Consider the following 144,179-nt stretch of genomic DNA (forward strand, 5'->3'; position numbering starts at 1 on the left):
TTTCTTTACGGAGACTTTTAAACAGGAAAATTCTAACTTACAAAATATAACAACGTTTTAATCTTACTCAAAAATAGTTCTATCATTGTTAGCTTCTGGAATGTTAAATTTGATTCATAATATTAAATAGAATTTTTAGGAAGGCCTTGATTAAATGCTTTTCTGAAATCATAGGCAGCACAATAGCGCTGCCTAAGTAAAGAACGATGTTGACACAATGTATTATTTATTTTCTTCTTCTTCCATACCAGAGCACTTTGTATCGAAGGAATTGTCGTAGAAACGTGGAAAAGGGCTCATTCAATTTGAAATTGGAACGGCTAGGGCCCTTTTTTATATTTGAAAGTGATTGGAAGGCAACTAACACTCCTTCCACTCCCACCGTATCCCCAAACCCATCCAATCAAAATTTTGAGACGGTCATAGTTTCGACATAGTTTATTTCCAAATAGAAGTTGTGTTTTTGAGGTGGACACTCCCCCACAACCCTCAGGGCAAGGGTTTTAAGTTATGCCTGGGGGCATATAAAAGCGATGATGGCACAATGTATTATTTATTATTTTTTTTTCTTCAGACAACGGCACTTTGTATCGAAGAAGTTTTCGTAGAAACTTCGAAAAGGGCTCATTCAATTGCAAATTGGAGTGGCTTGTGTCCTTTTTAATAGTCGAAAGCGATCGGAAGGCAACTAACACCCCTTTCACGCCCACCATTTCCCGAAACACATCCAATCAAAATTTTGAGAAAGCCATTTTGTTCAGGGTGGTGGATTCCAGATAGAAAAAATGTTTTTGAGGAGGACACTCCCCCACAGCCCTCAGGGCAAGGGTTGTAAGTTATGCCCTAGGGGCATATAAGGTTTTTATAGAAAGTGTTGTCGTACAAACTTCAAAAAAGGCTCATCCGATTGGAAATTCAAAGGGCAAGTGCCCTTTTTAATCGTCGAAAGTGATTGGAGGGCAACTAACCCCACTTTCACGCCCACCTTTTCCCAAAACAAATCCAACCAAAATTTTGGGATAGCCATCTTGTTCAACGTAGTTGAAAGTTCTGTACATTGGGTCTTTGAGGTTGACCCCCCCCCCCCCCCACAGCCCTCAGGGCAAGGGTTGTAAGGTATGCCCTGGGGCATATTAGGTTTTTATAGAAAATGTTGTCGTAGAAGCTTCAAAAAGAGCTCATTTGATAGGAAATTGAAATGGCTATTGCCCTTTTTAATGGTCGAAAGTGATTTGAGGGCAACTAACCCCCCTCTCACAACCACCTTTTCCCCAAACACATCCAATCAAAATGTATAGATAGCCATTTTGTTCAACGTAGTTAAAAGTTTTAGAAATTAGGTCTTTGAGGATGATAACCCCCTCAGAGCCCTCGGGGCAAGGGTTGTAATTTATGCCCTGAGGGCATATAAGGTTTTTATAGATAGTGATGCTGTAGAAACTTCCAAAAGGGCTCATTCGATTTGAAATTAGAAGGGATTGTGCCCTTTTTAATAGTTGAAATCCATTGGAGGATAACTAACACTCCTCTCATACCCAGCATTTTCCCAAGTACATCCAATCAAAATTTTGAGATAGCCATTCTGTTCAACGTGGTTAAAAAGTTCAGAGATCATGTTTTTGAGAATGACACTTCCCCCACAGCCTTGAGGACAAGGGTTGTAAGTTATGCCCTGAGGGCACATAAGGTTTTTTATATAGAAAGCTTTGTCGTAGAAACTTTAAAAGGAATCATTCGATTGGAAATTGAAACGGCTAGTGCCCTTTTTAATAGTCGAAAGTGATTGGAGAGCAAATAACCCCCCTCTCACCCCCACCATTTCTCCAAACACATCCAATCAAAATTTGAGATTACCATTTTGTTCAACGTAGTTGAAAGGTCCGGAAATTATGTCTTTGAGGATGACAACCCCCTCACAGCCCTCAGGGCAAGGTTTGTACGTTATGCCCTGGGGCATATAAGGTTTTTATAGAAGGCTTTGTCGTAGAAACTTCAAAAGGGTCCATTCGATTGGAAATCGAAAGGGCGGTGCCCTTTTTAATAGTCGAAAGTGATTAGAGGGCAACTAACCCCCTCTCACGCCCACCATTTCCCCAAGCACATCTAATCATAATTTTGAGACAGCAATTTTCTTCAACGTAGTTGAAAGTTCTGGAAATTAGGTCTCTGAGGATGACAACCCCCTCTCCCCAGCCCTCAGGGAAAGGGTTTTAAGTTATGCCCTGGGGGCATATAAGGTTTTTTATAGAAAGCGTTGTCGTAGAAACTTCAAAAAGGCTCATTCGATTGGAAATTGAAAGGACTAGTGCCCTTTTTAATAGTTGAAAGTGATTGGAGAGCAACTAACGCCCCTCTCACGCCCACCATTTCCCCAAACACATCCAATCAAAATTTTGAGATAGCTGTTTTGTTTCTAATGTAGTTGAAAGTTCTGGAAATTAGGTCTTTGAGGATGACAAGCCCCTCGCTGCCCTCAGGGCAAGGGTTGTAATTTATGCCCTAGGGGCATATTAGGTATTTATAAAAAGCGGTGTCGTAGAAACTCAAAAAGGGTTCATTCGATTGGAAATTGAAAGATCGACATGGGTAAAATTTTTTTTTTTTTTTTCGACCAGGGTACTTCGTATCGAAGGAGTTATCGCAGGAACTTTGAAAAGGGCTCATTCGATAATAGAAAGGGTTAATGCCCTTTATTTATATTCGAAAGTGATTGGAGGGTAACTAGTCCCCCTCCCACGCCCACCCTTCTATTTGCCCATTATGATTAAAAACTAAATGTTGCCTTAAGATTAAATCAAAATGCACTGTGTTAATGATAATTCTCAATAAGGTATCTCAGCAGCATCCCAAGAACGACTGATGGTGTTATGTTCAAACTTTCGGGGCTACTTCTGCTCTTAAAACGAACAGAAATTAATTTTTAAAAAACTTTTTCCACAAAATAAGTTTTTCAAAGAAAAGTAAAGAACTCTATTAAACCAAAAATGAGCAAAAATAAAATCAAATAATTACCAAGCGTGAAACTACCACAAATCAGCATTGATAAATAAATGTAACCCAAAACGAACAGAAATTACAATAAATAATCGAGTCAAACTCAAAACGAGCAGAAAGTAACATGAGTATATTCATTCAAATTCAAATTCATTTAATTCAAAACAAGACATATCTCTCGTGGACAAAGCCCAAACATGATGTCTCTTTGTCATAATTAGCAAAATAAAGTTGTCTGATAAAACTTAGGCAGGATAAATAAACTAAAGAATAAAAACACTTGAGATTGAGAATAAAATTGTCTGATAAAACTTCGTCAGGATAAAATAAACTAAACAATAAAAAAGCTATAGATCTTAGTAAGATTTCACAAAGCTTGGCACAAAGCTTTTACTGTACCGCATGGTGTTACGGTGGACTTGGGTTAGTTTCGGAACCTTCTCAGCCACTTCCCTGGGGGGACGAGATCTTATAGGGATAAAAGGTGGGGGAAGGAATGATCGGCAGATGGGATGTTGAAGGAGGGAGGAGCAAAATCTTTGACATAATTTTTCTCGACGGGAAGAAAGGGATTCAAGTTTTATTTCTTTGAAGTAAAAGGAGTGAGGTAGAGGGGAACCGGCATAAATGATTTGTAGTGATCTCTTCTGAACTCGTTCTATTTTATCAGTTTCATCCTGGGTAAGGGCAAAGTGCCAAACCGGACAAGCATATTCAGCTAAGGGGCGGATGAAAGTAAAATATTAGTTTCAGCTTGTCCTTAGGAACTTGAAATTTTTTCAGTGTTTTTAGCATTTGGATTGCGCCGTTAGCTTTTTTTACAATTGTCTTTGTATTCTCACACCATGAGAGATCAGAAGAAATCACCACACCAAGTAAAGTTATTTTATGGTTTATTAGCTCGGAAGCGATAGGAGGTTCGAAAGACGGTTGAGTATTCTGAAGAAAAGAAAATGTCGTGACCGAACATTTGTCTTTATTCACGACCATGTTTAGTTCAGCCGCCTTTGAGGTAACTTGGTCGATGAAACCAGCAGCATTGCTCTTCGAGTCCTTACATACGACTTCCGTTAAGGACAAGTCGTCAACGTATTTCCATCTGTCCTCCAGCTCAGCAGCAATTTCATTTATCTTGAGGAGGAAGCCCAGCGGCCCGATCACAGTTCCTTGTGGAATTCCACAAAAAAAATACTGGCAGAGAAGTGGAACATTGGTCTTTATACTTCACACTTTGCTCTCTATTTGTTAAGAAGCTCTTGATGATTTTAATGATAAAGCTGGGTATCTTTTTTTCCGCCATTTTTTCTAAAAGGATTTTGTGATCAACAAGGTCAAATGCTTTTCTGAAATCAATTGCCATTAAATTTATCCATTCTCCAGGTTCATCCAGGTGTTTTAAAATAAAATCAGTTAAATTAACGAGGTAATGAACTGTCGAACACTTAGGGATGTTACCAAATTGCTTTCGATCAGTTACTTTCAAAAAATATTTTTTCAGCCATGCGGCAACACAGCTTTCGTATATTCCGCTAAAAACTGACGTAACTGTGATTGGCCGGACACCAGAGAAATGATTTGCTGCTGCTTTCTTTGGAATGGGGGTAATAAACCCTTTCTTCTATTTCTTTGGAAAATATCCTGTTTTTGTTATATTATTGGAAATTATGTGAAGGGGAAATGATAATTCTTTAGCAAATGCTTTAATGAGAGCAACTGGTATTTCAAAAGGGGCAACGGAAGTTCTTTTTAACAAAGAGAGTTTACAGATTATAATTGCCGATGAAATATCAGCAATTAAATTATCATCTGAAGGAGTAGTTAAATTTACTGGAGGATCCTCGGGTGGAAGAGGGGGGTAAGACTGCACAATTGAAGCAAAATGGGCATTTAAATCATTCGCAGTCTTCTCTAGAGGCTCCTCCTTCATGAAGTCAACTGGTTGAGAAATTTTGCCAGTCATACTTTTTTACTTTACTGAAAAACTGCGACGGCTTGGACTCCAAAAGATGGTCAACTTCATTTTCATAGTAATTTGCTTGTGCCTTTTTGATTTTCCATTTTATTTTGTTTGCCAACTATTTTGCTTGGTTCTCTTGACCTTTTTGTATTAGGTGCAATTGCAATGCTTTAGCTGAAGAGACCGCGACCCAGTTTTCTCCCGTTATCCAGTCACCGGATTGCAGCAGACCATGGTCAGTGATTAGCCTTGAAGTAACTTCGATTACTGAATATTTAATTTTACTTTTTCCAAGGGGTTCCACTGTAGCATATAATGATAATTTCCACCAAATGGTGCTAGTTTACTTGGATTCTGGTAATATTCCAAAAGATTTGTCAGGATTACATCCAGAGAAGTACTCCCCTTAGTTGTTGGGAAATCGACTAGAGTTTTAAGGTTAAGTGACCTGGTCTGCAATTTGCTATCGAGTTCGTTAGCATCTCCTAGCATTACTACTCCAAAATATAGGTGAGTTTTCTAGACGCAATCTGTCGATTCCTGCAGCTTCTCTCAAGAAGTTTTTCTTGCTGACCAGGTGAATAATAGAAAAAGCACACTGCTACGGCAGAGAGTGACCTAGGGAGTCGCTTATGTTGGGCTTTGACCCAAATAATTTACTCATTATCTTCAAGAAAAGGTATATTTAAAATCTGAGGTTTAAAATCTTCGTGCACGAGTGTCATAATTCCTCCTCCTTTATTCCCAAGAGAATGGTCATCAGGCCGAAATTCAATAAAAGAAGAAAAGTTAGGAACCCTCAATAAATTAAGATCTTGCCGGTGGACCTCGGAAACACAGATAACGGAAGAGCCAAGCATTTTAGCCGTGGTCTGAAGTTCAGTAAATTTCTCTATATTTAAACTGTCGGCGTTGTTGTAAAGGAAAGAAGGAAATAAGTAACGTTTGTCGTGAAACTCCCGGGAAAAAAGGTTTATTTTGGAATTTCTTGCCCCCTATCGCGACTGGCGCAGCAAAAGGATTATTTAAACTGAAGTCACCAACAATTTTTTTCTTCTGCAAGGAAAGGGGTAAGGAGGAGGGGGAATAGAATAGGGAAGGGCTGGCTGTTGATTAAAATGGATAGGTGGGGGAGGAGGAGGGAGGGGGTCTAAGAGGCTCAGCTGTTGGCCCTCTCCCCTCGTCTCGACAAGTTTTTTGACACCGGCTCGGGTCTAGGATTATTGCTTGAAGCATTGCTACCATAAACAATCTGGCTATGGCTTGGCATACTATAACCGAATACTGGATCACGGTTAAAACGATTAAAACGAGGCAAACGGTCAAAATACTTAAAAGGCACTGAACGATTAATGCGACATTTTAAATTACTAAAACTATGAGCAAAACTGCACAACTTGTTGGCACAAGCCATCATAGGGCAAAGATCGACATGATCGAAATTGCAATTTGTTGCTTTGCACTTTTTCAGTCTATATTTTTGGTATATATTTAGAAATTTACAATTCTTTTTTTTTTTTTTTGTTGCAGGAACCTTCTTCGAAATACTTGCACACTTTATTTACACGGGAATCCTCTCGTTGATTTGGTTGTTTCTTCTTATCATTAACGTTTTGCTTTCATGAATAAAGGGACACTGTTCACCAAGTTTGCATGTACCAGTTGATATAAAAATGAAACACCTTTTTTAGTTTCTCGTCTTTCGGTGATTCCTAGTCCTTCAGCAATTTTCACCACAACGTCACAACTTTTTTCAAATAGCTGTAAATTCAGAGCGTCTATTTTGGTCTGTTCCATTGATAGGGATCGGGCTTGAGATTCATTTTTTTCTTCCATGCTGTGAATCTTTTTTTCAAGTTGCAGGATTAAATTGTCTTTTGAAAGGCAACTCTCACAACTTTTGGGACAATTTTGAAGGGATGGGTTTTCCAAAGGTGGGGAAAACATATTCTTAGGGTTAACAACAGCCTATGCAGGAGTATCATCCTCAGGGTGCTCAATTACAACAGCTATAACAGATGAGCTGCATTTCCAGTTGGGGTTTTCTTGCCGTATTACTGGTGTGGTTTCAGCACAGGGGGGATGGAACCATAGAAGGCATTTCGAGCACTGAACCGTCACACATTTCCCACACGGCCTCTCACATCCAGGGCAAATATAAGTAGCTCTGGTTCGTGTCATATTCCCTGAAAAAGAAACAATTCCCTGAAAATTCCACCACCGGAAACATGGCCATCTTATTTTCAATCACAACAGAAAGATGCAGAAAAAACGAACAACACACTAGAGGAAAGGATAAATCAAGTAGATTGCGAACAAGGACCTTTCCCTCTTAGAGAAACAGATTACACCCTCTTTGAACCCATTACCCCAGAAGAAATAAATGATTCACTGCAAAAAATGAGAGGGGGCTCAGCACCTGGACCAGACGGAATCACAGTTAAGATATTTAAACCGATAAGGAATATCATCATCCCTGTGTTAACTTCATTGTTTAACCTAGTAAAATCTACGACACATTGGCCACTAGCTTGGAAGACCTCACTCGTATTACCCCAATGTAAAAAAGGTACCCCCGCCGTTCATGAAAACTATAGACCTATAAGTCGCTTAAACAGTGGGGGGAAAATTTCGGAGAAATTTTTGGACAAACGGCTTGGAGAATGGACGGAGGCAAATAGTATTCTAAATGAAGAACAAGGTGGATTCAGACCAGTATGTTGGACAGTGGATCGAATACTTGTTTTAAATGCTATGATACATATGTATTCTAAAGAAAATAGTAATTTGTATTCTGAGCTTATAGACCTGCAGAGAGCGTTTGATAACGTAGATAGAATTTTGCAGTTTGAAGCTTTGAGTGAAATTGGATTACCACATCACTTTATGAATATAATAGCTTCGATGTATTCATGGACTAAACGTTTAGTGAAAGTTCCGCAACAGGGTGTCTCTTCCTCTTTTCCTGTAAGTAAGGGAATTTTACAGGGAAGTACTTTATCTCCAGAATTATTTTGTATATTTATTAATGATATAGTGCAATTTTTCCAACGCCAATGGGCACCAACACTTCGTCTTGGAAATTTGAATCTTTCAATGTTGCTTTTCGAAGATGACATTATTTTACTGGCTGATTCTGAGAAAAATCTACAGTCTCTACTGAATATCCTAGCAGAATATCTGCAGAAATCGAAACTGAAGGCTAATGTATCGAAAAGCAAAATATTGATATTTAACAAAAAGCAACCAGAGCTACCCCCCAAGTTTTATTTGGAAGGTCAAATTTTAAAAATAGAAGAGAAAGCAACATATTTGGGCTTTACAGTAACACGAAATAGTAAATGGACACAACATATATCAGCAACTACGACAAAAGGGAAAAATGCACTTTTCGGTATTTACAGAAGCAACGTTACAACAGGAATAAGCGATCTCAGCCTTCATAAGCATATATTTGTCACAAAAGTTTTACCTATACTGCATTACGGGGCAGAAATTTGGGGCTACCAGACTGCCCAAGGATTATAAACTCTACAACTACAATACTACAGGCATGCATATGGGCTGCATAAAACAACTCACTCTCTAGTATTGAAAGGTGACCTAGGCATCTACAGTTTAAAAATACGAAGAAAGATACAGATGATCAAGTTTTGGCTCAAAATCCTGAATTTACCCAAGGAAAGACTTATTTTTGCTGCTTATAAAGATCTTCTCACCCAAAAACGTAAAACCACTTGGACAGCAAAGATCAGAAAAATACTACAGGAAACAGGCTTTTCAAACGCGTGGAATGGAGGACAGGGACCACTAGACCAAGAAAACTTCATAAAGGAATTCCAAGCAAGATTGCACGACCAGTAAATTCAACTTTGGTGGACAGCTTTAGATATGTCGACTAGTCTTACTTTGTATAGAGATATAAAGCAGATTTATGGACAGGAGACATATTTGAAGCTGAGATTACCTAGTAAGTATATGAAAACGTGGACTCAGCTTCGAGCCAATTGTCTACCAATACAAGGAAAAGAAGTTTGGAAAAATAGAGAAGGTCCGGAAACGCAGCGTACTTGTCTAAAATGTGGTGAGATTGGTTTTGGGCTGGGTCATTTCCTCCTGCGATGCCGGCGGCTTTCTCATATAAGGGGAGAAATTTTGAAAGAGGGTAATGATTGGCTACTTCGGAGGATTTTAAGTTCAGATTCACCACAAACAGTAGTAAGTGTGGTAAATTTTGCATTGAAAGGTATGAATGTTGATTAAAAGGATAGTGATTTTAGTATGTCTTCATATTATTTATCCTTTTTCTTTTCTTTTTGTTTTGTATATGGCTGTAAAAAAGCTTTAATAATACATTATTATTATTATTATTCGTATTGAATTTTACTGGCAATACAACTAGTTAATGAGTCCAAAGTCAATTTCCTTCCGAAATAATTGGCTGTCAAATAATTTAAGTTCCGATTCTGAAACTATTTTCAATAAAAAGTCTGTGGGGTAATCAAATAACTAAATAATAAATAATCCAAGTTCAAAAGTTCAGGTTCAAAAATGTTGATTATGATAAGTCCGTAAGGAATCACAATTGAGTCTTACTGTATAATGAGATTATATCCAGACTTGATTATGTTGATTATGACAAGTCCGTAGGGAATCACAATTGAGTCTTACTGTATAAAGAGATGATATCCAGACTTGATTATGTTGATTATGATAAGTCCGTAGGGAATCACAATTGAGTCTTACTGTATAATGAGATTATATCCAGACTATATCCAACAGAGGTGTTCACAATATGAACTCTCAATCAAGACTGAGTAGGGCTCAAAACCCCAATGCCTTCTCAAGGCCAGAATATAATTTGTACTTTACTGAAAAAAATACAAATGAATATGCATTGTCAGTTTAATATACATATACTGATATTTAGTAATCAAAATGTTAATGTTATTTGATTTAATAAAGTTATAAAAGTAAAAACATTTATATATTTTTTTCAGTAAAGTGCAAATTAGGTTCTGGCCTTGGGAAGGCATAGGGGTTGTTTGATTAGATTATTTGATTTTATATTTGCTCATTTTTGGTTTAATGGAGTTCTTTACTTTTCTTTGAAAAACTTGTTTTGTGGAGAAATTTTTTTTAATTAATTTCAAAAGAAAGCGGTCCAAACTTATTTTCTTCAGAATACGTAAAACCATAAGTTTCTTTTTCAAAGATATTCATGAAGAACTTTCATTGCTATGCTTAAAAAGCCAATAATTTTCCTGCCAAAACCAGACTTTTGACGACATAGCTGTTTGCTAAAAAGAAAAGATATTTGTTTGATTTGCGACCGTTATTAGTTTTGACGTCAAACTTGCAATGAAGAAGCTTAGGACTTTTATGGAAATGGCTTGAATAAAGAGCCTATATCAAAATAAACTCGCTCTACAATAACGTTGTGTCCTTCTATCTTTAGTTGAATCTAGCATAAATATATAGAGGAACCTTTGTTCGAAGGCTTCATTTTTTTTCTAAAATCTGGAAGTTAGGTCAATTTCACTCATGACAATAAAATTTTCAGGCTATATTCCATGCTTTGATAACACAGTTTACCACGTTACAATGTAACTTCATAGTATATTTGATAATGTGTATTATATTATATGGTATATCACTTTTTTTGGTGCGTTCTATGTGTATTTTTAAAGTGCATTGAGACTTTGAATATAAAGACATCTCAAAGCCTCTAAGTCACACAAATATATTTTAATGGCTTTCTCGCCGCAATAATAAGGCATTTTAACATATTTTCTATTCAAATAATTAATTTGTTCTGACGATACCATAGATGGAGTCTTTGAAGATGAGAAATAAATAGTAAGTTTTTTTTTATTAGAAAAATGAAATGTATCTCCGGGATAAGATTCTGAAACGTCTCTCTTCCCCAAGAAAAATGTTTGTGGGTACCCCTGCCGATCCTTCTTATTAATATATATAAATATCGTAAATAAATAACTGAAAATTAGTATTCATTTAACATTTCATGCAGCGACAGTGAGCAGGGAAATTATTCTCAGCCAGTAAAAAAACATTTGAAAAAAAACAAGCAATTATTTTGGAATAGACACCCACTTTACTGTCTTCTGTATGAGAAAAACTCCGGAAATGCAAAGATTAAATTAACCCTTAAAGTATGATCTAAAAAAAACTGAAAACTATAAGACTTCGAAATGAAACATTATTAAGTAAACAGGTGACTGGAAACAAATCACAACAAGAATCCTATTTAAATATTCAGCTAAAATTGAAATGATGTGTTTCATTTCTTTCAGATCCTCCGCAAGCTCCATAAAAAAATGTGGTCAGCTTTTATTGAGGGAAATGTAACTTATAAAAACAGAGTGTAATAAATTTGGCATTTCAAAGCCGCAAGGTGTATGCATTATGCTATTTATTTAATTAAAACTAGACTTCGAATGTGACATTAAAACTGGCCAATTTTGTTTATTTTTTGATTTTATAGGTTTGAATCTTGTTTTACATTGTAATACGGTATTTGAAATTACTTAGCGCAAAAAATAAAATAGTCCATGATTTCAGATCAAATCAGAGACCAGTTTACAATACGGACCTTTTGTAAACTAATGTAAAGGACTACTTATTTAATGTAATAATAATAATTTATTTTTGATCCACTAACGTCATGATAAAGTGGAGTAAGACAAAAAAAAATAAATAAAAAGAAAACACATACAAAACAATTCTAAATAAAAAAACATCAATGCAGATCAAAATAATCTCACAAGTGGATGAAATGGACCTAATTGCTGGAAAGTCTCTTCTTTTAACTTGGCATCCCACTTATTATAAGAAGTCAATATATCGATGGCACTAAAGAATCAAATAATATTTCGGTTCCTATACCTACAAGACAGATATAGGAGGAATTTACAGTAACGGAAATACAATGCTCTGGTGTCTTGCATATCACTTGTATTAAAAAATGGGCGTAAACCCGACAGAAAAAGAATGGAATGATTCTAATAAGTTGAATAAAGTCTAGCCAAGGTTTTATCAGACTGTCAGCCACGATTTGGGACAATTTTAGCATAAACTGCTTTAAGTTTAATCTTAATTTCTAAAAGTGCACTAGAACGGATAACAGATACAGACGAGCAAACACTAATCAAAAGCCAACTCAACTCAGAAACTAGCTTAAATGAAAAAGGACCACAGCTTAGATCACTACTTCTGTGTTTGGCCTTAAAAACTAAATCTTCACACTTTTCAGCAATAAGCATAAGTTCAGTTTTTTTTTTAACAGCTTATTAGCAAACTGGGTTGACTTGACTAGGCTAGACATTGAACGGCCAATAAGTAACAGATCATTTGCATACACAATATTAGACAAATTAGTTAGGCCTGTAAAGTACGAGGAAAAAATATTAGTTGCCACAAGAGGTAAACAAGCATCAAAAAGATAAGGTGATAACCCCCCTGCCCCTGTCGAAGTCCAGAACGAATGGGGACTATTACCAAAATAGACACTTTCTAACCGGAGTCGAATATATGAATTAGTTTGCTAAAAATGACGAACATATATAACAGATCAATTCACTCCAAGTTGGGAAAGAGAATACCAAAATTGGCTGTGGCAAACCGTGTCAAAAGTTTTTGAAACATCTAACGCGAATAAATGCACTTTGGATCTAACTTTTTGTGCTTTAAGTAATAAAGGAATAAAAACCCAATGTGCATGTTGGCATCCTATATGTAGTTTAAATCCAGGTTTGTTCGACACATAATCAGCTTTTGGAAGAATTTCAGAAAGCAAGATATATTCAAAAACTTTGTTCAACAAGCTAGTCGCCGTAATAGGCATGTGTGTTGCACAATTTTTCGGATCTTTCCCACGTTTAAAAATCGAAGTGGCACACCCTCACAAAAAAAAATAATCTGGTACCAAAGACATAAATAAACATCTTTGAAATAGTAACTGCAAATGACGAATCAAATCTTTAGAATCAGTATGAAGGGGAAAAATGCTTATACCATCAGTATCCAGTGGTTTAGACTTTAAATTCTTAACACAACGAACAACACAATCAATAGATATGGGAAGCACCTGGCTTTGTGAATTCCTTGAAGGTAATAAATAAGAACAAAGGCTAGCAAAATGAGAGTAAACCCCATAATAAAAATTGTTTTAATAGCTCTCGAGACGTTTTATCATAGAATTAAATCTCCGGTTTAAAAAATTTAATGCTTGTTTAGAGAAATAATCTAACTTACAAATACAATTCAGATTTAGCGCATTTATTGTATTTATTAGCCGCAAGAGATGCTGAAGTAAACTAATTACAACACAGTGGTTTTAACCTTTAGGTTAGTCCTTATGACTTTGCCATATTAAAGTTTTACTTTTATTCAAATTTCAATCATAATAGTAACGGTTAATAAATCAGAGTTAAGATTCAAGGCATAATTAAAAAAAAAGATTTTTTTTTAAATCTGTTTTCCTTTCTATAATGAACTTAGCAAAAGGTACAAAGAGACAAGTCGGAACATTAGGTGCTATATCAATTGTTGGGAACTAAACAATTTTGATGCAAGCTTGTTAAAATAATTTATGGGTGTTTGGATTTCTAGCTACTGTGGTGTAGGTATAATAATAAAATTTAAAGAAAAATACAGTTCATTTACAAATTTAGCTTTTTATCGACATGTGTGACTGCAGATTGGTTCAAGAATTGCACATGTTATATTATCACAGACTTAAGAAGCTTCTAAACTTTATCTACATGGCTTAATAAATTTAGCGGAACTACATATTGCTCTTACCCAAAAGGCCGTGAAATAATAACGCAAAATAAGGTTTGGCTCGGATAAAACTGCGCGGTTTTCGGAACTTATCGTTTATCCTTAAACTGGTAATGGCAAAATTTTTAAAGCCACATCGTGTTAGAAGTTTCACTAATAGGTACATTTACCAATCTGTTAGTGAAATGATTCAGCCGAGTTCAAAAAAGTCATATGAAGTAAGTACTTTTATGCTGAAAATGCCATGAAAGTGGATTACCCAGGTTTAGTGTTAGGTTGTTGGTGATGTAGGCCTATGTTGGAGGTAGGCTAGGTCATCCAAAATGTAGACTAGCCTAGGCTTTCTTGTAAGAATTTGTTGTTTGGAGGGTAAAATTCTACTTTAGCTGCGGTCAATATCTACCAAATCATATTATTGAGTTAGGACTAAAGTGAATACACCATTTGATGCCTTTTTTTATGCTGATTACGAATATAATAAGCATTTCTATTGGAAATGAATTTCAGCCCCCCCCCCATATATATGCCAATTCAGGGTTAGGTTAGGTATAGCCTATATAGGGGGGGGGGGTGAAATTCATTTCCAATACAAATGCTTATTATATTTGTAATCAGCATAAAAAAGTGAATACACCATTGAATGCCTTTTTTTATGCTGATTACAAATATAATAAGCATTTCTATCAGAAATGAATTTCAGCCCCCCCCCCCCTATATCGGCTATGCCAATTCAGGGTTAGGTTAGGTATAGCCTATATAGGGGGGGGCTGAAATTCATTTCCAATACAAATGCTTATTATATTTATAATCAGCGTAAAAAAGGCATTGAATGGTGTATTCACTTTATTCCTAACTCAATAATATGATTTGGTAGATATTGACCTTAGCTGCTTTTGACTATCTTGGAAAGGGGTTAAGTTAGGTTAGGAAAATGAAACCTTCAGGGCTGGGTCTACAGGCTAAAGTATGTCCTGGGAAGGTATTTTGAAGTACATACCTCCACTCCTTCTCCCTCTAGAGTGTCCTGACCATTGATGACCTCTAAATATCTGTGAGTTAAAGAAGTGAAACCTTGCAAAATAGATCTTTTGCTTAAATGAAGTACAAAAAAATTGTTTTCTGCTTCACAACTTTGCTCAATCCCAAAAAATAAGGTTTTAAAGATATGCATATACATTTCCTAAATTTTGTAAATAAAACATTGACATGGCTTAAAATTCTGCTCAAATAACTGAAATTGCATTTTCAAAGCTAAAGTCAGAGAAAAAGAAACTGATAGGCTACTTGAAAATTCAGGTAAAAAGTTGTTTCATCAAAATGTCAATGGGTATAGACCTGTCATATAGACAAATTTCAGGACCCTCTAGAGGGAGAAGGAGTAGAGGTAGGTACTTCAAGATACCTTCCTGGGACATACTTTAGCTTGTAGACCCATCCCTGAAAGTTTCATTTCCCTAACCCAACCCCATTCCAAGACAACCAAAAGTAGCTAAAGTAGAATTTTACCATTTGGAGCACTATTCACAAAAAACAATCAAAAGTGTAAAATTTTTCTTGTTTTTCTAGATAAAGGGTTCAAAACTTCTGACAATAGTGATTCTATATTTGAATGGTTGGTGATCAAATAATTGGTGAAGGAATATTTGACAATGGTGATTCCAATTATGGACTTTTCGATCTGCTGATATTATATGGGAATTTCAATCTCTTTTATAACTTTCAAAAATTTAATTTGAAATAAAATCTTTATCAATAAAATTAACTTATATAAGAGCTAGCATTACATCTACTACTACAACTATGATCTTTATTGACAAAACAAGCACTGACAGGTCTCAATTGATCCAAATGGAAGTTGTGTGGTTAAATTTATCAGCATTTGATTAATTTACTAGCTAAAAGCTGAACATACCACCTACTTGCCTACATTATTAGTACATAATTGCAGCTTTTGAAAAGGAATCATATTAAGAAAACAATGCTATGAATAGGTATGTTCATACAACTTGATGTCTTTTTTATGTTTTCTATATATTTTAGTCATTTTACTCAGAAGTTCAATTTAAGCCCCTTATGGATTCTCAAAGGTAATAACTTTTTCTCTTATTTTTGATATAGAAAAGGGTTAAAAATAATGGTTAAAACCTTACTATATGATTATAGATCCGTTTTTCTAAAATTATACAATCAAAAGGCAATCTTGATCCAGTTGAATAAACAATTTTTAAATCTTCAAAGAATTGCTGTGTTTACTGTAAGCTGTTAGCATTACTCTTGTTTAAAACAGTATACCCATTTGGAATGTCTATGGCAAAAATTAAGAACCAGAAAACACATGATAAGTATATAATTCAGGCATCTTAACTTAACAATCAAAATGTCTTAACTGTAATTGTTCAGCAGATAAAGAAGTAAGAATTGTTGTTTTTAAGAATTGTTGTTTTGTTGTTTTTATTTATATAGCTAAAAATAAGAGGAAAAGGTTTAATCTTTTAGGGCCCATAAAGGGCTTAAAATTGAATTTCCAAGTAAAACAGCTATTATATTTAGAAAGAGCATAAATAGACATCAAGTGGTATGTTCATCTTATTTGTAGGTCAGTAATGTAAACTGCCCCAAATTTACAAACAATTATGGTTAACACATTTTGACTACAGCTCCATTATACTTTACCCCCAACCTTCACCTAATGCTCAAATATTTAGCCAAAATCATATATTTCCTGTAAACTTCTGTTTCTTGATTTTGCCTCAGTTGGTTTGATTCCGCACATGGGTTGAAACAAGAGAATTTTTCTCCTTTGGATTGCAGGGCATGGGAAATTTGTAATTTGGGTTATATATTTGCACATTAGAGGAAGTTAGGGTAAAGTATAGTGGAATATTCTTTGAGATATATTAACTACCATTTATCTGCATTTTATGAAATGAGTATTTTTTTTCTTAACATGTATCCTTTTCAAGAGCCAAAATTGTGCATTAATACCCCCAATGCACCTTATGACACTTTTTATGTAGGCTAAGCTATACTAATTTAAGGTAACAAACTGTAAGTAAGGAGCAACCTGGCTCAATAGTAACTGAAACTCTAAAAAACAGATTTTTGATACCAGTAGATACATCAAAAGAATCAGATTTTTATGCTGATTTCAAATGTATAAGTTTCATCAAGTTCAATCTTACCCATCAAAAGTTACTAGCCTTAAACTAATTGCCTTATTTTTGAAAAAAAAGAGGAAACACCCCCTAAAAGTGATATAATCTTAATTAAAATCAAAACATCAGATCCGGCATAACAGAAAACCCTACTGTAGATGTTTCAAGCTCCTATCTGCAAAAATGTCGAATTTTTTATTTTTTGCCAGAAGAAAGATCACAGATGCATGTTTATTTGTTTTTTTTCCAGGGGTGATTGTATTGATCCAGTAGTCCTAGAATATTGAGAGAGGGTTCATTTGAATGGAAATTAAAAGTTCTAGTGCCCTTTTTAAGTGACCAAAAAAATTGGAGGGCAACTTGTCCCCCTCCCATGCTCATTTTTTTCCTGAAGTCACCCAATCAAAACTGAGATATCCGTTTTGTTCAGTATAGTCAAAAATCTAATAAATATGTCTTTGAGGATGACTCAATCCCCCACAGTTCCCAGGGGAAGGGCTGCAAGTTATGAACTTTGCCCATTGTTTACATATAGTATTGGTTATTGGGAAGTATACAGAAATTTCCACAAGGGATTTTTTCTGGCTGGGGGGATGGATTGGAGGATGTGTTACATGGGAGGATGTTTCATTGGGGGAAAGGACATTTCAATGAAGGGTGTACCAGATTTCCAAGCCTTATTTAAAAAAGATCAGAAATAAAATTTAAAAAAAACAAATTTTTTCAACTGAAAAAAGGAGCAACATTAAAACTTCAAACAAATAGAAAGTATTACATAGATGAGGGGGTTTGTCCCCTAGTCAATACCTTGGTCTTTATGCTAAAGTTTTTTTTTAGAATAAAACAAAAAACAACTAGAATCTTAAACTAAAATAATATAAATAAAAAATATATAAAAAACTAAAACAGGCTAACTAAAATATATATATATACAATTACTCGCACATACAATTGCCAGCTACCCTCATGTAGACATAAAAGTAACTGGATTCTAAATTTTAAATTACAGATGAACTTAAGTTATTCCCTTGAATATTTTGTAAGACTTTTTTTGAATATATGTTTATTTTTCAAAATAATATCATAAATAGGATCAGTGTTTATATTGCCAGTGTCTCTATTAATTGATAAATCTGCGAAAATGTGGGTTTTTTTTCTAATGCTTAACTGATTGAGTGAAGCCTATATCATTGAAATAGCCGTTTATTCTTCAAACTGTACAAAATGATCTGGATGATGAAAAATATGTTTAGCTAAAGCTGAAGTTAAACTTTCTGGAGGTTTTGTAAATTTTGGAGCATTATCTGTTGGATTTCTGTACTCAATTTAACGTTCCACAAATTGTTGATGCGTTGCAAATTCCTTGCTCTTGCATTCCGTGCAAAAGCAAGGAATGCTATACACTTTACTTGCCAAAATGCTATTTGTTATATCTTTCCCAAAATCTAGAAAGTTACTGAATGGCCTGATTGATTTAAAGCAAGTTACAATACCATGTTTCAATAACGTACGTTTAAGTTTCTCACCAAGGATTGGTATGTAAGGTAATGAGACACATCCATTAGAAATCGTAGGGTCTAGCAGTTGAGACTGGTTTTTATTATGTTTTTCATGCTTGATTTTTTTTTTCATTTACAAATTTAACAGGATACCTGTTGCAAAATAAAATGCCCCTCAAATACCATAATTCACTATCAACATACTCCGGGGAACAAATTTTAAACACCATATGCTTCAACTTAATCCACAGAGGACATAATACCAGTTTTCGCCTTAGAAATTAATTTAGAATAAGGAACCAATGAAGGGAAGCAACATTTTGGCCCTTCAGTCAAATGTGCTTCTTGCTGAATAGTCAAAGAATTTGAAAAATGTTCTTGATAGCAGGATCAGGACAGATTCGAAGACAAAAGGTATCAGAATATCGGAATCTCTCAAATAATAGTCCATTTAATTTAACAGTCAAACAAAAAAATTCGTCAAGTTTACGGGCAAAATTTTGGCATGTCTGTGAATTTTATTTTTCTATAGTAAAAAAACATTCAAATCTAATGAATCAGCAAGCATTTTTTTAAAATTGCTAGAAAGAAAGCAGTCATTCCTAAATTTTTTAGATTAAACACTCCTTTTTGTATGGAAAATGAAATGAAATTGAAGGATAAATTCAGTATCATGCCTTTAACTTACTTACTTAGACTTAGATCCTCCTATGCCTGGGGGCGCATAGGGCAGCGACGGTTGACCGATCTTGTGCCAAAGACCAAAGTCCGTTCAGAATGGTTCAGAATCTCGTCGCCTCTTTCTTCAGGGATCGACCAAGTGTGCTGCGTTGTCTCCCACTCCTTCGAATGCCGGGTGGGGTCCAACATCATAAATCGTTTGGGAGGTGTCCTTCGCTCATGCAGGTCATACGCCTCCAGTACTTCCATCTTCTCATTCTGATCTCGTCAGTCACCAGTGGTTGTTTGGTATCAGTCCTTATCTGGGCGTTTGTTACTCAATCGGTCCAATGTACCGCAAGGATTCTATGCAGGCAATTATTCTCGGAGCCAAGTAGTCTTTTCTCTGTGTTCTTTGAAAGGCTCCAGGACTCGCATCCATATAAAAGTACAGAGAGTACATTGCTCCTAAACAATCGCAATTAAAAACCATGTCATTAACGAAAAAAAACAGAGATGGTTCAATTCAATTTGAGGTATTAATCATCATTAAAATTTGTTATTGAATAATCTTCTGTTGAAACTTTTCCTGAAAATTAAAGGATGCAGATATCAAATCATTTATCGGGATTTTCACCTTTCAAAGGTTCGTTTGGCTGATAAATTAAATAGACTGTTATCTGAGAGATTCCGAGAACATGATACCTTTTGTCCTCGATTTTTTCCTGGTTCTGCTATTAAGAAAGTTTCATCGAAATTTTTGACTGTTCAGCAAGAAGCAATTTTGGCGAAAGCGCCGAAATTTTGCTTCCCTTCATCGGTTCGTTATTCTAAAATAATTTCGAAGTTGGAGACTGGTATTATGTCCTCTGTGGATAAAGTTGAAGCCCACAGGAACTTAGAGCCGAGATTGTGAAACATTTAAACAAATTTGATTCGAAGAAACTTGAGAATAATAGCACCAAAATAATACACTTACACAATTTAAACAAGATAAAGATCTTATCATCACCAATGCTGATAAAGGCACCACAATGGGGATTATGAACAAAAAATGAAAGCCATAGTCTCAGATGAGGCCAAATATAAAAAACTGGATTTTGTGAAAAATACGCGAAAGAAACACGACATGATTTGGAAACACTCAAAAGGAATTTAAAAATAACCCCTCGATTTTATAACAAGTTTTTCCCAAGAGGTTGTTCAGCACCAAAAATCTATGGTTTGCCTAAGCTCCATAAGAATAATGTTCTTCTTCCTATTGTAGCAAATATTCATTCGCCAGTATCCAAATAAGGAAATGGCTGGCAACAGCTTTTCGTCCACTTTTGGGGACTCAAACATCTTAATTAGGAAATGCAAAATGTGTTGTTAACAAATTAAAAAACCGTCACATAGACGACAATACAATTCTCTTCAGTTTAGATGTCATATCTGTGTACACAGATTATGATGTACAAAAATGTGAACTTATTTTAAAAAAGAAAATACAGAAACATTCTGAATTGTGACAAGATGTAACTATGGCAAGCATGGATATCGAAGTCAATATGAAATTGGTCTCGATATTTCGGTTTTAGAGGAAACTTTTATCAAAAGGTCTTTAGTTTACCAATGGGCACTCCTCTAAGCCTAATTCTGGCTAATTTCTTCTTGAATCCTATTGAAATGTCCGCTCTTCAGTGTTTTCGTCAGGCTCCTTGTATCTGGGGTAGGTTTATGGACCATATTTTATGTTTTTGGGAACATGGATTAGAGTCCCTAAATTTGTTTCTTGACCATTTAAACAGGTTGGAGAAAAATATTAAATTTACGCTAGAGCTGGAAAAACAAGAAAGGCTCCCTTTTTTAGAGATTTTGCTTATAAAAAGCTATAATGGTTAACCATTTTCAATATATAGAAAACGGACTCATAATGACAAATACTTGGGTTTTCGTTCTTGTCACCCAATTTCAGTAAAAAAGAGAACAGATATGTCACTGGTATATAGAGTGTTTAAAATTTGTTCCCCGGAGCATGATGAAAGTGAATTATTGTATTTGAGGGATATTTTATTTCCCAACGGGTATCCTGTTAAACTTGTAAATGAAATAATAAAGAAAAGAAAATTAAGCATGAAAAAATTAATAGGAACGAGGCGTCCCAACTTCTGGACCTTACGATTTCTAATAGATTGAATAAAAAAAAAAAAATCAACTGAAAGTAAGGAGCAACATTAAAAATTAAAACGAACAGAAATTATTAAGTATATAAGGGGGGTCGTTCCCTCGTCTATACCTCATCCTTTACGCTAAAGTTCGAATTTTGACCCAATTTTTTAAGAATGACTCCTGAATCACTAAGGCCGTTTAAATAGAATAAAAAGCTCTTTTACAGGTACTAAAAAAAACTTTAACTTAAAGAGCGAGGTATTGGAGAGGTATCTTTTTTTTAAATAACGTGGGGAAATCTGGCTCCCCCTCCATAGAAAATTCCCTTCCCCTATGAAAAATTCCTCAAAGGAAAGATTCTTCCACTTACCCCCCCTACCCCCGTCCACTAGAAAAATCCCCCTGAACTCGTCTGTATACCTCCCAACAACAATACTGTATGCAACAATGGGCAAAGTTCATAACTTGCAACCCTTCCCCCGGGGACTCTGGGGGGCTAAGTGAAAGACATAGTTACTAGATTTTTCAACTATGCAGAAAAAAAATAGTTATCTCAAAAATTTTCATCAGGTGACTTTGGGGAAGAATGAGCAGGGGGGGGGGGGGCTAGCTGCCTTTCAGTATTTTTGGTCACTCGAAAAGGGCACTAGAACTTTTGATTTCCGATCAAATGAAGCCTCTCGATCTACTACGATCACTGGTTTGATATGATCACTCTCGGAAAGAAAAAGAAAATGAAATAAATAAACACGCATCCGTGATCGTTCTTCTGGCAAAAAACGCAAACTTCCACATTTTTGTACATAGGAGCTTTAAACCTCTATAGTAGGGTTCTCTGGTATGCTGAATCTGATGGTGTGATTTTAATCAAGATCATTCGATGTTTCGGGGATATTTCCCTCCTTTATCAAAAAATTGAAAAAAAAATTCAGGCTCATAGCTTTTGATGGTTACCTTTAATTTTGATGAGTTTTACATATTTTGAATAAGCATCAAAATTCGATTCTTTTGATGTATCTATTGTTGTTAAGACTCTGTTTCTTAGAGTTTCTGTTACTATTGAGCCGTATCGCTCCTTACTTACAGTTCGTTACCACGAACTGTTTGATTTGTCTCATTACCTTACATACCAATTCTTGGTCAGAAACTTAAATGTGCGTTATTGAAACATGGCATTGCAACTTGCTGGTATTGCAATCATTGGTATTGCAATCAGACCATTGAGTAACTTTCTAAATTCTGTGAAACATGAAACAGGTAGCATTTGGGCAAGTGGAGTGGATTTTTCCTTGCTCCTATGGTAGATTTTACATCGGTCAAACGCACCAACAATTTGTGAAACGTTTTATTGAGCACCGAAATTCAATATACAATGCTATAAAATTTACAAAACCTCTAGAATGTTTTACTTCAGCTTTACCTGAACATATTTTTATCATGCGCGTCACTTGGTACATTTAGAGGAAGCAACAGCTATTTCCAGTGATAAAGGTTTCACTTAATTGGCTACGGAAGCATTAGAAATTACAAAAGCATATTTTCGCCAATTTGTCAGTTAATAGAGACACTGGTATTATAAATGTTGATCCTATTCATGATATTATTATAAATAACAAAGTATCACAAAATATCCAAGGGATTAGAAACCCAAGAGAATAAAGGGGATAGAAACCCAAGAGGATAAGAAACCCAAGAGAATAACAGCAACATCAAAAGCTTATCATAACATTATTTTGCTTGAATATAATTAAGTTCATCTGTAATTTTAAATTTATAATCCAGTTATTTTTCTGTTTTCATGAGTGTATTTGGCAATTGTATACACAAAATTTAGTTAGTCTGTTTTAGTTTTATATATATTTTATATAGTTTATATAGTTTTTATATATATTTTATTTTGGTTTTAAATTCTAGTTGTCTTATTTTTATTCCACGCTGAAGACGCCTTATTTTATATGGGCGAAATATTTGGTTGATTTTTGTTCTCTTCACTTCCCTTTACTGGCCATAGATCCGTTTTTCTCTTTCAGTTTCTTTTCTTTGTTTTGTCATGGCTGGCCAGGTCGATTTTAAATCTTTTATTTGTTATAAGGTGTATTTACGATATCTTTTAAATTATAAAGGTATTAAATTTAAGCTTTAAGGGTATTTTTGGGAAGGGGTGCTTTATTAAATTTTGATGCTATATGCCCTTTGAAAGGCTAAGGGCTTAAAGGTGAAACTTTCAGAGGATTTTTGGGCATATGTTAAACAAAATTAAAATTCACTATATATATGCAGGTTGTCAAAAGCCGTATTAGTGATATCTCAAGAACGGGTGGGGGTATCAGATTCAACCTTTCAGGGCTAATAAAACTACTATTGGTTTCTCTACTACTACTATTATTGAACTAAATCAAAAGAATTTAAATGCATACAGGTATAGAAATTGTCAAAGATACAATATCTCTCCAATGGAATAGAGAATTAAGATGAAACTTTCTGGGAATGTTGCGGGGGATGTAAAACTAAATCCAAATATACTATTTGTTTCCAGATTTTCAATTTCCCAGGGTATCTGTGCAATTTTCTAGGAAAAACTCAGAATATTCTGTTGGAACTTCAGGATGTGTTTTCGGGGGTGTTAAACTAAATCAAAAGACACAATGAACGTCCAATTTTATCTAAAGTTCATATCTGTGATAGGAAAGGAATGGATAAAGGTACTAAGTTAAAATTGTCAGTGCGTGTTGAGTGGAAAATTCAGTTAAATTAAAATGAACTATGTGCGTCAAAGGTTGTTAAAATTGTGTATCTGCAGTATCTCTGGAAAAGTTAAGCTATGTTGAAAATTTCAGGGCTTGTGGAGGAAATAGTTTATTAATATTTGTCTATACTCAAAATTTTGACATGATGGGGCTAGAACTTCTGGAAGCTTTATAACATCCCAAAGATTATGCAGGTTTTCAACTCGTATATTTGAATATTTTCCCCGTACCCAAATCAAAAGCATCGTGGTACGACTATTGTTAAAACTGTTGTAAAATTTTGTCCAGCATTCAAATACTTTAGTGATCCCAAATCAAGATTTTTAAAAGATAAAAACCGAAATGATTAAAAAAAAAAACTCTTAACCAATGAAAAAGACTTTGTCAATTAAAAACGAAAAGAAATTAATTAAAAAAAAAACTTTTTTTCCCAAATAAAGTTTTATGCGAAAAACTCAGTTCAATAGCTGCTGCAAAGAAGGACGTGTAAAGTTCAGTTTGTATTTTTCTTGCTTCCCGTCTGGGTTTTGTCTCGGCGGAAGAAGTCTAAAAGTTTAATTATGTACTCCTTCAAGCGAAAACTCGTAACGAAGAGTTAGATACTTATATTGAAGACTCAACTGGCTTCGAAGTTAAGTTGACGTTTTTAAATTTTTTTCTCTGATTCCTGACAAAAGTTTTGCGACAGCAACACTTGTCGGCACAGCCGACAGAGGGTTCTAGGGTCTAGTTTAATCTGTATTTGTCTGTTTTCAGAATTGTTCGCTGCGGCAGATTTGGTCGTAAAGGTGTTGTTCTCAGCTTCGTAACGGAACGCGACACAAGTATTATCGAAGATATTAAGAGACACTACATCGATGTGATTGAAGTTATGTCTGATGAAGGATTGAAGGATATGGTCGATCTTCTCTAAAGATAGAAGATAGTTTTGTCAGAGAAGTTCACTGTTAAGTTTTGTCTTTTCTTTCTTTTATCAGAAAAAAAAAAGTTTTTGCGTTAATTTAAATTCATTCCAATGTAACTTTATTTGTTTTTCAATGAGAGTGTCACATTGAAACATACGCTCAAGCTATAATCTAGCACTTTTAATTATCGCGAGGACCTACAATATTGACTAAGAATGTTCTTCCTAATATAAAGATTGGAGTAAAATAAAAAATAATGAGGATAAATGACTGCCTTGCGGAACATGCATTAAATTTGGAAAGGAAAATAAATCCTTAAAAAATTTTTATTCGCCAGCTACAAACAAGCTACATCTGTAAGCCTTGCATTTATTAGCATTGGTACCGATTTATAACCATTTACGAATGAGAGTTTTTGAAAAACGTATTCATAAATTTTTTTTTGACACTTCTTGAATGATATAAACACAAAAAATTGTCACAATTGAAGCAATTCTATTGTCACCTAGGATACTTCAATGTCGTGTTGATGATGTTGCCAAAATTACGACGAAACGGTAAAAAGAGACTTGTTATCCATTGATGTAATTAGTAATGCAGTAGTTGAAAGTATATTCACTAAAAGACTGTTTTAAAAAGGAAATATTACTAACCCAAAATTCCTTTTGTACCCTTACTTTGGCTGAATCTGATATACAGTCAAAAATGTTATCGACCCTTGCTCTCGTAACTCTTTAATCTGAAGCTTTTCGTATATTTTCCAGCCTCATCGACTGTCAGCTAATAACTCCAAGCAACTTATGCCAGAGCAGAAAGGTATACCCTCCCTTCCTTAAAAGCAAAAATCACTAGGTTGTGTATTCCTTAAAACACATAGACACGCTGAAGACACATAGTCTTCAGCGTAGACAAAAAAAAACTAAAAGTAAAAAATATATATAAAACTAAAATAGACTAACCTAAAATATATAATATACAGTTTTTTTAATAATGTTAAGTAATTGTATATTATATATTTTAGGTTAGTCTATTTTAGTTTTATATATATTTTTAGTTAGTTTATTTTATTTTTTACGCTAAAGACGCCTTGTTAGATACGGGCGAAACAAAGTTGTATCCTGGGAGGGGTTAGAGGGTTTGAACCCCCCCCCCCCTGAAATGTTTGTCTGACTCGTAAAAATGTAAAAAAAATGGACATAAACAAATTTTGTATCCGTTTTTTAGGATTTTTTATTATAAAAAAAAAAAAAAAACTTATTTTGAGTAAAACCCCCTCCGAAAAAAAATTCTGGGTACGGCCTTGGGGCGAAATATTCGTTTTTTTTTTTTGTTTTGTTTTTTTTTTCTTCGTTTTCATTTACCATAGACCTGTTTGTCGTCTTTATATTTATTTCTTTGTGTTTTCTGTCATGGCTGGCCAGTTCGGCTTTAGATTTTTTATGTGTATTTCTTCTATGATGTCCAATAGCTTTGCCTGCTTTAGCACTTGTCTGCCCTGTTTGACGTCGCCATTACCTCATACGTTGGTACATCTATTAACAAAAGCTTTCTTCGGTTTTGCAATGCAAAGACGGGGTCAAGACACCACAATTCCACCGAAAACAAACGTTTCCACAGCGATCCAGTCCCTCTCCATAACCAATTCAGACCAGTTTCTATTTTGTGGTGCAAGGGGTCATAAGGATAGACACTATCCAAGGTAGTTATTGGTTTTAATTCAACATATAAAACATTTTTATTAGTAAAATGGAAAATGAGTTTATACTCAAAATATTTGTGTAATAGGAGAGGAATTTCCTACCCTCCCAGCATGCATATTGCACAATTATTCACAACATCTTTTTGGGAATATGTGTAATGTTTGCTAATGATTATACCTTCTTCAATAGAGATATCAAGGACACTATTGCGATTTTGTATATAAAAGTTCAATTTTTTATTTGATTTTTAGTACCTTAAAAGACTTTGCCACGAGTCTTTCTTTTGTTCATTTTTGTGCTACTAAAGTGGTTAATTCAAATGTTGAAAAGATGAAAAACCATATTATGTAAATTTTGCAACCTTTTTCGTTTTAAACTCTTATAGGAAACATATACACATTTTTAACATATTTATGTATATTTATATAAATATCTACTTTTATTCTAAGCCTGGTGTTTAGTAGGCCAGATAATTATTTGTATTTTAATGGTTTAGCTGCGGTAAATCCAGTATTTGGGTATGGATAATACCTTTCATAGGTTTATATTTTATAAGTTTACATAAGGTCATAACGCCTAGGGCGTACAGGCCGTCATAACATAAGGTTATAACGCCTAGGGCGTAAAGGCCGTCATTACATAAGGTCATAACCCCTAGGGCGTAAAGGCCATTATTACATAAGGTCATAACACCTAGGGCGTAAAGTCCTTCATTACAAAATGTAATAACGACTAGGGCGTATAGTCCTTCTTAACATAAGGTCATAACGCCTAGGGTGTACAGGCCGTTATTACATAAGGTCATAATGCCTAGGGCGTATAGGCCGTCATTACATAAGGTCATAACGCCTAGGGCGTACAGACCGTCATAACATAAGGTCATAACGCCTAGGGCGTACAGGCCGTTATTACATAAGGTCATAACGCCTAGGGCGTACAGACCACCATTACACAAGGTTATAACGCCTATGGCGTTATAGGCCTTCTGGCAATAAGTTGGTCTGGAGATTGCAGCTCAGATTAGATCCAGCATCTAATTATAAAGATTTTATAGTTGGTTAAAATTAGGCACCGATCCCGGAACAGATGACATGGTCTCTTTGGCAGAGTCGCTGGACCATGTATAAGAAATACTGGGTGACACCAATTTCCCCACGCCAACCATTACCGTCCAACAGCCTCGCTCGGTGGCAGAGCTGGTTTTGGCAATTGAGCCATTCAAGAGAAAACAGCCTATCACGTTACCTTTCTCCCCAATGCTGAAAAACTTCATCAAGCAGCGCTCAGAAGAACTGCAGTCAACAACAAAGAATAAGCCACTCTCAGAACGTGATAATTCCTTTGATCCTCTCGACATACCGGGCCGAGCGAAAGCACGGACTTTCACTCTTTGAGTAAAGTGTTCCCCTTTTCCTCAGTTTTTACCCCTTTTTAAATATTGGCAGCTGGCAACCCTGATGGTACGCAGAAATCATGAAACAGAATATTACAGAAGTGTAATTATTTGTAATTATTTGTATTTTAATCATTTGGGTGTATTAAACCCAATATTTATGGTATGGTATATTACTCATTACATAAAGAGTATACAGGCCGTCATTATATAAGGTCATAACGCCTTGGGCGTACAGACCGGAATTACACAAGGTCATAACACCATTGGGTGTACAGACTACCATTACATAAGTTCATAACACCTTGGGTGTACAGACTACCATTACATTAGTTCATAACACCTTGGGTGTACAGACTGTCATTACATAGGGTCACAACACCTTGGGTGTACAGACCGTCATTAAATAAGGTCATAACCCCTTGGGCGTACAGACCGGCATTACATAAGATAATAACACCTTGGGTGTACAGGTCACCTTTACATAAGGTCATAACGCCTTGGGAGTACAGACCCTCATTACATAAGGTCATAATGCTTTGGAAGTACAGACCGCCATTATATAAGGTCACGACGCCTTGGACGTACGTACAGCCATTGCATAGTATTGTAACGACTACAGCGCTATCCTATAGGTCTGGTCTGGCATGTGGTAAGCCTTTCTGGAGATTTGAGTTGAATTTACTTCCGGCGTTCAATTATAAATATGCTATCATAGCTGGATAACAGTATATACTTAGAATATTGAAGAAAATATCGTTCAAAACGTAGTTACTTCTTTGACCCTTTTGGCGTCCCGGACCGAGCGAGAGCTTACAAATGTCGAGACACATTTTCTACTTCACAGGCACCACGCATAAACCCAAAGATCATTATGCTACCATCAACTGGATAAGTAGAGGACATAAAGTTCATATCAGTTGACAGAAAGTCATTCTTGGCCTTATATTCTTCCTCGCGAGTGACTCTGAGCTTGCTATCATACAGTGACATCACGTTAGGTACTGTCATAAAGATGTTAAAGGTAGAGAACGTCTCTCCTGACACTATCCCAAAAACTGATAAAGTTCTTGGATTATGTTAATAGATGTCAGCAGCATCTTTCAAATATTCTTTCAAGAGCATACTCAAAATTATTATCTCTGGAAAGTATTTCATGTTTTCGGCCAACTTTAAGGACCTAACTCACAGAATGACGTTAGGGTTCACTTTCAAAAACAAAATACATCAGTTCAAAGTGCCATCGTGAGCTATGGCCATCTTCAAACCATCCAATGGCTTGCTTACATGAACAATTAGATTCTGCACAATTAACAAACGTAATTAGTACAGAACAATGTAAAGACCATTATAATTCTCCAGCTCAGACTTAGGTTCATGCTGAGTGAGATATCAGATGATTCTCCTGCACAGACTCGGGTTCATGCGAGCGAGAAATCAGAATTGCAACTAATGCGATGGATCTATTTCTCGGGTTTTCTGGTTGAGCAGGAGGTAAAGAGGGTGTACCTAACCCCGGAAAAGATTCAGAACTTGATACATGCAATCAAGGCAGCTCTGGAAAAATCGCATGCCTCAATAAGGCAACTGATGAAGCTGATTAGACACATCAATGCGGACTCAAGAGCAATTCCTTTCAACAGACTACATCTCAGGAAAAGTCTTGGAGCAACATAGATTTAAACATCCTAATTACGACAGAGATGAAAGAAGCATTTTCACAGTGGCTGAACAAAGATTGGCTGAGTCAAGGCCTTCCTCTCAAGCTTCCAATTGTTTCCAAAATAATATTCACCGACAGCTCAACCTACGGGCGGGGTGGCTATCTAGAGGACCCACATCAAGACACATTTTGGGGATTGTTTCTGTTGAAGAGATATTCGTTCATGTAAATTGCCTTAAGATGAGATCTATAGCCAGCTCAAACAAGGTCTTGGTGAAGGAGCTAAGAAACAAGGTAGTCATAGTAGCGACAGAGAACTTGACAGTAGTCAATTACATAAACAAAGAGGGCGGAACCCGTTCTTTCTCCATAGAGGAGGAACCCATAAAGCTCTTCGAGATTACGATGACCCTGAACGTTCACTTGAAGGCAAGACACATCGCTGGGTCACTCAATCTAGTAGCCGGCACACTGTCACGAGAAGGAAAAGGTCTGCCCACGAAATGGAGTCTCAACGAGAGTGTCTTCAGAGCCCTGTCAAAAGAGTATGGACTACGAGAAGTCGGTCCATTCGCGACTCGATTGAACCGGAAGATCGACGTATATTTCTCACCAGTTCCAGATTCACTTGCGATCGGCACAGATGCCCTTGTCCACGATTGGTCGAACAAACACAGCTATGCCTTCCCTCCATTTGCCCTGATCCCAAAGGTTCTGGAGAAGGTTCGAAAGTCTGTGAACTGCCGAATAATGCTAATTGCTCCGCGAGGGCCTCGCCAAGCTTGGTACACGAATCTTTTCAACCTGCTATTAGGCTTGTCTATACCCCTCGGAGATCAGTCACATCTCCTCCAGCAGAGTCGACTTCGCCACCCAGCACTAAGGAATCTAAATTTACACGGCTGGAAGATATCGAGCGTGGACTCAAAAAGAGAGGTTTTTCTAAAGAATCAGCCCGTGCAATTGCCTGGTCCAGCGACGATCTACCATTGAATTGTTCAATGGAAAATGGCAAGTGCTCGTAGGTTGGTATAGTGAAAGGAAGATTAATCCTCTCGCAACCTGTACTCAGACAGTTGCAGAATTCATGATATATCTAAATACCGGTTGAATTCTCACACCATCAACGGTAGAAGGTTGTAAAGCAACAATATGCGGAACGCTACCTCTAGCTACAGGAACAGATATCAGCAAAGATACTTGTTTGACGAAAATGATACAGAATTTTGGCACGAGTCACTGCGGACACAACATGATATTCCTGCCTGGGGTCGTGGCCTTGTCCTAAGGTATTTTAGAAATTCACGATTTCTTGTACTGGGGAATATTGATATGAAGGATGTTACTCTTAAGACGGTATTCATTACTGCCATCGCATCTGGTCGTCGAAGGAGTGAAATACATGCCTTGTCTTTCAGTACAGCACAATTTTCGGATAATTCAGTAACTCTCAGGTTTCTCCCTTCGTTTAGACCCGAAACCGTGAAGCCTTATGAGATAGCTTCTCCTATCCTTCTTCCCGCGCTAAATGTAGATCCAGCTTTGTGTCCAGTGAGAATACTATCGGCCTACGCACAGCGAACAGCTAACGTGGCGGTCAGAAAAGGGAGAAAAAGGTTCTTCATTCCTTTTTCTAAAACAGCACCACGAGAGGTGGCAGCTGGAACCATTTCTTCTTGGATAAAGCAGGCCATAACTATGGCATATGAGGCAGCAAAAGAAGAGTGTAGAAAAAGGAAAGCACGTGACACAAGATCCATTGCGGCGTCATGGGCGCTATCAAAATCAGTACCACTTGCTGATATAATGAGTACTGCTTGCTGGTCTTCGGAGTCTACTCCCAGACAACACTATCTTCATGAAATAGAAGATCGAACCGATGCTCAACATTTTGTTGCGCTTCAGGTAGTTTTATAGTTTATACATTTGAATATTTGAGTTTGAAACTAATATTTTATATTAGTTGATTTATGAACCCACCACCAAATCGGTTGGAATCTAAGCTTTTGTTAATAGATGTACCAACGTATGAGGTAATGGCGACGCCAAAACCGAACTTTCGAAGGAAAGTTTAGTTTGGCTAGCCGATACTTACCTCATACGTTGGTACATAGAGACCCTCCCTCCTCCCCTCTCATTGAGAGTTAAGGAATTATAAGGGATTTAGTTCAAAATAGAAACTGGTCTGAATTGGCTATGGAGAGGGACTGGATCGCTGTCGAAACGTTTGTTTTCGGTGGAATTGTGGTGTCTTGACCCCGTCTTTGTATTGCAAAACCGAAGAAAGCTTTTATTAATAGATGTACCAACGTATGAGGTAAGTATCGGCTAGCCAAACTGAACTTTCCTTCGAAAGTTCGGTTTTTTTAGTTTGCTCTTATCCCAAAAATAGATCCTTGCACATGTGCCTCTACTAAACGTGCTACTTCTAGATTCAAGTTGTTTTCAGGTCACGATAGGTACTAATAATTTTGAAGGAAATGGAATAATACGGAATGACAACACAAATCTAAATAAGTGTACAAATAAGTATCTATAACAGGTTGCTCTTGTAAATGATTGGGCATTATTTGTTATCTTTCAATATCAATAGGTAAATGATCGTTACTAAAAGTGACCCAAGTCGATTATCACAATGTTTATTGTTATGATGATGAATGGAATGAATATTTCCTTTTGCTGAATGAAGAAGATTTTTTTTCAATTTCTATTTCATTTTTTTCAGGCTAGTATCTCCCTGTCCCGTTTTAAATGAAGCTAGTTGAGTTAACTGTCTTGGTGTTTTGAAGATGTGTTGATTTGAGATTTTGTAAAGAAGACGATACTTTTTGTACAAATTGAAAAAACTGTAATAAATATTGAAAATTGATATTTCCTTTATCTTTCTCAGTAGTTGTCTTTGTTTTTTGTTTTTTTCGTTTCTTCATTGAAATTTTTACTGAATCGAAAACTGTTCCTTCTTGTGTACTTTTTGCTGTAGACGCGAAACTTTTTTGCTGACGATAGATGTCGAATTATACATATTTAATTTTCATCTCCCGTTAATTCTAAATCAGTAAAATTCAACAATTTTGACAATAATGGCCGTTCAGCTTTCAACATAAATAATAAACTGCTACAGTTTGCCCAGACTTTCGTACAATGGCAACGACTCTTCCATCCTTCTCTTTATAAAGTCTCTATATTTGCCACCTAGAAGAAAGTCACCTGGGATTTTAGGGGGTGGGGGTTTCACCTTCTTAGATAATCCTGAAGATTTCTTTGCTGGTTCCACATATAACTACGCATGTATTAGGGGTGAAAGACCACATTTAGGATGGAAACAAGTCTATTGTAGAGAGCCAAAAAAGTGGCTTCGAACGTTTAAATTTAGGACATCTTCAAGACTGAGAAATTAGCGAAGTAATGAAAAATACATAGTTTTTTAGATTTTTTATGAGAACATTAGTCGAACCTTTGCTTGAAGTTATTCAGTCACTTGCAAACAACAGAACCTTGCCCCTCATTCAGGTCTAAGCTGTTTGATGTCAGGGAAAGCTGACGCTTTATCTAACGTAATTTGGCAGATCAGCATTCCAATTTGGGCTTTTGACCTTTCCCTTATTCCTTTGTTTACTATTCTAGGAATGTGGTTTCTGTCTAGCTTGAGGACATTTCTCAGCCGCTAATATGAGACATGGCAACTTATTATTACAATTTTTAAATGGCGAAGCATCACGAAAAAGTGTATTTTTCAACGATTACACTTTTTTGTCGATCGTAAATAACAGTTTTCCAAGCCACAAATATGCTCTCTATAAACTCTAACGTACTTGAACGCTTACACTATACTAACTTATACTATACGCTTATACTAACGCTTATATATACGCTTATACTAACGCGTATATGATCCATTAATGACCATATGAAAATACTGTTGAAGAAATTCTTAAGCCTTCTTGGAGCAATAACTGCGAGTATGTATCGAAAAATAACTTTTAATACTGATCAATGTCAATTGTAGTAAGACCCAAAATCCTTTCAGTGAGCCTTTAATTTATATACACGGCTAAGAATGTTTTTTTTTTATGGAAATTTTCAGTACTGACCTGGCTCTACTGACACATTAAATAAAAATAAGTTTTTCCTACTAAAACTAAGGAGCGACAATAAAATTTAAAACTGACATAAAAGATTTCTTATATGATGGGGGCTGCCCCCTCCTCAATGCCCATCTCTTCACGCTAAAGTTTTTTAAGTACATTTAAAAAAGGTTCTGATTCTAATTACACAGTCCTTGTTTTCCAGGAATCGTTCTTAAATAATTGGGACAAAAGGATGAATTTTAGCATAAAGACTGGGGCATTGAGGAGGGGGCATTTTATCAAGATTCGTCGACTTTTGGAGGACGTTTCCCCCTCCCTTTTCCAAAAGCAGGCTAATTTTATCAGGCTCTTAACTTTTGATTGGTAATATGAAATCTAGTGAATTTTATATATTTAGAATCAGCATAAAAAGCCAATTCTTTTGATGTGTCTGTTGTTATCAAAAATCTGTTTTTTTAGAGTTTCGGTCACTATTGGGCCGAGTCGCTCCTTACTTTCAGTTCGTTATCACAAACTTTTTGATTGCTTTCCAGCTATTAAATTTTAGTTATAAAATCCAAGCTCAGTTTCTTATCTTACATAAGACTAGACCTATTAAGAGATAAAAAAAAAAAAACTAAGCTAAAAGATTGACACATTTTTAAGATCTTTATGGCTCAATTGAAGTTTCTGAAGGAAATTAACCTAGAAACAGTGTCTGGAGATAAACAGAAAACTTACTGAGGTCTTTTTTTCCTCAAATATTGTTCATGTAGTTTGGAATTGATACAGTAAATATTAGTCAAAACTCATCTCCTGCAAGAAAACAAGGGTCCTCAATGCAGAACTGTCCTAAAATTCCATTTTTAAAGTCGACTTCCTTATTACTTTGTCTTCAATTTTTTTTTTTATTATTATTAATTGAATGAAAGGGGGGGTACAAATTCAAAGTACACAAATGTACGTCGTGTCCAGTATCTTTCAAAGTCATATTTTTAAATGATTTTCTATAGCTAAGTTGGTGAAGATATAAGATACTGCAAAAGGGGAACTTCTGATTATGTTAAATCTTTTGGAATGTGTGAGGACCTAGCGAATAGGCTGAAGGTCTTTTGTGTATTAAATTTAGGTATTATACAGTAGATTTACAGTAGGTATATCGTAGATTTCATTCTTTAATACTAAGGAGGATTAATTTGACCATGGGATCTGTTTGACGGTCTTATATTGATTATTAAGGGGGATTACACAAGAATGTAAAATAAAATAAAAATGTCAGGTGATTTTCCCAGAGATGGCGGAAATTGAGGCCTTAAAAGGGGTAGGGTGAAAATGTGTCTGTAATTTGTGAATATATTAAATTCTTGTTAGTGTGGTCAAAGCAGGGTAAAATAAATCTTAAACTGGGTACAAAACAAAAAAATTTAAGTTATATTCAAAATCTGATTCAACATCGTTCAATATGAATTCAACATCTAATTTTGTTGCAAATTGTAAATGGGTTTAATGTTTTAGTTTAAGTACCATAACAGTATTTCGAACATCAAAAGAGATTGCATAAAATTTTTACAGACGCAAATTAAGGATTTCAAGTTCAAATCAAATCAAACTTATATACAAACTAAATACAAATCAAACTTAAGAACTTGCCGAATAATAATGTCGTCCGTAGTAACCCTTAACTGTTAAAAACTAAAACTGCTAATAATAGAATATCCGAGTAAAAAGTACATATTTTTTACTGAGCTCATCTATACAAGTGTAAATACCTTCGAAAGAAGTAAAGCTTCCGAACAGTTTGTATTTTTTTTAATTGTGTTTCATTTAAATTATTTCTTTTTTAATTAAAACTAGTATTTTACCAGGTGCCTAAGAGAAGATACAAATGTAACTTCAGATGCAGTAAAGTTAGAAAGAAAGGATATACAACATGCATAGTTAAATGTTTCCTTGGTAGAAACCTTTGTTTGTCGTTTCTTTACGGAGACTTTTAAACAGGAAAATTCTAACTTACAAAATATAACAACGTTTTAATCTTACTCAAAAATAGTTCTATCATTGTTAGCTTCTGGAATGTTAAATTTAATTCATAATATTAAATAAAATTTTTAGGAAGGCCTTGATTAAATGCTTCTCTGAAATCATAGGCAGCACAATAGCGCTGCCTAAGTAAAGAACGATGTTTTTTTTTTTTTTTTTTTTTTTTTTTTTTTTTTTTTATTATTATTAATACCCAATTTTACGAGCTTTGCTCTCTGTTGGGGGTATATGTTTTTTTTGTTTTTTTTGAATGCTCTACCACAAGAGCGGTGTAACCAAAAGTTTCATTTTTCATAACCCATTAATAATGGAAGGGCTTTTGGATTCGCATTTGTCAGTAAAGTTTTAAGTTTGGATGTTCCGAAAGAAAGACACTAAATGTTGACACAATGTATTATTTATTTTCTTCTTCTTCCATACCAGGGCACTTTGTATCGAAGGAGTTGTCGTAGAAACTTGGAAAAGGGCTCATTCAATTCGAAATTGGAACGGCTAGGGCCCTTTTTAATAGTCAAAAGTGATTGGAAGGCAACTAACACCCCTTCCACTCCCACCATTTCCCCAAACACATCCAATCAAAATTTGGAGAGTCATTTTGTTCCGTGTAGTTGATTTCCAGATAGAAATTATGTTTTTGAGGGGGACACTCCCCCACAACCCTCAGGGCAAGGGTTTTAAGTTATGCCTGGGGGCATATAAAAGCGATGATGGCACAATGTATTATTTATTATTTTTTTTCCTTTAGACAACGGCACTTTGTATCGAAGAAGTTTTCGTAGAAACTTCGAAAAGGGCTCATTCAATTGCAAATTGGAGTGGCTTGTTTCTTTTTTAATAGTCGAAAGCGATCGGAAGGCAACTAACACCCCTTTCACGCCCACCATTTCCCGAAACACATCCAATCAAAATTTTGAGAAAGCCATTTTGTTCAGGGTGGTGGATTCCAGATAGAAAAAATGTTTTTGAGGAGGACACTCCCCCACAGCCCTCAGGGCAAGGGTTGTAAGTTATGCCCTAGGGGCATATAAGGTTTTTATAGAAAGTGTTGTCGAACAAACTTCAAACAAGGCTCATTCAATTGGAAATTGAAAGGCCTAGTGCCCTTTTTAATCGTCGAAAGTGATTGGAGGGCAACTAACCCCACTTTCACGCCCACCTTTTCCCAAAACAAATCCAACCAAAATTTTGGGATAGCCATCTTGTTCAACGTAGTTGAAAGTTCAGGAAATTGGGTCTTTGAGGATGAAACCCCCCCCCCCACACACAGCCCTCAGGGCAAGGGTTGTAAGTTATGCCCTGGGGCATATTAGGTTTTTATAGAAAATGTTGTCGTAGAAGCTTCAAAAAGAGCTCATTTGATAGGAAATTGAAATGGCTAGTGCCCTTTTTAATAGTCGAAAGTGATTTGAGGGCAACTAACCCCCCTCTCACAACCACCTTTTCCCCAAACACATCCAATCAAAATTTTATAATTTCTATTTTGGTCAAGATAGTTTAAAGTTTTAGAAACCAGGTGTTTGAGGATAATAGCCCCCTCAGAGCCCTCAGGGCAATGGTGTTAAGTTTTGCCGTGGGGGTATGTAAGCTTTTCACAGATAGTGATGTTGTAGAATGTTCAAAAAGGGCTCATTCGACTGGAAATTAGAAGGGATTGTGCCCTTTTTAATAGTTGAAAGTCATTGGAGGATAACTAACACTCCTCTCATACCCAGCATTTTCCCAAATACATCCAATCAAAATTTTGAGATAGCCATTTTGTTCAACGTAGCTAAAATGTGCGGAAATAATGTTTTTGAGAATGACACTTCCCCCACAGCCCTCAGGACAAGGGTTGTAAGTTATGCCCTGGGGGCATATAAGGTTTTTTTATATAGAAAGTGTTGTCGTAGAAAATTCAAAAAGGAATCATTCGATTGGAAATTGAAACGGCTAGTGCCCTTTTTAATAGTCGAAAGTGATTTGAGGGCAAATAACCCCCCTCTCACCCCCACCATTTCTCCCAACACATCCAATCAAAATTTGAGATTACCATTTTGTTCAACGTAGATGAAAGTTCCGGAAATTATGTCTTTGAGGGTGACAACCCCCTCACAGCCCTCAGGACAAGGGTTGTAAGTTATGCCCTTGGGGCATATAAGGTTTTTATAGAAAGCGTTGTCGTAAAAACTTCAAAAAGGGCTCATTTAATTGGAAATTGAAAGGGCTAGTGCCCTTTTTAATAGTCGAAAGTGATTAGAGGGCAACTAACCCCCTCTCACGCCCACCATTTCCCCAAGCACATCTAATCATAATTTTGAGACAGCAATTTTCTTCAACGTAGTTGAAAGTTCTGGAAATTAGGTCTCTGAGGATGACAACCCCCTCTCCCCAGCCCTCAGGGCAAGGGTTTTAAGGTATGCCGTGGGGGCATATAAGTTTTTTATTGAAAGCTTTGTCTTAGAAACTTCAAAAGGGCTCCTTGAATTGGAAATTGAAAGGGCTACAGCCTTTTTTGATAGTCAAAAGTGATTGGAGAGCAACAAACGCGGCTCTCACGTCCACCATTTCCCCAAACACATCCAATCAAAATTTTGAGATAGCCGTTTTGTTTCACGTAGTTGAAAGTTCTGGAAATTAGGTCTTTGAGGATGACAAGCCCCTCGCAGCCCTCAGGGCAAGGGTTGTAATTTATACCCTGGGGGCATATAAGGTATTTATAAAAAGCCTTGTCGTAGAAACTCAAAAATGGTTCATTCGATTGGAAATTGAAAGATCAATATGGGTACAATTTTTTTTTTTTTTTTTTTTTTTTGACCAGGGTACTTCGTATCGAAGGAGTTGTCGCAGGAACTTAGAAAAGGGCTCATTTGATTGAAAATAGAAAGGGTTAATGCCCTTTATTTATATTCGAAAGTGATTGGAGGGTAACTAGTCCCCCTCCCACGCCCACCCTTCTATTTGCCCATTATGATTAAAAACTAAATGTTGCCTTAAGATTAAATCAAAATGCACTGTGTTAATGATAATTCTCAATAAGGTATCTCAGCAGCATCCCAAGAACGACTGATGGTGTTATGTGCAAACTTTCGGGGCTACTTCTGCTCTTAAAACGAACAGAAATTAATTTAAAAAAACTTTTTCCACACAATAAGTTTTTCAAAGAAAAGTAAAGAACTCCATTAAACCAAAAATGAGCAAAAATAAAATCAAATAATTACCAAGGGTGAAACTACCACAAATCAGCATCGATAAATAAATGAAACCCAAAACGAACAGGAATTACAATAAATAATCGAGTCAAACTCAAAACGAGCAGAAAGTAACATGAGTATATTCATTCAAATTCATTTAATTCAAAACAAGACATATCTCTCGTGGACAAAGCCCAAACATGATGTCTCTTTGTCATAATTAGCAAAATAAAGTTGTCTGATAAAAGTTAGGCAGGATAAATAAACTAAAGGATAAAAACACTTGATATGGAGAATAAAATTGTCTGATAAAACTTCGTGAGGATAAAATAAACTAAACAATAAAAAAGCTAGAGATCTTAGTAAGATTTCACAAAGCTTGGCACAAAGCTTTTACTGTAGCGCATGGTGTTACAGTGGACTTGGGTTAGTTTCGGAACCTTCTCAGCCACTTCCCTGGGGGGACGAGATCTTATAGGGACAAAAGGTGGGGGAAGGAATGATCGGTAGATGGGATGTTGAAGGAGGGAGGAGCAAAATCTTTGACATAATTTTTCTCGACGGGAAGAAAGGGTTTCAATTTTTATTTCTTTGAAGTAAAAGGAGTGAGGTAGAGGGGAACCGGCATAAATAATTTGCAGTGATCTCTTCTGAACTCGTTCTATTTTATCAGTTTCATCCTGGGTAAGGGCAAAGTGCCAAACCGGACAAGCATATTCAGCTAAGGGGCGGATGAAAGTAAAATATTAGTTTCAGCTTGTCCTTAGGAACTTGAAATTTTTTCAGTGTTTTTAGCATTTGGATTGCGCCGTTAGTTTTTTTTACAATTGTGTTTGTATTCTCACACCATGAGAGGTCAGAAGAAATCACCACACCAAGTAATATTATTTTATGGTTTATTAGCTCGGAAGCGATAGGAGGTTCGAAAGACGGTTGAGTATTCTGAAGAAAAGAAAATGTCGTGACCGAACATTTGTCTTTATTCACGACCATGTTTAGTTCAGCCGCCTTTGAGGTAACTTGGTCGATTGAACCAGCAGCATTGCTCTTCGAGTCCTTAGATACGACTTCTATTAAGGACAAGTCGTAAGTGTATATCCATCTGTCCCCCAATTCAGCATAAATTACTTTTATCATGAGGAGGAGGCCCAGCAACCCGATTACCGGTCCTTGTAGAATTCCTCAAAAAACTGGTAGAGAAGAGTACAATTGGTCTTTAAACTTCACATTTTGCTCTCTATTTGTTAAGAAGCTCTTGATGATTTTAATGATAAAGCTGGGTATCTTTTTTTCCGCCATTTTTTCTAAAAGGATTTTGTGATCAACAAGGTCAAATGCTTTTCTGAAATCAATTGCAATTAAATTTATCCATTCTCCAGGTTCATCCAGGTGTTTTAAAATAAAATCAATTAAATTAACGAGGTAATGAACTGCCGAACACTTAGGGATGTTACCAAATTGCTTTCGATCAGTTACTTTCAAAAGATATTTTTTCAGCCATGCGGCAACACAGCTTTCGTATATTCCGCTAAAAACTGACGTAACTGTGATCGGCCGGACACCAGAGAAATCATTTGCTGCTGCTTTCTTTGGAATTGGGGTAATAAACCCTTTCTTCTATTTCTTTGGAAAATATCCTGTTTTTGTTACATTATTGAAAATTATCTGAAGGGGAAACAATAATTCTTTAGCAAATGCTTTAATGAGAGCAACTGGAATGTCAAAAGGGGCAACGGAAGTTCTTTTTAACGAAGAGAGTTAACGGATTATAATTGCCGATGAAATATCAGCAATTAAAATTATCATCTGAAAGAGTACTTAAATTTACTGGAGGATCCTCGGGTGGAAAGGGGGGTAAGACTGCAGAATTGAAGCAAAATGGGCATTTAAATCATTCGCAGTCTTCTCTAGAGGCTCCTCCTTCATGAAGTCAACTGGTTGAGAACTTTTGCCAGTCATACTTTTTTACTTTACTGAAAAACTGCGACGGCTTGGACTCCAAAAGATGGTCAACTTCATTTTCATAGTAATTTGCTTGTGCCTTTTTGATTTTCCATTTTATTTTGTTTGCCAACTATTTTGCTTGGTTCTCTTGACCTTTTTGTATTAGGTGCAATTGCAATGCTTTAGCTGAAGAGACCGCGACCCAGTTTTCTCCCGTTATCCAGTCACCGGATTGCAGCAGACCATGGTCAGTGATTAGGCTTGAAGTAACTTCGGTTACTGAATATTTAATTTTTACTTTTTCCAAGGAGTTCCACTGTAACATATAATGATAACTTCCACCAAGTGGTGCTAGTTTACTTGGATTCTGGTAATATTCCGAAAGATTTGTCAGGATTACATCCAGAGAAGTATTCCCCTTAGTTGTTGGGAAATCGACTAGAGTTTTAAGGTTAAGTGACCTGGTCTGTAATTTGCTATCGAGTTCGTTAGCATCTCCTAGCTTTACTACTCCAAAATATAGGTGAGTTTTCTAGACGCAATCTGTCGATTCCTGCAGCTTCTCTCAAAAAGTTTTTCTTGCTGCAGCTGGCTGACCAGGTGAATAATAGAAAAAGCACACTGCTACGGCAGAGAGTGTCCTAGGGAGTCGCTTAGGGTGGGCTTTGACCCAAATAATTTCATCATTATCTTCAAGAAAAGGTATATTTAAAAGCTGAGGTTTAAAATCTTCGTGCACAAGTGTCATAATTCCTCCTCCTTTTTCCCAAGAGGATGGTCATCAGGCCGAAATTTAATAAAAGAAGAAAAGTTAGGAACCCTCAATAAATTAAGATCTTGCCGGTGGACCTCGGAAACACAGATAACGGAAGAGCCAAGCATTTTAGCCGTGGTTCTCCAATGGTTCTCCAATGGACGTAAAACCATAAGTTTCTTTTTCAAAGATATTCATGAAGAACTTTCATTGCTATGCTTAAAAAGCCAATAATTTTCCTGCCAAAACCAGACTTTTGACGACATAGCTGTTTGCTAAAAAGAAAAGATATTTGTTTGATTTGCGACCGTTATTAGTTTTGACGTCAAACTTGCAATGAAGAAGCTTAGGACTTTTATGGAAATGGCTTGAATAAAGAGCCTATATCAAAATAAACTCGCTCTACAATAACGTTGTGTCCTTCTATCTTTAGTTGAATCTAGCATAAATATATAGAGGAACCTTTGTTCGAAGGCTTCATTTTTTTTCTAAAGTCTGGAAGTTAGGTCAATTTCACTCATGACAATAAAATTTTCAGGCTATATTCCATGCTTTGATAACACAGTTTACCACGTTACAATGTAACTTCATAGTATATTTGATAATGTGTATTATATTATATGGTATATCACTTTTTTTGGTGCGTTCTATGTGTATTTTTAAAGTGCATTGGGAATTTGAATATAAAGACATCTCAAAGCCTCTAAGTCACACAAATATATTTTAATGGCTTTCTCGCCGCAATAATAAGGCATTTCAACATATTTTCTATTCAAATAATTAATTTGTTCTGACGATACCATAGATGGAGTCTTTGAAGATGAGAAATAAATAGTAAGTTTTTTTATTAGAAAAATGAAATGTATCTCCGGGATAAGATTCTGAAACGTCTCTCTTCCCCAAGAAAAATGTTTGTGGGTACCCCTGCCGATCCTTCTTATTAATATATATAAATATCGTAAATAAATAACTGAAAATTAGTATTCATTTAACATTTCATGCAGCGACAGTGAGCAGGGAAATTATTCTCAGCCAGTAAAAAAACATTTGAAAAAAAACAAGCAATTATTTTGGAATAGACACCCACTTTGCTGTCTTCAGTATGAGAAAAACTCCGGAAATGCAAAGATTAAATTAACCCTCAAAGTATGATCTAAAAAAAAACTGAAAACTATAAGACTTCGAAATGAAACATTAGTAAGTAAACAGGTGACTGGAAACAAATCACAACAAGGATCCTATTTAAATATTCAGCTAAAATCGAAATGATGTGTTTCATTTCTTTCAGATCCTCCGCAAGCTCCATAAAAAAATGTGGTCAGCTTTTATTGAGGGAAATGTAACTTCTAAAAACAGAGTGTAATAAATTTGGCATTTCAAAGCCGCAAGGTGTATGCATTATGCTATTTATTTAATTAAAAATAGACTTCGAATGTGACATTAAAACTGGCCAATTTTGTTTATTTTTTGATTTTATAGGTTTTAATCTTGTTTTACATTGTAAGATATTACAATACACAAATACACGGTATTTGAAACTACTTAGCGCAAAAAATAAAATAGTCCTTGATTTCAGATCAAATCATCAAATCAGAGACCAGTTTACAATACGGACCTTTTGTAAACTAATGTGAAGGACTACTTATTTAATGTAATAATAATAATTTATTTTACTAACGTCATGATAAAGTGGAGTAAGACAAAAAAAATAAATAAAAAGAAAACACATACAAAACAATACTAAAAAAAAACATCAATGCAGATCAAAATAATCTCACAAGCGGATGAAATGGACCTAATTGCTGGCAAGTCTCTTCTTTTAACTTGGCATCCCACTTATTATAAGAAGTCAATATATCGATGGCACTAAAGAATCAAATAACCTTTCGGTTCCTATACCTACAAGACAGATATAGGAGGAATTTACAGTAACGGAAATACAATGCTCTGGTTTCTTGCATATCACTTGTATTAAAAAATGGGCGTAAACCCGACAGAAAAAGAATGGAATGATTCTAATAAGTTGAATAAAGTCTAGCCAAGGTTTCATCAGAATGTCAGCCACGATTTGGGACAATTTTAGCATAAACTGCTTTAAGTTTAATCTTAATTTCTAAAAGTGCACTAGAACGGATAACAGATGCAGACGAGCAAACACTAATCAAAAGCCAACTCAACTCAGGAACTAGCTTAAATGAAAAAGGACCACAGCTTAGATCACTACTTCTGTGTTTGGCCTTAAAAACTAAATCTTCACACTTTTCAGCAATAAGCATAAGTTCAGTTTTTTTTTTAACAGCTTATTAGCAAACTGGGTTGACTTGACTAGGCTAGACATTGAACGGCCAATAAGTAACAGATCATTTGCATACACAATATTAGACAAATTAGTTAGGCCTGTAAAGTACGACGAAAAAATATTAGTTAACACAAGAGGTAAACAAGCATCAAAAAGATAAGGTGATAACCCCCCTGCCCCTGTCGAAGTCCAGAACGAATGGGGACTATTACCAAAATAGACACTTTCTAACCGGAGTCGAATATATGAATTAGTATACTAAAAATGACGAACATATATAACAGATCAATTCACTCCAAGTTGGGAAAGAGAATACCAAAATTGGCTGTGGCAAACCGTGTCAAAAGTTTTTGAAACATCTAACGCGAATAAATGCACTTTGGATCTAACTTTTTGTGCTTTAAGTAATAAAGAAATAAAAACTCAGTGTGCATGTTGGCATCCTATATGTAGTTTAAATCCAGGTTTATTCGACACATAATCAGCTTTTGGAAGAATTTCAGAAAGCAAGATATATTCAAAAACTTTGTTCAACAGGCAAGTCCCCGTAATAGGCATGTGTGTTGCACAATTTTTTCGGATCTTTCCCACGTTTAAAAATCGAAGTGGCACACCCACACAAAAAAAAAAATAATCTGGTACCAAAGACATAAATAAACATCTTTGAAATAGTAACTGCAAATGACGAATCAAATCTTTAGAATCAGTATGAAGGGGAAAAATGCTTATACCATCAGTATCCAGTGGTTTAGACTTTAAATTCTTAACACAACGAACAACACAATCAATAGATATGGGAAGCACCTGGCTTTGTGAATTCCTTGAAGGTAATAAATAAGAACAAAGGCTAGCAAAATGAGAGTAAACCCCATAATGAAAATTGTTTTAATAGCTCTCGAGACGTTTTATCATAGAATTAAATCTCCGGTTTAAAAAATTTAATGCTTGTTTAGAGAAATAATCTAACTTACAAATACAATTCAGATTTAGCGCATTTATTGTATTTATTAGCCGCAAGAGATGCTGAAGTAAACTAATTACAACACAGTGGTTTTAACCTTTAGGTCAGTCCTTATGACTTGGCCATATTAAAGTTTTACTTTTATTCAAATTTCAATCATAATAGTAACGGTTAATAAATCAGAGTTAAGATTCAAAAAAAGATTCAAAAAAATTCATTAAAAAAAAGATTTTTTTTAAAATCAGTTTTCCTTTCTATAATGAACTTAGCAAAAGGTACAAAGAGACAAGTCGGAACATTAGGTGCTATATCAATTGCTGGGAACTAAACAATTTTGATGCAAATGTGTGTTTGTATTTCTAGCTACTGTGGTGTAGGTATAATAATAAAATTTAAAGAAAAATACAGTTCATTTACAAATTTAGCTTTTTATCGACATGTGTGACTGCAGATTGGTTCAAGAATTGCACATGTTAACCTGATATTATCACAGACTTAAGAAGCTTCTAAACTTTATCTACATGGCTTAATAAATTTAGCAGAACTACATATTGCTCTTACCCAAAAGGCCGAGAAGTAATAACGCAAAATAAGGTTTGGCTCGGATAAAACTGCGCGGTTTTCGGAACTTATCGTTTATCCTTAAACTGGTAAATGGCAAAATTTTTAAAGCCACATCGCGTTAGAAGTTTCACTAATAGGTACATTTACCAATCTGTTAGTGAAATGATTCAGCCGAGTTCAAAAAAGTCATATGAAGTAAGTACTTTTATGCTGAAAATGCCATGAAACTGGATTACCCAGGTTTAGTGTTAGGTTGTTGGTGATGTAGGCCTATGTTGGAGGTAGGCTAGGTCATCCAAAAAGTAGACTAGGCTTTCTTGTAAGAATTTGTTGTTTGGAGGGTAAAATTCTACTTTAGCTGCGGTCAATATCTACCAAATCATATTATTGAGTTAGGACTAAAGTGAATACACCATTTGATGCCTTTTTTTATGCTTATTATGAATATAATAAGCATTTCTATCGGAAATGAATTTCAGCCCCCCCCCTATATATGCCAATTCAGGGTTAGGTATAGCCTATATAGGGGGGGGGGCTGAAATTAATTTCCAATACAAATGCTTATTATATTTGTAATCAGCATAAAAAAGTGAATACACCATTCAATGCCTTTTTTATGCTGATTACGAATATAATAAGCATTTGTATTGGAAATGAATTTCAGCCCCCCCCCCTATATAGGCTATGCCCATTCAGGGTTCGGTTAGGTATAGCCTATATCGGGGGGGAGGGGGCTTAAATTAATTTCCGATACAAACGCTTATTATATTCGTAATCAGGATTAAAAAAGGCATTGAATGGTATATTCACTTTATTCCTAACTCAATAATATGATTTGGTAGATATTGACCTTAGCTGCTTTTGACTATCTTGGAAAGGGGTAAAGTTAGGTTAAGAAAATGAAACCTTCAGGGCTGGGTGTACAGGCTAAAGTATGTCCTGGGAAGGTATTTTGAAGCACATACCTCCACTCCTTCTCCCTCTAGAGGGTCCTGACCTTTGATGACCTCTAAATATCTGTGAGTTATAGAAGTGAAACCTTGCAAAATAGATCTTCTGCATAAATAAAGTACAACAAAATTGTTTTCAGCTTCACAACTTTGCTCAATCCCAACTTATTAGGTTTTAAAGATATGCATATACATTTCCTAAATTTTGTAAATAAAACATTGATATGGCTTAAAATTCTGCTCAAATAACTGAAATTGCATTTTCAAAGCTAAAGTCAGAGAAAAAGAAACTGATAGGCTACTTGAAAATTCAGGTAAAAAGTTGTTTCATCAAAATTTCAATAGGTATAGACCTGTCATATAGACAAATTTCAGGACCCTCTAGAGGGAGGAGCAGAGATAGGTGCTTCAAAATACCTTCCTAGAACATACTTTAGCTTGTAGACCCATCCCTGAAAGTTTCATTTCCCTAACCCAACCCCTTTCCAAGACAACCAAAAGTAGCTAAAGTAGAATTTTACCATTTGGAGCACTATTCACAAAAAACAATCAAAAGTGTAAAATTTTTCTTGTTTTTCTAGATAAAGGGTTCAAAACTTCTGACAATAGTGATTCTATATTTGAATGGTTGGTGATCAAATAATTGGTGAAGGAATATTTGACAATGGTGATTCCAATTATGGACTTTTCAATCTGCTGATATTATATGGGAATTTCAATCTCCTTTATAACTTTCAAAAATTTAATTTGAAATAAAATCTTTATCAATAAAATTAACTTATATAAGAGCTAGCATTACATCTACTACTACAACTATGATCTTTATTGACCAAACAAGCACTGACAGGTCTCAATTGATCCAAATGGAAGTTGTGTGGTTAAATTTATCAGCATTTGATTAATTTACTAGCTAAAAGCTGAACATACCACCTACTTGCCTACATTATTAGTACATAATTGCAGCTTTTGAAAAGGAATCATATTAAGAAAACAATGCTATGAATAGGTATGTTCATACAACTTGATGTCTTTTTTATGTTTTCTATATATTTTAGTCATTTTACTCAGAAGTTCAATTTAAGCCCCTTATGGATTCTCAAAGGTAATAACTTTTTCTCTTATTTTTGATATAGAAAAGGGTTAAAAATAATGGTTAAAACCTTACTATATGATTATAGATCTGTTTTTCTAAAATTATACAATCAAAAGGCAATCTTGATCCAGTTGAATAAACAATTTTTAAATCTTCAAAGAATTGCTGTGTTTACTGTAAGCTGTTAACATTACTCTTGTTTAAACCAGTATACCCATTTGGAATGTCTATGACAAAAATTAAGAACCAGAAAACACATGATAAGTATATAATTCAGGCATCTTAACTTAACAATCAAAATGTCTTAACTGTAATTGTTCAGCAGATAAAGAAGTAAGAATTGTTGTTTTTAAGCCATTTATATAGCTAAAAATAAGAGGAAAAGGTATAATCTTTTAGGGTCCATAATGGGCTTAAAATTGAATTTCCAAGTAAAACAGCTATTATATTTAGAAAGAGCATAAATAGACATCAAGTGGTATGTTCATCTTATTTGTAGGTCAGTAATGTAAACTGCCCCAAATTTACAAACAATTATGGTTAACACATTTTGACTACAGCTCCATTATACTTTACCCCCAACCTTCACCTAATGCTCAAATATTTAGCCAAAATCATATATTTCCTGTAAACTTCTGTTTCTTGATTTTGCCTCAGTTGGTTTGATTCAGCACATGGGTTGAAACAAGAGAATTTTTCTCCTTTGGATTGCAGGGCATGGGAAATTTGTAATTTGGGTTATATATTTGCACATTAGAGGAAGTTAGGGTAAAGTATAGTGGAATATTCTTTGAAATATATTAACTACCGTTTATCTGCATTTTATGAAATGAGTATTTTTTTCCTTAACATGTATCCTTTTCAAGAGCCAAAATTGTGCATTAATACCCCCAATGCACCTTATGACGCTTTTTATGTAGGCTAAGCTATACTAATTTAAGGTAACAAACTGTAAGTAAGGAGCAACCTGGCTCAATAGTAACTGAAACTCTAAAAAACAGATTTTTGATACCAGTAGATACATCAAAAGAATCAGATTTTTATGCTGATTTCAAATGTATAAGTTTCATCAAGTTCAATCTTACCCATCAAAAGTTACTAGCCTTAAACTAATTGCCTTATTTTTGAAAAAAAAGAGGAAACACCCCCTAAAAGTGATATAATCTTAATTAAAATCAAAACATCAGATCCGGCATAACAGAAAACCCTACTGTAGATGTTTCAAGCTCCTATCTGCAAAAATGTCGAATTTTGTATTTTTTGCCAGAAGAAAGATCATAGATGCATGTTTATTTGTTTTTTTTCCAGGGGTGATTGTATTGATCCAGTAGTCCTAGAATATTGAGGGAGGGTTCATTTGAATGGAAATTAAAAGTTCTAGTGCCCTTTTTAAGTGACCAAAAAATTGGAAGGCAACTTGTCCCCCTCCCATGCTCATTTTTTTCCTGAAGTCACCCAATCAAAACTGAGATATCCGTTTTGTTCAGTATAGTCAAAAATCTAATAAATATGTCTTTGAGGATGACTCAATCCCCCACAGTTCCCAGAGGAAGGGCTGCAAGTTATGAACTTTGCCCATTGTTTACATATAGTATTGGTTATTGGGAAGTATACAGAAATTTCCACAAGGGATTTTTTCTGGCTGAGGGGATGGATTGGAGGATGTGTTACATGGGAGGATGTTTCATTGGGGGAAAGGACATTTCAATGAAGGGTGTACCAGATTTCCAAGCATTATTTAAAAAAGATCAGAAATAAAATTTAAAAAAAAACAAATTTTTTCAACTGAAAAAAGGAGCAACATTAAAACTTAAAACAAATAGAAAGTATTACATAGATGAGGGGGTTTGTCCCCTAGTCAATACCTTGGTCTTTATGCTAAAGTTTTTTTTTTAGTACTTTCAAAAGAGCTATCTATTCTAATTAAATGGCCTTTGTGATTTAAACAAAATTCAAACTTTAACATCAAGAGCAAGATATGGACTAGGGGGAGAACCCCCTCATATACATAATAACATATATGTAATAAAAAAAACAAGCAATGCAGCTCAATAGTAATTGAAACTTTTAAAAACAAAATTTTGATGTCAATAAATCAAACAGTTTGTGGTAACAAACTTTAAGTAAGGAGTGACCTGATTCAATAGTAACCAAAACTCTAAAAAACTGAATTTTGAAATAAATAGATGCATCAAAAGAATCAGATTTTATGATGATTTCAAATATATAAGTTTCATCAAGTTTAGTCTTACCCATCAAAAATTACACACCTGAGAAAATTTGCCTTATTTTCCAAAAAAGGGGGAAACACCCCTAAAAGTCATAGAACATTAATGAAAATTAAACCATCAGATTCAGCGTATCAGAGAACCCTAATACAGAGATTTCAAGCTCCTATCCGCAAAAATGTGGAATTTTGTATTTTTTTGCTGGGACAAAGATCACAGATGTGTGTTTACTACTACTACTAATACTAACAACTCATCGCAGCACCAAGCCGCCTGAGGCCAACACAGCTACGCACGCTCCTCCTCCACCCCAATCTATTCAAAGCCTCCCTTTTTACACCCGCCCACAAAGTTCCCATTTCCTTTAAATCTTTCTTTATGACGTCCTCCCACCCCAGATGGGGAAGACCTGCTTTCCATTTAGCCCTAGATGGTTGGCCGAAAAGAACAATCTTCAGCAATCTGTCATCCTTCATCCGCACAACATGCCCTAACCACCTCAACCTTTCTTTCATTATAGACCTAGAAAGCAGTATTGAACCACATTTTTCGTATAGCCTATGGTTTGAAATACGGTCAGTCAGCCGGGTACCCAGAACAATCCTTAAGCAATTTCTCTGGAAAACATCTAGCAAATCATCATCCGCTTTTTGGAGCGTCCATGCTTCAGAGCAAAATTTGACCACTTTCATCTCTGTAGCTTCTAATATTCTAATCTTGGTTTGCAGACTTATCTTCCTATTCTTCCAAACTTTTTTTAACTGTGAAAAAACACCCTGAGCCTTGGCTATTCTATTTTTAACATCTTCACTGCTCCCACCATCTTTACTAATAATACTACCAAGGTAAGTGAAGCTGCCCACCTGATCAATCTTTTCATTACCCAACGTCACCTTTTCATCTTCACTTATTCCTAGCCTAGTGCCCTTTTTAAGTGACCAAATAAATGGAGGGCAACTAGGCCCCCTCCCATGCTCATTTTTTCCCCAAAGTCATCCAATCAAAACTTTAAGATAGCCATTTTGTTCAACATGGTAAAAAAACATAATATCTATGTCTTTGAGGATGACTTAATCCCCCACAGTCTCTGGGGGAAGGTCTGCAAGTTGTGAACTTTGCCTGATGTTTACATATAGTATTGGCTATTGGGAAGTATACATAAGTTTTCAGGGGGGATTTTTTCTGTTCCCATGATACATTTTCATGGGGGAAGGGGCATTGCTATGAAAGGGGCACTGGATTTCCCAGAACTACTTAAAAAAATAATCAGAAATTAAAGAAAAAAAATTCAACTGAAAGTAAGGAGCAACATCAAAACTTAAAACCAACAGAAATTATTATGTATACGATTGGGTTTGCCCTGTAGTCATTACCTCACTCTTTATGCTAAAGTTTTTTTTTTGTACTTTCATCAGAGCTATTTATTCTAATTAATGGCCTTTGTAATTAAGGGGTAATTCTTAATGAATTGGAACAAAATTTAAAATTTAGCATAAAGAGCAAGGTATTGACTAGGGGGCGAATCTTCTAATATACATAATAGAAATGACAAATATAGAAGTTCGTTACGTAAATTAATTCGTAAGTTATGTCAGATCAAAATTTCGAGAAAGCCATTTAGCCAAAAAAAGTAAAATTAATATACAAATTTCGTTTTAATTATTCATGTACGGTGAGCCAAAATCAAAGCTGGATCAATTCAAAAACGTTCAGAAATTAAATGAAAAAAACAAGTCTTTTTGACTGAAAGTAAGGAGCAACATTAGAACTTAAAATGAACAAAAATTATTCCGTATATGAAAGGGGCTGCCCCCTCCTCAACACCTTGCTCTTTACACTAAAGTTTGACTGTCTGACAACTTTATTTTTTAAAACAATAAATAAAAAAAACAAGTTTTTTTTTTAACTGAAAGTATGGAGTGACATTAAAACTTAAAACAAACACAAATTATTCCGTATAAGAAAGGGACTGTCACCTCCTGAACGCCTTGCTCTTTATGCTAAAGTTTGACTCTGTCTCACAACTTTATTTTTTAAAACAATAAAAAACTTTAGCATAAAGAGCAAGGTGCTGAGGAGGGGACAGCCCCTTTCATATACAGAATAATTTCTGTTCGTTTTAAGTTTTAATGTCGCTCCTTACTTTCAGTTAAAAAAACTTGTATTGGTACTATATATATATATATATATATATATATATATATATATATATATATATATATATATATATATATATATATATATATATATATATATATATATATATATATATATATATATATATATATATATATATATATATATATATATATATATATATATATATATATATATATATATATAGAGTAAAGGTACTGATGATTTGAAATTGCAATTTTGGAACCACTATTGAAATTTTCCTTCAAAACCGGATAACTCTGCTTAGTTGTGACTTGGAACACCATCTCTTGAAGCTGTTGTTATATTTCGACAATGGAAAACGTGGACACTATATCCAATACACTGAGATAAGAAGAGAATATTCAATTTAATCAGTTTCCTGTTTTTGACACAAAAAGAGCTCCCAACAATTTTTTAACTATGTAATGTTCAAACTGTCATTACTTGGTTATTTTTTTTTTTTCGTAAAAAAAAAGTTGGGATCAGCACCCATGCATCAAGATACATCTGATATTCTCTAAAATATAGCCACATTGGCTTTTTCTTGATAAAATCAAATTAAAAGGGCAGCTAACATGGGGACCCATAAGGGGGGGCGCCAGCCCCCCCTGGCTGAATGATGGTGTCATATATTTTTATTAATTTAAAAACTTATTCCACAGAATAAGTTTTCAAAGAAAAGTAAAGAGCTCTATTAAGCCAAAAATGGGCAGAAACAAAGTCAAATAATCTTCCAAGCATAAAACTACTACAAATCGCTATCAACAATTAAATGAAACTCAAAACAAACAAAAATTATAATAAATAGCCAAGTCAAGCTCAAAACGAGCAAAAATTAACATTACTAGGGCTGATAACCCCCATGGCTTCTCAAGACCAGAATATAACTTAGGCGGGAGTAGGGCTCATGATGAATAAGGAAGCTGCCAAGTCTTGTTTAGGCTGGGAAGGTATTAATAATAGGATACAAATTGCTCATTTTATGACTAAAAAGTTCAGTGTATCAGTTATAGTAGTATATGCCCCTGTAGAACCGACTCACAGAGATACTAGTGACTCAGATAATTTTACTCACAGTTACAGGAGCAAATAGACTGGGTCCCAGGTAGAAATATTATGTTTTACTAGGAGATTTAGCCCCCAGGTTAGTAGAAATAGGGATAGATGGTATCCTAGCCTAGGTAAATTTGGTGTGAAAAGAAAACAGTAATGGATACATACTTTTGAAAGTTTGTAGGTATAACAATCTAGTTATAAACAATACATAAACATAAGTTAACATTGTATTCTCGTGATGGGAAGACAGCAAGCCTTATTGATTATGTTATAGTAAACCAAAGACTGGCAGGATCAATACAAGATACTAGGGTATACAGGAGTGCTGTTATTGATGTTAAACGTAAAGATCACCATCTAGTAGTGTCTGAAATTTCGAAGGATAACTACCTCTCGGGAAGTTATGATGTTGGTAGACTCCAGGATGAGAATTTGAGAGAAACTTTCCAGGAGCAGTTGAATACTTAACTTGTGAGTTTAAAATTTGATAATGTGGAAGATGGTTGAATAATTTTAGAAAAGTAATTTGTGAAGTTGCTGAAGGTGTCTTAGGGAAGAACGCTAGGACTGCAGCTAAGAATATTAGTGAAAAAGCTTTATGTTTAATAGAAAGGAGAAAGGACTTGTACAAGAATTATCGTAATGATAGATCATATGGAAACAAAAGGAATGTAAAGAAAGTGGAGAAAGCATTAAAATATGAACTAAGGAGGTGTGAAGTGGAGGCCATGGATAAAATTGCCAAGCATCTGGAAGATGCAGCTAGACAGCATAATAGTAAAATAGAATAGAATTTATTAGTAGTAAAATATTGTACTGGCATGTTAATAAATTGAGAGGGAGTAGTCAATCATGACTTGGCCCTGTTAAAGATAGAAATGGGACCATAATTAGTGATAAGGAAAGAATTAAAGAGAGATGGGCTGCATATTTTGAGAATTTGCTAAACCAAGATAGAGTTGCAGGAAAAGATATAGAGGAAAATGAAAAAGTTTGTGATACCATGGATGTGAAGGAAGATTTGTTTTGTGTGGAAGAATTAGCAATAGTACTAAAATGATTAAAAAATAATAAGGCTCCAGGTACTGATAGGGTGGTAAATTAGTTTCTTAAATATGGTGGCTCTGAGGTTAGAAATATGTTACTGAAGATTATGAATATGATTTTTGAAAAAGGGGAAGTACCTAAGGATTTTAGGATAACCTTAATTAAGCCACTTTATAGGAAAGGTGATAAAAGTGAGTGTGGTAATTATCAAGGCATTAGTATTGTCTCTGTAAGTAGTAAATTACTTAGTAATATAATACTTTTTAGACTGAGAGATGCCATAGACACAGTTTTAAGAGAAGAACTGTGCAGTCTTAGAAAAGGTAGAGGATGTGTTGACCATATTTTCACTCTTATATTAATAATCGAAAAGTACTTGAGTTGTCAAACACCTTTGGTCCTCAGTTTTATAGATTATGAGCAAGCGTTCGATTCTGTTGATTGAAGAGCTTTAATAATGGTTTTATTAATTAAAAAAACTTTCCACAAAATAAGTTTTTCAAACAATAAGTGTTTTTACTTTTATAACTTTAATAAATCAAATAATATTAACATTTTGATTATTAAATATCAGTATATGTATATTAAACTGACAATGCACATTCATTTGTATTTTTTTTTCAGTAAAGTGCAAATTTTGTTCTGGCCTTGGGAAGGCATAGGGGTTTTGAGCCCAACTTATGTTAATTTCTGCTCGTTTTGTGTTTGACTCGGTTATTTATTGTCATTTCTGTTTGTTTTGGGTTTCATTTATTTATTGATGCTGATTTGTGCTAGTTTCACGTTTGGTAGATTATTTGATGACTTGGTAGATTCTTTGAAAAACTTATTTTGTGGAAATTTTTTTAAAGTAATTTCTGTTTGTTTTATATTAGCGTAGTCTCTTCAGGTAAAAAGAAAATAATGCTTTAAATCTTTTCTTTTTTTAAGACTTTATAGTTTGGCCTGCTGTTTGTATGCTGGAGAAAAATTTTCAGCTATTTTTCATAACATACACTCTTTTAAACATCTGGACACAAATATTAGTGTTCAATTTAGTATCATACCTCCTCTAGTTGACCTGAAACGGAAAACTTGATTCCATTTGCAAAAAAATCTGTTTACTTTCTTTGATAGCTTGGATACACTTATGCTATTTTTATATGGATAAATTTTAAGAGCAGAAATAGCCCCGAAAGTTTGAACATAATACCCTCAGTCGTTCTTGGGATACTGCTGAGATACCTTATTGGACATTAGCATTTACACAGTGCATTTCGATTTAATCTTAAGGCAACATTTAGTTTTTAAACATAATGGGCAAATGGGAGGGTGGGCGTGGGAGGGGGATTAGTTGCCCTCCAATCCCTTCTGAATATTAAAAGGGTATCAGCCCTTTCTATTTTCAATCGAATGAGCCCTTTTCGAAGTTCCCACGACAACTCCCTGGATACGAAGTGCCCTGGTCTAAACAACAACAAAAAATACATTATACCCACATTAATCTTTACTATAAAAGTGTCAAGCCTTCAAATCACTTTCGACTATTAAAAAGGGCACTAGGCCTTTCGATTTCCAGTCGAATGAGCCGTTTTTGAACCCACAACGCTTTCTATAAACACCTTATATGCCCCCAGGGCATAAATTACAACCCTTACCCTAAGGGCTGTTAGGGTGGCTGTTATCCTCTAAGACCTAATTTCCAGAACTTTCAACTACGTTAAATAAAATGGCTATATCAAAATTTGGATTGGATGTGTTTGGGGAAATGGTGGGCATGAGAGGGGCGGTAGTTGCTCTCCAATTACTTTCAACTATTAAAAATGACACTAACCCTTTCAATTTCCAATCAAATGAGCCCTTTTGAAGTTTCTACAACAACACTCAATAAAAATCTTAAATGCCCCCAGGGCATAACTTACAACCCTTGCCCTGAGGACTGCAGGGGATGTCATTCTCAAAGACTAAATTTCCAGTTTTTTCTACTACGTTGAAGAAAATGGCTATCTAAAAATTTTGATTGGATGTGTCTGGAGGAATGGTGGGAGTGAGAGGGGGGTTAGTTACCCTCCCATCACTTTCGACTATTAAAAAGGGCACTAGCCCTTTCAATTTCCAATTGGATGAGTCCCTTTTGAAGTTTTGCGACAACTCTACCTATAAAACCTTATATGCCCCCAGGGCATAACTTACAATCTTTGTCCTTGGAGCTCTGGGGGGTTTGTCATCCTTAAATACATAATTTCCAGAACTTTCAACTATGTTGAACAAACTGACTATCTCTAAAATTATAATGAATGTTTTTGGGGAAATGGTGGGCGTGAGAGGGGGGTTAATTACTCTCCACTCACTTCTGACTTTTAAAAAGGGCAATTTCAATTTCCAATCAAATGAGCCCTTTTTGAAATTTGTACAACAGCTTTCTATATAAACTTTATATGACCCCAGGGCTTAACTTACAACCCTTGCACTGAGGGCTCTGAGGGGGCTATCATCCTAAAAGACATAATTTCAAGAACTTTCAACTACGTTGAACAAAATGGATATCTCAAATTTTGATTGGATGTGTTTGGGAAAATGGTGGGCATGAGAGGAGCGTTAGTCACTCTCCAGTCACTTTCAACTATAAAAAAAGGCACTAGCCCTTTCAATTTCCAATTGAATGAGCCCTTTTGAAGTTTTTACAACAACGCTTTCAATAAAAACCTTATATGTCCCCTGGGCATAACTTACAACCCTTGCCCTGAGGGCTATGGGGGGGGGGAAGGGTTGTCATCCTTAAATACCTAATTTCCAAAACTTTCAACTACATTGAAAAAAATGGCTATCTAAAAATTTTGATTGGATGTGTTTGGGGAAAAGGTAGGCGCGAGAGGGGGGTCAATTACTCTCCACTCACTTTCGACTATTAAAAAGGGCAATTTCAATTTCCAAACAAATGAGCCTTTTTTGAAATTTTCACAACAACTTTCTATATAGACCTTATATGCCCCCAGGACATAACTTACAACCCTTGCACTGAGGGCTCTGCGGGGGTTATCATCCTAAAAGACCTAATTTCCAGAACTTTTGACTTCATTGAACAAAATGGATATCTCAAAATTTTGATTGGATGTGTTAGGGGAAATGGTGGGCGTGAGGGGGGGTAGTTTCCCTTCAATCACTTTCGACTATTAAAAGGGCACTAGCCCTTTTAATTTCCAATTGAATGAGCCCTTTTTGATGTTTTTACAACATAACTTTCTATAAGAACCTTACATGGTCCCAGGGCATCAGTTACAACCCTTGCCCTGAGGGTTGTGGGGGGAGGGATGGGTTGTCATCCTTAAAGACCTAATTTCCAAAACTTTCAACTACGTTGAATAAAATTGCTATCTAAAAGTTTTGATTGGATGTGATTGGGGAAAAGGTGGGCGTGAGGGGGTTAGTTGCCCTCAAATCACTTTCGACTATTAAAAAGGGCACTAGCCCTTTGCATTTCCAATCGAATGAGCCCTTTTTCAAGTTTCTACGACAAAGATTTCAATAAAAACATTATATGCCCCCAGGGCATAACTTATAACCCTTGCCCTGAAGACCGTGTGGGGAGTGTCCTGCTCAAAGGTTTAATTCCTGAGCTTTAAACTGCGAGAAACAAAATGGCTATCCATTCCAATTTCCAATCTAATGAGCCCTTTTCGAAGTTTCTACGACAGCTCCTTCAATACGAAGTGCCCGTGTATGAAAAAAAAAATACATTGTGCAAACATTGCTCTTTACTTAGGCAGCGCTAATGATACCAGATAACTACAGATAAATAGCTGCCTATGATGCCAGACAAATGCATTAAAGTGATTAGTGCTATGTACGAGAATAACACTGCTGCGGTTAAGGTAGGAAATGAGGTTAGCAGCTGGTTTTGCATTAAATCAGGAGTTAAGCAGGGTTGTGTTTTATCCCCCTTTATGTGGATTATGCTGATGGACTTTGTCTTAAAAGAGCACAGGAAAGGCAATGGGAGACCATGGAATCAAATGGGGAGGAAAAAGTCTCCTGGACTTAGATTATGCTGACGATTTAAGCATCCTAGATGAACTTTTAGAGGTTTTCTGAGTTCAGTGTGCTAGAATAGGTTTGAAAATTAATGTTAAGAAGACTAAGTCACTAAGGCTAGAAATAAGTGAAGATGAAAAGGTGACGTTGGGTAATGAAAAGATTGATCAGGTTGGCAGCTTCACTTATCTTGGTAGTATTATTAGTAAAGATGGTGGGAGCAGTGAAGATGTTAAAAGTAGAATAGCCAAGGCTCAGGTTGTTTTTTCACTGTTAAAAAAAAAGTTTGGAAGAACTGGAAGATAAGTCGGCAAATCATGATTAGAATATTAGAAGCTACAATGATGACAGTGGTCAAATATGGCTCTGAAGCATTGGTGCTCTGAAAAGCGGATGAAGATTTGCTAAATGTTTTCCAGAGAAATTGCTTAAGGATTGTTCTGGGTACCCGGCTGACTGACCATATTTCAAACATTAGGCTGTACGAAAAATGTGGTTCAATACCGATCTCTAGGGCTATGATGAAAGAAGGGTTGAGGTGGCTAGGGCACGTTGTTCGGATGAAGGATGACAGATTGCCGAAGATTGTTCTTTTCGGCCAACCGTCTAGGGCTAAACGGAAAGCAGGTCGTCCTTGTCTGGGGTGGGAGGACGTCATAAAGAAAGATTTAAAGGAAATGGGAACTTCATTGGAGGGTGTAAAAAGGGAGACCTGGAAAAATAAAACTTAAGATCATTCCCAAAAGATTCTATCTATGCTCTTTGACAACCTAGATACACTTACAATCTATATATTTATTTAAAATGTAAGAGAAGTAGTAATAGTAGTCGCCAAAAGATTCAAAGTAATACCCCCAGTCGTTCTTGAGATATTGCTGAAGTGTCTTATTGGTAACCGCAAACACAATGCCCTTTGATTTAGTTTTAAAGTAGCATTTAGTTATATAGCATAATGGGCCAATTGCATAATTGTGGGGGTTTGACATGCCAAATATCCCTAAACATGGGCGCCCATCGGGGGGGGGGCAAGGGCAAGTGGTTATCCTCAAAGACTGAATTTCTGAACCTTTCAACTACACTGAACAAAATGGCTATCTAAAAAATTATGATTGAATGGGTTTGGAGAAATGATTGGTGCATGGGGGGGGGGGGGGGCTGGTTGACCTCCAATCACGTTTGACTGTTAAAAAGGCCAGTAAAACCTATGATTACCAATCAAATGAGGCCCCTCTGAGGTTTATACGACCATCCTTTCTATAAACACCTTATACCCCCCAGGGCATAACTTACAACCCTTGCCCTGAGGGCTGCGGGGGGGGGGGGGGTTGTCTTTCTCAAAGTCATAATTTCCGGACCTTTAAACTACGCCGAGCAAAATGGATATCTCCAAATGTTGATTGGGTGTGTTTGGGGAAGTGGTTGACGTAGGGGAGGGGGAGCTGGTCGCCCTTCATTAGCTCTTTTCGAAGTTCCTATAACATTTCTTTTTATAAGAAGTGCCCTGGTCTAATAAACAAAACAAGATATTATGCCCACATCGCTCTTTAAATAGGCAGCGCTACAGCGCTGCCTATGATATTTTTTCTTGAGATTTCAATTATACAGCACCGGAAGTGCCGATTAGACCAGGTAATCCCCCCACCTTAAAATTCAGCCTATGGGTGCCCATGGCAGCTAATATTATATTTATGAAACTATGGTCCAAGTGTCAACAATTCTTGTCTGATGTAATGAATACAAGGCCAACTGAAAATCTACCTTCAGCCAAATTCAAACATAGATATTGGCTTCTATCATGAGATTCATTTCTTTTGAGAATACCTTGTAGTAACTTGGTCGAAATTTCGACAGACAGCAACCGGCCCTTTCGAAATATAGGTGACTCTGTCGAAATTTTACTGAACATGTAAAACAGATGAGAAACAATTGGTGTCAAAATCCAAGGATCCTCAGACAAAAATAGTTGTCAAATTTACTGGTACTTTCTCAACAAAGAGAGATTTTGATGATTATTATTTCTAATAATATTTCACATGAGAAAAAAAGAAGTTTTTATTAAATCATAGTTTTACTGATTTGATCCTAGATGCTAGATTTTTCCATCATCTGAGGAACGTCCACTTGGCCATGTTCATATTTTCAAGCATTTGACTTAGTTGAGCACAACTTCGTAATTTATTTGTCATTGAATAACTTTGAAGTAGACCCTCTCTGAGTAAATTTTGTATATATTTTCTTTCAAATGGGTCCCAAGTTGTAAAATACAAAAATGGTCTCTCTGATCCCTTCCCTACTTGGTGTAGAATCCCTTAAGGAACCTTGTTAGCAGGCAGATTACCTGCTGATCCTTTAAGTATGTCATAGAAATATCAAAAGTGGCCCCATCAAAATCCTACCCATGTTTAGGACGAGGCTAAGATTTACATATGAACGTAATTTCAATTCGTAAAGTCAATTATAATAACAATAAACTTTTTAAAATTCTTGAAATCCACTTCCGTTTTTTAGACCCTATTCCACCCAAAATGCTAGTGAAACATGTTAAACTCCTCGGTGTCATAAACTTCTAATAATCTTAAGTTTTGCATATTTTGCAAGACATGCATATTTTATTGACATGTATATTTGCAAAATAACAGCAAGTGTTTCAAGAGCCTAGCACAACTTGCTGAGAAGTATCTCTGCTGTTCACCCTCTTCCTTACCAAGCAAAAAAGTTGTCAGCACAGTTGCATTTATGATAACATACAAAGGTCTCTGAAAGGAGAAAATGCTGAAAAGTTGTGCTTTCTACATTACAACTTGCCCCAGTTGGAGTGAACTTATTAACCACTGTCCAGATTAGAATTTTATTTAGTTTATTATTTTGACTAGAGTTTTATTTGGTTTTGTTTCTAAATCAATGTTTTTTGCACTATGTGGTATTCATAGTGAATTATTGAGGCTGCTCTTTGATGTTTAGTAGACAAGGGAGAAACATATGAGAATGAATGTGGTTAGAGAATGCAGGGCTTAAACTTTAGGTAAGGTTTTTTCCAGAGGGGAATTTATTGGTTAATCACATCAGTACTGAAACAGTATATTGGTATCAGTATTGGATCCCAAAATAAGTTGGGTCCTAATATATATATATATATATATATATATATATATATATATATATATATATATATATATATATTTTTATATATATATATATATATATATATATATATATATATATATATATATATATATATATATATATATATATTTATATATATATGTGTGTGTGTGTGTGTATATATATATATATATATATATATATATATATATATATATATATATATATATATATATATATATATATATATATATATATATATATATATATATATATATATATATATATATATATATATATATATATATATATATATATATATATATATATATATATATATATATTAAAGATTAAGCTGCTGGGCTTCTTTGTTTTTGTTGTTTTAAATGTGTATTACCAGAGGTTTGCATTTTTTCTCAGTTTGCTCTTAATGGACTAATGAGCTCACCAAAGTAGCCATTCGTGTGGGATCCTTATGTTCCTAATCCTAATATCGTTGTTGCAGCAGTAGCTCTAACCTAGTAAAGAACAATCCTTGGCTCATAGTAACCAAAAATTATAAAAAAAACAGTTGCTAATAATTGCATATCTGAAGAAGTCTACTGGAAGATAGCTATTTTGGAAGTGATTTTGAAATGTTGTGGTATTGTGATGGTTTTCTGGTCATTAATTGAAATGGTTACTTATATATTTTTCTGATTTTTGTCCCTTCATAGTTGAAAATCAAAAAGAAAAAAAAATGAGAAACATGAGAAGATCTTGATGGAAAGCTACGCAGTTGGATCATCAGGATATTACCCATCTCCCTCCAGAAGATGATGATGCTATATGTGTTTGTTATAAAAAACTAACATAAAAAATGATCAAATTCTTACTTTATAATACACAACATATATCTATTAAGCATATCCTTTTTTTTGTTATTTTCATCCATGTTATTAAGTCATTTCTTGAAAATATAATTTCATTTGATTTTATCGGAAAAACAGCAATCAGATTAATAAAATGATGCTATTCACCCAGCAGTATTGCTACAACTGAGAATTATTTTAAATCTGCAAATATTTTGCTTTCCTATGGAAAACACCATTTTTGAAACATTTGTAAATAGGCATTGCACATCTATAGTTCAAATAGCATAATTTTTCAAATCTGATAGCTGTGTTTCAGATAAATCAAATGAAATTATATTATCAAAAAATTATTTAGAAACAAGGATGCAGATAAGCAAAAAGTGTGATTAATTGAAACCTCCTGCATATTATAGGCCTAAAGTGATAATTTTGTCAATTATTAATCTTTAGTTTTTTATATAGCCTAGGGCTTATGAGACCATTAGAGGGGTTAGGGATGAATTGTCAAAATAGTTTATATTCTATATATATATATATATATATATATATATATATATATATATATATATATATATATATATATATATATATATATATATATATATATATATATATATATATATATATATATATATATATATATATATATATATATATATATATATATATATAGGCTATTATAAAATCTAGTATATATATGTATATTCCACTAATTTAGTGGTTAGCCCTTCCAGAAAGAAACATGTTAATAAAACAATTTATGCTTCATAACATCTGGAAAAATATTAACAATTAAGAACTGTTTTATTCTCATATTTCCTTCTGGAGAGGCCTACCTCTAAATTAGGTATTTTTTACTAATATCAATCAGTGGGTGGTTAAAAATTCATCTGACTTCTGAGATACATTCAAAGAGTAATTTCTCTAGACAGTGTACCCTGTGCATCAAGCTATCTGTTAAATATAGTGTTATTTGTTTCTATTTCTTCTGTTTCTTCCAGCAAGCAGTGGCCAAACTCAATTCATTACAGACAAATGCAGCTGTGTTAGAAAGGGCTAAGCAGGACAAGGATAGAACTGCTGCTTTAAATGTACCTCAAACTGAAAAGTATTTACAAAGGCTGGGGATTCTACACTTTGACCTGGATAAGCTTAATATCATACATGTTTCAGGAACAAAGGTACAAGCTAAACTTTAGCAGGACTTTTCTACTGGGGGGGGGGCCGTTAAAACTCAAGCCCTGTCTCTTGCCTTTTTTATTGAGCTACTACCAGTTTTACTGATTCAAATAAAAAATGCTTATTTGAATAATAAATTTGAAGTTTCAGTATTAAAGTAGATCAACCATAGAATAGTGCCTTTCAAGATAATGGCTCCCAAAGTTAAATGAGAAATTGAATCCCTTATTTTTTGTTAGTATTGAGCAAAACTAGTAAATAATTGTAAGGTCAAATTCCTTCACCAGTATCATCACTTTTTAGTGGAAAACAATAGAAAAAAAAAGCAGAACCAGGTAGATTAGATAACCTCTCTATCCTATATATATATATATATATATATATATATATATATATATATATATATATATATATATATATATATATATATATATATATATATATATATATATATATATATATATATATATATATATATATATATATATATATATATATATATATATATATATATATATATATATATATATATGGTATTAACCTGCTATTAACCTAAAATAACCGGGCTATGTGAAACAGCCTGGTTATTATATAACTCAGAAATTAGTCCAAACTTATGCTAAAAAGTAGGCCTATATGGGTTTCATCTCAACATCTATATTCTCTAATAAAGATAAACAAAGGTGTTATTTTTTTAGGGGGGGGGGGGGGTAGGGAACAAAAATGTGACATAAGAGTGCTTATAGGCTAGATATTTAATTGTGGAATTTTTTTAGACCAGTTTCAAAAGAAGACTTTTGTCATGATTAGCCAGTGTGATCTCAGAAATAATTTACTGCTTCTCTATCCAGGTATATGCACTTTGAAAATGTTAAGACATGGACTTGACCTGCTTTGATCTGTGAGAATAATGTTTATTCGTTCCTTAAATGTATGTATGAATGGCTTTAATATATGTGAACAGTAGGTTAGTATTACTGAATAACATTAATTTTATCAGACCTTGTCCAAAAAATTTATTTGGCATACAAGAGAAAAAAGCAAAAACAATTATTAGTAGCAAAGAAAAAAATTGTTTCACATTTAAAGCTTCAGTAAAAAATTTAATATAAAAACATTTGAATATTCATATTTAAAACTTCGTAACAACACTCCCCCCCCCCTCTCTCTCTCTCCCTCCTATGCACAAACACCAACACACACATTAAAATGTCAACATATGTTGGGTAAGTCGGATTTTCTGTAGAGACCAGATAAAATCACAGGAATATTTTATTCGGTTTCGCCATAATATTTAACTTCAGTGAACAAAGCAATGAATAGGCAACACAATAGGATCATGTGTTTTGCTAACAGCCCAATATGGTTTGTGGAAGTGGTAAAGTACTCTTTCTATTTTTTGGTTTACCGCACCGCAACAACGAAAACCACACCGCAACAACGAAGATTTTCGCTTTATTGCGATTGTTTAACTTTACTAGAAATTCCCGCTTTGTTTCTCTTTTACTGAGTAACTTCTCCCCAGAATTTTGATACTATAAATTTGTCATGGGCTAGGATAAAAGAATGTTTGAAAATTATTGTATGTATCAGATTCTTCGTCCATAATGAAAAGAATCATAAACGCAGAAAGGTGTTAGCCTTGGTCAGGAGAGAGGCAGAAACGCAGAAGTTGAAGTTTTCGGCCTGGGGGGGGGGTCGTGTGATATGTTTGTAACCTGTTTTTTGTATCAATATAATAAACCGGTACCTATAATAAACTGGTTCACCTGCCACCAAATTCAAGGCAGAAAACAAGGAAGAAAATTAGCTTACTACAAGTTACTCTGCTGTTTTTTATTAGATGTATCTTTTCTTTTTAGGGTAAAGGGTCAACTTGTGCTTTTACAGAGTCAATCCTTCGCTGTCATAATTTGAAAACAGGGTTTTACTCATCACCCCATTTAATATCAGTTCGCGAAAGAATCAGAATAAATGGACAGCCCCTTTCAAAAAATAAGTTTGCCAACTATTTCTGGGAAGTTTTTGAGAAGCTTGATAATTCTAAGGTAAGTCCTTTTATTAGACCTCTGGTGCCGAGATCTCATGAAATGTTGCAGTAGTTATAACAGCACGAACGATAATGTTCGTCTGATGGGATTCGAAACATGTAAAGGCACGTCAAAAGTTTCGGCTGCTATATTGTATTGAATTGAGATCTAATAAAATGTAGTAGCCCTTTCCTGTACTGAGGTTCAGTTGCATAGACACAGAAAACCATAATTATGGTAGTTGACCAGGTTTAGTTGAAGGGTTTCTTCCAGCCCTCTTTTAATTAGGCTGATTAAGAGATTTTGATAAGAGCTTGTTTATTTAGATTGGTCCTCAACCTTGAAAGTCAAAATAAAGACACTACCTTTTATCTTTCGTCATTTTTAGTTGAGAGTTGAATAATGTCTTCTGGAAAGTGCAAGAAAAACACTTGAGGACCCCTACAGGTTGTTGGGTCGTGGTTCCATTCAGAAAAGGGATAATATAGAATTTAGATCTCATTTATAACCAAAGTATGCTGAAACTCAACACCAAACTGTGCTGAAACTCAACACCCTGTACAAAAATTTGTCCTGGTAAATAATTTACACCCACCCCCCCTTGTATTAGCAACGCTGTAGTTGTTGCATCCCACCAGATTTTCCTTGTATCTGACTATTTTTTTTGTAGGTGTCATGATGAAAAAATAGAGAAAGTCCGTCCCATCAAAAAAGGTTGACGTGTAAAGACTAAACACAGTTTATACAAACCAAGTATAAAAACTTAAAAGACTTAATAAGTCTTTAAATAAGACTTAAAATAAGACTTAAAAAATTTAAAAATAAGTTTTATACTTAATCATTAAAAGATTAAAAACTAGGACGATGACTCTTCTCTTATTTTCTATCAAGTTTGACTGAGATTTGACAACCTATACTGGTAGATGTCATGATAACAAGAGCTTAGAGACCCTCCCCCTCTATAAAGGTTAAAATGTGTCTTCTCACCAAATGGGCTTTTACTCCTAAAGGGAAATTAATTGGACAGCAAGAGGCTTGTGTCGTCGTAACTCTTCCCCACACATGTCGGATGGGTCTCTGACTTGTGAAAGATAGAAGTAATGTATAAATATAGGTTTTGACCACAATATAGGTTTTGAAAAGAATATGGGTAGCCCCTCCCCCCTTCAAAAAAAATACTGGTGTATTTGGCCTGTATTTCAAAAAGGTACACCCAAGACACTAGTTCGTTCCGCAGAGTTTGGCTGAGATTTGACCATATTTTCTGTCGAATGTCCTGATGTCATTAATTTAAGAACCCTTCATCCTTCTTCCATAGATGATGGATTATGTTCGGACTTACGAAAGGTCCAAGTAGGACACTTGCTCTTATGTCCCATAAATTTTGATTGAGATATTGATGACAATAATTTAAAACCCTCCCACCTCCTTCTATGGATGTTGGCGTCACAAGAAGTACACAGCTGTTCGGCTCATAGAAAATAGAACTTAGACAACATCTTTCGTTTGATCTCCTGACGACAAGAATTAAGAGACTACCCTTCCTCTGCCCAAAAATATCCCCAGAAGGTGTTACTAAAGCGTCAGCTCTTATTTCTCGCCAGATAATGTCGAAAACCGACAATCCATTCTGGTAGATTTCCTGATGACAAGAATTCGGGTAATTCCCTTCCTTGTAGCTATAAGATTTTATACTAAACCCCAATTGCGCAACTAGGATAACAGCTTTTGCTTCTTATCAACTTTGGTTAAAGTTTGACCGCCCTTTTTCGTCAATATGAAATAACAGCATACTGGAAAACTCACTCCTATATGTTGATTTGCAACTGGACTGAGTTCTGTCTACTTCTGGCCGAAGCCCTATATGCCTCCCCAATTAAAAGAAAAAAAAGTTGGAAACCGGTCAAAGCTAAAAAAAAAGTAAAAAATAGGTCAAAACAAGCCAAAAAAAAATGAGAGAAATAAAAAAGAAATTAGAATTTAGGGTTTTGAAAACTGACTTTTCAGAATTATTTCCTAGAAACCTAAAAGAGATAGACCTAGCATTTTGATCTCAGGTAGGTAAGAGACTATTCTCTGTTCTACATGAGTCCAACATTACACGGTTCCTAAGAATTTACTTTTGAAGATAGAACACCTTCGTTTATTTTTTTTTTCCTATTTAGAATGTTTGAAAAAAAATTATTTTATTTTTTGAAAAAGACTGAAAATTTAAAGATTGCTTTTTTAAAAACCACGTGCTGGAACACGGTTTCAGATGTCAATCTCTTGGTTTGACTGAATTACATACCCCTGATCCTCATAAAATAAAAGAGTAAAACAGCAGTGTGGCAGGCCAATCCGATTACTTATTTCTATTATTGATTTCAACTTACAGAAGTTTGGTTGCGTTTCAGAAGCAAATTATAAATGGTGGAAGCCAATTATAACTGATATTTATCAATTGATTTAGTCAATCCAATTTTATTAAAATAAACTTCAAAATTGACTTTACTGCTAATGCCCCTTCCCCCCTCCCCAAAAACGAAAGGACAAACACTTGTAGTAAATGAACCCTCCCTTTTCCTCTCCCAAATTTGTGGAATTCTTTGGGAGTATAACTATTTAAAAGCTATTTCTTTGTAGCCGTTACATAGTAGTATACTTGGAATAAGACGGTAAATGACAAATGAGAAATTATATAAATTAAACTATATAGCCATTAACACTAAATTATTTGCATTAAATCATATGTGGGCTAAAAGCACAACTGGCAAAATGGCCAAACCAGTCTAAATTATGATCAGAAAATAAATTAACATAAAATAATAAATTAGCGTAATTGAAAAATAAAAATAAATGTGAATTTATTAAATGCCGATGATGAAGAGTGCTAATATTAATGTATCAGTATATCAGAAAACCAAGAAACGGGGCACCTATGATAGATCTTTGGCATCTTGTTTTTTTTTTTTAGATTTATTTGACCTATAAAGCTCAGTTTATTTGAGCTATAACAACTTTGATGAATTTAGCTCGTTGTGACTTTGATACAGTGACTTTAAAACCTGTTTCAAAAATTATGTGACATATTTAGCTTTACGTTTTAGTAACGGCTTACAGCTCTAGTAGCCTATTGCAAGTTTTATTGAACATTTTCTCTAAGATAGTAAGACCTTTTTTCTATGATGGTTTGATTTTTGCATAGAAATTTTTGTAAATTTTCTTATGCAGCTTAGTTAAAGTTCTTCTGGGCAACCGTTTCAGGTTCAAATATTAAGAATAAATATTTGTTATATTATTCCTATTAGCGGAATGTTAATCTTGTTCTTAGAATCCTTTTGGAAAGCTTGGTAGACTTTATGGAGAAGGCTAAATTAAAACATGGCTCTTGTGAGGGATTCCTTTAGTACCATAGTGGACTAATGGTCTGCATGGCAGTACGGACCCACATATAGATCTCTACTGCAGCAATGCTGGGGAACAGGCTGGCTACTTGTTCCTATAAAAAAAGGCACAGCATTTGAATCATTGATTTGACACTATATGCACTAGCAATGGCTCTGTATGACTTTATCCTTTTTTATCGCTTAGGAAGGGCTTTTGTTTTCTTGGGTGAAATATTTCCTGCTATTTTTGTTCTAAGTCCTGTGGCGACTCTTCATTCTTGAGAAAAAAAAAATCAGTTTCCTCTTAATGCAAAATGAACTTGCATTTTTTTTTCAGGAGCATCCAACCGATTTACCTGCCTATTTTAAATTCTTAACTGTTATGGCATTCCATGTGTTTTTGAAAGAAGAAGTAGATGTTGCTGTTATTGAGGTGGGGATTGGTGGACAGTTTGATTGCACTAACGTCATTAGGTAATTAGTTTTTATATTGTTCTTTGCTTTCGCACTTTCACAGAGGAATAGCGTAAGGATAAATATAGGGGGAATTAGAGGGATGTGGTGAATAAGTCGACTCTTCAGTTAGATCTCCATCACTATAAGTATCTAAGTGCTTTGGGATTTTAGCTCCATATTGACCTCCCTCATCCTCTGACCTCCTCCGGTCAGAGGGTGCTCAATAACCCATTTTAAACAAAAATGTCACAGTAGAATGGTGTATAATGGTGTACAGTATATCAGTAGAATGGTGAACATATTGTATCTTTTTTATATCAGGGTTCACTATAAATCCTTGTGTACATAATAAAGAAGAAATACTAAGCCCACCCCTTCCCCCACCCCTTCTCGCCTTCCCCCACCCCTTCTCGGACTTCCCGCCTTCCCCCACCCCTTCTCGGACTTCCCGCCTTCCCCCACCCCTTCTCGGACTTCTTAAGTAGAGATGTTTTGCGTCTCTTTTGACTCTTGATTACTCAAGGATTATTTACGAATTTTATTTTAATGGTTTAATGTCTGTCCTAGATCAAAACGCGGTAAGTGCAAGTTTCACTTTTGATTTTTGGTGTCTCTAGAGTTCGTATTTATATTTTTTAAGCTCTTATTTCAAAATATAGCTCTGAAAGTGCAATTTTAGCCTTGTGCTTGCTTATAGGCCCTAGTTGAGGCTTATAAATTATACAAATAGTCCATTTCAATGTAAAGTTATTGTAGACAAATAGAACGATGAGCATTGTACAAATTTCAATAAACACAATTGTCGAGTAGTGCGGTTTAAACATTTTGAGCCTCTTTCCAAGCTTAGATTGATTAGAGATCATCTTGGGAATGGCCATTTGAAAAAAAATACATATGGTGTAAGTGGCGTAGTACTAGAATAAGTGTAAGGTAGGAAAAGAGCCGCCGGATTCCAAGCTAAGACAGGCGAAAAAAAAAGCTTAGGCATATCTCTAAAACATTTTAGGGATCTGTTGGGAGGTGACCTAAAAGGAAGCTTTGGAAAGGGCAACATTAAAAGAGTGGGAGTGATTACCAGTGTGTCGCTGTTGTATTAGGAGCAGTTGACACTATACTTGTGTAGTTGTACTTCCCAAGAGACGAAGCACGTCGGCTCCCTTGATGACGTTGTTCCCTGAGATGAATTCAGGGTGATAGTGGAGCATCCACGAAAGAGAGGCTGAATATCTATAAATTTAGCTTAGGGCAAAAGAAAAAAACATTTAGGGAGGGTCATGTGACGTTGAGTGACATGTGACGTTGAAGAATTGAGTGAGTTGTGAAATGAAGTATATGGAGATTATAGGCCTGAGGAAGGATGGCTGGCAAGTACAGTAAGGGATGAGTGTTTCGTAAGTGTGGAAAGATTAGGAAGATTTCTCAGGCTATCAATGAAATATAGAAGTAGATTTTTATAATGTATTTGTTTATCTTATGTTATGTTAGTTTTAAGTTAGTGAGAACTGAGTTTTTCGTTTTTATGTTGCCATGGCCCTAGGGCTTGTAGAGCAATACATAAAAGAATAAAGTATAATTTAAAGTGACACTAAAAAAAAATAAAAAAAATAGTATAGTATAGTATAGTAATAGTATAATTTAAAGTGACTCATGGCATTATGGAATACTGAACTTGTAAGTGTGGTGCTAAATATACCAAGATTCCTCTCAAGACCATATACGTTTTAATAATACTGGATTTAAAGTATTTAATAATACTTTAATAGTAATCCTAATTAAATACCTATAAGTATTTATTTTAATGCATCAAAGTATTTAGTAATACTTTGATAATACTAATAATAATACTGGAGACAATGACGAGAACCATATAAAACTGATAATGGGAAGTGGGTGGCAGAAGCTAAATATTTTAGTCTTACTTGGGGGGTATCAAAATAAAGGTAACTACCAGTAGTAAAGAAGCAGTACAACAATAGATAGAAGAATGAAAAAATCAACAAATGCAAGAGGAAAAAATCTAAAAATTAAATGAAGTGGAACATGTAAAGTGAGATGTATTTTTGGTTTCCAACTTGTAATCTCATTATATTTAAATGTTTTATATCTTTGTAGGAACTCCCATTGATAGTCTCTAGCTTTATTCTTCTTCAGTTTCTTATAATTCATTATGTTTTCTTTACTAATTTTGCTACTGAAACAAAACCACTTGCTTTTTGTGCTTCCGTGATTTGTTTTTTTTTTCCTTTTTAACATTCCAGAAATTTTTTTTTTGTCTTTTTTGTACCCTTCGACTTTTTTAATTGCTAATCAAATTTGGTCTATTGTAGTTCTGATTGTTTTTGTTCCAATGTGTTCATTTCATTTTGTGTTTAAAAACTAATAATTACGTAACGTAATTCCCTAGACAGCCAATAGTGTGTGGCATTACCTCCCTTGGTCTCGATCATACCAGTATATTAGGGGACACAGTAGAAAAGATTGCTTGGCACAAAGCTGGAATAATGAAACCCGGAGCACCTGCATTTACCGTAGTACAACCCCAGTCAGCTGTTGATATTTTACAAGATAGAGCTTTTGAACGAGAGGTAATGTATCTTCATATATGGTTTTGTAGTGACAGGTTGATGCTAAAAGTTTGAGTATGCCTTTTTATCTATTTTAATTTTTATATTTTCACAATTTGTCACCCTTCAGTATCTATTACTATCTTAATATCTGTTGCATAGTTTGAGTCTCCCATTCGCATCTTTTAAGAAGCTGGAGGGAATGGAAACTAACCTAGGAATATCAATCATATATATATTTATATATATATATATATATATATATATATATATATATATATATATATATATATATATATATACGTTACCGGGAGCCTGGTGGCTTCGCCGCCGAACCCCGGCACGCGGCGAGCTTCTATATATGGATTCTGATTGTCGCTTGTCTTCTAACCGCAGACAATTTGTTGTCTTTTCATTCTACTAAGCTTCAAACTTTCGGTTATATTGTTTAAGGTTTTTGAATTGTTGTAATCCCTTGTTAAAATATATACAAATATTTTTGCAATTACCAGTTTTTTGTTCTTTACGCCATTGAATCTATTTTCATACTAAAGTCTATTCAAAGATATTTGATTGTTACCGCAAGTCTGATTTCTAACAACAATGTCTACTAAGCTTCAAACTTTGTTTCTTTTAAGGTTTTTAAATTTCTGTAAACCATTGCTAAAATCTGTACAAATATTTTTGCAATTGCTAGTTTTTTAGCTCTTTACGCAATTATATGTTTTTTCATACTGCAGTCTATTCAAATATATTTGACTAATTCAGCAAGTCCGATTTCTAACAACCATTTATACTAAGCTTCAAACTTTAGGGTTTATTTTTTAGGTTTTTGAATTGTTGTAATTCCTCTGTTTAAATATAAACAAATATTTCTGCAATTACCAGTTTTTTGCTCTTTATGCAATTAAATTTCTTTTCTTTCGGACAATTGTTAGAGGGGTGGGGGGGGGGGGGAGTATGTTAAAAAGCCGGTAACCGCCTCCCCTTGATGCTTTGTATATAGTAACGAAACCTCATGATGGTATTTTGTGCATTTTTTTTTCTAGAGGGTTTGTGTATCAAAATAATGACTTGATCGAAGGAAAATAGCACAGAAACTGACGCGTGGTGTAACTATGCTTCTTCTGATGTATATACCACCATTTTAACCATTATTCTATGCATCTTATTGTCTGTTTTTCCATTAGAAAATATTGAGCAGTCCTGAAATTATAAAGCTCAAATTGATTTTAAAATTGTACCGAGCCAGCTTAACCTGACAGAAAATACGTGGTTCGGTAAGTTATGTCCCGGGGGAAGAGCCAGGCACAGCACAGCAGAAGATTCAAGAGATTTTTTTTTTACAGTAAAGTCAAGGTGACTATCAGTTCTAAAGTTCAGAGTGTTTCCATGGTATATTTTATAAACTATAAACAGTTATTGAACCCAAATTTGGATTTTATATGTTTGTTTGTTTCTCAAAGCAAATTCGCTTTTATTACTAAAACATACGTTTCTAAGTTTGACTATCTACGCTGAGTTTGGCTGAATTTTTGTTATCCATAATTTGGTAAGGCAGTGTTCCTGGTTGAGAGCCAGGTACTCTACAACGGACGATCAAAGGGAGCTTCTTTTGCAGTAAAGCCAATGTGACCATCAATTTTTTAGTTTTGACTGTCCCGTGGCCTTATTCATCAGTTATTTGCTACAGGACCATTCCAGTGCTTACGTTTTCATGGAGGGGGGGGGATAATTATCAGGTATTACGGCTTACTTTATGTCTTTGTTTGGAAAAAGAAAACACTTTTCAAATTTAACTGTTTTACCTTTCATAAAATATAACGGATGACTAACCAACTTTAAGTTTGATTTCAGATAATGTAAAGATTGCATGAAAAGAGGGTATGTTTATAACATTTTCCTTCTGAATTTTAAAATTTAAAGTGTAAAAAATATGATCTTTGTAATTTGAGTACACTGTTTGAAAACTTTGTAAGCTTTATATCTTCTATATAGTTTTTTCTGGTTTGAAAAAGACAATGCTTGAGAGGAAACTAAAAGCCCAGATGTCAATAGTAAAGCCGTAGACGGAGAGATTTAAAAAGAACATCCTGTAAAAGAGGAAAATTTAAGAGAACATTTTCTTTGAAGATATTTTGCATTTTGGTAATGTTTCTTCCAGTAAGACATAGATATATTTTATGAAAAAGACTGTTTCAACCATGGGTATGGTAAATTTACTTAAAGGGATAATTTTACTAACTAACTTTCTCATTGGCCTACTTTGCGGTTGAATTTCGTCTTTCCTAATACCAAAAGATTTCTGGGTTCAGTAAAACTTTTTCTGTCTTGTTGACCAATAATAAAATTCATTAATTCATTCATAAAATTAGTATTAATGGCATTACATTAGTATCAATAGCCGAAAGCCGAAATCCTTTTGTTTGAAAAAAAAAACGAAATCCTGTACCATAAATATATAGTATTGATATAATTTTTTTTATATGTACTCAGCTCGAAATGCTATCTCTATTCAATGTATAATCTCTATGTGAAAACTAAGCTATTGTTCTGTATTTGTGGATGTGGATCACAAAGAAGCTTGTCTTGAAGCTTCGGTATAGAGAACTACTTTTGTTAAATCTTTGTATTTGGGAGACTCAAAATATCATCCTTTTATTTAAGTTGATCGTTCCTCTAAGTTTAAACATAGCAATGATATTCTGACTCGTTTGTTCTCAGCAGTTGCACTCGCTAGTGTCTACTGCACTTACTGAATATGTATGGGGTTTGCAAATACAGACAAGCTTCGTATTCGCTCAGGGCTGAAAATTCTGGAAGATACTGGGCCTCTCATAGTATCTAAAAAAATTATTTTGTGTAAAAATCATGTTGATGGCCCTATTTTGTTTGTCTCTGCATTGCAAAAGTGGTCTTGTTGCATTGCATCTGCATTGCATCTGCATTTGCATCTGCATTGCGAAGATGCATTGCATCTTCGGAAGTTATTTGATTTAAACTTTTTTTTTCAATGCTCTGCTTTTTCCCTGTGTCGTTGTAAGCGGGTTCCCGTTAGATTAATCAAGTAAGTAATTTTTTGATTCTAAAAATTCTAGCCCATTCCAAGAAATTTTTTTCGAAAAATTCTTGCAAATCTCATATTTTTTAAAACAAAGAGAAACAGAATTTTTTAAAACAAAGAGAAACAATACTGGTAGGCTAATAGAAAAATATTTTAATGTCAAAATATCATGGCCTGGTATTTTTTTGTGTCTTGCGAGGACATAGACGGAGCATTTGCTGTGTTGAATATATATTGATGATGCTGTTTTTCTTTCTCTTTTTATTATTGTTGCCATCCTCGTTTTAGCTGTTGAGGGAAATGCAAATTTTATTTTATGTATTATAAATTTTATTTTTGACATCTACACTGAAGGCAACTCCCTTTAACTATTACAACAAATAATTGGAACATGCTATAAGATCATATTATTGTTAAGATATATATTTGTGCGAATATGTTGTTCGCAGCAACAATTGTACATAGTTTTGTCTTTGTCCTAAAAATACTTCCCATCTATTAGAATTTCTAAAAGTTTATTACGATTTATTGGAAAAAAATGACATACATGCTTTCTATATTAAGTCTTTTATAGCAGATATCCATTATTTGATAAAACTAATTTTTGTTGAATACTAATTTAATACTTTTGCTAGGATCCGGACCACGGGTTCCACGTCCACATTAATTTAGATGTTACTTGGGAGTTTGTTTAACTTTGTTGAATATTCTTAAGGTTTGTGTAATAACATGAAATAATTCTTACTTTTATAGACGGAAGTTCATTTTGTACCGCCGTTGGAGACCTATAGATGGTTTCCCTTCCCCCCGCACCTTGGATTATATGGAGAAGTTCAAAAACTGAATGCGTCTTTAGCTTTACAACTTACACGTTATTGGCTCAAATGGCATTCTTCAGGTTATTTTTTTCGTTTTCTAAGGCTGTAACTGGATCTTTCATTGGAAATTTGCAATAATGTAAAATTTACAGATTATGAGGAAACTAAAATCTTTCCCAAAACTAAAAACAGGACAAACAAAGCAATCAAAAGCGGATTCAAAATAGTTTTTTTGCCTATATTCTTTGTTTTTATGAGTGCTCACTAATCAGCGAGCTCAGTATTTAGGCTAGACTATTCTGCTACCAAGTGACTAATCAGACTCAGTGCTCGATAATCAGTAGTATCTGAAAAATTACACCTTGAAGTTCAGTGAAGTTCTAAATTGATTCAGCGAATTTCAACTTTCTTGTATGTTCCATCTTTTTTTTCACATATTGGATTTATCGAACCGGCTGATCCAAACAATAGAATTGCGTTCGGTAAAGCATTAAATCCGTAAGAAAAGTTCTTAAGTGGCTAAAGTCTGCCCTCCCCATACGCCTCTCGTGCTCCATAGAATGCCCTAAACCCATTAGTGAAATTTAAAGAAAGCCTGCTTAGAAACGAGTTCTGTCTTCCTCGCCCTCTTTCATAGCTTCTGATTTTTCAGCTGTTTCCAAGAAGATAGTAACAGACGATTTGAGTGCTGAAAAGGTATTTTCAGCGATGGAGTAGCTTTATCATGCAAAAAGAACTGTAATTATAATAAGAATAACTCACCATCGCCGTTCAATTCATTTGAATAATTCACAGTGCCTAGAGTACGAAACCCCCTTGAAAAGCTCTTACTGGTTGAATCCCCCTCCTCCTTTCCTTAGAACTCGAATGCTCGACAAAGTGGTTTAAACACTTTAGCTGAATTTTAAGTGACTATTTTGCATTAAGGAAGTTTTGTCTAGCCCTTCAACCTTCCGTCGCCCCTGATGTCCCAAACTTTTCCGTGACGACAGTATGTTACAACATTTTTTGAATATTAAAACAATTTTTTGTGTGGTGAATTTTGCTAATTTTTATTCTCCCTGGCTTAGTAGGTTCTCATGCTCCATGAAATGCCCTGAATACTACAAGAAAATTTTAAAAAAGCCTGTTCTGACATGGGGATATTGTTTCATTTTGCCATATTTTTTTATGGAAAATAATTTTTGCCATGTTTCATTATGTGATGAAATAGCTTTATGAGATAAAAAAAAAAGAAAAAAAAAAGAAAAAAAAAAAAGAATAGTGATGGAAAACAACAACAAAACTACAACTTGACATAAGGGCTTGATTCTTTAAGAGCTTGGGATCAATTCTTTATATATTCTGTATTGTTTTTGGTCATAAATGGAACTCAGCCGTTTTGTAGTTTGTGACAGCCTTCTTATTTTTTTAAGTTTTATTTTCTTCAGCTCAAAATTGTGAATTGGCTCTTTTAAAAGCTTCTTACATATTCTTTTACTTCTACTATATTTGGGGCCAAACGAAGAGTGGGTCGTCCCCTAGTAGTGTGGGAGGATGTCGTAAGGAAAGATTGAAGGCAAATGGGAACCTATTAGGAGGTGTAAAGAGGGAGGCTTCAAATAGATTGGGATGGAGGAGCAGCGTGCGTAGCTGTGTTGGCCTTAGGAAGCTTGGTGCTGCAGTGAGCTGTTAGTAGTAGTAGCATTAGCAGTATTTTATCTTAGCATTCCTAGATCTTAAGATTGGGTTATCTCTCATTGTCAACTATTTCTGGCCTATCAACTATTTCTATATCCATTTGGATTGCCCAATCATAATGAAAGTCGTTGTCTAATAATGACTAATTAAACTAATAATGACTAATTAGACTAATAATGACTAATCAGTGACTAATAATGACTAAAAATCATAATTAGTCATTGGTCTTCCAACAGCAAAATAGCCCAAAGAGACATGCATAGGCTGCTCAATGTAAATCTGAGGAGGGTTACCATTGATCTTTCTTTTTAAAGTATCTCACTGTCAGCTAAACAAGTGTCAGTCCATTTTTCTGGTCATTAAATTTATTCAAATAAATTCAATTTTAATGCTGAGGTTCTCTTTAAAACCCGACTTGAATACTGTTTTTGAAGGTTCAGCTTCGTTTGATTCTAAGAAAAAAGTAGAATTTTAAGGGCAGAGATAACAGCCAAATTGCAATTCTGCAGCAAAGCCAAATCAGCTATTGGCCTTCGGATAGTGAATATAATGGATAGAATAAAGCAGATTGTCCTAGAAAGACGGGGAACGGCTCATTCGATCACAAAGACGAAGTCAATTACAAAACCAATTAGAGGTCAACTTAGGATCCTTTAAATGCCCCATACATTGTGGACCGTCTGATACAACTAATTCCTCTTCCAAAAAAATATTCAAAGTTATACCGACACTAAATAATAGCATATAAAGAAATCCTGTGTCGTCTTATCTTTATGGATTAAACATATACTAGACCATTTTTCTGCGATCCTAAAAAATGTTGCTCTCGAACAATTTTAGCTATAATTGCGATACCGGGAACTAACAAAATATTGTTAAAGAATTCCTCCAGCTAATCAAATCATTCATGGAAAATCTGATTTGTAACAATAAAAAACTGATAATGAAGTAAAATAAGATTATTTAAAGTTCTTATGATATGTCAGCTCATAAAAATGGAATCCAAAGAGCGTCATAATTGCTGAGATTGAAAAGAAGAAGCAGCAACATATCCTGTGAAATTACAAAATGAAAGATCACCAACTAATACAGAGGCTCCTGGACTATATTTCATTTAGCGGTAGTAGAAACCTCGTGGCACTTAAAAGCAGCAATAGCCTTCTGAAATGCTCCGCGTTAATACTAATAAACAGTGTTTACAGGTAGTAGTGGCATTTATAAATATTTTCATATATTTATATTAATTCAATATTTTCGCTTATTAGAACCTGGAACGAAAGTGCTTATGAAAGCTACAAATACTTATGCTAATTGCGAATTGCTAATTAGAAAATTTATTTTATCTCAGTATTCTGATTATTTAATGCTTGTTTCTCATGTAGGTTCGACTATTGCTGGTTGTGAACCGTTCAGATTACCTTGGAAATTTGCCCTTGGTCTTCGAGTAGCGAAATGGCCGGGAAGATGCCAAACAGTGAGAAAAGGAAATGTATTTTATCTGTTGGATGGTGCTCATACAGTTGAAAGCTTAACTGAATGTTCTATATGGTTCTCAAAGACTTCAAATATTTTGATTGAATCAACAGACGCTTTAAGGTAAAGAAAATGTGTTTGATTTTTTAAGATTTTTTAAATTTGTGTTTCATTAAATTTTATCTCAGAAGCTACATTTATTAATTCCATTTTGAATAATTTTTTAGGTTCTAATATCAATAGCTCACGGCTTTGTATATTTCTAAGGAAAACTCCATGAAAATAAAATTATTTCTAAACTTATATGCATAAATACATATCTTTACGTTATATAATTTCTAAATATACAGTTTTTCATAAAAAAAAGAATATGTGAAAGGTGGGACCGGAAAGAAAGGAAAAAGGAAGGAAATAAGAATAAAAAGCAAAAGCATGAAGCGAAGTTTCTGAATTGGAAAGCTGGTGTCAAAACTCTTGGTCTTCTGCTAGTCAATAGAGAAATTGAGAATATTCTTATTGAAGCCGTCATCAGTTTATGTTAAGTTTGGCTGAAAGAATTGTTATATGGTAATTTGTGAAGCTGTTTTCCTGAAAAAAATTACTACTACTAACAATTCACCGCAGTACCAAGCCGCCTGAGGCCAACACAGCTATGCACGCTCCTCCTCCATCCCAATCTATTCAAAGTCTCCCTATTTACACCCTCCGAGGAAGTTTTCATTTCCTTTAAATATTTCTTAATGATGTCCTCGCACCCCAGACGAGCACGACCCGCTTTCCGTTTAGCCCTAGACGGTTGGCTGAAAAGGACAATCTTTGACAATTGGTCATCCTTCATCCGCACAACTTGCCCTAGCCACCTCAACCTTTCTTTCATTATAGCCCTAGAAAGCGGTATTGAACCACATTTTTCTTACAGCCGACTGTTTGAAATACGGTCAGTCAGCCGGATACCCAGAACAATCCGTAACAATTTTTTCTGGAAAACATCTATAAAATCTTCATCCGCTTTTCGGAGCGTCCATGCTTCAGAGCCATATTTGACCACTGTCATCATTTTAGCTTCTAATATTCTAATATTGGTTTGCAGACTTATCTTAATATTCTTCCAAGCTTTTCTTTTAACTTTAAAAATTAAACTTAAAATTAAAAACAAAATTAAATTTCTTAATTTAAAAATAAATAAAATATTAATCAAAGTTAATAAAATTTAATTAACCTAATCAAAATAAGAGGATTTAAGTTTCAAATTAAGAGTTTTATCCTCCACGAGTTGACATTAGAATTGTAGCTGTATTTTAAAGAGAAATTAATTGAAGTGCAGTATTCATTATTGCATATGACTTTGTTTTCATTGTTTTCAATGTTTTCAATTTGTTTCATTGTTTTCAATGTTTTCATTATTGCATATTTAATCAGTTAAATTTGGTATACGATTTGAAGAAGTTGAGTTTGTACTGGCAGTCTGATATTCTGGCAGTCTGGCAGTCTAAAATAGACGGGATTGAGGACAGTTCTGGATTTTCGCTCTTCTGCCGACCAGTTTCTACTGAAAAATATAAACAAAAGCGGTCTTAGCATTTTCTTCGGTAAGGATTTAAGCCAAATAGACTCTAGACGATAATAATGTTGCTTGTGGGATATGCTGGACGAATCCTGCCATTTCTTTAGTAACATCAACAATTGCCGAATTTTTTATTGCAAATTTAACGCTTTTAAGAAAATAACAACGAAGAAGCTCAATATCGTTAAAGAAATGCCGTTTCTTAAATTTTTTCATCAGAAACATATTTTCATGATGGATTTTCTGTAACACTTGATAATAAGGAGGGAACGGAGGACTAAAAGGTACAAAGTCCCGAGGCCGCTCTGAATTACTGTGGTAACTTCATAAATTCGTGATCCAAATATCTGCCAAGAAAATATGATACGCGAGCGAGTTAACAACCACCACGTCTCTATCAAGATTAGTGGCAACAATGGTTATCAATCAATCAGTTTTTTTAAGCAGACCAATCAAATCTTCAGAAACCTTTGCTGAACCCTGCTGGCAGTTTTATAATTTGATTGTTCAAACGGTGTTTTAAAAACTTTGAACTGGTTTCAGTGTTGATGGAAACCCAGTCTTCGCTGAAACATCTGCAGTGACAGGGAATATTCCCGGTTTTATGCTGGGTAAAAAATGTTTTATCCTCAAATTCCACTTTCAGTACTAAGGACGGGGAAATGAATTCTGATTTTTGGAATTGGTTAAATAGAAACTTTCACAATCGCATGTATCTTGAAAATTAGGAAAAAAATCAAGAATTCAATTCCCTGAATGTTTTTATATTTTGTGCTTTCTTTTTTTAATACTTTCATATCCAGTTACGTAGTTTCTGGTAGCAGCGGGTGTCAAAATAAAAAATAAAGATAAAAAAAAATTAAATTTGGGTGAAATTACACAGAAAAGCCAAAAACATTCGGCAGAAAATAGCTTAAAATGCTGTTGCTTTTCTTTGAAAGTTTAGTTGTCTTTGGGAATCAATAGATAATTAAAGTTTAATTTCCTACCGACGAAAAGTATTTTTTTATTTAAGTAATTAGTTCTGTTTATGTATTTTCGTGGCTCAAAGTGGCAACACTGATAAAAAGTGTTTCAACCCTAAAAACTTAATAATTTTGAAATAACCAAAAGAAAAATAATAGAAAATCATTGTTTTTAGGTATAAATAGAACTAAAAATCTTCAAGGACAAAATATATTTTTAGTTTCAATTTCATTGGTACTTTGAATATTTTTACGTAAATCCCTCTTTGGGGCCTCACTGCTTCTCCGTACCAACGTGTGAAAAGTAGAACTAAAACTACATTGTTTTACCTTAAACTTTATTTACCTTAAAGGTTTTCCTTAAAAATTAGTTTAACCCTCCCCCCTCCCTCTGGGTAGTAAAACTCTCAATTTTTCTTTCTCAGTTTTGCACCTTCTTCTAACTTAAAGAAGCGTAGCCTATAGCTCTGGCATCGCTAAACAGCTATACCAACATGAAAGTCTATGTGCGAAGAGGAAATCTATAATTGTGGCTTAACTGCATATGGTTATATCCCAAGTTTGAATAATGTGCATCTTTTTGTATGAAGTCTTTCTGGGAGTTCATTTCCTAGCTAATCTTTCTTACGAGTGGTGTTCGCGATCAGATTCAATCCTCCTGGAATTATTCTTTGTTCCTAGACTTCTTCTGTCTGGCTCGATCATCGCTCTGTAGGAGTTCTGTTGTGGGAAGTGACTGCCCGCTTTATGCTGGGGCTATAAAGCTTACTTGCCGCCACTCAAGATCCAGAGTATGACGTTAGTTAGGTGAAGAAAAGTGTTTAGGAAAAAGAGGCTTGTCTCTGCATTCGAGCATAATTCCTATCTTTGTTGCGAAGCCTACGCTTCGAGAACAAGTTTCTTCACTTGGTAAAACGCGTCTCTTAGCTTCGTAGGACCGATATTGTATACTGAACTATATGAAGCCAGAGCCTTATCAGATGCTCAATGGTTACCACTTTAATATTAATAAAAATTTTAACTCGTAGTAGGTGCGTTTAAATATCTTTCCATCAAGTTTTTGAGAACCTGGAACAATGGACTCATGCAGAGAGGACCCCCCCCCTGTAATACTGAATTGTTCTGTATTTTTGGGCAGTTATTATTCAAATTAGAAAAAAAATTATTGCTGCCTCTAAAAAGGTTAGAACTGGCCCCTCCCGTGAAGAAAATATGCGTACGTGCCTGCCTGACATATGCCCGTTTGTTCTGCTGTGAACGATATAAATATAAATGAACAATATTTTATATAAATATACCCGTATGTATAAAAATTATACAGATCAACTATGAATCAACTAAGGGTTTATACAATTTTCCTGCAATTTTCTTTTTGTCTTTTTCATATAGTTTTGAAACTCCCATTTCTGGTTCCTTTTTTGCTTATCTGTTGATTGATCTTGAGCTGCGTGTCCATGGTTCTGCGAAGCACGTATTTTGCGAAACAGAAAACGGTGAAACGCATTTATGCTGTATCAGTTTTAGTGAAAATCTTCCAGAAAGGCGTAATATGCAGAATATGAGGCAATCTGGTAGTGTTGTAAAGGTTAGCAAGATAAAAACGGTTGAAACGATGTTCTTTGGAAACAGTTAAAGAATTTGAAGCAGATTTTTGACGAGAAATATGAGAATCAGAAGATTGAATGTGGCGAATAAGGTCGTCGGTCGAGTGGTTTATGTATGAAATAGGGTTTACGGTCTTCATAACAGAGGCAAAAAGGGATGATTAGCCTGTGATGAGTAATCATCAGGGCAATTAAAAAAAACAGAAACTTCTGATATTCCTATGTTGAATCCGAGACCAAGATTACAGTATTCATCAGATAGGAGAGAAAAGAATTCTAAGATGCTCTCAGTAGCCTGACTTAGGTTGAGGGTACCATAAGCATATGAGACATACAGATATGCTGGTGCCATGAATAATGCAAGATGAAGGGCATTTTTCCTTTTGCGTCCAAAATCAAAATTGTTAGGCAGGGTGAAAGAAGACATAGCTTCTTTTGTGTCTCCCTTACGAACGTGATTGTGTCACTTATATAAGCTAGTAGTTAATTAAACATTTCACATCTGTGAAGCTTAGAAATATCATAACTGATACTGTTGTACAGTGGCGTCATTTTATGAAATGTAAAGTAGGGGAAGGGGTCAAAATGCATTTTTCAAAATATGAGATTAAGGGGGGGGGGGGTATTTTTTTCATTTTTTTAGCGAAAATACAAAAACCGCATTTTTCAATGAAAATACCCTGTAAAAGGAGTTTTTCAAAACGTAGGGAGAGGGCCAAATGCCTCCGCCATCGAAAAAACTGTTGCTGTAACTGTCTTCATCGCCTTTTTCCCTGGGTATTTTTATTTGCGTATTATCACAGAGAGGAAATCAATCCGAATTTAGAAGTATTTACAGTGGAAGGCTTTTAATGTCTGAATCTTAGGTAGAGATAAAAGTGTGGGTCCTGAAACTCAATTATCGTGAACGGTAATTGATTATTTATTACTTACTTCGCTCCAAGGTCAATGTATAAATATATGACCCTTTTTTGTTACGCTTCGGACAAGATGCTACGTGCCAACTTTTTGGCTGTAACTTTCTGGAACGAAAATTCTGGGTTGGACTTCACAACAAATTTCAAGTGTTGGCAGTGGGAGAGAATCAAACATACCTCGGACTTTTAACCTTCTCTGTGCGCTGAGTCAGTTTTTGTCCCAAAATTCTCAAAGTGGTATATTTTTTTGGCGAATTTCTTAGCTATTATTTTTGTTCAAACACAAAATTTGTCGCAATTTGTGTTACTATAAATGAAGACCGGAATACGGTAGGGCCTTACAGTCGTAGGGGCCCCTGTTATGTATTATAAGCATTTTAGGGGCTTAACTTGTCGTTATTTCTTAATTTAGACAGAAGTTAATAACTGATACCCACTGATTATTAATGATAATTGTGCTCTGGAGAATGCTTTATCATTTAATGTTTGATTTTGCGAAAATAACGGTTGCAGTACAAATTTTTATATTAAATAGAATGCTCTTTTACATAGCTGCTAAATATTTCCTGTTTGATATTTGCATTTATTAGGCATGACCTGACCTTCCCTCAGCCATTCTGTGGATGTTGCGTTGATTTCATGGGCACCCATAAGGGGGGTGGCGTCATCCCCCCCTGGCTGAATGACGGTGTCATATATTTGTATTAATTAAAAAAAACTTTTTCCACAGAATAAGTTTTCAAAGAAAAGTAGAGCTCTATTAAGTCAAAAATGGGCGGAAATAAAGTCAAATGATCTTCCAAGCGTAAAACTACCACAAATCACTAGCAACAATTAAATGAAACTCAAAACGAGGAAAAATTAACATTACTAGGGCTGACAACCCCTATGCCTTCTCAAAACCAGACCATAACGTAGGCTTTACTGAAAAAACAAAAAACAAATGACTGTGGATTGTCAGTTTGATATACCTATAAACTGAAAACGAAGTGCCGATTAGACCAGGTAAGCCCCCCCCCCACTCTAAAATTCAGCCTATGGGCGCCCATGGTTGGCTTGGTTATTTACTCTTGCCGCTGGACAATCATGCAAGGATACACTTTAATTGAAATCGTTATTCGTTTCAGCAGCAATTTCGGAACTAGTGGATTCCTTGTATGGTCTTATCTTATACTATTGAATTGATTTTTCTTAAATCATGATATTCGTTTTCTAATTCTAAACTCTATACATGGTCCGGTTATCTTCTTTTTTCAATTCTGTGGCCATGCCGACAGTTTTAAGTTTTAGGGGTTTTGTCGTGGAATAGTACCATTTTACGTACCATTTTAATGTATTCTACATCATTTCATGGCATTCGTGTTCTGGGGCTTGGAATACGTAAAATAGCACATGTTTAGGTGAATGGGTTGTTGTATGTAAAGATTTGATTATCCAAGAAAATTCTAGAAAAAGTAAAATTGTTTATCCCAATATTACTTTCTTAGAAGTTAGAGACAAAAATCTGGTTTTGTGGTAATTGTTTTCTCCAGGCTGCGAAGTGGTCACTACTCCTTGTTTTAGGTATATTTGCTCAATGTTCTTCTGTTTTTTTTTGCAGATCCATCAATAAATCGACAAAAACGCCTTGCCTCCTCCCCTACACTTTCATGAATTGGCACCACATGTTTTTGTAGATTTTTATCCACATCGCCATCTCCTGTTGTTTAGTTTTTTATAGTTTTCAATTCTCAGTCGATTGTTCATTTCATTTTTGTTTGTTTTAAGCTTGACTTGCATATTCAATTTAGACTATTCATATGCTGCGAAATGTCAAAGCACATTATGGGGGAACAAGTGTCAAGGTTTTTAACCTACGTGTTTGTGGTGTGTTGTACCCCAAAATCATTGAAGTTGGTAGATTTTAGCATTAGATTAATGTTGAATTTTAGATGTTGAACTGCTCTTCCTAGAAATATAGTAAAGAATACGCTTCAGTTTTCTCGTAGAATCTGGTTTTGTGGTAATTGTTTTATTTTGCCTCAAGAGCAAAACCTTTTTACATTCTATAGTCTTAAGTGTGCTAGTTCCCTACATTCATCAGTTTAACTTTCTTGAAATTCTAATTTGTGAGAACAGTGTCAATATCCTCAATTTCTAGTTTCTCAGAGGATCACCCAAGAACACAACGGGTAGAAGACTTTTAAGTTTTGAATCTGAGAGGCCAAGTCGTAACATTTCCAAATTGAATACTACTACTTCTACAAATAACTCTATGCAGCACCGAGCTTCATTGGATTTTACAATCCCTGCCATCGGTGCTGCTATCCGTTTCGTGGCCAGCGAGTGAAAGCGGGGTTGGGGGCCAGCCATGCTGTGCTTTCGCACTCCCTTCCTGTTTACCTTCCCCAGATTTCTTCAGGTACCCATTTAAAGCTGGGTCTGGGTCGACTCTGGATGAGCTTTCACAGTCGCACCACTGACTCATGTTCCAAACCAAATAACCAGCGACATCAGGCCTCGAAAACTTTTTCCCGGTGGACAAAGGGTTTCAAGCCTAGCGAGCTAAAGACGTGACTAGGACGGCTCCAATAGAAATAACAACTCCACAATATATAAGGAATTAAGCCTGGAACTAAATTCCAGCAACGAGAGTGAGCGATTACCAAAAAATACCTGGGACCAACACAGTTACGAATACTTTTCCTCTATCCCAATCCATTCAAAGCCCTTTGTTTACACCCTCCCAAGAAGTTTCTATTTCCCCTAAATTTTTCCGGACAAAACCCTCCCATCTCGTCCTGGGGTGACCTGCTTATGTTTCGTCCTAGAAAGTTGTCGGACAAGGATGATCTTAGGCAATCTGACATCCTTCATGCACAGAACGTGTCCTAGCCATCTCAACCTTTCTCTCATCATAGCCCTTGAAAGTGATTGGATACATGGAATGCATAGGTAGTATCCAAATTTAATACATATGTAGTATCCTTTCAAAAATTACGATCTAAATTTTATTGTTCCAAAAATAACTGAAAAAAAGAAAACATTTCTCAGAAATGCTATAAGAAATACATTGCTATATTGTGAAACGGTATAATCCCTGAAATTCTATTGCAGTTTGAATCACAGAGAAATCCAGTGTCCTTAAAGATTCATCCAGATCCATTTTCTGACTTTAAAGGGCGAGACGTGTCTGTTTTCTAAAATCGGGGTTACAGTATGGTTGTTCAGTAGTCTAGTTCATACCCTCTAGGAAAATTTTTGGCTTTCTTCTCTCTTTTTTATTTGGCTTTGATCTTTTAGTTGTTTTTTTTTCACAAAAGTCTCCATATGGTCTTTTAAATTGCATCCTGTAAGGCTGTATTTTTTTTTTCAATTTATATTAATGAATCGTGAACTTTTATCGAAAGTAATTTTGTTATTCTACCAAAATATATTTCATTTCCGGATTATTTTTTTGTTGAAATTTGGTAAAAACGTACTAAAATGTGTAAAGTTTTAGATATTTGTGCCGGAGTCGCTTTTTTATGCTAAACAAATATTTTTGTTTTAAAAATTTAAAATTTCAAAATTCACTTATATTTTTTTTTGACAAATCTTGTACAAATGTGCGATGGATACTTGTACCTCAAATGCTTAAACAAAAATCTGAATATTATCTTCAATATTACTTTTATTGCAATTCACACTTGTTCTAGAAATAGATAATTTCCTGCTTAACCTGCTTTTCTCTATAATCAAAGAAAAGATGTTAAAAGTATTTCTTTTAATGCAACTGGCGATTGCTCCCCTGTGAATTTGTCGCATTAGTCTGCTTTCAGAGAGTTTCAGTTTTTCAGCTAAAAGTTTCAGTTTTAATGCAACTGGCAACTGTTCCCTGGATGATCCTGCTTTACGTTTAATGCTTTACTGTACTTTCAGAGAAAAGATATTAAAAGTACTAGTCTTCAATGCAACTGGCGATCGCTCTCCAAGGCAACTACTCTCCTGCCTGGTAGAACATGAGTGGGATTATGTTATATTCACTACAAATGTCCTTGTTCCAGATCAGTCTAGCTCCTCAGGTATTTTTTCCTATAATTTATAAAATGAAAGTCTTATTGTACGAGATTTAGAGTGAAATATGTTTAATAGGTTCAATGAATTGACCTAACACGTGTGTATGACCATGTAGTTGCATAGTGCTCTGCTTAGCAATTGGTGACCAGGGGATCGATCCCTGTTACGGCAAGATTGGGCATCAGTCTTGCTACTTGTCCCTGTAAGAAAGACCCAACAACTGAAATGTGATTGACTTCCTATGCCACAGCAATGGCTCTGAAGGGTCTTTAACCTTTATCCAGTGACAGGAAAAATCTGAAGCAGAAAATACTACTTCCGGGTGAAAACAGGATAAAACCATTCATCAAAAGAGGTCAGAGCTGATGTGCAGTCCCATTTGACGAAAGGTGGCCGCTGCCAACATATCCTTCCCTAATTCCGGACAAATTTACTTTTCCCTAGTCCCCTCCCCCGATGACCTCGCCTCCTTTTGCTTAAAAAATCAATAAAATTTTTCCAAAGAAAGATGGAGAAAAACTTTTTTCGCATGCATAGTTTACATGTTAAATAAATGAATCTCCTCCCCCCCCCATTTTATTGCTTATTGTGTAATGTTTATCTTATAAGTTTGAATTGTCTTTTTACAGCCTTTTTTTTTTACTGAAATGTTTTTTTTCTTTTTTTTACTCAACAAAATAAATTGTCATTAAATGAAGAAAATATGTATGGAAAGAAGAACAAAAATCTAGCCTTTGAAAAGGAAAAAAAAACAGTGCAAATGTTTCTGTCTATACCTCCGCTCATCCATCCTCAATGTAGAAATAGAAAAAAATGAATCCAACAGTAAAAAACAACTACCAAAATGAAAGAGACCCTTTCTGTGTAACAGAGGGCAATTAAATAAAAAATCGATGTTCAATGATAATCTAAGGTGCTAAATCTGAGCTCATATAATTTAATGCACATTTGAAAGCCAATCGCTAACCAGGTCCGGTATCATATGACATTTCATTAGGTTGCGAAATGTTACAACATTAAAAGATTTATTCAGTGGCGTAATCTCGTCAAAATCTATGAGGGGGGGGGGGGCAAAGATGGAGCCAATTCTCCCAAATCAAGTGAAAATGGCAGTGAAAACTGAAAAATTTCCATATATTATCATAAAGGCAAAGATATACTAAAGAAAACTGACCTGTTTCTCTGGATACTTGAATTATGCAGGCTTATCTTAGCTTTGACAATATTTTTTGCAGAAACAAAATTTTAGGTGCTGGGGCAAACTTGGGTCTGGATGGGGCAGTCGCCCCCTGCCCCATAGAAAATTACGCCCCTGGATTTATTATAAAATAGTTAAAAAATGACTTTATTATAAATTGAGCTCGAGTAATTTTCTCCTGTATCTCTATTAAGGGCTAATTTTTTATGCTTATATTTCTTAATTTTGACAGGCCTCTGAAAATTTTGCATTTGACCCTTAAAGGGGTCAATAATGGGGGTGTTTTCAAAGTTAAAGTAAGGGGCGTGGATTATTGTACACTTGCTGGGATAAGGCGGAATCAAAATTCTCGGCCTTTGGCATAACTTCACTGCTTTTTCAAATTTCGATTTGTGGTCCAACAACCTCTCTCCCAGGTGTTGGTGGGTCCATCCAATATAGAATCGGTCGTAAGAACAGGGACTCCTATTAACACCACTATCCAGAATGGGGCTGGTTTTATCTTTGCCTCAGTTGAAAAAATTCAGTATTTTATTTGGTTTTTTGAATGCAAAGTTCAGTTTATGTCTTTTTCAAATTTTTCCCAATTGATCGCCCAACTTTTGCTCAAAGAGAAATACAAATGTCTATCGTTATATGTGAAGCCTCTCCATAATCCCAAACAGAAAAATGAAGTTTCTTCCCTAGAAACACACTCACCTCAGAAACAAGGCTTCAGAGGAAAAGTCTTCAGACCTAAGATTTACCGTTTAAAATGTTACAAAAAAAAAGGTGAAAGGGTAGTACCTAATGGTAGACCCATAATCTACGTAAAAAATTATTTATTGTGTCAGAAGCATAATGAAAAATCTTTGCAAAGGTGAACAAGATGTATATCGATTTATATATCTAACATTTGTAGTAATTTGTAGTCCCTTAGCCGTGCCATATCAGAAAATTTACCCCTCAAAGAACACTTGAAGACGATGTAGACAATTATTAAGCTGATACCGTTTTATAAACTGGATTATAGGTATTCAAAATGTTTGATCTCTTTTCTCGAAATGAGTCTATGAGTAGTGTAAAAAAACAAAAAACAAAAAAAAACATGAAATTAAATTTTCCTCTTTTCCCGTTCTCCTGTGAAAGTTACGTCTTCTAACATTTTGAAATACAACAGCCAAAATCTATCATAAACTAGTTAATTGTGTGCATTTTATATACACTAGAAGTACAAACATTTTGTTAGTTTACAAAGGTGTTTACACTTCTTCTTGGTATGGCTGAAAACTGAAGAATGTTGCTCTCTTTCCATAAACATTTTATGAAATCAGATTAAAACTTTTGGGGGCTTGAAACTGCGTCAAAGCACAAAAAAGCTGGCTATGAAGTTTTACTCTAAAAAAAAAAAGTTTCAGTAAACGGATATATTTCTTGCCGTAAGTTTATTTATTTGAAGAAAAAATCTCTATAGAACCCAAGAAACATTGAAGAAGAACTTAAAGGGGTATATGATGGAAGACTTCATTGCAAGGATTGCAATATCCAAATTCTTCCATGAGAACCGAGGAAACCCTAATTAAGCCTCGAGTGAAATAGTTTAAGTAAGTGAGAGAGATAAATTTATAGGAAAATCTTGAAAAATCCTTATTTCGTAGTAAAATATATAAGACACAGATATAGAAACACTAAGAGTTTATTAGAAAAGAAGAGAACTTCTTCTTAATTTAAGTTGTTTTATTAGAATTGAAACTTCAATATTTATAGTTCATATTTTCACAATTCCTGGTCAATTCTTGTTCTTGTTTTAGCTAGTAGTAAAATACCATTTTTATTGAAGAAAAGCAAGCATTCTAACTAATATGGTAAGGCGAACATGTTCCTACTTGAAAGAATATTATATTATTACAGAATTGAGGGTTTTACTCCTTTCCTAGGATTTAAAATAATAAAAAATTAAGAATCAGGAAGGAACATATTAGACTTATTTTCTATAACTGTCAAATAATCATCAGTAAAGCTAAACCCCAACTAAGTAGTCTTTGTCTTTGCATCTGTATATGAAACCTGTCCCCCTTTTGTTTGCCAAATAAACCAGAGCGGAAATTTAATATTTCTAAAAACGAGTAAATCGATTTTCACAAGTAAGAAATGAGGTTTTAACCCCCCCCCGCCCTTTGAAGGTGGATTACCGGAATTACTTATCTAAGCAAAGTCCGTATTGAATCTAAACGAAAAGAACAATTCTTACAAAACCATGATCAGGATGTAAAGGTAAAGGATACGGCACTAGACCCTAAAAGTCTAAACTGGTGGTGCTGATCTCCGTTCCGAGGCCCTACAGCCAGGAAGTACAATAGGGGGCTGGGGGCCAGCCATCCTGTGCTTTCGCACACCCTTCCTGCTTACCTTCCCTAGATTTCTCCAGGTACCCATTTAGAGCTGGGTCGACTCTAGCTGAGCTTACAGAGTCACACCATTGACTCCATCCTAAGCCAAATGACCGATCATATCAGGAATTGGACCCCGTCCCTCGGACAAAGGATTCCAAACCCAGCTTGCCAAACACTCAGCTAGGACATGATCAGGATCGGCATAGTTTCGCACGTGTCGCTTAATTGAAAACAAGTTTGCTTATTTTTGGATAGAATGTTGGGTTAACTAAACATCTTTTCCCATTTTCAGATATAACCAATTTTCAAGTATCTCGAGAAAGCCAACTACGCCGCTTAGAACAAAATAAAGTGGCCTGGGTGGAACTTCTAAACACTGAACCTGCAAAATCATCTACTCTCATGTTTGAATATATTTCTGATGTTTTAAGCTGGATATCAGAAAAAGAACGAAACGGAAATTTTGAACAGGTTACGTTTTTATTCATTTTTAATTTGCTTACTTTTGAACGAGAATGTAAGAATAACTGTTTTTAAGCAAACAAAACAACATGACAAAACAACACAAAACAACATTGACAAACAAAACAAAACAACAAACAAAACATACATGACAAACAAAACAAAACAACATGAAACAAAACAATATCGATTTTTTATTTTTCATTTGTTTATTTTCGTTTGTTTTTTAAAGGAAAGGTAGCGGTGTACAAGAAAAGAAAAATTAATTTAAGAAATTTTTAACTCGCGATTAATTTATGTTATTTGATTTGACTGGTATAACACAAATTGTTATGTGAAATTTGTGTGAAGTTCCTCCACGTTCCTAGACTAAGCTTGCTGAAGGATATCGTAAAGTGCACATCAGGAAAGAAATAAAATGAACAGTTTCATCAGGCCACATTTTTTAATTATTTATTGTTATTACTGCTATAATTGCCAACATACTTGACCTTGAACTTCACTATATTGAATTACAATGCTATATATAAATTTAAACAAAGGATACTGAGAGTATAAATTTATGAGAGTATAAAGGTCGAGAAAATAAGTGCCCATTTTGGCTCACACGATTACGTTTTTTTTTTTCTGATAGAAAACAGCTCGTGAAAAATGGAAATAGTAAGAAATGTAGAACCGTTCAGCTGAATTGGTTCATTTCAGGCTTTAAAATGCAGACGGTGGAACCAGAAACATAGAATTGAGCTAAAGACTTTTTTGACGGATGTGTTTTTCATCGGCTCAGTGGAAGCATTTCAACGTAGTCGTCAAAATGTCATGATCCATGAATTTGCAACAAAATGAAAGAAATAGCGCGAGAAACATAAAAGCATCCGTTTTTTGCGCGAAAACGCAACTGTATGTAGCGAAAGTGTTCTGTCGCGTGATTTGGCCATAAATGAATTAAAGTCAAATGTGAGAGTTTTCCTTCATTTTGGCCGATTTTGGCACTGAGTACGGGTAAAGAAGAAGTTTTTGTTAGAAATCAGTGAGGGATTATTGATCGAAGGGAGTAAAATTGACTAAGAAAAACCGAATTTGTTAGGGGGTTAAGGTAGTTCAATTCAAGAATAGTTCACCTGCTTTGTATTATTGAGTGTCGATGAATACCAACCAGCCAAAAGCTTGTCTCAAAACTGCCTTGATATTGATACTGTAACAGACTAACTGCTTCTTCAAACAGCGGAGATTAGATTGGTCAATTGGCTTTTGGATGTTCACAAAAGAGTATGCGTTTATTTTCTTATTTAAAAATTTTTTTTTTTTTTTTTTTTTTGCTTAAAGAAAAGCGAATTTATCTCAGTGTAGAGATTGAATGTCACTAACTTTCATTGAGTAGGTTTCATTTACAATGGCACGGACCCATCCTGACTCGTCAAAAATGGCTCAAAGTTTCGGACAACAGTGGCACAGTCCTATTCATATGTTTTGAGAATGACTCTAATTTTAGGATTACTGTGGAACAACCTACGAATGTCACACCTAACCACCTAACACACTACCGATGAATATGAGACCGCTTATCTGAGCTATTTATTCTAAATAAAATCCAGGTGATTGCAAATTAATTCTATCGTCGAATCAGACAATTGAGAACAATCTTATTTATTTATTACATGTTTCCATGATGCAAGGAATAGATCCCCTTCATCCAGCTTTATGCTTTGCAAATATTTCTCTTACTTTGAACTTTGAATATGAGTGCTGTAAACAACTAAAATGAACTGATTAAGAATTAAGTTAATTTGAGGGTGTACTCAGCATATTTTTCAGTTAAATACCCTTTAATAAAGGAAGAGTGAAGTTACCTGACAGTAATATTACTAGGCAACCTTGTAAGGAAGGAAATATATATCAATTTTATGGCGTTTATTCTATTTATATCTCCTGTCAGAAATACCAAGGATTCAATCGACCTTATTCTTGAACCGAAAATCAGGTCAAACTTACATAAACTACAAAAAATGATAATTAAATAAGTAGTACCTCAACTTAATATAGTGGATGGCAAATATGTCTTTACCTACAATTTGTTAAATACGTATAACAATTTAAATAACTCAAACTATACCTGTTTTCATGACATATTCTTTCAATACTTAATTACATATTTAATATTTAAGATGTTGTTCCTATGAGATATTATCTCATTCTTACATATCAGACATGAACAAAGGAATTTTCCAGGGGGGGGGGGATCTTAACAATAAACAATACATCTTATTCGGTAATTCAAAATGCGCCAAGATATTGAAGAGAATTTAAGATTTCAGGACGAGGAGAATCCCCCCCCCTTCCTGTGTATTTTCATGTTAAATTTATCTTTAATAAGCAATTATTCATTGATTTTAGTCATTGCTATAGCTACAGCTTTCATGAAATGAAAATTTTAGGAAAACCTCATGAAAATCTCCAACAAAGTTCAAACACCATCCGCTTATGTTGAAACAGAGCAATAACAATAAACGCATTTTCTTAATGGTGTTTCTGTTTGGGCCTTTTCAGCTACGGCATTTACTAGAAAGGCCATTTGCAACATTTAAGAAACTAGACTACGAAAGTTCCATAAAATTAAACGGTGAACCCATGTTCATGAAGGTTCCAGTTTGATTTTCGTAGTTCATAGAGGAGCATCGGATTAGAGGCAATATTGCCCCCAAATGACGCCTCCAAGATAGGGTTAAGCAAACAAAAGCATCTAATCGCTTTTGAAGATTTCAACAATCAGTTAAACAGAAGCCATAACTAAATACCAAATTAAAACTATACAGATGCACGCAATATGCCATAGAATCCATAGGTGGGTTGAATTGTATGCACAACCAAGAGAAGGATACATAACGCACTCTGAAAACTAAAAACCCCCTAGTCTGGACCAAAAAAAAAACAGAATACGAACATTCGAACGTATTTGCTTAGTTGGGGGCTTTATAAAGCAAATATCCCACCTCAGGGTTGACAGTTGCCCAAGAAAAAAGGAGACAAAATAACTTAAAACAAAACCTAATTATGATCTTTATTTACCCTTTTTCGCCAAATTCAGCACTGCTTGAAAAAAACAAAACAAAAAAAAACATACTCTCTTGTGAACATCCAAAAGCCAATTGAGCAATCTGATCTCCGCTGTTTGAAGAAGCAGTTAGTCTGTTACAGTGTCAATAGCACCAAAACGCAGTTTTGAGACAAACTTTTGGCTGTTTGGTATTAATCGACACTCAATTATATAAAGCAGGTGAACTATTCTTGAATTAAACTACCCTACAAAGGTGCAAACCAGTTATCATAACCCCCTAACAAATTCAGTTTTCTTTAGTCAATTTTCCTCCTTCGGCCTAAAACCCATCACTCTTTTTCAACAAAACTTCTTCTGCCGTATACCTTTTCCTTGTAAATAGTCGATATGTTAAACAAGCAAATCTCCTCTCCCTGTTTGTTTTTACCACTTATTTTGTAATCTTTTTCTCTTTCAAATTTGCAGTTTCTATTTTATAGTCTTTTATAGTGTTGTTTTTTTTTTGGTCTAACCAACCTCATTAATTTTTTTTTTTTTTTTTTTTTTTTTTTTTTTTTTTTTTTTTTGTATGTGCGTCTGTGTGTGTGTGTTTATTTTAACTAAGGTTGTGATAGCTGTGTCTCCAAAACAAACTTTATCCTTTTGACATTCGACATGTTAATATTATAGAATTAGGGGACTACCACAGATCCCTGAAAATATTCTGAAATATGAAGATTTAATTAAACATTAAATGAACTTGGAATTTCTTTTGATTTTAGATTCAAGTTCTTGTTACCGGCTCCTTACATCTTGTTGGTGGTCTATTGTCTGGTATTCAGCCAGATATAACAGAAGAAGATGAATCTGGATCATTCAAAATTTTGAATTCTCATTATAAGCATTTGTGGGATCTTCGGGAAAATAGCTCCCCGGGAACTCCTTAATCATGGAAAAGGGGAAGAATAATAGGTCTGATATAGCATAATTCTGAGTTTGTTGGGGATATAGTGCCTTAGAAACTAGTTTGCAATCATATTATTGAAAGAACGTTATTTGACTGTCACATTTTTGCTTCTATTCCTCCTGCCATTTTTTTCTATCGAATTTATATATTTTTGTATCTGAAAAGTAGTTTGAATTTTATTTTTGTTTCATAGATGTTTCTTCTAATCAAAGATCTTGTATTATTGGACGTATCAGTCGTTTTATTCTAATTATTTTTAAAGTAATTTTATTTAAAGATGCATTGATTTTTAAATAATTTGATTTTATTTTTGATTTTTGATTTAAAATTAAATTTGTTTATTTAATTGATTTTATTAAATGTCGACAGCCGCAAGTTCAATTATAAATGCAATGCGACAAGTACCAGGACTATTTTTAACAGAAACTTTTGACCTATTTTGACTTATTTAAAAAAATACTCAATAGGTGCCAGTGAACCGGAGTATGGTACATTTTTGTTTTATTTTTTGTTGCTTTTGTGTTGTAAAACTATTAGAACAGTAGGTCCAGACCACTGTATATAAATAATAGACAGTAGGGTCATTCCCTATCTCAACCATTCTACAAAGCCGGACCGAGATACAAGTGCTCCGGAGAACGTATAAACATAAGCGACATTAGATTTTTTCACGGGTAGACAACTCAGATTTCTCTTGAACGCGAAACTTGGCTTCACCTTTGTAACAATAAATTTTAAATAATATAATTTCAAATTAATTTATTCCAATACATATATAAAAATCGGTAATTAGTAGTGCAATGTTATTATTAGATGTTTTTAGAAATTACAAGTAGGTTTCGAAATCTGATTGGTTTCAACTTTCAATGGCATCTTGAGAAAGTTTCTGTGAAAATACGTGTTCCAGGGTTCTCATTTGATCTACCATCAGCGATCCAATGGATGAGGACGTACGAGTGTATGGGGGGAGCTTTTATACGCACCAAGACTACAGTAGCCAAACATTACTGAGTCTTGATCCTACTGTCTGTTATTTATACAGTGGCCCAGGCCTTAATCTATCTATGGTTTTTGAAAACGTCATGCTTGCCGTCCATGAAGAAAAGATTTAAGGTCGCCAGAAATAGCTTTATTTAGTGTCTAGTAATATTAGGTCTTTGCTTCTGACTGTATTCTGTCAAATTTCATTTTTATATAGGTAATGTGTATGTAAGGCTTTGCTTGTGAAGGCCCTGCTGGACTTAGGCGTGATAGGTGTTGCCCTGACTCCAAATCTTTTGCCAAATATGGTTGAAAGATTACAGATTTATCTCTTGAAGTGCTGTTGTCACTGGCTAATCCTTATGTGTTGTTTAGATTGAATGTCCATGCAGTTATCTATACTCCAAGATTAGTGGCATGATATTAAGGAATTGCTGGAGTTTTGAATTTTATCATAGACAAGCTTATAGAAATCCAGGTATAATTTATTTTGTTGTGAAAATCAGGTATAGTTTAGGATTATGCTTTTCTAAACTTACTAAAAAGAGACTTTGTATAAAAATATTGGATTATATCTAAACAATCGTATGAATTTAAATATTCTTTAGGGGAGGGAGAGGAGGCCACCTCTCCTGTTACCTACCCGCTCCTCTTTTATTTAGTATAGCATTTGTTTGTATTTTATTTTTGTTAATTCATATACTTACCGCGATTTTGTTTTAGCCTAATTGATATTACATTATCATAACTTTGCAGAACAATACTCTTAAATGAAAACACGGATTCTAGGGGGAATGAGTGCCATATCCTGCTATAAAAAACTCTAAAAGATTTTATGAGGGTTATTACAGTCTCATGAAAAAAGATGCTAAAGATTTTTTTTTGCTTTCGTGTTATTTTTTATGTTGCATTTGTTCCCTTTTGCAGGGATGTGACGGTACGTACTATGAACTGAACTTAATATCCGAAGGTATACATAATTTTTGATACAGTACATGGGTTTAGCTAATCAAAAATTCTAGAGGGGCTGTAATGGCGTAGGTTATTTTATATGAACTAAAAATAAGACATAAAGTCCCTGGCCTCAAGTCTCTGGCCTCAGCGGTGTAAAATAAATGTATGCCAATTTTCAAGAAGATTTTGTAGCGTTCAATTTTGTAAAACTTGGCGAAAAAAATACTTTTTTTAATGGTAAATCTGTTTTTCTTTAAAATAAAGAAATCACATGCTTGAAATACTACAAAAAATTAACTGATTATTAGTTAACATGATACGCAAGATGTATATTATATTAAACAACTTTGAACCGTGGAATAAACAGTGGTGTCATTTTAACAGCATTTAGAGGAAGAAAATTGTGATCACAAATTTTGTGATCACAATTTTTTGAAAATGTGATCACAATTTTGATCAGCATTTAGAGGAAGAAAATTGTGATCACAACTATAATAAGGATGTGTTATCCTCCTAAACAATCTATGCATCTATGAATTAGCATAAAGTTTTAGCTAAAATTTGGTTGTAGTCATTCAAAAAGGTTCATGTCACAAAATCTTAGTTTTATTATAGGCGATTAAAAGATGTCCTTCTCTGTCTAAAATAATTACTAATAAAGAAAACCTTACCACATATCACTGACTTACATTCCTTTAATGTTGTTTCGAAAGTGCTTTGAAATTCTACCTCGTTTAGCTTGTTAAAAATGGTTTCAATTTTTTGTTTTATTCTAATTCAAAATATCTTGCTTTTTAAAAAATTGCAGAAAAAATTGTTTGTTATTTAGAAAAATGAATGGAAAAAATTTGAAAAGTCAAGTTAATTTGGCAAAAAAAAAAAGCAAAAAACAAACGATGAAACTTGTATTAAATTTAAGGTGCCTATAAAGGAACATTTAAAGAAGCTTTGCTGATTAGAAAACTGTAATATATTGGTTGTTTTAGTTGTTATTTTGGGCTGAGGGTGACAACATGTAGTCACCTACTGACAAGTAGTTATTTGCACAAAGGATAATTTACTAGGTATCATGCATACGGCAACAACAATTTGATGCAAAAGGCTGTCTTTTCGGGCTATTAAGAAAAAGGGATACAATTTGGGGAAGACGAAACCTTTTCAAGGAGGCACACTTGTGCCTCTATAAAGAGGCGACCCACCACAATGTTAAGCGATTTCAGGTCCTAGAGGCCGCAGAGAGACGGCGGTGATCGCATTTTGTAGCCCAAGCTCAAACTAAGAAACTTGCAAAATTTCATCCTCCTCCGACTTTATCTTCATGGGGTAAACTGGGCCGGAAGTTTCGACCCTCCCACCACAGCCCCCCTTTAACGTTGTCCGATTGGGCTGAAATTTAGAGGTTTAGCTTTCCTAGGGCCCGGGAGCTTATCCTCGAAATTTCAGCTCAATCCGATCACTCCTTCCCTGTTTTCAAAAAACCAAATATAGCCACTTAAAATTCATTTCTTTTTTTTTCTTAGCCACGCCTACAGGCCACAGTTGGCAACGGATCCGGGTGAATGAGGACTCATTCGAAGTAGAATTCGATCTCTTAGGGCCTTTTGGTATTTTCAGACCGAAAAATTATCCCCCGAATTTACATTTACGAAAAACCTCGTTTTCCTATAATAGCCCATGTTAATTTTTCCCACCACAACTCCCCTTTAACGTTGTTTGATCGGGCTGAAAATTTAGAGGATAAGCTTTCCTGGGGCCTGGGAGCTTATCCTCGAAATTTCAGCTCAATCTGATCACTCCTTCCCTGTTTTCCAAAAACCAAATATCAAGTTTTGCTTGCATCAAAAAGATTCCCCTTACTAAAAAACAGTTACAATTATGTCTCTTTAGTGCAGCGGTTGAAACTCCTGGCTGTCAGGCGGTAAACCTGGGTTTGATTCACAGTTAGATAAAATTTTTTATTTACTGAATTTAAATTTTAAAAAAGAAACTCAGTTTCTTTTTTTAATTGTTTGAAAAAAATTAAGTTTTCTAAAGAGTTAAAGAGGCTGAGTTACAAGGTCGACTCTTAAAACACCCTGTAGAGAGAGAAAAGAATAATACACAATCATCTAACAGTTAGTCAAGCAATAACAAGTAATAAACTGTACAAAAACGTGCAGAAATTATTTGAAAAAAACTACGTTTTCTAAAGAGTTAAAGAGGCTGAGTTACAAGGTCGAACCTTAAAACGTACAGGGATTAGGAGGCACAGTTGGGGGGGCTGCCGCCCCCAAAACCCCCCGCTTTCGCAGCCTGTAAATAAAAAAAAAAGTTTTTTAAAGTGAAAGTAAGGAGCGACATTAAATCTTAAAACGATCAGAAATTATTCCGTATATGAACGGGGCTGTGCCCTCCTCAACGCCTCGCTCTTTACGCTAAATTTTTTATTTTTTAAAAAAAAGAGTTGTTATAAAGTCAAACTTTAGCGTAAAGAGCGAGGCGTTGAGGAGGGCACAGCCCCTTTCATATACGGAATAATTTCTAATCGTTTTAAGATTTAATGTCGCTCCTTACTTTCACTTTAAAAAACTTTTTTTTATTTACAGGCTGCGAAAGCGGGGGTTTGGGGGCGGCAGCCCCCCAACTGTGCCTCCTAATCCCTGTACGTTTTAAGGTTCGACCTTGTAACTCAGCCTCTTTAACTCTTTAGAAAACGTAGTTTTTTTCAAATAATTTGTATCTTAAGAATCAAAATAAAATGTTGGAAATCGGTTTGAACCAGTCAATAAATGTATTGATTTTAATTATTCGTAGGTCTTGATTTAGCTGTAACAACCCCTTCGCCCAAAATGCCCTTCTAACAGAAATTCTGGAAATCATTATTTATTTTCAATTATTCTTTTTGTTCAAGTTGTAGAAAAGACGAGGTAAAAAAAAAAAGCTCATCCAGTGTCTAAATACCCCAAGAACCATAACTCTGGGGGTATGCCTACCACTGTTGACAACACACATCTAAAAATTTAACTAATTCAGCTGAAGAATTAGACTGTATTTCTATCCATTTCTCCTTTTTTTAAACTTTTTTATCCTTCTTTTGAATAACACCTCTAAGTTCTCGACAGAATTTTCCAATGTGGCGGAACCTTGCTGAACCGTTTTTTTGGTAGAATTTGAGTGTGAGATATAAATATTCGAAGTACGGAAAAAATGTTATAAATGTCAAATAACAATTGACGGTTTTTGCTGCTTTTTATGTATCTATTTGAACCTTAACTTTTATTCGCAATATTTTTTCCCACTTCAGTTTAAATTGCGCATTTGAGCTGTTAACATTTTAATATTTTATTCTCAAACTATATAACAAATCTTATGCTTTAACAGATTTAAAGATGTTTACATTTAAATCTGTATTATATATTATATTATATTATATATATATATATATATATATATATATATATATATATATATATATATATATATATATATATATATATATATATATATATATATATATATATATATATATATATATATATATATATATATATATATATATATATATATATATTAAAAATAATAATATACAATATTAAAAAATAATAACAATATTAAAAATAATAATAAAAATAATAATTTACTTTCGACCTGCTAAAGTAACAAAAGCGGAGTATAAATAGAAGAAAAAACAAAAAATGCATACAAAGCGACTAAATACACAGTAATGCACAATAAAACAGCAAATACACAGTAAATGTATATGTATATATACATTTTTTTTTAAAACATTTCTTCGTTCACTGGATTTGACATTTGCCTTAAAAAAAATCAGTTCAAATACGATTTATTTGCTTCTTTAGCTTTAAAACCCATCAATGGTGAATAGAACTGCCAGAAAAAGTAAAAAAAGGGCGGGCAACTTGGCCTCAAAAAGCCGTAATGAAGACATTGCCCTACAAATGCTAGCTTGATCAATTCCAAAGGAGTTTGTTGTCATGCAATAACAAACTAGACTCTCAAAACCCGCTAAATGCCAAACCTGCTGATCTAAAAGTAAAGTAAGTTTTGACTCTAAATATATTTACTATCTGAATGATCCCGATTAACGATCTTCTATGTGTTAACAGTTATATTTCAGTGTGCCACAAATAATGTTTGTCACCAGTTAGTAGTACTAAGGGAGATGGTGATTAACGTTTGACTTTGGTGGGACTGGAACCCATGGACTCCTGACTACTATACAAGTAACTCCAGTTTTTTAATGTATTTAAAATATGTGTGTTTTTACAAAATTGAAAACGTTTTTACAGTGTTCCTGAAGTTACCAGTACAGGAAACTGGTTATAGTTACCATTATAGAAAGTTTTCTTTACAAGTATTGCTTTATATATGTTGTATGGCATTAAAAAGGGTTGTTTTCTTTAAAGCGAGGAACAAAGTGTTGTATAGTTCTTTGTATTTTTGAAGGTCTGCCTTTGTACTCTAATACAAACATTTGTATTCAAAACTCCTCTGTTTCTTTTATTCTAGCAATAGCTAAGTATTTAAATTCAATAAAAAAAAAATCGGTATTAGTGGGAGTTGGATCCACACGCCGAAGGAAAAAACATTGAACTTTCATAGCGTCTTAGCGTAACTTTATTGTTTGGGACAAACAAATCATTACGTGGAAATGAAATCTGAAGATCTCTATAAAATTGGGGGACAGATCAAACGCTATTAGAATGACATCAAAATAATTTTCAAAATATGATGTGTTCTGAAATTATCTGAGGTGAGGAATTAAGCACAAAGAACAATATTTGTTCTTCTTGCAGTGCAAAACATTGAAAAATACTTATGTATCAAAAATAAACTTTTTCTTTTTTAAAACTTGAGCATGGCCTGGGTACGTTTATTCATTCGGAAAATAACTTTTAAACCTTAGAGTTCCAAAATCCAAAAGTTGTTTTCCAAACGTATGTTGTTTTTAATCGTATTTTCCTGTCAAACTTATCATTTAAGAATACTTTAAGAAATAGTATTTGAGATATAAAGTAAACGTTATTTTGAGTCACTTTATTACTATGGGGTGTACATCAGCTTTCAGGAGGCACTGGGGATTAGCTCTATCATTTTAAATTAAAACGCAATAAAATGACTTAATATATCCATTAAACAAAAAACAATTATGACGAAGTTTACTTATGGGTATATATTCCCCTTCACCTCCCTCAATGATGCTAAATTTATTAACATCTTATGAATCCGGCCACGAGTGCGAATATCAGTGATTCGGAGAATGCATACGGGGAAGTATCAATACTGACATATTCGCAAGGCCAGAAAATTTCAAAGAGAAAGGATACACTTATATAACAAAATTGATAACAAAATAATTTTTTTTATTGTTTCCCTAATCTGAAAAAAAATATTTCAGAGTTCAAAAACTGTGAAACTATGATATTTGATTGTATCAAGTATCGATATAAACGAACGAACTAGTAAATTCGCCCTAAAAGATTTAGGAGCATAGACATATTATTTTAAATAGACTATGGGCAGCATGTGTTACCGTGAGCCCCTTGCTTGTTTTCTTCCACGGAACCAATGAAGATATTCGTTAGGTGTTATAAGCCTGGAGCAGGCAAAATTGTGTTTAGGTCAGCTTCTTTATTATCCTCTCGCATATTGCAGTACTTTCATATTATATTAGCTGGTATCTATTCAAGTAACCCGTGTTCTTTCGAATAATTTTATTTGTAAGTTATGAAAAAAATATTGCTCAATTTTTGAGTCTTCAGCCTGAAATGCACATTGTGTTTAAAAAGCATTGTTTTGAAATGCACATGAAAAAAATATTGCTCAATTTTTTAGTCTTCAGCCTGAAATACACATTGTTTTTAAAAAGCATTGTTTTGAAATGCACATGAAAAAAATATTGCTCAATTTTTGAGTCTTCAGCCTGAAATGCACATTGTTTTTAAAAAGCATTGTTTTGAAATGCACATGAAAAAAATATTGCTTAATTTTTGAGTCTTCAGCCTGAAATGCACATTGTTTTTAAAAAGCATTGTTTTGAAATGCACATGAAAAAAATATTGCTCAATTTTTGAGTCTTCAGCCAGAAATGCACATTGTTTTTAAAAAGCATTGTTTTGAAATGCACATGAAAAAAATATTGCTTAATTTTTGAGTCTTCAGCCTGAAATGCACATTGTTTTTAAAAAGCATTGTTTTGAAATGCACATGAAAAAAATATTGCTCAAATTTTGAGTCGTCAGCCTGAAATACACATTGTTTTTAAAAAGCATTGTTTTGAAATGCACATGAAAAAAATATTGCTCAATTTTTTAGTCTTCAGCCTGAAATGCACATTGTGTTTAAAAAGAATTGTTTTGAAATGAACATGAAAAAAATATTGCTCAATTTTTGAGTCTTCAGCCTGAAATTCACATTGTTTTTAAAAAGCATTGTTTTGAAATGCACATGAAAAAAATATTGCTCAATTTTTTAGTCTTCAGCCTGAAATACACATTGTTTTTAAAAAGCATTGTTTTGAAATGCACATGAAAAAAATATTGCTCAATTTTTGAGTCTTCAGCCTGAAATGCACATTGTTTTTAAAAAGCATTGTTTTGAAATGCACATGAAAAAAATATTGCTCAATTTTTGAGTCTTCAGCCTGAAATGCACATTGTGTTTAAAAAGAATTGTTTTGAAATGCACATGAAAAAAATATTGCTCAATTTTTTAGTCTTCAGCCTGAAATGCACATTTTGTTTAAAAAGCATTGTTTTGAAATGCACATGAAAAAAATATTGCTCAATTTTTTAGTCTTCAGCCTGAAATGCACATTGTTTTTAAAAAGCATTGTTTTGAAATGCACATGAAAAAAATATTGCTCAATTTTTGAGTCTTCAGCCTGAAATGCACATTGTTTTTAAAAAGCATTGTTTTGAAATGCACATGAAAAAAATATTGCTCAATTTTTGAGTCTTCAGCCTGAAATGCACATTGTTTTTAAAAAGGGAGTTCGTTTGTTTGGAAAATAAAAGTTTTCTTCCCAGGGGATTCTGCGGTGTCACCCAACTATATAATATGCAGGCAATTTGATTATGCCTAATAAACCCCGTTTCAAGTGACATATTTTTTAAGCTTTAGGTTGATATGCCCCTTCCCCAAATGGTGTTTTTGTTGATGACAGTTTTAATATTTTTAACGCAAATTTAATTAAATTATCACACAATAATTATCAGACACATTGGATACTTCAATTACTTGATTCATATCCAACGTTTGTGTATTCGTTTGATGTTGAAGATCTATCATCCACACTTTCAAGTCTCTTCATCTGTAAAAGAAAATAAAAAAGGTTTAAGCGGCTCTCACCCTAAGTGCTTAGCTTTTTGTGCTTTCTGGTTAGTTTACGTAACTTATTTACGTTACTTAATTTACGTTAACTTTCCACACTTGCACCAGTCCTTTCACCTTGGGATGATGCACAAAACATGATGCACAACTCAGCCAAGATGATCACAACCGCTATAAGCAAAACGTTAAGAATTAGAGACACGGAATAAAGATGGAGACTGGTATTCTATTGAAGCGAGGAAATCTTTCAAAGAAAAGCATAGCAATTTGTGTTCAAGACTTATTAATCGCTCTTCCTGAAGTTCTTTTTTGTTGCTGCTATGTTGAGCTTTTATGTAACGTAACATAAACTCACATAACGTGAAATTCTCTAAGTAAACCTTGAGTGTGCTTAACACTGCCAACGTTGTGAACAAAATTTGTTAGGATACAAAAAGATTTAAATCTTGGTTGGGAGTAATTTTGTTGTTGTTAATTCTTTTTTCAATGATTTTTAAAATTTTATAAAATTATACAGTCTAAAGTTTTTAAAATTTTACTGATTTTTAAAATAAATAAATAACGATTTTATTTTCAAACGCCATTAAAACAGTCATGACGATCAGCGACAGTTTTTGTCATAATAAGACACTAAACATATAAAACATAAAAATCACAGCCATAGCCGTGATTTTATCATGACGTGATAAAAATCACGTCATGCAAAAATATACATTGATTCGAAATATCACAAATTCAAACTAAACAGACTCAAGCGAATAAAAAGAATAATTAGCTAAAGAATATAAATATACAATTATTGACGAGTGGGTACAGAATTAAAAATCTTGACGAATGAGGGAACAAAACTACTTGCGTACCGCATATGCTGTGCTGGTAGCGGCTGAATTTTTGGTACCGGTTGAGCTACATTTCGCGGGAGCCTTTGGTGCGAAGGGAGATGCTCAGGGGGGGGGGGAGCTCACAAAGCCGTGGATTTTCCAAAATACCGATACCAAATTTAAAACACAATTCATCACGGCATGTTGATAGAGTTTTAAGTGAAAATTTTTTTAATAGGGAGCAATAAGAAGACTTTGGCAGATTTTGACACTACCAGAAGAGCTCGGTACTGGATCCTTTCCAGGCGGTTCTTCTGGTCCGAAGTCAGGCCGTAATGCCAAACGGGACAAGTATATTCTACCAGCGGTCTGACAAATGTAAGAAAAATACGCAATAGGTGGGGGGTTGGAACACCATGACGAGCAAGGAGTTTTAAAAAAAAGGATACCCAGGTTTGCCCGTTTGATCATCTCCTGTGTCTGTTTCCCACTTCAGATCATGTGTGAGATATATTCCCAAGAGTTTGATATCCATGATGCCTGAAACATTCTGTAAAGCAAGGGATGAACTGTCCCTCAGAAAAGAGAAAGTTAATATGAGCGATTTTTCACGATTGACGATCATTTCGCCCTCCTCAGCTTGGCGTGATAAACTCGCCATTATTCTGTCAGCCTCACTTGAAACACTCTTTTCAGCTCCAGTACGGATAGATTATCAACGAATTTAAAGCGATCCGACTCATTATTTGCCAACTCATTTACCATTACCAAAAAAGGGAGAGGGCCTAAAATTGTTCCATGGGGAACTCCACAGTAGAATAGCTGGAGATCAGAATAGGTTGATTTTTACTTGTTTTTCTAACTTCTGCTTGAAAGAAAATTTACAACTATTCTTATCAAATTTACATCAACGTTAAAATTTGTCAATAGTTTGTGGATAAGGGTTCTATGGCAGATCAGGTCAAATGCTTTCTTGAGGTCAATCGCAATGAGGTTGACCCATTGGTTGACCCGTTTTGGAGATAGGGGTTATGATTCCACTTTTCCAATTTCGCGGATACTGGCCTGACATTGTAATCTTGTTGAATATTAAAGTTAACGGAGCACTCAAAAATTCAGGAAAAGCCTTAATGAGGTCAACAGGAATATCGAGTGGTGTAATACTGGCCCTCTTCAGTTTCATCAATTTGAGGTGAACTTGAGATTCTGTGATGATTGGAAAATCTGGAGATGCATGCGGAAAATCCTCCGAGTTTAGTGGTGGAAGTGACTGAACAATCGCTGCCAGCTGAGTGTTTAGGCGATCTGCAATTTCTTTGTCTAGCTCATCATAGCCAAAATCCAATCCAGTCTTCGTTTACCTGTCATTTGCTTTATTCTTTTGTACTGCTGCCCAGGCTTAGAATCAAATAAATGAGATACTTCCTTTTGATAGTACAACGCCGCTGCCTGGCGGGTCATTCCTCTGGTTTTATTCTTCAGGGTAGTAGCTTCTTTATGTTTTTTGTTCCTGAAAAGTTATCTCATTTTCCTGCTTAGTGCTTTGATTTCTTTAGTAGCGTATGGACGACCTGCTGAAAAACGTTTGTTAACTTTTTCAGGAAAATAGAAAAGGTACTTGCCGAGAAGTTTTTCTTGAAAGGTAGTGCACATCTCATCAGCATTAGCTGTAGAAATTATACCGTCTCATTTTTCAGTCGTGAGCCAATTACCGAAACCAAACAATCCGCTGTTTGTAATTGACCGACTTGTAGTTGTTTCTGTAGTGTACGTGACCTGGACTTTGCTTATGGGGTGTAGCTCAAGGATGAAGTGGTAGCTTCCTCCTATTGGGGGGCCTGGGGAGGGTTTCCTGTAGAATTGAGACATGATAGCAGCTATGCAGTCCTGAGCCGTATCATGTTTTGTTGTTGGGCAACTGACTACCTGTTTTAGGCCTAATCCTGCTTCTAAAGACTCAAGTCGTAGTCCGTTAGCGTCACCAAGCAGGAACATACCACCCGTGGGGTATTTACCCAGTACGTAGTCAGCGCTTAATTGAAGTTTTTCCCGGAAAGCTTTTTGAGAACTGACATCTTGTCCTGGCGAATAATAAAAAACACAAACAGCTATACCATTATAATGGGAGGGCAGGCGTCTGGGCTTTGCAAAACCCCAAAGAATCTCATCATAATCATCAAGCACAGGTACCTCTATCTGAAAATCGGGAATTTTCTTATTAATATAAATTGCAAGACCTGCTACTACTAACATCTCACCGCAGTACCAAGCCACCTGAGGCCAACACAGCTAGGCACGCTCCTCCATCCCAATTTATTCAAAGCCTCCCTTTTTACACTCACCCACGAAGTTCCCATTTCCTTTAAATCTTTCTTTATGACGTCCTCCCACCCCAGACGAGAACGACCTGCTTTCCGTTTAGCCCTAGACGGTTGGCCGAAAAGAACAATCTTCAGCAAACTGTCATCCTTCATCCGCACAACGTGCCCAAGGCACCTCAACCTTTATTTCATTATAGCGCTTGAGTGCGGTATTGAACCACATTTTTCGTATATCCAATTCTCTGAAATACGGTCAGTCAGCTGGGTACCCAGAACAATCATTAAGCAATTTCTCTGGAAAGCATCTAGCAAATCTTCATCCGCTTTTCGGAGCGTCCATAGTTCAGAGCCATATTTGACCACTGTCATCACTGTAGCTTCCATTATTCTAATCTTGGTTTGCAGACCTATCTTCCTATTTTCCAAACCTTTTTCAACTGTGAAAAAACACCCTGAGCCTTGGCTAATCTACTTTTAACATCTTCACTGCTCCCACCATCTTTACTAATAATACTACCTAAGTAAGTGAAGCTATCCATCTGATCAATCTTCTCGTTACCCAACGTCACCTTTTCATCTTCACTTATTCCCAGCCTTAGCGACTTAGTCTCCCTAACATTAATTTTCAAACCAATTCTAGCACCCTGAACTCGCAAAACCTCTAAAACTTCATTCATTTTGCTCATACTTTCATCTAGGATGCTTAAATCATCAGCATAATCTGAGCCAGGAAACTTTGTCCTGCTCAATTAATTCCGTAGTGTCCCATTGCCTTCCCTGTGCTCCTTAAAAGTCCATCAAAATAGTCCATATCAAGGGGGATAGAAGACAACCCTGTTTAACTCCTGCTTTAATACAAAACCAGCTGCTAACCTTATTTCCTACTTTAACCGCAGAAGTGTTATACTCGTACATAGCACTAATCACTTTAATGTATTTGTCTGGTATACCGTACAAGGATAAAACCTTTACTAAAGCTCTTCTATCAACAGAGTCGAACGCTTGCTCATAATCTATAAAACCGAGGACCAAGTTGTTTGAAAACTCAGGCACTTTTCAATTATTAGCCTAAGAGTGAAAATCTGGTCGACACATCCTCTACCTTTTCTAAAACCGCACTGCTCTTCTCTTGAAACTTTGTCTACGGCATCTCTTAGTCTAAAAAGTATAATATTACTAAGCAATTTGCTACCTACAGAGACCAGACTAATGCCTCGATAATTACCACACTCACTTTTATCACCTTTCTGATAAAGTGGCTTAATTAAGGTTTTCCTAAAATCGTTAGGTACTTCCCCTATTTCAAAAATCATATTCATAATCTTCAGTAACCTATTTCTAACCTCAGAGCCACCATATTTAAGAAACTCATTTACAACCCTATCAGCACCTGGAGCCTTATTATTTTTTAATCCTTTTAGTACTGTCGCTAATTCCTCTGCACAAAACAAATCTTCCTTCACATCCAAGGTATCACAAACTTTTTCATTTTCCTCTATATCTTTTCCTGCAACTCTATCTCGGTTAAGCAAATTCTGAAAATGTTCGGCCCATCTCTAATTTTTTCCTTATCGCTAATTGAGGCCCCGTTCCTATCTTTAACTGGGCCAAGTCCGGATTGACTACTCCTCCCCTTTTTCCAAGCCAGTGGTCATCTGGGCGTAACTTTATCATTCTATTATAACCGGATAAACTGAGTAGATCTGGATTTTGCCTATGAACCTCTGTTACTGCTACTATTGAGGCTCCAATTACTTGAGCTAAATTCTCCAGCTCAGTAATCTTATCCGTATTTAAACTTTCCGCATTACTATAAAAAAAATCTAGGCAAACCAAAAATGTCAGAAGAGTATTCTTTTACCTTCGTTCTTACTTTAGTCCTTGGGCAGACAGTTTGCTGGTGTTCTAACGATTCTGCAAGATCAATTTATCCTAATGGCGAAAACCTGTTACTAAGTGGGACGGCGTGGCTTATAGTCGAAACGCGGGAGGCTGATCTTTTAGGAAGGATAGATCTAGGGATTGGGGGATGGTAGGTGGGGAGGGAGGAAGGGGCAGAGCTCCAAGAGGAACCGGAGAGATATGCTGAGCCTGTCTGAACCGTGGTGGCCGCGAAGACGGGATCCAGTAACGCGATGTTGGTATTGAAAAAAGTTGTCGTGGGCACGACTGGGGGGAAGAAAACCGAAAAGGCGGGTTTCTTTGGCTCAGCTGTTGGCCCCCTCGTCACGACAAGTTTTTGACACCGGCTCGGGTCTAGGATTATTGCTTGAAGTATCGCTCTCATAAACAATCAGGCTATGGCTTCGTATGCTATAATCGAATACTGGATCACGGTTAAAACGATTAAAAAGAGATAAACGGTCAAAATACTTAAAAGGCACTGAACGATTAATGCAACATTTTAAATTACTAACACTATTTACAACACTATCTAGAGAGAAATTCCCTAACCCTCTCTTCAAAATGGCGTCCCTCTATAAAATGTGATATTTTACAGTCTACCCAGTGACAGTTTTTTTTCCGCGCCTGCAAGTAACAGATCGTAAACCTACAGCGTCCATTCGAACATTCCCAGGAGAAAATTCCATAAATTTAAGGTTGTATTTTTCTCTCCTCTCATACTTGAAAATATCACGAATTAGGAAGAGGTGGCTGCCAAAAGATGCTTTATACCTTGTAAATAATCTTGATATTTTAAAATCTGTTACAGACTAGGATTTTCCTCAATTCAATAGAATCTATATAAATTCATACCTTTTTCAAAGCTTTCGTAAATTTCCTTCTGTATTCGATCAGAGCCCATACAGAAAGTCCAAGAGAAAGCAGGCCGAAAAAAGCCATAAATACTCCGACATCAATCCCCGGACCATTTTCAGCCCATTCTTCAAATTCCTGTGCGCAAAAGAGAGCTATACCAGCGCCAAACAAGACTGGAAATATGCTTACAATCGCGCAAATAATTTGAAGGATTCTATAAATTTTGAACCTAAAAAAAGAATTGTTTAACCCAAGAAAAGCTACATCATAATTATAATCCCGTTCCAATTAGGTTTCAGCACTACCCTGTTAGCAAGCACCTATATTATTTTTCGCAAGATAATTGTGAAAGAAATTTGCTTCTACTTTCTTTTCTACTTCAAGCTCAAAATTTTAGAACTGACAAAAAAAGAATTCAAGCAGTTCATTGTTGAATTTCAGATGCTAATTTTAGTATATTTTTAAACGTTTTTTTTTTTGGGGGGGGGATTAATAAGATGTTTAACCCCATGGCTGTGCTAAGACAAAAGTGGCATTCCGCTATTAATCATAAAATAATAAAAACTGTGACGCAGCAAGTTTCTACTGCTCTTTGAGTGCTAATAAAAAGAACTAGCCGATTTTACAAATAGCCATGCTGCATGGACTGAACAGACCTAAGGCTTTTTTGTTTTGTTTGCCATTCTTAGTTCCGTTTAAAAGCATTTATTCTTTTTGCTTTTTTTTATACAGCTGATTATATTTGTTATTGCTGTATTATTCATGAAAATGGTTTTTGACTATGAATACTCATCTGATGTTTGAGGAATACTGGAGTCTTTCTGTCATCAATACTATTAACCAAAAGTCATTCTTAAAGTAAAATTTTTAGTCTGGATCGATCTAAATGCTCGATATGATTGACTTATCCATAAGAATCTTACTGCTCAGGTATGGCGTACAGCAAGAGTAGGAAGCTAAAAATAAATCAAAGTTTTTTGAACATTGAGTATCTTGTTTACATCTCTTATTTTGTAGGCTGTAACGAAGGCCTTAATTTCTCTAATGTAGACATTGACATCTTTGTATCATCATTGGATGCCTCAACACCCTTTGCCAAAAAGAAAAAAGCGAAAGTACATTACACATCTCTGAAAACAACACCAGCTCCAAAGAAAATGAAAACGTACCAACGTCTTAGCTCCTTTTATACTGAGTCATATACTTTTCTTAGTTATCATGGGCACCCATAAGGGAGGGGGCAGAGGGGGGGGGGAGGCGTCCGCCCCCCCTGGTTGAATGATGCTGCCTTATTTTATATCTGTTCTGAGATTTTTACTATATAGGATTAAAAGTGCCAATTAGACGAGGCACGCCCCCCTGGAATTCAGCTTATGGGCGCCCATGTTAGTTATGCAACGAATTGTAATTGTCTAAGCTAATGATGTTCTAAAAAAGACTAAAATTTCAAAATGACTGAAAAATGTCATTACATTTGCCTTGAAAGAAATTTCTGCTTCAAGTGGCTTTTAACTTTCCCTTCAGATATAACTTTCAGCCATGAATTTATTTGCTTTGAAGAACTGTAACATAGTTGTAGAATAATAAGTTCAAGACAAATAATTTATTCTATTTTTAAGAATCATTAAGTGATGTTAACTTAAAACAGATCAAACCTTAAATAATGGTCAGAATTAATCGGCTATTATTTCCTCCACTATGGACGAAGGTCCCTTAAAGGTTATACAGGACATCAGCATTTTCCGAAACTGAACTAAAGCTGCATCTCTTGACTCAAATGAACTCTAATGTTTTTTTTTACAGTAAAATTTTGATATCTAGTTGCTTGTGGAAATACATAAATATATTTTTAAAATTGGAGGTTTTCGGAATGTCTATATATTTTTACATCTTCGTTCCCAAATAAATGGGTGTTTCTATAAACCAAATTCTAATATTTTTTTTTCCTTTCAGCGAATTTTCCCAATTTAGTTACTTAGTAAAACAGATGATGATATTTTTTTTTAATTTTTGCTATTTTTTGCAGCATTTACTGTCCATTGCTCTTAGCTTTTGGAGGCAGAAATTATGCCGTTCTATTTTCGTAAGAAGCTATGAACTATTTTTTTCACACAGGGAATTGAACTTAACATGAATATTTTTTTCTCATTGTTATTTTTCAAAGACCCGAAACTCGCCATATTTTGAGGTTTCTCGATTTTTTTTTTTGAGGGGTGGGGGTAGGCTATGGAGGCGAAGCTGCTTGCATTTTCCGATCTAATCTATTTTCTATAAAACTAGCTCTTCAATTGCTCTTGCTAAAAAACAAAAAGAGAAATGTAAAACATAAGAACCTAAAATTTTTTAAAATCTAATAAAAAAAAAACAAAAAAAAACACATACCTCCTGATTGGACTTTCATCTTGAAGACTCATACCAAAACCGGCTGAAATCAGTACTGCAATTCCTGACCATACCCCAGGGACGACATAAGCAAAGCTCCCACTATAGCCTAACATCAAATCAGCAACCTAAAAGAAACACCTTACTTAATGAAAAAAAAATTAACTTCACTTCAATAAAATTTAAAGGGAGAAGCAATAGCGTAAGTATAATTTCATTTTTAAATAATTCAATTTATGTTAAATGGGCTCATAAATATCATTGTTAAGGAAAGATGTTTGAATGGTCAGTATTAGGATGTGAACGATGGCGAATTCATTGTAAAGAGTGATCTGACTCCTTTTTTCTTAATATATTGTGTAGAAGGTATCCTCATAGAAAGTTGGAAAGGGCTGATTCAGTCGCAAAAGAATGAATTTTAGAGTCCTCTTTGGGTGGTATAAAAAAAACAAGTTTTTTTTTTAACTGAAAGTAAGGAGCAACATTAAACCTTAAAACGAACATCAACGCCTCGCTCTTTGCGCTAAAGTTTTTTATTGTTTTAAAAAATAGAGTTGTGAGAAAGAGTCTAACTTTAGCGTAAAGAGCGAGGCATTGACGAGGGGAGAGCCCCTGTCATATACGGAATAATTTCTGTTCGTTTTAAATTTTAATGTTGCTCCTTACTTTCAGTTATAAAAACTTGTTTTTTTTATTTGATTTTTGAACTTTTTTGAATTAATGGAGGTTTTGATTTTGGCTCGCCGTATATGAATAAGTAAAAAAAATTGCACATTAATTTTACTTTTATTTGGTTAAATGGCTTTCTCGAAAGTTGTTTAATTTTATTTACGAATGTTTTCATTAGTAATAAATATAGGTAACTTACGAATTAACTTACGTAACGAACTTCTATACCCATATATTTTTAACACGTATATTACAGGGGCTCTCCCCCTATTCAATACCTCGCTCTTTACGCTGAAGTTCGAATTTTGTTACAATTCTTTAAAAATGACCCCTTAATCACAAAGTCCGTTAATTAGAATAAATAGCTCTTATGAAAGTACTAAAAAATCTTTGGCTTAAAGAGCGAGGTATTGACTAGGGGGTGAACCCAATAATATACTTAATAATTTCTGTTCGTTTTAAGTTTTGATGTGGCTCCTTACTTTTAGTTTAAAACTTGTTTTTTTTATATATAATTTCTGATCTTTTTTTAAATAATGCTAAAATGCGCCCCCTTCATAGCAATGTCCCTTCCCCCATGAAAACTTCCTCCAAGAAACGATCCTCCCACATAAACCCCGACCCTCCCCCTCCCCCACTACCAGAAAAAAACCCTTAAAAACGTCTGTATACTTCCCAATAACCAATACTATATATAAACATTTGGTAAAGTTCATAACTTTCAGCCCGCCCTCCGGGGACTTTGGGGGATTAATTCATCCTAAAAGACATATTTATTATATTTTCGACCATGCTGAACAAAATGACATCTCAAAATTATGATCGGGTGACTTTGGGAAAAAATGAGCGTGGGAGGGGGCCTAGTTGCCCTCCATTTTTTCGGTAACTTAAAAAGGGCACTAGAACTTTTAATTTCCATTCGAATGAGCCCTCCCACAATATTCTAGGACTACTGGGTCGATACGATCACTCCTGGAAAAAAAAAAACAAATAACAGATAAACACGCATCCGTGATCTTTCTTCTGGCAAAAAATTAAAGATTCCTCATTTTTGCAGACAGGAGCTTGATACCTCTACAGTAGGGTTCTCTGATACGCTGAATCTGATGGTGTGATTTTCATTAAGGTTTTATAGCTTTTAGGGGGCCTTTCCACCTTTTTTTGAAAATCAGCCAAATTTTCTCAGGCGCGTAACTTTTGATAAGTAGGATTAAACTTGATGATACTTCTATATTTGAAATCAGTATTAAAATCTGATTCTTTTGATGTATCTACTGGTATCAAAATCTCGTTTTTTAGAGTTTCAGTTACTATTGAGCCGGGTCGTTCCTCACTTACAGTTCGTTACCACGAACTGTTTGATTGCGGATCAATGGAATGCCAACCCATTTTTACCCTGGATGTTCCAATAAAGTACTCATCGGTCATTCAGAGCGATAACATTTAGTTTAAAACAGTTAATACACAATACAGTGCGCAAGGACAGGGAGAAGTTAGCCACGCCCCCCAGCGTAGCAGCGTCTCCGGAAGAAGATTCATTTCTTTGAGTTTGAGTACTGAGGAAGAGAGCGCTACAAAGCTGTGTCCCGGGCTAAAGCCGGACGCAACAAATAAACTCTACTGCCGGAGACTATTGCTGGCAGAGAATAAGGTAGGTAATCTTAATTATTTTGGACAAGCAAGCAGAAATGGAAGGGAGCCAGGTTCAGTGAATTCAACTTCTAGATACATCAGATCCGGACGCTATTTCTCAGTTTATGCATAGAATACATTTCAAACTGGATTTGATCCCTCAGTTCTCAATTAGCTTATCCGGTATAGAGTTACAAAAGAATTATTTTAGAAAACAGCTAGATACAACAAAACCAGAAATTTCAAGCGGTCTAGCGGAAATGAGGAAGAAACTCAGGGAGTCTACACTGAAAATTGGCTCATTGGAGGCAGAAATAAAGCGTTATAACCTCGTGTTTTACAATTTACCTGTGACTGGTCCGTCCCAGTCGAGTTTGAAGGATGAGCTTTGCGAGTTTCTTAGCTGGTGCCTCCCGAACCTATAGGTTTCTCGGAGGGACATTAAGGATGCTTTCCGCCTGAGACCAGGCCCTGTAATAGTTAAGTGGCACGATTTGGAAATACGAAATGCGGTTCTCAGGAAAAGTATTGCATTGAAACAGAACGTCGTAGGGGTTGCTTCGGACTACATTACGTATCAACGCGAGGCTAGAAAAAAAAAGTTTAAGCCAGTGCTGCCCCAAGCCCTTGTAAAAGGTCAAAATGCGCGGCTCAAAGGCGATAGGCTTATCATTGAAGGTAAAACATACACATACGACCGTGAATGTCAAAAATAAAAGAAATGACGGTAAGCCACCCAATTAGGTCCCCTATTAATCCAGCGCAAAGTAAGTCAGAAATCAGGGGCACAAATGCCGCTAATGTGAATGAAAATAACCAGAGCTCAGTGCAGAATTGCCCTTCAGATCAGTTGGACTGTTCTGGTAATGAAAGCGACACGAACACGATAGTTGAAAAAAACAGCAACTTGCCGAAAACAATAGGAGCAGGGAAAGGTCGTAAAAGCAGCGACATTAGCCCCGTCGATAATACTTAAAGTTGCATCGCTAGAAATGTACGGCAAAGAAATGAGGAGCCTTTATTTCTAGGAAATAAAGGAGGTTGTAGGGATATAGAATTTTTTGATGAGGAATGTAGAATAAAAAAATAGAGTTGATTAAAGAATTGGAGATTTTGAGGGAAGAGTAAAAAGAGGAAAATAGGCTTCGACTAGTAACACGGTTTAAAAATGTTCGCCGGGAGTATAAACGCCTTTAAAAAAAGGTACGGAGGAGCTGATCCAATTTTATGAAAAGAGCGATATGCGGTCTTTCTGGAGAAAGATAAAAAAAAAAGCGGCCTCCATAGCCCAGCCAAAAGTACCTAACCCGAAAACTTGGCCGACATGCTACAACGACGGGGTTTGGGAAGACTATTCGTTTGACTGCTGGTTCAGCGACGAATTATCGAATACAGAGAATGAGATCAGTCTCCCACTGAAAGAACACCATTATGATCTGATAAAACCCGCATCGAAAGAAGAAATCGAAGAATACATAAGCGCCATGGAAGTTGGATCAGCACTTGGTAGCGATCGAGTCCCAACAAAGATCTTGAAACTATTTCAACTTCTATTTATGCCCATCTTCTTGGGTATCTTTAACTCCGTTCTGGCTTCTGGAGAATGGCCCTCGCCGCGGAAAACATCCTTGATTTTGCCGATATTCAAAAAGTTAGACCCAGCGGATCACAGTAATTATCAACCAATATCTTTAGTACCTAGCCTTAGCAAAATATTAGAAAGAATACTAGATTCTAGATTAGCTCATTGGTTAGAAAATTGTAGGATTTTGAAAGAGGAGCAGGCAGGGTTTCGAGATGGATATAATGCTATTGATAGGGTTTTAGTCTTACAGGCGCTTGTAGAGAAATATGCAAAAGAGAAGAATAGGTTGTTCGTTGCATTTTTAGATCTAGAAAAGGCCTTCGACAGCATTGATTGGACTCTCCTGTGCTTAGAACTGTTAAAGGTAGGCTTACCAAGACTTTTCGTTAGGATATTAGCTGATATGTATAGAAAGACATTTGGTATAGTTAAAGTTTTAGGGGAGGGATTATCGTCGCCGTTTGAAATTAGAAAAGGAGTAAAACAGGGTAGTAGTATTTCTCCTAGGTTGTTCACGTTGTATATAAATGATATTGTTGACCATTTTAAAAAGGTATGGGCCCCTACGGTGTCACTAGGGAACCTGGCGTTATCTCTGTTGCTTTTTGCTGATGATGCGGTGTTGATAGGCAAGTCACCAGAGGAGGTCCAAATCTTATTGAGTATATTAGAAGAATATTTGGATAAAAAGAAACTAGTGTTGAATATCAAAAAGACTGAGATTGTGGTTTTAAGAGGAATTCGTGCGAATAATGATGATCAAAAAGTAGAATTTTATTATAAAGGTGAAAAAGTAAAAGAGAGCAAAAATTTTAAAAATCTGAGAGTAACACTTTCAGCAAAAGGAGGATGGACAGAGCATGTAAATGAGATGATTAAGAGAGTAAAAGCAATTTCAGCTGCCATTTTAAGCAATTCAAGGCTTTTAATATAAAAGATCTAAAAATGCACAAATATGTTTTTAATTCTAAAGTTTTACCTACTATCCATTACGGAGCTGAACTCTGGGGCATGACCCGGCAGCACAATTGGAATCATTTCAGCTGCAACACTATATAAGATTAATTGGTCTTCACGTAACGACCCACAATCAGGCAATAAAAGGTGACCTAGGAGTATTTTCGCTGATAACGTGTAGTTCAGTACAGATAATCCAGTACTGGCTAAAAGTTCTAAGTCTGCCAGAAGATAGGTTAGCAAAAGCAGCTTATCTAGAGATGCTGCGGTCTAAACGTAAAAGATCGTGGCCATATCAAATAAAAAATGTTTTAGATGGATTAGGATTATCCTATATTTGGAATGAGGGGCTAGGACACTCAGATCAGGGTGATCCGTTTTCGGCTGTGATTATAGAAAGAATAAAAGACCAGGAAGTCCAAATGTGGACCCAGGCAGTTAAAAACACCTGAAACATTGAAGTTTTATTCCCAAGTAAAAGCGATATTTGGATTTGAATATTATTTTAAACTAGGATTACCGGGGGAGACATTGAGGACTTGGTTTCGGATCTGAGCGAATTGCCTGCCGCTAAAAAATAGAAAAAGAGTATTTGAAAGACGAAAGGGTGGCCCCAGATGCAGATGCGGATTACTCTTGCCCCAGATGTAACCTAGGTATTGAGGATGTGGCCCATATTCTCGCCGAGTGTCAGCAACTTTCTTTTTTAAGGGGAAAGTATTTGGAGGAGAGCAACATGGAGTTTCTCAGGATTAGGAAAACTACACTGAAAATGACAATCAAGAAGTTCTGTAAATATATAACTGAAGCGCTAACATCAATGAGTGAAACTTGATATTTAAGTTATTTTTCTTGTTGAGTGTGATTAAGAATACTATTCTGTATGGCCTGTTTTTTTTTTTGGCTTATAATAAATTATTATTATTATTATTATTAAATGCATGGCTTCGGATCAATGTTTTGAGATGACAATTTTAGTTTATGGGGTTTAAAAATTAATTAATGATAAAAGTCAATTATAGGATATACCCAATACTAAATGCCTTTGTGAATAGTTACTAAGTTTCATGAATGGTTAAGAGATGTCTAAACAATTTACGGTACTTACGTATTATATCAAACACACTCGAGAATTGAAGTCTATGCCAAAATATGATGAAAACATAACACTTTAGAAACAGAATTATGGAAACTCCGACAATTAGAATTATGAAAAGCAGGCCGCCCAGAACGCATATGTTAAAAACCTAACATAACCTAAGACTATATATTAAATATTTAATTAAAAATATACCTACATCGTAATTTTTATAATGAGCCTAAGCTAATTGTCTCGGAATAGAGACAGATAAAGCCAACTTTTCTCACATCTAAAAGAGCCAACTTCTCAAATGTGTTTGGTTGAATACGTAAGTACCCTATCTACCTATTCTAGAAAGTCGATGGAATGCTAGCTTTCGCAACGGATATTATAAATTTTGAATCCCGAATGCAGTGGTGGATCCAGAGGGCGAGGGGTTGCGCGCCCCCCTAATGTAGTCTAAAGTTGTGTAATTTACTTAATTAACGCAAGATTGCATCAATTAAACTTGCTCCTAACGCAAGTTTATCGGATCAACCCATTTTGCCCCCTCCCCCTAAAAAAAATCCTGGATCCACCCCTGCCTGAATGTCACCATGAAATACTCTGTAGTGTTGCCACGATTCAAATGCAAACTTACGCTGCTGCATATCAGCCCGATCCCAGCTAATGACTGTAGTCCGCTCACAAGGTAAAACTTAGCAACCGAAACATTTATGTCTTCTCTACGGTAACTCATTTTGGAACTGAAAGATAAGCACTTGTTTTAAAAAGAGAAAGATAAGGATATTTTGTTATCTCTGAAATACCTCGTGACTCTATAATTTTTTTTTAATTGATGAAAACACCGGGCGAATTTTCTTCTGACAACACGAAAGTTTCATTTTTTACTAGGGGAGGGGGAGGCTAAGTTCTTAATATTCAGTTTGATAGAGCTAATAATAACGAACCAATTATAAACAAATTATTTTCCACGAAAGCATCAAGCAAAACTGATACTTGAAACAAACTGAAATTGCCTTAAATTGCCTTGGCTTTTTAGACCCCAATGAAGCTGTTGAAGAATGCCTCACAAATCCTTTAAACTATGAGATCTCGTAACCTAATGGATAAATTGGAAGAAATATAGGGAGACACAAACAACTGTGATGCTGCTTCACTGGGACAACAGCCTCCAAACGTGCAGCTCATTTTCACCGTCCCAGATGGTGTCGATTATAAACAGTTAATTTCGAGTATTCATTTAATTGAGGAAGTATTTGGAGAATGTCTGTCAAATCAAAATTTTAATTTAATAAAGGATCGTGTTATTTTAGCATTGCTCAACAAAAAAGTTAGTAAAACAAAAAAAAAAATTTGCTGCTCCCTGACTTAAAAATAAAGAAAAATACAATAGTTATGATTTTGCTTAACTAAAATATTTCAGAAGGGATTTGCAATGGAACCCGTCTTACTGTTACTGAATTATGTAACAACATAATCAAGGCGAATATAATTACGTGGAAAAAATCCGGAAACAAAGTTCTTATTTCTCAAGTTACGCTCCACTCCAGTTAAGGTAAACTTGGATGTACTGTTCAACGAAGTTAATTTCAAATTCGACCTTTATTTCCAGTGCCGATACAAAAATCGTAAGGCCAAGCTTTCGAATTTGCTGGTATCGACCTCCGTACTTCTGTTTTTAATTATGGTATTTAATACATGGCATTTTTTCGTTTTAAAAGGCAACTTAGCTTAAAAGTTTTGCCTACCAACTGAAAATGAACGACGAACATATAATGCTGTATTTCTGGAAAAAAATTCATATAAATTACATCAGCAAATTACATCATTTTTCCAGGTTTTGAATCTTTTTTTGTATTTATGACGCATGCAAAATTATACGAAATGATGGATGCCTCCGAATAGCTAAAGTAAAACGTATGGAACAAGTAACAGCGAGAATCCCATTGAATTGCAAACGAAAACTTTGCACAACCTAACCAGCGGTTAGAAGACAATCTGAGCAGCTAAAGCTAAATACAAGTAAAACTATCTGAAGTAATGATGAATCAAAATGAAGCACAACGAGATCTGTCATTAGGAGACATGCGACAACAAGCATCACAATGATTCTTGTGATGGTTGTTGTCGCATGTTTGTCCAACTTGAGATCTATCTAGATTATTTTTTCAAACCAGAAAATCCCAATGCGTCAGTTAAAAAAAAAATATGGAGTCATTCTCGAAAAAAAAATACATTGACTTACATACAAACATACACGATTACTTGCTTAAAGCGAGTAGGTGATGTGATGCTTGATGAAGCATGGCTCCTAACCACTGATCTCGCTGTGCTTCATTTTCGTTCATTATTACCTCAGATATTTTTCCATGCCTTTTGCTCTTGCTGTTCGGATCCGTTCATCCTCTTGTGTAATTTTGCATGACGTCACTAATACAAAATATTTTTTTTTTCAGCTTTTTCCCTATAAGTTTATTTTTGCTTTAACTACGTTGTTACATAATTCATTAACTCCTATCTCCTATCTGCTCCTATCTGCAAAAATGTGGAATTTGGTATTTTTTGCCAGAAGAAAGATCACGGATGCGTGTTTATTATTTTTTTTTTCCGGTTAAATAAAGGATCAATCATAAATGATTTACATAAAAAATTGATCCTGTAAATGGGAATTTCATAAGTGTCATTGATATCATGGTTTTATTATAGCTGAATTAAAAACTAAAAGAAATCGACCTCGGGTGGCCTGAATCACCAACCTTAAAGTTAACGGTCAATTGTGCTAGCCACTTGCACCACAACGTCATTAATTAAAATTTTAAAATTAACAATATGATAAATAAAGGATGGATACAGTTCATTATAAATTGGGACTACATAAGCTTCATCGGATATAGCTGAAGCCTAGTAAAGAACAAACCACGGCACATAGTAAATAAAAGTTAACATAGTACAAGCATAACCACATGCTATTTTAATTAAGAAATAGTATGTGTTAATCCATGTAATAGCATGTGGCAAATATATTAGCTTGAAAATCAAGAAAAGTGGCAGCTACTCCAGTATTGTGCCTAAACGGCATCTTTTTTTCTCTTTTTTTTTTCTTTTCCACAGATAGCTTGACACTGGAACATCGTAGAGTGTTGTTCAATAGCTCATTTTAAAGGCAATTGCTAGATATAGGGCCATTTCTAATATAAAAAATACATTTCTAAATCAAAATTATTTTTTTTTTACGAAAAACTTCATTTTTCATGAACAATATTGGTCAATGACGTCATAATCGTAGGTTGTAGTACATAGAGGCTCGATCATTGGATAAAGCTGAAACCTAGTAAAGGGCAATTATGCAGCGGTACCATTTTATATATTGGACTCAGTTAGCTGTCTGATAAACGGCATCTTTATTTGACGATATTTTTCATAAACGACACCCTTTTCTATTTTTTTTTCTTTTCCACAGATAGCTTGGTACTGGAACTTCGTAGAGAGTTGTTCAATGGCTCATTTTAAAGGAAATTGATGGGGTTAAAAACATTATGTAATGAAACAATATTTTAAAAAACAATCAATTTTTCGGCTAAAAACTACATTTTTATGGCCAATCTTGACCAATTACGTAATAATCGTAGGTTGTAGCCCGGTTGTCTCTTACTATGCCAATTCAGAAAACTCAACAGGCTTTTTCCTGTTTGTAATTTCACATTTACATCAAGGAAGGTTATATTAAAGAATGAACTTTATCCCGTAACAGTGGAAGTATCAACAAGAGCCCATAGTAAGTAATTATATAAAATATTGTATGGTCATAGTTTTATTAAAACTATGACGTGAATAGGAAAACACTACATTATGACGTTACCTTTGACGACATTGGTTATGACGTTATAACTATGACTTAAATAGAAAAACACTACATTAAGACGTTACCTCTGACTCAGTTATCTCTAATGACATTGGTTATGACGTCACGATAAAAGGTTGAAATCCGAGGTCAGAAAGGTTGAGATGGCTAGGGCACGTTCTGCAGATGAAGGGTGACCGATTGCTTAGGACCGTCCTTTTCGGCCAACCGTTTTGGGCTAAAAGGAAGGTGGGTCGTCAGCGGGTGGGGTGGGAGGATGTCGTAAAGAAAGATTTAAACGAAATTGGAACTTCCTGTGAGGGTGTAAAGAGGGAGACTTTGATAAGATTGGGATGGAAGAGAAGCTTGTGTAGGTATGTTGGCCTCAGGCTGCTTGTTGCTGTGGTGAGCTTATAGTAGTAGTAGCAGTAATAGTATCTAGACTTGTTTGTTAAGTCTACCTGTTTTAAGAGGCAAATGTGTGCCTCTCAGAGCCTCTATCTTCAATGGCTCAAGCTGGTCTCTTCAACAGCTCTTAGAGTATGACGTCTATTGTAAAAAAACGTCATTAATTATCTTTTCATTGCCTTAAGCCATTAAACAAAAAGTTAATTGGATTTGTGGAAAAGTTCAAAATGAAAACTAAGTAAGCACAACTATATTTTATTGCTCTTTAGGGTCAGATTTAAGTATTTATCCTTTATAAATCAGTCACAACCAAAGCAAAACCTCTGTTCAAGCTCATTATCAGCTTGATAATATGTTTTTTATGATAATATCACTGTGACAGCAATTGTACTTGGTTTATATACAAAATGAAGGTTTGTGTCAGTATAGTGATATTAGTTTCCTTTTTTGGCATATTGCAAATCGCTTCTACAGAGTGACTCGAACTTCAATCCTCCCACACTGGGGTGAGAGCTTGTAGCCACTTTGCTGTGGTAACTATTTGTTAATGATGTATTATCATGTTTGACGTTATTATCAAATTCTCTGGAACTAATAGCAATGTGTATAGCAAAAATATTGCAGTTTATTTGTAATCAACTGACCAAAAAGCAATAGGTTAATACTACTGCTGCTAGTAGTACTATCGCTATTCAATGCTATTACTAGTAATAAGTAGGGGAAGACCTTATACTCCAGGACAAGATTTAATGTCCTTGGTAAAAGCCTTTTTTCTAGACCAATCAGAGGGCTAGAATCTGTGGACGAACAAGACCACATCCTCTTTCTAAACCAATTACAGAACTAGAAATACTAATGGGTGTAACGCAAGTAATATAATGAATGATTATCAGTATAGTTGTTATTAATGTGAGAATAGAATTCAAGGAGTGAGAACACTTTGATTATACTCGCTTATTTATTTGGCAAGATATATATTTGCAGTAATGAGTGGGATGTTTACATTATTAGAAGTTGACAGTGGAGCTGGTAGCAGCAGCATTTATACAACAGCACCAAACAATACGGTAGAAATCACAAGAGGATCCAGGCTTTGTCTCGAGTGGGAAGAAGTATATGCAAGATACGTGTTATCATTGAGCAAATTTAAATTGGAGAACCAATTATGCTTCGCTGCGAAAGTCGATATAGTACATATACATAGACTTCACAGTGCTTTAAATGCAATATTGAAGTATATATAGGACAATAAGTTATATCAGTAATTGTATATGTGTAATGTATATTGTTGTTGTAATTATGATCACGCCCAATAAAATTGTTTCGAAATCGAAAATGTTCCTTTCTTTTTTGTTAGATTTTTTAGATTATCGAATATTCTTGAAGTAGAACGAATCGTGGTTAGTCTAGAATCAGGAGTGAGGGTGTTAGGATTGGAAAATGAATTAATTTGAGAAAGAGAGAATTAGGTCAAATCTTGTGATTATGGAAAAACATTTGATTCTGGATGACGATTTTCTCGAGTTATCCCTTCAACGGAAGATATTTTCTCAGGGAACACTTGACAATATAATGAAAACTGATTATCTCCCATTGGACTATTGTATGAAGCTTTTACGACGTGACTCAAATGCTTTTAGTCAATTTATTGATATATTAATTGAAACAAAGCAGAATAATATCGTGGATATACTTTTGAAAATATTGCCATAGATTCTTTTTAGATGATTCTCCCTTCGAAACAGGTTATGTAACGTCACAGAGTTACTCCTCTCTCTGTCTCTCCTATCCCCCCTCTGAATTTATTGAACATGGGTCAGTTTCTTTTTAGCTGTGAGAGAGTTGACATCGGAAACCAAAAAATGTTCTATACATGTCCACTATGTATGCACACTCTTGACAGTTGGTCCTCATGTGATAATTGTACAAACATTGATGAGTATAAGGAAAAGTACAGATTATACAATTCCTCTAAATTACAAAGAGGCTATGTAGTACAAATTAAAGACTGTAATTCATATCTTGAAGAGATTTGCGACTTTCAACCTAGAGGCCAACTATACTCCAATTGTCATTATGACGAGTGTGATCAGTGGGAGTATACTTATCCTGGTATGATTGGAAAGAACCCTATACGGGATTTTAGTTTATTTCTAATAGACTGGTATCGTCGTGGTTTTAAATTATTTTGGGAGCAAGAATCAGGTCTACGATTCAACTGTTGGGGTAACAAGACAATTTGGTTTCTACGTCATCGTTGTGAATAGTGGCTACTATGATTATAAACCTAGTGATTTTTATTTGGTTGTTACAGAATGTGATTCACCATTTGAAAACACTGTATGGGATATTGCTTCAAATAGACAAATTGAAACATGTGAATTTCGCAATATGAATGCAAATAGTATCATTGACTATACAAAGAGATATAACAAGAATGAAGTTACATTGTACTGTAGAAAATGTGACCATGACTTTGCAGCCAATCCAGATCAATATACAGTAAATTCAAATAATCTACCAGCATTAGTGGTTTTCGACAGTTGCCTATACACCGAAGAAGAAATCTAAAGTGAAGAACAAAGACATTGTTGTGTATATACATTTTTTATTAATAAACAAAATCACATACATTTTTTAAGCACTTTACTCGTAAGGCACTAAAATCAATACTATACAGGCCTGAGAGGATATTTTACACCATAAAGTCGTTCAGACGTGGATTTTCTACGTAAATGTTGAGAAACTGCTTGTAAGTATAACCGCGACATCTGAAGACGAAATATAGTAGCGCATGGAAACCGCATCTTTTAGTCGTCAGATCCTGCACTCTCTCCCGATTTTGAATAATAGTTTTCCCACTGCTTTCAATATAGTTGTTGATGTGTGGAGTGTAGAATGTATAGGGTAGGCCGAGAGGGTCAAAAAATTCAATCGTCTTCATTGTTTGAAAGATGCACAGCCAATGGCCGGTATTCACAGTCGATGGACTGCTATTAATAATGATTAGGGTATTGTTTGCACTTTGAATTTATCCAAGGAAGTCCGAGGGTAGACAATAGGATCTATATTTGAACATGCAGGGGTCCATATTAAATACACTGATTATTTGACTAGTGTTCATGGTGCAAGGTCTAGTAGAACACTGCCTTCGGGAGTAATTTACCGATAGGTTTCAAATTGATTTAACGAAATTAGTGCGATACTCTTAGGTAATGGGTCGGCGAATTTACACTCTAAACGCACACTCCCCGTTCGTACTATACTCATATCTTGAGTGCCAGACAGGTCTAGTACAATGATATCATGTGTTTTAGCGAACATTTCTTTGGTTATACCATTTTCAAATAGTTGTGAATCATGATCTAGGGTTTTCATTGTCAACTCATACGATGTCCTATAGGATTTATCAAAAGATAGATTGTTGAGCGGTATTCTATTACTTTACATACAAGAGAAGAAAGGCCAAATAGCTTAGATTTATATGTGCTTCTAGTCCATGAAAATATTGCGCTAGCACTTTTTACAAATGTCAGTGCTAATTTTGATGGAATTTTGCCTTTGATAAAGGAAGAGTCAGTGAATGTGCGCGAGCCTGTGGCAATATGACGTTGATTGGTGATTGTATGAGGAACAAGTAGTTTAATATTATTTCCACTGGCTCTCAGTTTTCCACTGCCAAAGCAACAGAACTCATAAACTCCTGCTTTCGTACATATAGTATTGCCGAGGTGAGAGAGAGAGTTACATCAGGATTGGCAGGAAGTTCCTTTCGTAAAACGAAATTGGATGGAGCAAGCATCAATTTTATATTATTACTCTTTATCTGTTTTCGAAAAATCCGGGGTCTTACTTGGTTTGAAAGGGATAGTCTAACCCCATTCAGACCATCTCCTGAAAATAGCTTATTTTCAATGTGTATAAAAAACCCTATTTTTAAAAACGTCAAAAATTGGATTAATAGCAACCTATATTTTCTAATCATTTAAAACATAAGCATTAAAATAAATAATAAAAAAACACACTTATTGTAGTAGAAGCAATAACGCTATCTTTGTGTGTATAGTGACATTTGGTTAATTCACTGTTCCCCACCCTAACCACTCTATACATCCTGAGAGTTTCAATTTAATTGCTACCTAAAATGTATTACTGAACTAACATATTTACAATCTAAACGGGAAATACTAGGTTCTGATATTTTTCAGAAGTCCCTGAAAAATTTCATCTTAATAATCTTTATCTGTTTTTGAAAAATCGAGGATCTTGCTTGGTTTGAACGGGGTAGTCTAACCCTTTCAGACCATCTCCGGAAAATAGTTTATTTTCAAAGGGTATAAACCATAGTTTCATCTTAATGTACTCAAAATGAAAAGCAATTACCATGTGAAAATATTTATCATAAGCAAAACAATCTGTTTACCATGGTGATTAAATCAGCCTGAAGTATTACTGTCAAAGGATTGTGTTTTCTTTCTGTTGGGAGAATAAACCGCTAGCGGAAATATCAGTAATAAACTCACATTAAGTGCTTCCTGTGTGGTCATCAACTTTATTGCTAGTTTGCTTTCTTCTTCTATACAGGGTCTTGTATTCTCGCCATGAATATAAGACGTAGAACGCGGGGTGTATTTAATTATTAAAGGACGTATCTGATTCTCATCCTCAATCCAGGGCTTCTTCTTTTCGGGGGGAGTTACGCATTATTCAAAATTATCCTGAAAAAGAAATTAAATTAAATTATGTTTTTTTTGTTTTTTTTGTAGTGAAAAAAAAAACTCGCCCTCCTCCCCCTTTACACAGCCCCTCTCCATTTTCTATATTAATAAAACTCGTATAAGAAATTTCCCCGTTGTTTCTACTTATTGTTTATGATGGAAAGGCAGTGTGGTCTTCGTCACTATTTACGTCTAGTTTATGGGGAGCAGTTGACCTATGATTTCTTTTATTTTATTAGTTTAGACAAAAATACGCTCATATTATCAATCAACAAAAATTTTTAGAATCTTACAGAATTGAAAATCTTATTCCTAAATGTTTTCTGAGACAAAAAAGAAACTATAATATAACATAAAATCATGCAGATATTATAGAAATTATGTATAACTTTCATAATGCTATAAGCTCTAGAAACAAGGGGTATTTAGATGTAAATGTTTGTTAACACAGTTCCAGCATATAGGCTTCAAATAGATAGAAGAAGCTCGTTAACACACACCCTCAGCTTATAGGCCTAAAATTTATACCAAACGACATTTTCAAAAGCTAGCCTAGTATAAATAAATTAATGCTAGCTGGGTTACATTTAACATAGACTTCATGCAATCCCATCCCTCTAATGTGCAAACATATACCCTGAATTGGAATATATAGGGGGGGGGCTAAAATTCATTTCCGACAAAAAATGAATATTATATTTCGACGCCATTTCAAAAAGCTAGTCTAATAGAAAATTAATGTGATCAGAGAAAAATACTAGCTGACTTACACTTAACATAGACTTCATGCAACTCCATCCCCCTAATGTTCAAATATATACCCTGAACTGGAATATATATTGGATGGTGGGCTAAAAAGGGACATCGAGTGGTATATCCACATTATTCGTAAGACAGTAATATGATTTGGTAAAAATTTACCATGCAAAACTCTCAATTAATTATTTATAAACAGAACTTACGTTATAAATTTGCGTTGCAATAACATCAAGATGATCTAAGCATGATCAATATATACAACACCCCACATACCATAGCAAATAAAACGGTATTTTGTTTTCGACATAGAAATTACGTAAATTCAAACAAACTCCTCCAGAAAGTCTGGTCTGATGATTTCATATGTCCTGGTCGTAATGCAACTCCCTGAATGGTTTAGAAAGAGGATGCGGTCTTGTTCGTCCACGGATTCTAGCCCTCTAATTGGTCTAAAAAAACGGCTTTTGCCAAGGACATTAAATCTCGTCCTGGAGTATAAGTTTTCCCCCTACTGTAATATCAATACTACTACTGTGCCTGCTATTACAACTATGCCTAAGGGTATAAATTTTCAAGAATAATAATTATAAGCGAATTATAGCACATGGTGAAATAAATAATCATATGCTTTATTTCAGGCTCGAACTCATGACCCTACGATTATAAAACTTAGGTTCTACCAACTGAGTCACCGAGGCTTTTATATTATGAAAGATTATTCACTTTGAAACAATATTGAAAAACAGCAAGCTTGCGTGGGTGAAATTCCATAAAAAATTTTCACAGTACATTATAATATAAGGGGGAGGGGGTTGGAATGCATAGCTTAGTCAATAGAGTTTTAACAAAAAATTTGATTGACCATCTCAAAATTTCGATTGAATACGTTTGGGGAAAAGAGGGTGTGTGGAAGGGGGGGGGGGAGATACCCTCTTTTAACTTTTGACTCTTAAAAAGGTAACTAAGAATTTTCAATTTTCAATCAAATTAGCCACCTAATACGTTTATATGACCGCTCCTTACATAAAAACCTCAAATGCCCCCGGTACATAACACTTGCCCACTGGCTCTGGAGGCTTATATCAAACCCGGAGTTTTTATTTTATTTTATCCTCAAACTATTTTGAACAAAATAGTTATCTTAAAATTTTGATTGGATGCATTTGGGGAAAAAAGGGCCTTGGGGGGAGGGGCTTGTGTCCCTCCGGTCACTTTTGACTCTTGAAAATGACACTAGAAATTCTGATTTGCAATCGAATGAGCCCCCTTTGAAGTTTATGCTTTAATCCTTTCCAAAGGAGCCTTATATGCCCCGGGGGCATAACTTACAACACTTGCCCTAGATTCTGGGGAGAGGGATGTGTTATCCCTCGAGTTTTTGCTATATGATTTCTGGTCAATTTTGAACAAAATGGCTATTTAAATAATTTGATCGGAAGCAGTTGGGAAAAAGAGGGCTGGGGGGGGGGGCTAGTCCGGATCACTTTTTACTCTTAAAAAGGGAACTAGAACCTTGAGTTTTTAATCAATTGAGTCCTCTCCGAAGTTTATGCTGCCACCTCTTGAATAAAACCCTATATATCCCGGGGCACAAGTTACAACCCTTAGTTCCCCCGTAGTCTGGGGGGAGGGATGTATATTGACCACGAAATTTTGTTATTTGATTTTTAGACTATTTCAAAGAAAATGGTTATCTCAAATCTATTGGATTCATTTAAGGAAAAGAGGGTTAGAAAGGGGGCGGTTAGATGACCTTCGATCACTTTTGACTCTTAAAAAGGTAACTCAATTTCCGATCGATTGAGCTACCTCTGAGCTTTATACGACCACCCCTTTCATAAAACCTTATTTGCCTCTGGGGCGTAAGTTAGAACAATTGTCACTAGGCTTTGGGGCTTTGTGCCGACCCTGGAGTTTTTTTTATCCGATCTTTGAACCATTTTCAATAACATGCCTATTTCAAAATTTTTATCGGATGGGTTTGGAAAAAAACGACGGGCTTCGAAGTTTATACGAGCATCCGTTCCATATTAAGTGCCACTGGGGAAAAATTGGAGCCTTAATGACATGAGTTTAGTAGGGGGAGGCTAGTTGCCATCGGATCACTTGACTCTTGAAAAGCGAACTAAAACTTTCAGTTTTAAATCATTTGAGTCCCCTCCGAAGTTTATACGACCATCTTTTCCGTAAAAACCTTATACGCCCCTGGGCATACCTTACAACCCTTCCCCGGGTTTCAGGGGGGGGTATGTTGACCCCAATGTTTTATCATGTAATCGTTGGACTATTTCAAACAGAATGGCTATCTCAAAATTTTGATCGGATACATTTGGGGAAAGAGGGCGGGAGGGGGGTATATGCCCGCTGATCACTGTTGATGACTCTTAAAAAGGTAAATAGAAATTCCAATTTCCAATCAAATGAGCCACCTCTGATGTTTATACACCCATCCCTTACATAAAAGCTTATCGTCCCCCGGGGCATAACTTATAACAGTTCCCCCGGGCTCTGGGGTGTTGTGTTGATCCCTTAGTCTTGTTATTTAATTTTTAAACTATTTTGAACAAAATGGCTATCTCAAAATTTTTTTCAGAAGCATTTGGGGAAAAAGGGGCCTTCAAGGAGGGGGGTCTAGATCATCTACTATCTCTTTTGGCACTAGAAATTCTGATTTACAATCGAATGAGCCCCCTCCGAAGTTTATACTACCATCCCATCCATAAAAACCTTTTATATCCCCGGGGCATAATTTACAACACTTGCCCCTAGGTTCTGGGGGGCTGTGTTTATCCCTGGTGTCTTTGCTATATAATCTTTAGTCTATTTTGAACAAAATGGCCATATACAAAATTCGATCGGACGAATTTGGGGAAAAGAGGGGTGGCAGGGGGGGGGGGCTAGTTGCCATCGCAACAGTTTTGACTCTTAAAAGGGGAATTAGAACTTGCAATTTTTTATCATTTGAGTCGCCTCCGAGGTTAATGCGACCACTTCTTCCATAAGAACTTTACATGCCCCCTGGGTATAAGCTACAACCCTTCCTTCGGGCTCTTAGGGGGGGGGTATGTTGAAACCAAGTTTTTGTTATCTAATCGTTGGACTATTTCAAACAAACTGACAGTCTCAAAATTTGGATCGGGTGCATTTGGGGGATTTTTTTGGGGGGGGGGGCTGATGCCCTCTGATCCCTTTTGACCAATATAATGGTAACTAGAACTTTCGATTTCCAGTCAAATGAGCCACCTCTGAAGTCTATACGACCTCTCCTTACATAAAACCTTATATGCCCCCGGGTCATAACTCAAAACACTTGCCCCCAGGCTCTTGCGGTTTGTGTTGACCCCGGAGTTTTTATTATCTGAGTTTGAACTATTTCTAACAAAATGGTTGTCTCAAAATTTCATCGGATGGGTTTGGGGAAAAAAGGGCGTGGGAGGGGTTTAATTGCCCTTCGATCTGTTTTGACTGTTTAAAAGTGAACTGGAACTCCCAATTTCCAATCAAATGAGCCCTCTCTGAAGTTTATACGAGCATCCCTTTTATAAGACCCATATATACCCCCAGTGCATAATTTAAAACACCTACCCCCGGGCCCTGGGGTATTGTGTCGACCCCGGAGTTTTTATTATCTGATGTTTGAACTATTTTAACAAAATGGCTATCTCAAAATTTTTATCAGATGGGTTTCGGAAAAAGGAACGTAGGGGGACTATTTGCCCACCGATCTCTTTTGACTTAAAAAGTGAACTAGAACTTATAATTTCCAATCAAATGAGTCATCCCTGAAGTTTATACGAGCATCCCGTCTATGAGAGCCATATATGCCCCGGGGTGTAGCTTACAATGCCTGCCCCCGGGCCCAGGGGGGTTGTGCACACCCCGGAGTTTTTGTTATATGATGTTTCAACTATTTTTAACAAATTTACTGTCTCAAAATTTTTAGCGGATGTATTTGGGAAAAAAGGGCTTGTGGGGAGGGGGGGGGAGGGCTAGATGACCTCCCATCATTTCTTACTTAAAAAAGGTCTCTAAACCCCCCGATTTCCAATTGAATGAGCCCCCTTTGAAGTTTATACGACAACTCCTTTCATATGAAGTGTATCTGGAAAAAAAATTATGAAACATTGGAGCCGTATGGCCTTTACTATAGACAACGCTATAGCGTTTCCGCTGCCAATAAGGATATACCACGGGAAAGTGGCATTTTATGACATTTTATGGTACCAAACTACGATTTGGCCCCAAAGAGGACCTAAGAGGACTAAAGAGGACCAAAGAGGACCTAAAGAGGACTACTATTTATTGAAATCTTTGAGACAACTACTTGATTCAAAAGTATTTTAAACTTAATAAACGCTATATATTTCAAGTCAGCATAAAAAATAAGTTCTTCTTAGTACCTATCAAACAATTCGTGGTACTGTAACTACGGAGCGACCCGGCTCAATAGTAACAGAGACTCTAAAAGGTGGAATTTTGATACTAATAGATACATCAGAAGAATCACATTTTTATGTTGATTTCAAATATGTAAGTTTCATCAAGTTTAATCATCAAGTTTCATTATATAAGTTTCATCAAGTTTCATCAATACCAATCAAAAGTTACGTGCCTGAGAAAATGTGCCTTATTTTCAAAAAAAGGGGGAAGACCCCCTAGAAGTCATAGAATTTTAATGAAAATCATACCATCAGATTCAGCGTATCAGAGAATCCTACTATAGGTTTCAAGCTCATATCTGCAAAATGTGGAATTTTGTATTTTTTGCCAGAAGAAAGATCACGGATGCGTGTTTATTTGTTGTTTTTTTTTGTTGTTCTTTTTTTCTGGGGTGATCGTATCGAGCCATTGGCCCTAGAATATCGCAAGAGGGCTCATTCGAAGGGAAATTAAAAATTCTAGTGCCCTTTTTAAGTTACCAAAAAATGGAGGGCAACTAGGCCCCCTCCCACACTTATTTTTTTCCAAAGTCACCCAATCAAAATTTTGAAGTAGCCATTTTGTTCAGCATGGTCTAAAAATACAAGAACTATGTTTTTGAGGATGACTTAATCCCCAACAGTCCCCGGGAGAAGGTCTGCAAGTTATGAACTTTGCCCAATGTTTACATATAGTATTGGTTATTGGGAAGTATGCAGAGGTTTTCAGGGGGATTTTTTCTGGTAGTTGGGGGGGGGGAGTCGGAAGTTACGTGGGAGGATCTTTCCAAGGAGGAAATTTTGATGGGGGAAGGGACATTGCTATGAATGGGGCGCCCGATTTCCCAGCATTATTTTAAAAAAAACGATAAGAAATTAAGTAAAAAAACCTATTTTTTCAACTGAAAGTAAGACGCAACATCAAAACTTAAAACAAAAAGAAATTATTACGTATATGACTGATTTCACCCCCTAATCATTACCTCGCTCTTTACGCAAAAGTTTTTTTGTGCTTTCATCAGAGCTATTTATTGTAATTAGCGGCCTTTGTGATTAAGGGGTCATTCTTACGGAACTGTAACAAAATTTGAACTTAAGCGTAAAGAGCGTGGTATTGACTAGGGGCAAACTCCATAATATACGTAATAAAAATATACGAATATAGAAGTTTGTTACGGAAGTTAATACTTAAGTTACGTCAGAAAAAAAATTTCGAGAAACCCATTTAGCCAAAAAAAAAGTAAAATTAATATACAAATTTCATTTTAATTATTCATGTACGGTAAGCCAAAATCAAAGCTACATGAATTCAAAAAAGTTCAGAAAGTAAATAAAAAAAAACAAGTTTTTTTCAACTGAAAGTAATTATTCCGTATATGATATAAATAGTTTTAAACAATAGATTTTATTGTTTTAAAAAATAAAGTTGTAAGACAGAGTAAAACTTTAGCGTAAAGAGCGAGGTGTTGAGGAGGGGACAGCCCCTTTCATATACGGAATAATTTCTGTTCGTTTTAAATTGTAATGTCGCTCCTTACTTTCAGTTAAAAAAAACTTGTTTTTTATTTATTTAATTATTATCGAAATTCTGCTTGTTTAAAGTTGCAGTTGCTATTGATCTGAATCGCTTCTTAGTTGATTAAATTAAAAAAAATCGTTTCTACTGAAACTAAGGAGCAACATTAAAACTCAAAACGAATAGAAATTATTCCGTATATTAAGGGCTCACCCCTTCCTCAATACCTTGCTCTTTACGCTAGAGTTTGACTGTTTGTCCCAGTTTTTTTTTAAGAACGACTCCCGAAACACAAGGGCTGTTTAATTAGTAGAGGAATCTTTTTTAAAAGTGCTAAAAACTTTACCCTGAAGAGAAAGATAAATAAGAGGGGGCATTGTTTCCGCAAGAGTTGAGTTTAAAGGTGGTATCCGTCCTTGTATTCATTGTTGCCCTACGAAAAACCCTGGGTATACTATGAAAAAGAACAAAACGAAATAAAAGCAGTAATTTCTCTCCATTGGTGTTAAAGTCCGAGATCAAATTTCTAAACACACAGAAGTTATGCCATGTGTCAAGGGTACTCCCCCCTCCCTCTCAGCCTCCTGCAATTTATGATAAAGTTTATATTTTTGTTAAGTTCCTTAAAACCGACTGTTCAAAAACAAGAGCCTTGATTTGGAATAAGAATTATTTTTTAAAGCGTCATAAAACTTTATCGTAAGAGGTGGGAGGTTGAGGGGGTTATTCCTGATAAATGGAGTAATTTCGTTTCTTTTAAGGTTTTATTGTCAATATTTACTTTTAATTAGATACACCCGTCTTTTTTATACTTAATATGATAACAGAAAGGCTTTGTTTCACCAGATCCTTTGCGATTCAGAGGTTGCAGCCTAGAAGACGAGAAAAAGACAGAAATTTCCCCCGATCAGCTAAAAACTATAATCTTAGCGGAATGACCAAGGGAATGAAATGGGGTATCCACCCCTTTTCTTCTTCTTATCTACAGAGTTATCCTGAAACTATTCAGTAAATTAAAAATCCCCGATAGAACGTAAAAAATTACAAAAATTATATTCTATACAAACAGATTATATTATTATAACATATCAAATAATTATATTTTATTCGCTCATATTATTCATTCACTGATATTCACTGATCCGAACTCACTGATCTTAACGACAATATCGACATGATATTTAGTATTTATACGTCCGCGCAGTTTGGCAAAAGTCTGGAGGGTAAGTTTACAAGGTAGGTGTTGGATGGTCAAATGTCCATCTATATCAGCATTCCTTATTTGTGGCACTTTTGGAATAAATGCTCCTTCTAACCAAAGTTCTCCGCTTCTGACCTTCTGACCAAGGGCGAAGGGAGGTTCCCTGATCCATTTTTAGAATAGAATAGAATAGAATATGATTTATTGGCTAAAATAGCACAAAAGCTAGCATAAGCACGTCAGAATTACCATAACAAAACAAATGTTATGTGATAAACATAAAACAAAAAATTGAATCAATAATAAAACAGATGTCAAGGGAAAAGTTATATCAATTATTAAAATAGGAAGCAAAATAGGGGACAAAAGAGTTTTTGTATCTCATGGTTAACATTTGGGGATACAGGTCCAGTGGGGTATTTGGAGCTCTAAGAGCATTGCGCCTTGTATTAGGAAGGGTTGGGGGATTTTCTTTAAAGGGAGGGAGAAAACGTAAATGATAGTCAGAATTAAGGCACTTGAGACCAAAGTTCATGGTAAGGATGTGACGTCGTGATTCCAATGTAATAAGTTCAAGTCTAGCCAAACCTTCATTGTATGTAGTATAGGCCGTCCCCAGAATAATTTTTACTGCTCTTGTTTGAATACTTTCAATTTTAGAACATTGGTCTTTGGTCAACCCAGGGTGCCAGACAGGGCAAGCATATTACAGACAGGGTCTTATATAAGAACAGTAAATTATTTTAAGGTTTTGGATTGATATGGAGAAACGTTTGAGAAGAGAGAAAGATTTAAGGAGAAAACAACCTGACTTAAATAAGTGGGAAATGTGGGAATTCCATTTAAGGTCATTGTCCAACTGCACACCAAGCAGTTTAACAGTATTTAAATTTTGTATGAAAAGGTAATTATTGGTAGGGGGTATATTTTTTAAAAAAGAGAATAACATGAAACTGCTTTTGGGTATGCTTAAGTTGAGTTTAACATTGTCAAGATCATTCTTTAAATTGTTAATTAGTGAATCGAGTCTAACATTCAAAGTATTAGATGTTTGACAAAGGTTCAGTAATGTCAAATCATCCGCAAATTAAAAAGAGTTGTCTAAACTTGGTAAAGCATTATTAAAAACTATTAAAAAAGCTAAAGGACCTAACTTAGTCCCTTGAGGTGCTCCACAGGAAATCGAGGAAAAACCTGATGAATCCCCGTTAGGGAGGACTACACATTGCTCACGGCCAGACAAAAATCTAGCTAACATACGTAAAACAAAATCTCTTGCACCTAAAGCCCTTGCATTATCTATAACTGTCTGATGATCCAAATTGTCGAAGGCTTTGCTAATATCAGCAAAAACAGCCTCAACGTAGGAACTATTCAACTCAAGATGTTTGAAAATAGTATCAAGTATATAAATTAAGCAATGCGTGGTGCTATGGTTCGGCCTAAAGCCAAACTGATTTGGGTTCATTTTGTCTCGAATACCATCAAAAGGAAATTGTAAAGAAAACTTTCTAACTTTTAGAGAAAATTGAGGTTTTCGACATTGGTCTTAAGTTAGAGAGAACTTTTGGGGGCTTTATTTTTTGGTATAGGAGATATAATAGCTCGTTTAAAACCGACTGGAAAAATACTATCTACAAAACATTGGTTAAAAATTGCAGTTAGAGGTACACTTAAATACTGGGCACATTCCACAATCAATTTGGTAGGGATATCACCTGGGTATACTGACTTATTTGTATCAAGATCGAGTTTAAGTTGAGTCTGATGAATTTCAATCACAGGAATGTCACTCACTGCACTGTTGGCAGTGAATTGTTCGCAGTGAAACTGTTGGAGTAAGAAATTTAAAAAAGGTTTATAATGGATTGGGAAAAATTTTAGGTGGCTGCCAATGCACCAAGAAGACATCTTCTTACCCCTCGAACTATCTAGACTCAAGAGGTTTCAGCAAGCTACTGTGGGGCCTGGGCAATCACCTCTTTTACAATATTAAATATAAGAAAACTAGTTTTTTTCAACAGAAAAAAAAGAGCAACCAATACCTCGCTCTTTACGCTAACGTTTTTCAGTACATTTGTAGCGATAAATGAAATTTTGTAGCTATAAAAGAAATGACTGAGGCAATTGTGGTCATAAATATTGACCGCGTCAAATGTAATATTATGCTTAAAAGCCGTGAACTTACACCTTATAAGTTCTCCGATGGCGCCGCTTATACCGCTAAAGTTTGTGCCACCAGGGCCTGCGCCACAGCAATGGGAAGTGAAGTAAATTTATAACCGCGCAACCCTCAATTATTGAGAGAAAATAAAATTTGTAGCCATATAAATGTGACCTCTTTTCCTCGAGCTATCTGGAGATCAGATTCCTGGGAACGTACCTTGGAGATCTGCGAACTAATTACCTGTCGTTAGACTAGATACAGACATATAAAATGAAACAAACACAGGTAAAAAGCAATAGATTTATTGAGACTTACATATTTAGGTGAACAGCAGTGCATCGTTTCTTTGCATTGTTTTGGGAGGGACTTTTGTTTTCCTTATCGCAAATCCGTAATATTTCTCTTTATTTTCATTGTTTATTAGATTCATACTGGCGCTATGCTGCGCCATTGCGGCATCTTGCGGCGTCACGTTGGGTTTTACTATGTTTTTCCATAATTCCGCTATTTTCTTAATTTCGTTTGAGCTATACTGTCGCATATCTCCTATTTTTATTTTCGCAGATTCAATATCCTTATTTTCTAAATTTACTTCATCTCCGCAAATTTTTGAGAGACATGAGGTTCAAAAGGTTGCGACATTATACCACCAGAAATTTTATTTACTGTTACGTTGTCTTCGTAACCTCTGTTACAATTTCTTAAGGTAGAAATTTCTTCCCCTACCTTAGGCGGGTAGACAAGCTTTTCATTAGCCACGTATAATACTACTCTATCAGACCTTAAAAAATTTGCGCCTATAATTGCTTCATACGGAAAGTTATCGCATATTATAAAATTTGTCGGAAAGATTCTATCGACCCTTTTTACGTTTAGGCGAATTGAACCTCTTGCATCTAATTTATGTCCTGTCACGCTAGTTCGATTGAGAATATTAAAATTTCTTTGTTTCCTAATATGCAGAGGCAGCATATTAAATACGCATGAACTTATGATATTAACCGTAGCTCCACTGTCAACTAAAGCCTTAAAGTAAACGTTTGCTACACAAAAATCATTATATATAGGCAACTTATTAATACTATCACTACAAGACGGAACTACTATAAGTTTGGACCTATTAAATATTCTGGGCACCCTCTGGGTCCAATTTATATTTCTGAGGGGCCTGAAACGTTTCCCTGCTGATTTATTTCATGCGTCGGTGCCTGCAACGGATATTCAGACATATGAGGTTCCGTAGGCATATTTAATTGATTCACATCTGTCTGCCTTCGCTATGTATTATTATCTTAACTTGGATGTCTTGCATCAGTGCCGCTTGCTGGCGCTGTCTGCCAATGCCGTTGGCTTGCAAAATTTTCATTTCCCGTCGGCAAATTTTCGTGATTTCTATATAGCATTCTCGCAACATACTGGCTTTGGCGAGTATTTGGGTTGTCAAATCGGTAATTAATTTGTCTATTGGGGGGATGGTTATAAAAATTTGGTTGGTACGCGTTATAAGGTACTGATTGACGCAATTTTCCCTGTCTATAAGCATAGGGCACCATCAGCGCTAAAATTTGTTCTTCCGAACAAATGGCTGCCATAACTTTTCGTCCTGCCGACAGTAATTCTTGGTGTGCTATAGGAGAAATAACGGCACTCCCTCGCGATATGCCCAACACGATTACAAATTTAGCACCTTATTATTGTAGGGTTATTTTCGTAACTACATTGTTTGATGGGCTGAAAACGTACTGTTTTCTGCCAAGCGGGTTCTTGCGTTTTATTTATTTGTGGTACTGGGGAGTTATCCCTTGAAAAGAAATTGGGAGACGCCTGATCGCCCTTGAAGATTAGGTTCGCGTTTGAATCGCCTAGGCTATTTATTTTTGCTTTATTGTGATTTGCTACCATCGTATCAACTTCGATCAATCGCTCTACCTCCTGAACTGCAAGATCCAACGTCTGAATATTTTTAGATATTACCATTCTATATAGTTTTGGGGGTAGCCCTGGCAAAAAGGTATTTAGTATGACTTTTTCATACAGTTGTCCTGAACCTCTTCCTCATTTTGCCTCTACTGAAATAAGTATATTATCAAGATATTCTCTTATATTTTGTGAATAGTCAAAGCACACCATTCCGTGTTTTAATTTATTTATGGAACTGGTTTCGATAAATCTATCTTTAAATGCCGTTAATAATTTGTCCACCGTATTTATTGGCAAGCTGGCGTCATCGCCTATGGTATGTTCAATCTGCTTTAGAAAGGTCAAGACCTGGCCTTTTAACCATAATAGAAGCATGTCGACTAACATTTATACCTCCCTTTTTGTTAATTCTACCAACTCGGCTGTTTGGATCTTGAAATTGTCAATATCCAATTGACCACTGTACTGCGGGGTAGACTTTACTATTTCTATATTTTTTTTGACCAACTCCTGAGCCATTAATAAATCACTTAGATCTTCCGACATTTTTTTTTGCGTTTGAATTAACTCAAAATAAATTTATTTTTTCACTTTACCTGTTTCTGGAGAGGCTATTATCTCCTATGAAATATTCTAAAGAGTTTCCTGTAGTAGCTTAGCGGTTATAGGCCTAATCACTTTACTTATATGTCTATATCTTTCCAATGATTAAATTTAAATTACAAAGTTTTATAGCCTAATTAGTTCGCGAGTTTTCCTGCAATTTCCGACTGCGCCTTATGTAGCGATAAAAGAAATTTGGTAGCGATAAAAGGAATTTGTGGCGATAACACAAAGGACTGGGCTTAATTGTGGTCATAAATATTGACCGCGTCAAATGTAATATTATGCTTAAAAGCCGTGAACTTACACCTTATAAGTTCTCCGATGGCGCCGCTTATAGCGCTAAAGATTGTGCCATCAAGGCCTGCGCCACAGCAATGGGAAGTGAAGTAAATTTACAAACCCACCACCCTCAATTATTGAGAGAAAATAAAATGTGTAGCCATATAAATGTGACCTCTTTTCCTCGAGCTATCTGGAGATCAGATTCCTGGGAACGTACCTTGGAGATCTGCGAACTAATTACCTGTCGTTAGACTGGATACAGACATATAAAATGAAACAAACACAGGTAAAAAGCAATAGATTTATTGAGACTTACATATTTAGGTGAACAGCTGTGGGTCACTTCAAATGACAACAACGGTGACTGAGATAACAACAATGATAGAATTGCAAAGCTTGAACGCCGAAATAATTCTGTCGATAATAATAACGAGGGTCCAAAAAACACTTTTCTTCACTATATATCCTAAGTCCTGATCATTTGCCGTGGGAGCTACCCCACGATTGGCCTAAGTCCTCAGGCGGGCCAAACCCTCCGTCCAATAATCTGTCTTAAATATTTCTGATGATTCAAACGTTCACACGTTTCTTATAATTTAAACTCCCTGAGAAACATTGTGTGTGTAGCATCTTTTTTATTGCCAACTACCTTTGCAAAATCCATAGCTGGATAGCGCTTTTCTTTGTCTGAGGCTAAAACGCAATTTTTCTCTTTGCTGATTAAGGACATTTCTTTCTTTTTTAAACTCGATTTAAACTTAATTAGAGGAAGTTGGAATTATCTTTAGAAAAAAGGAACTTTATTTTTGTATTTTAAATATATCGCATTTTACTCACGGTACACACTTGAAAAAGCTTATTATACTAATTAAATGACCAGTGTATTTTAGGAGTCGTTCTTAAATAATTGGGACTCAAATTCAAACTTTAGCGCAAAGGGCGAGGTAACGCTAAGAAAAAGTGAGACTAATAAGAACGAAAAGGAGAAAGTAAGACTAATAAAAAGAAATCCTTTTAGAAAATCTGGCAAATTCCCCCAGTGTAGAATTTCCCTTAAATTCACTCATGGATACTTCCCTTCCCATGGAAAATTCTCCCCCTGGAAAATCTCCCCAGCACCAAATTTACCATCCCCCCGACCCGAGAAATGTATGCATACTTCCCAATATCAAATACTATATGTACACAATGAACAACTTTTATAACTTAAAGAACTTTCCCCAGGGACTGTTGGGGGGTCATCTTATCTCCAAAGGCATAGATATTGGGCCTTTCAACTATGCTGAACAAAAAGAGCATCTCAAAACTTTGATCGGACGACTTTGAGGGGAATGAGGGTGGGAGGGGGTTTGCTACCCTCCAATCTTTTTGTTCACTTAAAAAGGGCATTGGAACTTTTAATTCCGGTTCAAATGAGCCCCCCCCCCCTGTCCAAATATTTTAGGAATATTGGTTCGATGCAATCACCCCTGGGGGAAAAAATATAAATAAACACCCATCCGAGACCTGACTTTTGGCAAAAAATACAAAATTCAACATTTTTGCAGATAAGAGCTTTAAATTTCTGCAACAGGGTTCTTGGATACGCTGAATCTGATGATACGATTTCCATCAAGATTCCTTAAGCTTTAGAGGGTGTCTCCCTCCTCTTTTCAAAGATCAAATTTTCTCAGGTGCGTAGCTTTTTATCAACTTTTCTCAGGCGCGTAGCTTTTGATGGGTAACACTAAGCTTAATAAATCTTATGCATTTGGAATAAGCATAGAAAATCAATTCTTTCGATCTATCTATTGATATTAAAATTCTGTTTTTATAGTTTCAGTTACTATTGAGTCGTGTCGCTCCTTACTTACAGTTCGTTACCACGAACTGTTTGATTTTGGAATTCTTATCGATCAAATATAAAAAAGAACATTCTAAGAATTTTTGAAATAAAAAAGTAGTTTTCCCTTTTGTTGGGAAAAGAAAGTCGTCAGCTATTTAAAACACTTCTGCTTCGAAATTTCATATTTCATTTGGACTTTTCACTTCCCTTTCCTTTTCCTATTTCACTTCCCTTCTTTTTTTAAAATTTAAACCTATAAAATACATGTAAAGAGCAAAATAAGCCAGAAAAAGGCTGACTAAAAAAAGAAAAATGGCAAAATACCCAATGAAAAATGAATAAAGAAAAAAGTCAAAGTAAATGAAATTCCTTTATGTTTAGCGCTCATTTTTATTCTCTATATATAGGACCTACACATACACTTGCTAGACTTAAGATAAAACTTCGACCAATTCTGTTATTTTGACATATCTGTTTTTTTTTTTTTTTTTTTTTTTTTTTTTTTTTTTTGTGCAACAATTATTTTTACTGAAATCTTTAAATTCACTATTAAGTTTTGTCGTTTTTATGTTTGAAGGTTCTTGTTTTAATTTCCGCTGTAGAAAACATTTTCTCAAAACCGTTGTTAAGATTTTTGTTAGTCAGCCACTATTTCCGCATTTAGGGTTATTGCAGCACACCTTAAACCTTAAACCATGGAGTATTTGCTGATAGAAAAGTGCGGGGAGCGTTTTTGCAATCCTCGCTCGGAAGTGAAAGGTAATTAAATGAGTTAGAACCGTTTATACGAATAAGACGCCTTCTGTTTTTAGCGGTTCTAAAGGAATTTGATCCATTCAGGGAATGGGAGTTAGAGCAACAAGTGAACCTATTTTTAAGGTCTTTATTCATAAGCTCTAGAGGTTGTTCATTGTAAATTTTTGTAAAACATATAAATTTTGTAATGAGTATAACCTACAAACTGGGAACAAAAGTGGCATATATTAAAAAGACACAACTCAATTGAGAAAAACATAAACACTCGAAGAAGCCGCCCCCCCCCCAAAAAATGTAAGTTTACAATTAAAAAAAAATTGTCTTAGCTACAACACCTCTTTGGTTGCTTCTAGTGAAGGAAAATTCAGAAAAAAATTCCAAAAGTTTTTTTTCTCAATTAAAAAATCAAAAAAAAAAAAAAAATACTAGAATCAAAATTTAATTGACTGAAATAAAGCTAACTCTTAGCTAACCACATTACAAAGGTATAGAAAACAAAAACACCAGAAAGGCACAGATGAAATTAGAAAAAAAGACATTAGGAAATTTGAATAAATGGAAAAAAGACAAATATGAAAAGTTTGGCATTAAAGTTGACTTTTTGAGGC

At 35.1% G+C, this 144,179-nt stretch overlaps 3 protein-coding genes across 3 annotated transcripts in view; 2 read left to right on the forward strand and 1 right to left on the reverse strand.

The window, feature by feature from the left end:
- Positions 1 to 32,495, forward strand: part of LOC148941582 (eukaryotic initiation factor 4A-II-like) — a 120,626-nt gene extending 88,131 nt beyond the window's left edge. The window contains exons 7-8 of the mRNA XM_089104206.1: positions 24,722 to 24,904; positions 32,352 to 32,495. Coding sequence (XP_088960332.1) covers positions 24,722 to 24,878 — 157 coding nt within the window. The 3' untranslated portion in view covers positions 24,879 to 24,904; positions 32,352 to 32,495. The remainder of the gene's footprint in view (positions 1 to 24,721; positions 24,905 to 32,351) is intronic.
- A 13,036-nt stretch (positions 32,496 to 45,531) lies between these two features.
- Positions 45,532 to 96,518, forward strand: LOC148941584 (folylpolyglutamate synthase, mitochondrial-like). The gene is made up of 10 exons (XM_089104313.1): positions 45,532 to 45,620; positions 62,928 to 63,107; positions 64,968 to 65,153; positions 68,841 to 68,977; positions 71,364 to 71,544; positions 75,341 to 75,485; positions 78,468 to 78,681; positions 87,509 to 87,651; positions 91,509 to 91,687; positions 95,492 to 96,518. Exons 1-10 carry the CDS (start codon positions 45,588 to 45,590, stop codon positions 95,654 to 95,656), a joined length of 1,563 nt encoding a protein of 520 aa, XP_088960439.1. The 5' UTR covers positions 45,532 to 45,587; the 3' UTR covers positions 95,657 to 96,518.
- Positions 96,519 to 104,012: 7,494 nt separating this feature from the next.
- On the reverse strand, positions 104,013 to 119,897 carry LOC148941585 (uncharacterized). The gene is made up of 4 exons (XM_089104036.1): positions 119,792 to 119,897; positions 113,228 to 113,355; positions 110,843 to 111,074; positions 104,013 to 104,923 (listed from the first exon to the last, which is right to left on the reverse strand). The coding sequence occupies exons 1-4, from the start codon at positions 119,888 to 119,890 to the stop codon at positions 104,843 to 104,845; spliced, it is 540 nt and encodes a 179-aa protein (XP_088960162.1). The 5' UTR covers positions 119,891 to 119,897; the 3' UTR covers positions 104,013 to 104,842.
- Positions 119,898 to 144,179: the final 24,282 nt, after the last annotated feature.

Source organism: Artemia sp. Qi Xiang Cuo, chromosome 18, assembly GCF_049724085.1.
Source record: "Artemia sp. Qi Xiang Cuo chromosome 18, ASM4972408v1, whole genome shotgun sequence".
NCBI classification, from domain to species: domain Eukaryota; kingdom Metazoa; phylum Arthropoda; class Branchiopoda; order Anostraca; family Artemiidae; genus Artemia; species Artemia sp. Qi Xiang Cuo.

Coding starts and splice junctions, on each gene's coding strand:
- LOC148941584 (XM_089104313.1), top strand. CDS start 45,588: ATGATTCAGCCGAGTTCAAAAAAGTCATATGAA. Junction 45,621..62,927: donor GTTCAAAAAAGTCATATGAA/GTAAGTACTTTT, acceptor TGTTTCTTCCAG/CAAGCAGTGGCCAAACTCAA. Junction 75,486..78,467: donor GCTCAAATGGCATTCTTCAG/GTTATTTTTTTC, acceptor TTTCTCATGTAG/GTTCGACTATTGCTGGTTGT.
- LOC148941585 (XM_089104036.1), bottom strand. CDS start 119,890: ATGAGTTACCGTAGAGAAGACATAAATGTTTCGGTTGCTAAGTTTTAC. Junction 113,356..119,791: donor TCGGGCTGATATGCAGCAGC/GTAAGTTTGCAT, acceptor TGTTTCTTTTAG/GTTGCTGATTTGATGTTAGG. Junction 104,924..110,842: donor TTACGAAAGCTTTGAAAAAG/GTATGAATTTAT, acceptor TTTCTTTTACAG/ATGAAGAGACTTGAAAGTGT.